We start from the raw sequence: 121896 nt of genomic DNA, 5'->3' as shown, positions 1-121896 counted from the left end.
ATGTGAGTTAGAAATATATTTCACACTGATTAAGATATTAAAATATCATTTTGGACACACAAATATTGATGTAAATTTAATTATGCATGTTGATAAATAGTGGGGCCCACAATAAATATTTACACGGACCCAAAACCATGTGAATAAAGCATTAGCGCCCCCTCCGAAGACAACCGAAGAGTAATTGATGCGTGCACCGTAGGACTTAGGTAAAGCCTTTTATTGAGAAAGTCTATTCACACATATTTAAATATGCAGATAATTAGTGTTTTGGTAGGAGTGGATTGATCGAGTACTAATGATCGAGATTAGCTGCATGTACGGTAAAGTGGGAGAGGGTTTACTATTTAATGAGATTATTAGATGAAAAGCGGAGATTAGTACTCGGTCTATCCATGGATCGATCGAGTACTAGTAAGATTACGGTAGTTAGGGGCGGATTCATGTTAGGGCGAGGTTGTGCAATTGCCCAACCTCAGCTTTTCTGGATAGCCATAGATGAAGGTGAGCCATAGTTGCTGGGAACTTCTGCTCTTCAAAAGATGCTGAAGAAAAGGGTAAAATCTTTTTTTTTTTTTCTAGTTTAGAAGGGGCAGATTGCAAATAGAAAGAAAGGGACATGCTGGGCATTATAACTTTTTAAATGACTTGGCTGGGACGTTGGGTAGAAACTATCAGAAAAAATAAAATAAAATAACGTATGAAGACACACGTCCCTTTCCTCTTTCAATATTTCCGTAGGGCATGATATTCTTCTCTTTTGTTGCCCTAAACATGTAAGTACTTCGATTATATTGTATGAATGCAATATTACATCGACGTTTGTCTTTATATTTTGAGTATTTGGCCTTTCTATAGGGTTCAACTAACCCCTTGTTTATTATTTATTGTAATTTGAATCCCGCGACCTTTTAGATGGATTCAATTCTTTTCTTTTCTGGTCAATCATGCATTCAAGTTAATTTTCAGCAATATCGCAACTTATTTTGTTTAAAAAAAATAAAAAATAAAAACTAAAATCTATAATCCTTCTTCTTTTGAGTTACCTTTCGTGATAATTACTGTCTTGTATTCTCATAGATGATTAAAACTTATAATATTCGTTATATATTATAGATAAAATATTTATATATGATTTTGATTACCATCTATGAATTTTCGTTGAAATTTTTTTTTGTCTTAATTGTGCCCAATCTAACTAAAATTTTTGAATCCGCCACTGACGGTAGTGTGTGAGAACGAGGTATATATTCTTTTCTTCGGAAAGCCTGCACCTTAAATAAGAGTGCAAGCTTCAGGAAGACAAGCAGACCCGTTAAAAAAAGGGAACGAAAGCTACAACGAGAACGTACATAGAAAAGGAAAGAAAACAAATAGACCATGCACCTAATCCAATACAGAGGACAGGGCAAAGGAATGAACAAAAAGGAAACAAATTAAGATTAATTAGCAGAATAAGTGAGATTAATTAAGAAACAATGCCTGGTCTTCTGTCAATTGATCATCATCTCTAAGTGCTGGCTTGCATGTATGAGCGTATGTAGTACGTATAAGTACGTTTCATGCGTGCACGCTCATTCGGCTTTTGCAACTGATTTAGTGAAAAAAGGGGTTCTGTGCCAACTGGATACTTGAAAGTAGGATCTTATTCTTGATGCACCACTGCTCCGCCCCCATTTGTTCCCCAACACATTTCTAATTTTTAGTCCCGTTGTTGACAACGTTGATGTTCTTCCTTTGCTCTCATCTTTAGCCTCCGTTGCTAATTCACCGTTTGATCCCGGCTGTAGCACCAGCTGCTAGTTTATCAAGCAAACAATTACGTACACCCAGAGACGTGATTAGGGCATGCAACTTACATTCTATATTATGGTAAATGTGTAGGTATAAACAAGTTAATATATCTAGCTAGGTTACCTTGTCTCGTGTATTTGGAGTCGGAGATGACATTGCTGATTTGCAAATTTTCCTACTTGTTCCACGAGTATCAATATCATCACCTGCAGATTAAAATGCATCATCAACTTAATTCATTCCGATTACAAACCATGAGAAATCCTTTTTTTATGAGAACTAAAGGTTTCGCATGCATGAGGGTCAAATATCCTTAATGCAATTTAACGATATACATGGATTTTTCATTTGATCAATTATGTCATTCTTCCCAATATTATTTAGCCTAACCAGAAAACCAGAAGAACATTATGTTTTCTGGAAGCACTGAACTGAATTAGGGTTTTTCCAACCTTCCAATCCACTTTGCATGAAAATGCATGTTCATAAGCTGGCTAGCTATTAATTATTAATTAATCGACTCACCATCATTGTCCGGGCTGCTGTCGACCCCAAATCGAATTTCAGAGTCTGTGCAATATTCCCTAAAACTGGGGGAACGAGGATAGTTAAAGATGCTATCATCCCGCTGTTCATGACCATGTTTGTTGTTGTCGTTGTTGTCTGCATCCTCCTTACTTTTGGGTCGGTCTAATTTGATCCTCTCAATCTCTGGTCTTTCTAATCCCCGTGCCGGTGCCGGTGCGGGTGCGGGTGCCGATGACGGTGAAGGTGATGGTGAACTTTCTTTCTCCTTCACGCCGTCTACGGAATCAACCCCCTGCTGCGGCTGGGGCTTACTTTCAGAAGCGGGACTTTGGTCATCTGCACCCACATAATTCCGTCCAACCCTGGAAATGCCACAACCCATTTTGGCTATAATAACCTGCGGTTTCGGTCCAACTTGAACTTATATAGCCTCTATAGATGGAGGAGGAGAGACATGATCGAACAAGAACAGATCAGATCAGATCAGATCGATCAAAATGATGATAGATGGAGCAGGGCTACGTACTGGCACCTGGGACAGCGATCATTAGTCCGATCGACTGCCCAGAACCAGAACTAATGACTCTAGATTACGGTCTCAATCACGATCCTAATTCAAATTTTTAAATTTCTGAACAAGATAAGCAAATACAAAGCTAGCTAGCTAGAAATTGAAATGAAGGAACCAACGAGGTTTGCGGATGATATAATTAGCATTGCGCACGTATTCACAACACTAATTAGAGCCAACCCTTTTTTAGAGCCGTACGCTTTGCTAACTTCCTGTATTAATGGCCTTATTGTCTTAATTTGTAATTTAGATTCACTACGGAAATCTAGTCCGTGATATATACACTACTAGCAAAATAAGCATTTCACATGGATTTAACCCACACAGATTTTATAAAGTCACAGATATCAGTGTGAATTGGTAATATGTACAGAAAACCGTGTGAAATAAGTATAATTAGGCCCACAAAAGTTTATAAAATGACATGAACCACAAAACTCTGTGTGAAATAACATCAGATACAGACTTCCGTGTGAAAATTAAAATATTTTATTATCAACTCACACGGTTGTCCGTGTGAAGTTTAATTCACACATATTTCTGTATATATTAAATATTGGTTTATTAAAAAATCATTTTTTTTTGCGCTATATGAATTGTACAGGGACGATAATATGTTGATACATCTGTGTGAATCTTTTTCTCACACAGATATCTGTGATAAATGAAGATACAGACATCTGTGTGAGAAAAAGATTTTATCACAGATATCTGTGTGAGAAAAAGATACGCATACGGACTTCTGTATAAATCTTCAAATGTGTATCTCACACGGATATCAGTGAGAGTTTTTAATCTATCTCACACGGATTCAGTGGCAACAAATATACCAACCCTAATACCCCTTCAGCCTCTTTTTTAACTCTTCATACTTAATCCCAATTTACCCAAATCGAAGATAGGGTTCTGGGTGTGATGATGGTTGTTTCTCCTCTCTCTCTCTCTCTCTGCGACACGGCCGCACGGGCCATCTATTATCAGCCTTTCTCTGACTCCGAGTCGCCGGTGACGCCGTGACAATGGTGACATTGCTGATTGCTGCCTTGCTGGTAAGTCGAACTTCTGGGTTTATCGAATTTCTGGCTTTCATGAATCATGATTCTCACAAACTCTTTCTGGGTTTTCACTTTCCAGTCAAAGGCGCTGGCTCTTCACTCTTGGTTTGCTCGCTTTGACTCCTCTTCAAGCTGTCAAGCAACAAAGCAGAAGACTTGGTTCAATTTCTAGGTTCTTCAAGCTCAGTGAGACTCTGAATCTCTTGTTAAGTTGCTGGGCTTTGGTGTTTCTGATTTTTGGAGCTATTTGGCTATTTTGACTAGTATATAGAACCGTTGATTAGTATATAGAACCGTTATTTAAAAATCATATCTATTGCTAACATTGTATTTCAGATTTTCAATTGGTCTTGGTTTCCGATTATTGTGTGGATCAAGTTTAGTTCAATATGTCTTTTCTGTTTTATGTGTATTTTGGAATTTTTTGCTCTTAATTGATTTCTCCTATAGACATTTTATTGTTTTTTTTTTAGTTTGCTCGATGCCTTGGTTCATGTCCAGATTCTAGGAAATAAATTGATGGTTTGATATGATTTTTGCTGTCTCAGACACAGAGAAGTTCTATACTGAAGTCCAGGAAATTATACTTGCTAGGTACAATAAAACTTTTGATTGGGCTTTGAAAGCAAAAATGATGGGAAAGAAAGCAATAGAAGCTGCTCGGGTCTTTGTTGAAGACACTGGACTTAGTGACTCTCTTACTGCTGAGGACTTTCTGGTTGAAAGAGAGGCAATGTTGCAGAAATTGTTTCCATCAAGCGAGCTGATGCCAGGTACCATTAGTATATGCAAATAGAGATATTAGCACACTTATGCCCTTTTAATTGTGTACTATTATAATGAACCTTTGGTTATGTATCTCCTTTGAAATAATGATATTCGGCAGTTTTGGATGGGACTTGATTAATTGAATCGCTCTTTTTGGCCTTTGTGAATGGGAATATAATCAATTGACAGGTTGTAATTGTATACTTGTATGCTCAAATTAATTATGCTCTGTTGTAAATTTGGTTTCCGAAGATCGCTTCACCAGTGCAATTGTATGACTTACATAGCTTGCGTTAACATTGACACTTTGGGGTGGATTGCCTTAGCTACATTTTGAGCATAATCACTGCAGCCTTGTTGATTCGGAATATAAATTTGTGGTAGTCCTGAGAGTTTGTGTGCAGGAAACTTGGAAGTGAGCTGATATTTTTCCAAGTAGACTTGCTCTGCTTTTGGCTGCAGAGAATTGTCCCTTATATTAATGAGCTTACGGAAGCCCAATAAGAGGGACAGCGACAGCGACGAGGTCGAGATCAAGATCGGCACGACGTCGATTTGGCATAGGTTCCTCTTTATTTTCTCTAAGAAAGACAAGTTTATAGAGGGAATTTGTTTCAGATAATTGGAGTAAATTGATCAATATATGGTTGAGATTTTTTGTTTCTAGTATTAATTTCTGATGGAAATGACATTTAGGTAGTTGTGGGTACAATATTGATTGGGTTGTGAATTATGTTACTGTTTGGATTCTGATTAATGGAATTGTATATTAAAAAAAAATTAATAGTAATAATTTAGCACCAATTTTTTTTTTTGAATATCACCACTTTTACACACTGAAATCTGTGTGAGTTGGGAAATATTTCACACTAATTAGGATATCAAATTATCATTTACAATATTGGAAAACAAGTGAGACCCACGATAAATATTCACACGGACTCTCAAAACTGTGTGAATAGAGCATTAGCGCCCCCTCCGAAGGCAACCGAAAAACAATCCGTAGTTGCACTGTAGGTAAAGCCCTTTACACACTAACATCCGTGTGAAATGGTAGTATTTCACACAGATTTAAATATGTGTGAGTTGCCCGTTTTGCTAGTAGTGATATATGTCAGCAATATAGATTGATTATCGAAGATCATTGACTTCGATTTCCATCAACTTCCGAAACAAATTTGTTAGGTAGTACCCATTTATGGGGTACAAATTACCAGTGAACAAAGCCCATCAGTGTCTCTAGGGCTACGATAACCATTCCAGCCATTCCCCCCTCTTATCACTCTTTTGGGCCTCTGATATTAAATTAAATGTATTCTAAAAAAAAAAAAAAAAAAAATTAAATAATATTAAACCTCCCAATTAGGCTGGGTTCCAAACCCCGTTTCAAAAAAAAAAAAAAAAAGATTTTAAATTAAATGTGGTAAATGATTTTTTTTTTTTTTTTTTTGGTTTTTTGAGAAAAAAGAAGAAGAGTGGCAAATGTTCGAGCTAGCAGCTAGCACATGCTATCAAATTAATGAGAGTAAGACGTTATTATAGTACATCAAAAAGTCACCCGACATTTGCCCCTTTCTAATTTAAGATCATCTTTTGCCTGAAAATCTAAGCCCCATTTGATAAAAGAACAGAAAGAAACTGCCAAAAGTTACGGATGACCAATAGAGAGAGAAATTGTTAATTATGAAACCAACTGGTATTTTGGATTTGCTCCAAGAACACAATCTAACTCAAATAATTAGCATGGCGATCCGGTCAATTTAATTTAACTTAAGACTAGATGCCTAAGAAGCCTTTGAGGACACCGTGTGATTGCCAAAAAAAAAAAAACTAAAGGCTAGATGCATGAATACTGAAAAGCCTTTTTTTTGCTAGCTCTTTCCCATTAACTAAAGTTGTTTTCCTTCTGATCATCATCATCCATCATGAGCTAGCTCATCCTAACTAATAACATTTGGAAAAGACCTCCTGATCGTCAGTAGTGATTTCACTCGAACATGAATTGGAAGGCTTGGGAAGATAGCCTGATCCTGTAATATCCAAAGTTGAGGTCCGACCTCTTTTCTTGCTCGGAGGCTTTCTCCTCTTCTGAAATACACTACAGAGAATCCAGCTGTTTCCTAACACCTCAGAACCGAGAAGGTTATATTCATGCAAGAACCATCGAGGGCTACTACTGAGGCTTCCATATTGATGTTGGTAGTGGTAGTGGCCGTGATGGTGCTTAGTCTTCTTCTTCCTGTGGCTGCCGCAGAAAACCAAGGTTTTCCTCAACCCAAGGACAGCTAATTGAGCTTGGCTGCAGCTGTTTTGATGATCAGAATGAGTAGTAGCAACAATTTGCTTCTCTTTCCCAATAGACCTCCAAAAACCACAACCAGCAGCAGCAGCAGCCCTCTTATAGTTACTGCGGTTGTTCTTGTTCTTACTTTTTTCATCATTATATTCACTATTGTAGAAGAAGTACCTCTTTTGCATAGTCTCGCCTGCAGAATGCACACAGATATCTAATTGATCAAATGTCTCTTTTATTTATGATCTTCAAGCACTTAATTTCCTCCAAATTCAAACTTGATTTCTCATACTAATTTGCTTAATTAATTTGAATGAATGCCCAGAACCAAAGCTAAATAATTAACTACCTGGAGGCATTGGCAGGTGGGAGGGATGATCAAAGTAGTAGTTGTTGTTATAGTCGGGAATGATGGAAACCGGCAGTGGGAGGCCATGGACCTTTCTCCTCAAGTAGTGAACCACAAGCTCCTCATCCGTAGGGTCAAACCGGTAGCCAACTGGCAGCATCTGCACTCCTCCTCCTCCTCCGTTCATCACAAACTTGACTACTATTTTCTCTGGTTATTAGCTAGCTAGCTAGCTTAACCGAAGCTAGGAGAAGGAACAAAGTGAACCCATTTAGGTAGCTACATAATGAGGTAGCTAGCTGGGGAAGCACAAAGCATACATGGAAGCAATTCCAACTCCACCGATCCGATCCTATTCTTCTTATGACTGGGAAGTTGGAACTCCTTCCTTGCCTATAGAAATGCAAATGCAAATGGCATTTGCTTTAATTTTACTTGGTTTGACGGTCTTTGCATATTTTGGCAACCGTGTAGTACCACTACTAGTGATGCAGCTGGACTTAGAATAAGGCCAAAATTGAAAGTCCAATTAATCTTGCTTTTGGTACCCTAGTCTCTGCTGCTATAGGACTAGTGGGCTCTTTCTTTTTATGCATGTGTATGCTTAATTTGTGGTTCCTTCAAATTCATATTCATTAATGAATTCCAATTAGCATGGGGTTAAGATTGACAGAGAGTTCAGACTACAGGCTCTCTCTGGTTGAAGTTGAAACTTAATTTGAACAAGACTTGGCTTACAAAAAAGAACAGACTTTGATGAACACCATACATCTATGTGCGTGTTCGGGAGAGAAACACATCGATTTCGTCCATTATTTCTAAATTCAATTTGGTCCCTTAAAACTTGAAAGAAACAAAACATAATAAAATACGTTCTTCCATAGATCTTAGTCTGGTCTCTCTCTTGGAGCTGGCATGGTACGTGCTTTGAGATTCGCTATCATCGTGGATGCCCATAATTTTATGTTTCCACATTATCATCATTTGACCCAAAAAAAAAAATAATAATAAAAAATTATCATCATAGATCTGGCTCTTTTTTATTATTAATTTTAGAAACATGAAATAATTGACTTTGTTATCTTTAAACTGCGTAATTAGTTAATTAAATTGTGTTTAGCTCAATTCCGACCTACGTTAACTGCTGGCATTGGCCGGCCCAATCTTGTTGATCTAGAGATATGTTAGTCCAAAGTTATTTACGTACTGGCCCAATCAACCCTGGTTGTTCTTCTTTTCCTTGCTAACATGCAAGTAACAAAAGATCCATACAGGATTATTCACGTACTTGCCACTGGCCGGCTTTAATTCCCTCAAATTCGGCAATTCGTGAAGCTGTGGTTCATGATTTTTCTGGTTTTCTGCCGAGAGTACCTATCATCTCCTACTCTTGACCAAACACGACAGCGGCATATTACAATTATTCCCTAAATTAACACAATTTCTAGTCTTTCAGATATTTAAAGAAAAAATATGTTTCTGCTTAGTCTTGCTTTGTTGCAGACTTGTTGGCAAATTATGGTACTACTTCTACATCCTTGGTTTGGTGGGATTTGACTCCTCCAATCATACTATCATCATGTAATACTGACCGTTTAGGTCTTCCACAGTATCGCATTCGCTAGTTTGTTTATTGTGTATTCGATATTTTTACTGGAGAGATTTTGGCTTAGTCCCCCTCTCCTTGTATCTCTTTTAACTTTTTTAAATAAATTTTGAGGCGTTATAGTGGTTCATTGCCTCTCTTATCCCTCTATTCAGCCAAAAAACAAAATGGTACGTCACATAATCGAATTGAGACAATCTCAATTATCCAACGCATTCAAAATCCATTCATTCCATAATTGGAAAGTCAAGCTGCTCTACGAAAACTGAAATCCAAACACTGAAGTGACTCAACTCGGTCAATTAATAACCCTTCTTACGCCTATTTTATCAAACACCTTACATGCAATACAATTACAAATGTACCATAAAAGATCACTCGCATAGTGTTAGTACTCTTTCTTATAGATTGTAACCACCATTCCACCACCAAAAAAGAAAGAGAAAAAACCACCACCAGGCCAGTGGCAAGTGCGTGAATAAAAACGTAGTTAGAAGAACAATAGGACATTGAAACGAAAAAAGAGGAGCAGGCGAATCAGGAGGAAGTCATGGAAGGCTGCCTGGGCAAACCCGTGATCACACAATGAACCACTTCTACCTTCCAGCTACGAATCAGATACTAATTCAAGCTAAATAAATTTCTTGCTCATCAAGAATGGGCAAACAATTATTCTTGCATGATGTTAACAATTAATTAATAGACCTCTAATAGTCCTTATCTAGGAGAGGTGGCAAGTAAACTCACATCCCGATCAACTAAACAAGAACAATAGACTGAAAACAGAACAAGCATATATAGCTCCTCTGAACTAACATAATTTTTGACAAGCTAGCAGGTAAACTCTTCCTCAATGACCAATTTCTATGTACAAGTACAACAATGCATATACGATGCTGCCGCAATTAAGCTGGCTGCACGTCTTGATTGATGCCCACTAAAAGTGTAGAAAAATCTCAAACGAAAGTGGCATGGACTTTCAGAGTTGTATCAATTCTGGAATGAGCTTCAACAGAAAGGAAAGCTCCCTCTGCGAGAACTCCGGCTTTGATTTCAATTGCATCTTCCCGTCCCCTTCCAACAAATCATCCCCGTCTTCTTCCGTGGCCGCCGATGGCTTTATCATATCACACACTGCTTCTGTGATCTCTTGCACAAAATCCACAATCACTCCCTCAATTCCCATTAGGTGTTGCATGTACACTGCTTCGGCAACATTACTGCAATTGAAATATACAACATTAGCATCAATCATTCTAACTCAAGACCATACAGGCAATGCAAACAACAAAGACATATCAAATTCACAAGGGTCACTTACTTTAGTTTGCCATAGGTTAGAAGTGAGAGCTTGGACTCCTTGATCTTGGTTACCGCCCCAGGATTTCGGAAAACACCTTTCACCTCCGATACAATACCTTCCAAACCACCCTCTAAGCACACCTTTATTGCTTCATCCAAAGAATTCCTTCTCACATCACAGTAAATCTCATTCCCACCATTTGTCAAGAAAAAGACCTGCCATCATCATCATCATCATCAATTCATTAGCCTAAGTAAGACAGACTACGAATTGCTTGTAGCTTTATTTAAAAGTACTTGTTGGAAAAGTGCTTACAGGGTAGGTGTTCTGCAGCTTCTTAACAAGGACCGCTGCATCTGGTTGGAATGACGAGAATACAATAGGCCTATCTTTGGCGTACTCAAACACAACCTATATATCCCACAAATATTGGATTCAATTAGTACTCAAATTAAAGGGGTTCAGTTCGAATTATAATTAAAGGCTTCAAAATTGTAAACCTACTTTCAAGATGGATTGAAGGACACGGACGAGATAGTCCTCCTGGTAAACAATGTAGTCGTCGAATTTGATCTCAATGTTGAAGCCAACAGAAGGTTCGACCTTCTCAAAAACTTCTTGGAGGGTACAGAGGGAATCATCTTTTTCAACCTCCCATCTTACAATTTGACCGTCTTTGTTTTTCCTTAACAAAGTCTTTCCATCCTTTCCTGCCTCTCTTTGTGGACCATAATTTAGGAACTCCGTCAAACATAATTCAGGTATTCTCTTCTCAAACACAGTACCCTGAAATCCAACCAAAATATTTAAATTTTCAGCTCCAAATTCTTTCCATATACGAAAAAAGAAATGTCAATTACAATACCAGAATTGATAAGAGTTATTCAGTTTACCTGATCTTCGGTGAGGATGAAGTCGTCGTGGAAAATGACAGGGCAGCCATCTTTGGTTACCTACAAAAAGCCACCATATTCACTTTCCTGTTTCATTTTTTTTTTCTTTTTGGCTTCATTCTCATTCACCTCCATACTCCAAATTTTTAACCCAAATTTCAAAACTTTACCAAAGATCCCCAATCAAAATCAAAGAAAAGGAGAGATAATCAGTAGCCATTCGAACTCAAAACAGAATCATGAAACAGAGGACTTGGATAACCTTAAGTTCTTAAACCCAGCTCAGAAGACTAGAATCACACACCAAAAATAGGAAGAGCAGCTCAATTTACTGAAATACCCTAAAAACTGATATATGCCCAGATTCAACGCTGACCACATCAAAATTCAAACCGGGCATATGCCGACAAAATAAAAAGCCGTACGCGGCAGACGGACGGTGTTTCGACCAGTTTTATGTAATACAGAAGCAGCAAAAACCCCACCGCTTAAGATAATGAAAATTCAAAAAGCAAGCTCACCTGAACGTCAAATTCGACAAAATCAAGAGGGTATTTGGCAGCAGTGTTGAACGACATGATGGAGTTTTCCTTAATGGCTCTCATTCTCCGATCAGACGACTGTAAAGCGTTCATTCCATTCCCTCTGTGTCCGATCACTAGAAACTTAGGTATTCTCGATGCCACCCGACCAAATTCCACACCTACACATATCAAACCAAAATAAAAATCAGGAATTGAACAGTAAATTTTGATAGTACGTACGGTATAAAGATTTTAGCCTTACTGCTAAGACACGTACCTTTGGAGAAGCGGGTGGAGTAAAGCTGAAGAGAGGCATTTTCCGGGACCTGATCGAGGTTAGGGACGTCGGAGACATGGACAGCCTTAAGAGCCATAGTATCTTCTTTTTTTTTTTTTTTTTTTTTGAAGACGGGAAAATAAAAAAGGACGAGAATACCTCAAGGACCTTGGTGGTGTTGTTTTTGTTGAAATCCAAGAGTGTTGTGGAGGGCTATTTATATTTCTCAAGGACATGGGCGAGTCCCGCCAAACGGAACGGGATCTGTCCTCAGTATATTCGCTATGCCTACTCCATTATGCTCTGAATATTCCATTATTCCTCAACACGTTAAATCTTAACGGAGGAGCTTACCTTGGCATCACCTTGAAATTAAATTAAACTAAACGTTTCTAAATTTTCTTCCTTTCTTTCGGTGTTTTATTTCGGTCAACTATTGTAATTTTCTGGCACGATCATAACATTTCCACGTGTTCCGGAACCGAAAATTAATCCGCGAAGCATCTGGCACGCGCGTTCGGGGAAGGTTTCTTCTTTTTCTTCCATCACTTTCTGGAAGTTGAAGATGAATGGAATATCCAATATCCAGCGGAATATTAGGTTTCAAGAAAAACCGCTCTTTTTTTTTTTTTTTTTTTTGACAACATCTTCTTTTCTTTCCTTGAATAATAACAAAAAGGGGTTTAAATATTAGAATTTGTGTCAGCGCCAGGTATGATCGGATAAGGCCACGTGGCTTGTTGCGAAAGTGTCGGGTTTCGGCCTTCGGTGTCATTCTTAATTGTGTATGGTTTTCTCGGTCAATGGCATTGGAATATTCCGGGTCATTACCGACCAAAAAAAAAAAAAAAATTACCTCTTTCATTAGTTTCCGTTTTTTGGCTCTCTGTTATCGTGGTTCAAGGGAATTTAGACGACGATCTTGTTGTATTAAGGGTCCTGTCGGACATGAACTAACTTGATCAACAAAATAGTAATGGGAGATTGGGGACCAATCCAAAACAGAAAACAGTGAAAGAGAAAGGACCAAAACTGAAGGAGGCAAATTGGTCCTGGAATCATAATTGCTGTAGGCTATATTAGTTGGCTTTGGTACATAATGTTGAGTACGTGCATAGATGGAGTGCAGTATGCAGATCAGCCACTAACATTTAAAATTCAAATTTTGTAACAGCTAAGCTAGAGAGGAAGTAATATAAACGAGGATAATGGTGAAGGTGATGTGTAACCACGGCAGGCTTATCTGTCTCTATATCAATATATAATAAATTAATAATCCACCGCGTATTGTTTGTTTCTATAATTTTTGGTCCGGCCTGCAACATATTGTTGGTGCCATAAATCCCCTCAATCCATCTACAACTCATTTTTTTTTTTTCCCAATAGTTTTAATTTGGTTAAGGCCACTTCACCGGGGCTAGCTATCTGGTTCAATGATTTGTTCACGGATAATATTTCTGTACGTGCACCAAGTGGCGACAACTATACTACAATGGGATGCAACAACTGATGCATGGTATTAGTCAGATCTGGTTTGAAACTCTGAAAGGGACCTTAGCTATCTCTGCTAGCTGGACCAGCTAGCTACCTTCCGTCCTGTGTACCTCAAATTCAAAAATTTTACAATGTCGTATTTCGTATTATATCGGTGTTGACGATACGTGGTATATATCGGATTGCAAGTTGAGTAATTAAAAACATAGTCGACTAGAAATGAATTCTAATCCTTTCCACAATTAACTATTGTGAAATGACGCGCGCAACAAAGAATTGAAAGAAAGATCGACTGTACGTAAGCTCTACGGCGGCTTTGGCAGCCGAATCGCATTTGCATTAGTGTAGCAGTGGATGGAAATGGGTGACTACTTTAGCAAAGTGTTGATGCATATATATCGCTAGCTATTGGTTGCCATGCATTCACATTAAGCTAGTTGCAAGTATACAAAAGTGGCTCGTCACTAAAGCAACTAATTAACCAATTGACGATCGATTATGCGTTTGTGGAATTAATTAGATGGACAAATAAGACCGATGTCTTGCATGAAACAGCAGTACTATACTGTTATAAAACCTGTACGTAGAGGACTATACATCATCATGCATGAACTAGCTCTCCACTAATTTCGATTTGATTAACTTGTCTTTATAAGATTCGATCTGTCATATTCATATGTCAAATCTAATGGCCACTGAAGTAGGATATATATCCCCTATGGTTTCATCCTAATTTTGCTGAAAAAGCCTCATGTTCGACGATCACAATCGAGATAAGGTTGATTGGCCACAGAAGCTTCTTCCATGTTCTTGATACTTTGGTAGGCAAAATAGGATCGCCCACCGCGCTTCCTTAATTATGTGCTAGATTACTCGATATTCTGTTCCTTTTGCATGTCTTTTGGGTATCCTTGCTAGCTTCGATTGGGTTGGGCCTTTGATTTGTGTTTTAAGGAGAATCTATTCCATCAGACTAGTGGGTGTTGGGGACAAAGCTCTACATTCACTTCATAACTGGGCCCACCAGGACCTGCTAGATTGCATGACAAGAATCCATCCTTTGCTATTTTTATTATTGTGAGAGGTTTTTGCCGACAAAGATTTCGTTTGTAAAGGTGTGTTCATTTGTATATGTTTTCCATGAACCACAACTTGATGACAATGAAATATTGATCAACAAAGACGAGTCCGTTTATATTATATATATTCTTTTTTATGGAAGGCTTTTACCCAAAAATACTTTATTAGCACAGCCATGTACCTTTTTATTTTATTTCTTGATAGATAATGAATTTTTGTTGGCAAAAGTGTCCATTATTTCTATGAGCGGCTTATTTTTTTATTAAAGATTTTTAACGACGAACACTTCATCAATAAAGGTGTCTTTCTTCTGTAGTGGAATGCTTTTGCAGACAAATGTTTTGTTAGCATAACTATGTCCTTTTTTTTTTTAAGTAAAGGCTTTTAACATCAACATTTCATCAGCAAATGTGTATAATTGGTCGGGCAAAAATGAATTCCTTTTTACTTTACTTTACTTTTTTTTTTTTTTTTGTGAAAGGATGAAATCTTTCTTAAATCAAACCCAAAATCGGGTGCCAATATATTCATCTAAAGCCATAATAGGCCTTACATACCATTCCGCTACACTATACAGACAGACAAGAAGATATTAGTAGTATCCACAGTGATACATAGTGTTGGTACATGTTTTTCACTTGGTATATTGGCATTCCCATACAAAATGATACAGTGATTTAAAAGTGTGAAGGGAAAATATCTTTTGGGTTTATTGTCTATTTATTTAGAAAAAGATATTCCCTTAGGTGTCAAAACGTGTTTCCTTGTAATCCTAAGTGATCTAGGATTTGATATCTTTTTTGGTCAATCTTTAATCAAGTGATTCTTTCCTAATAGGAGTCTAATTAGGGTTGGCGTTGCTTCCTCATATATAGCATGAAAAACACACGGTGAAGGCACCCAAGTGACGCAAGAATTATTTGGAGAGTCTTGCTTGAGATTGTGCTTTTATAAGAGATCTAAACACTTGTTCCTTGTTTAAGTGTTATAGGTCATTTGTTCATGTGCATGGAGTCGCTTGAGATCTGAAGAGTTTCTGTGAAGCAAGAAGAGTGATAGTCGAAGAACAATCAAGTGAAGAAGGAGTTCAAGATTGAAGACAGACTTCGTATTAGTTTTGTCTATTCATTGTAACCGCGCTAGTGCTATTTGAAGTTGTAAAGAACATATCCTTCATCATAAATTAATTGTTCTTTTTTGGGTTCTCAAGAGTAAGAGCCCCGTAGTGTTTTTAATCTCATATTTGAGGTTTTCACTGCGTAACCAAAATCTGGTGTTCTGTTTGTTAATTTTGGTTTCTGCTGCCCAGTAAGGATTGATCCATAGCTTGCAATCTTCGTTTTCCAGAAAACACATTCTGTCCTTGTATTTTCACATAGAAATAGAACCACTCATTAGACATTCATGTACGTAGACATAGCGGGAATTCTCCTTTGGTACTACTCCAGAGGTTCTAGAGATACATAGAGCGCGCACAAAATGCTTAGCTTCCTAATACAAGGAACTTATTGTAATTAGACAAACTAAAAAACATAGAGTTTGGGCCCAGAGCAAAAGAACCCTAGCCCAAATAATCAGTTCAAAGGATCTCCAAGCCCAGCAAAACCAGATTTGGCCCATGCCTAGTTATCATCACCTCCACACTATAATCGAATGTCACCATAGCTTCAGCGCAGCCTGACCACGCCTTAATGACGTGCGCAGCCGCACACCATGCCACCATGACCCGAGCCGCCTCGATCCCCTCTGTCGCAACCTTCGCCATCACGAAAACATAATCATACAACTCGAACCATGCCGCCATTGATGCATCACCTCCACGACCAATATCCCTGGCGTCTTAGGAAGCAAACCCGACTCTGGATAGCCCAACCACAACGTTTTAGTGATCTCTCATCAAAATTCACCGCCAAAACCCCTCTACCAAGACTTTGAGCTGCCTCAACAAATAATCCCCTGTCCAGCAGCCAGCCACGTACACACGTTAGAGAGGCCAGAGGACAGCCCATAAGCGGGACAAGATCGATCGTACCAAATTTGAAGACCCGACCTTTGGTTGCTGCAGAAGCTTAGGGTTTAAAGTTAGGATTAAGGCAAATCCAAGCATATATCGAAGACCTGAAATGATTTTTATTTAATTTACTTCTTTATGAGAGGCTGTCTTGTTTATATTTAAAAATTTGGGAAAAAGTTACAAACAATACCCCAACTTAAAGTCATTCTACACTTTGGTATCTCATCTTCTAAATATATCATTTTGGTATCTCAACTTATTACTTATGCATAACATTCATACACACCGTTAATAACACCATCAACTCAAGTGTCATGTAGCTTTCTGCCGGGAGTGGATCCTCTCCTGAGCTTCTTTCCCTCCTAACCTACTTGAGTTTTTCACTAGATTTCGACATGTGGCTATAATGAATCTAATGGTCTACAATGTTAATATTTCTTTTTTTATTTTGTTTTTCTGTCCCCTATTCTTCTCTTCCTTCACGTGCGTCTCTCTCTCTCTCTCTCTCCAGTTCTTCTTCTTTTTCACTCGGTTCTTCTTCTTCTATATGAATAACCATACACAGTATCAGTATGGCTTGGCTTGTGTTTGATTTGGAGGGACTGAGGAGCAAGACCAATGACAAGAAGTCAAGAACAACCTCCAATAAACACCACAAAAGCATGACCAAGAAATTTTTGAAATCCAAAGCCCGCTGTGGATGACTCATGGGTCTTCTTCTGCTGCGGTTCTGCCTACTCTCTCTCTCCATCTCAGTTTTCTTAATTTTCCAGGTCTCTATCGAAAATGCTTCGTTCTCCTTAGCTGACTTCAATTCCTCTCCTCTCACAATGGTTTTGATATTTTAAGGTCCAGCAATCTTTCATGTTTGAAATTCATAATTTAGGGATGGGTGTTCCATTAATTCTCTCAGATAGACGGAATCAGCCACACCCATCAATCAATTTGGCCTTCTTTCAAAACTTGAATGATCGCTAGTGAAGGAAACGAAGAACAAATCAATCTGATTTGTCATGGTTCTCAATAGAGCATTGACATCTACTGATTTGGATTAATGGTCTTTATTCAAATGTTGGGGTTTATCACTCCTCAAATAATCTATAAACCTCTAACGAGTTTTATTTTTTCAAAAAAAAAAAAAAAAAAAAATTGGTCAAGTTGCAGATTAAGAGTGGCTATTTGTTCATTCTCTGTGTGTGTATTTGCGATGATTTGGGGAGTGATCTTAATCATTATGATGAGATTTCATCCATTATTGGTATTAATTGGCAAACTCTTTTGCATCATCATATTGCCAACCTTATTTTCTTGGTTTGAATCATATTGCCAACCTGATCGGCAGAGAATGAGAAAGAACAGCAGAAAGAAAAGAAAAGGAGAAGGGGTCAGAGTTACAGAGGAAAAGAATAATATATTAGGAAAAAGACAAGACTCAAAAGAGATGGAAACCATCTTCGAAGAGATTGAAACATATCAAATGAGTTGTGGACCATTAGATTTGCTATTGCCACGTGTCTCAATCTCTTTAAAAACTTAGGAAGCTCAGGTCAAAAAGAAGCTCAGGAGAGGATCCTCTCCCTTTGCCATGGGCATTTTCATCAATTTATGTTTTTCCACCAAAAATATCATGGGAGAGGATCTAAAATTCCTTTCTTTTTGCTGAAAATAAAATTTGTCATCAAGAAAAATATTATATTTGGGTTTATGGAAGATCAATTTAAGTTATTGTACTGAAAATTTTGACTTATTGCTATGATCCCAGGAAACAGAATAATTAAAATGAGGAGGTGAGATATTTATCGTTTTTCAGCCTGCTAATCCACGAATAAAGAGTGACCTGGATGAGATCAGATTGTCTGCTAGTTTTATTAATTGTTGATTCTACATCATCTTATTTTAGCTCTTCAAGTGTAATTTGTTGGGTAGATAATAGTTTTCTTTCAAGTTTTGGGCTTTCAGCCTTTCCCCTTTTAATTGAAGAACTTTTTAGACAAAAAAGAAAAAATGGTTGTTCAATTCATTATGCCTAATCAATTTCAATACCAATCATAGCAGATTGTCTGGTAGAGTTGTAGAAGTTGCTAGAAACTTTTAGGGTATATGGTTGTTGTAGTTAGTTGTTTACTCTTTTAATATAGATCCATGGTTGTTTGGTTTCTTCAGAAATGAACAAGGATGCAGCAAGTGTTTTTAATGTGTTTTTTTTTTTTTTTTGTTTTTGTTTTTTATAATAAAAAGTAAATATGAATTAGCAGAGTGAGTTTTTGTTAAGTGGCAAATACCATGAAATTTTCAGTGAGAAGACATAAATGGACGAAAATATCAATGACAGAAAGCTACATGACACTTGAGTTAACGGCGTGTATGAATGTTATGCATGAGTAATAAGTTGAGATACCAAAGTGATATATCTTAGGGGTGGGCGCGGTGCAGTTCCGCTCGGTTTGAGGCCCAAACCGCAACCAAACCGTTTTTTTTTGTTGGGCTATATATGAAACCGCAACCGCATTACAAAAGGGCTAGACCGATTATTTCGATTACACCATTTTTCGGTGCGGTGCGGGTCGGTTTCGGTGTGGATCGATTTATTTATTTCAACTAAAAAGGGAGGCCCAAAGTCAGGCTTATTTTTATCTAACAATTTCAGTAAGGCATAAACAAATTTTCAATGCATTTAGAGTCCACACAAATCGGCAAATGTCACCCAAATATCAAGCAACTAGTAGAAAGACCATATTTGAACACTTAACAAACTCACACACACGAACACAAATATATATATATATATATATATATATATATATATATATATCAATTATCAAGCAAACATAGCAACTTATTACAAACTGAAAACCTAAACAAAAAAGGATTTCTTATATATTAAAAACCAACAGTTCCATCAATTGAGAGATAATAAATGAACAAATAAATAAATAAATAAAATATAATTATAATAAATTCGGTGCGGGTCGGTTTAAATTGGACGGTTTATGACCTGAAACCGCAACCGAACAACTTTTTTCGGTGCGGTTCGGGTCGGTAACCGCATTTTCGGTACAAACTGCCCACCCCTAATATATCTAGAAGATGAGGTACTAAATTGTAGATTGACTTTAAATTGAGGTACTATTTGTGATATTTTCTCTAAAAACTTTGAGACTGATTGGGAGCTATAGAGTGAAGTATAGACCAAGTTCTCTTCGGGCCTCAGGCCCGACTCTAAAGCCCATATATAAATTCATCAAACTTGCTGCTTATTTTTGCATTATAAGGAAGCACCCTTGACGCGCAGTCCCACAGTCCAACATCTATCTATTGGGTACACTTGCAACTCTTGTTGCATCAGCTAGGGTTTGGGTGCCGGCAATTTTCAGGGCCCCAATATTACCATTGTCACTTCACTTGGCAATAGTTTCTTGGATCGATTGCAGCTCCACATCCTTTAGAATCTTTAGGCCTATTCTTGGACGGCAACATTTCTTCCAAAAGGAGTAGTTGGTGGATCAACGAAATGCTTAAGCCCAAAGTTAATATTTGAGTCCTACACCAAATTATTTTCCTAGAGGCCCGCACAAGAGAATTTGGCCATAGAGCACACAGGTCACGTAGTTCGTATTGAAAAGGAGAGTAACATTTCAAGAAAAATTATAAAAATTATACAGTACATTAATATATCAATACATCAAGTAGACTAGATTTGATATTAAAGTCTTAATAGCCTACTTCTCTATGAGTTAGTTTATCCCTGTATACACTAAGTCTTAATTTGACTTAGTGTATCTATACAATAGACCAACCCAACATTTCATAGCAAGTGAATAAGAGAAAGAGAGTGAGTGTGTGATGGACTGATGGGTATTGTTTTTTTTTTTTTTTTTGGAAGAAACTGATGGGTATTGTTCATTAAAAGGAATGCATGGGATGAATGGAAGAAGAAGAAGCAAAAGGGCATGAATAGGGTAGGCAAGAGTCTCAAGAGGAGAAGAAGAGGGAGGAGAGTGGGACTAGTACTGGGGAGTAGGGACTGTGGCCGGGGGAGCATTAAATGGGGAAGGCAGAAGCATTAAATGGTTTTCTGAAGGTAAAAATTAATTGCTTGCGTTAATCGCTACAATTGTCTGATGGCCCTTTCTCTTATTCCTCTTTCAGAATTCAGACTGCCTGCCTTCAATTCATTCATTGCTTCCATCTGCCCTCTGACTCACTCTCTTTAATTTCTCTCTTATCTTCTGCAACCTACTCTCTTCCACATCTCATTAATGCCTCTCTCTCTGACTCTCAGATTCCCTCATCCTCTCGATCTCCGTCTTCACAGTAATTAATTCAGTACCAGAGTAAGAGAAGCAGCTTAGCTAGGTGAAAATTATACATCATACAAGAGCTTTTACAAAATTCCACCATGATATCATCGATTATTGGAGATGCATGACAACAAAGACAAACTGTAAATTATCTACTAATTGTTCAACTCGCTCATCACAACTCCGCCAGCTCGATCAGTTGCATTCACTTGAGTTTGCTACGTACGTACTGATTACTTAATAGGCAAGTGAAAACTTAACTTTGTGCTGCTGGAAATGATGGTGGTTGCGTCGAGGTTCATGTAGAATCACTCTCTTAATTTCAGGACTGCTACTGCTGCTGGTTGTGAACTAGTACTAGCACTAGTACCAGGACTGGGACTGGTACTACAAGTTTCTTTCATTCTTGGTAATATTGGTAATGGTGGTGGGTTTGATGGAGTTACTACTAAGGGCCTCACTGCTACAGATGGTGCTGCACAAACAGGAATCACCGATCTGATATGAACTGCTGGGGCAACCCTATGACTGTAAGGATTGAACCCTTGAGTGTACATGCTTCTTCTGCCCAGGAGGGAACTTGAACTTGAACTTGCACTTGCACTAGTAGTTGGTGCCGTAACTGGATTTGGGGACATTGGAAATTGCCTGATGTGTGCAACACTGGAACCAAATACAGGACTCCTTGGATTTGAAAAATAATTACTAGGGCTACGACTATGACCTTCCTTTTCAGTATTGGGCATCTTACTGATCAAGCTATCTGACTTTGTACCAAGCCATTCTTCCTCATCCTTTTGGTGGTCTTCCAATGGAGGTGGAACAACCTGTGATCTACCACTACCCCTCATTTGGACAGGAATAGGCCTATTATAACTGGAATTGTAGTAGGAGGAATTGTTTGATTTGTTGAGTGTAACTATTGGTGGCAAAATCTTGGACTCCTTTCGCGGTGGCGGTGGAGGGAGAAGAGACGCAAAGCTGCTTTGTTTCTGTGAATTACTTGAAACTCGAGGAACCAAATCCGTTAACAGATCATCTATGAGCCTCCAATGCTGTAGGTTCTGTACTAGAGAGTTTGTGGAGGTGGAGGCATTGTTGTCCCTATAACTATGACTATGATTATGAGCACCCCTCACAGTTCTTCTCCTTGCTTGAGTTTGATGATCTGGTCTCCTCCTCAACTGTCTGCTATGGTCTTCTTTGTTTGAGAGTCTAAAATTTGAGAGCAGCCTTGTCACAACTGCTTGCTCCTGCTGTTCTTGATCACCACTACTCTCTCCTTCTTTGTTTGTCACCAGTGAGACTGACCCCAAATTTGCAGCCAATAATATTTTAAGTTTCTAGATAGGTTTCTAAGAGTGTATATGAGAAATAATAATAAGAGAATATATCAATCTATTATATACGTACTTCTTTTCAAAGCAGACCAGGCAGCAATTGCTGCATTCTTTTCAGCTTGCTTCTTGGTCTTTGCTGCCTCCCCATTAAAATTCATGCCAGCAAGCTCTACACTACAAGTGAAAGTTGGGACATGCCCTGGCCCTGATCTCACAATAGTGTATACAGGCAGCTTCAGCCCAGCTCTGCGAGCAGTTTCTTGAAGCAGGTTTTTGTATATTCCAGTTTCATCCTTCATCATATATACACATAATTCAAATTCAGTCCTCAACTAACAAAATCAAAACCAGAATGGTAGCTAGAGAGACATAGAGGTATGTGATACTTACAAGAACTCTTGCAGTTAAAGACCTTGAAGGGCCTCTAGTGGAAAGAACATTGACGGCTACTTCAGCAGCAGAATGCTCTGCTTGTCTCAGTGTGGTGCAGTAGTTTGGGCTGTCGAAGATCTCACCGTTGAAGTTAACAGAAGCTTTGAATCTTGGTGCATGATTTGGTCCTTCTATGATGCAAGAATATGAAGGCAGGTTGAAACAGCTTCTCTGTGCAAGCTCCTGCAGCTGGTTCTTATACATATCGGTTTTCAAATACAATCGCAGCACCCAATTATATCATCAAATATCTACATGATCAGCAAGAAAGGAATCCATTCATGTCCATCATTACTAAAAGAAAATGAAAACACATCATTCAACTTTTGAAATGACGAACTCTAGCTCTCTCTCTCTCAACCACTCAAAACCAAGAAACATAAAGAAGAATTTACCAAGGAAACTCACCTTAATTAGTATCACCAGATTTCTAACTGCTAGCAATTTACATTGGCCAAGAAACTTAGAATAGATTCTTGGGAGGGAGACTTGTCTCTCTGGAAGAAAGCAAAAGCATCTAATAGTTAATAATGAGTGAGTTAATACTTGTGTCTGTGAGGAGTTGGAGAAGAACAGAGAAAGGAAAAGAAAAATTGAAGATGCCAACCCAACTAACTAACTAGCTCAAGTGAAGATGCCAAGACTCAAGATGAAAGCTTTAATTACTCTTGTTGGATTTCTCCTCTCATTTGTCTATTTTATTAATAGTTCCACTTGGTTTCTTACACCCTGGTATCTCTTCTGTTTAGATTTTAATCAAGTTCGGAAAGAGGATTGTGTACTGTTTTTAACCGAATCAAATCTTTCCCATTACAGCTTTGAAAGGTCTGAGCAGACTGAGCCCAAGACTAGAATTTTTTTTTTTGTTTTTGTTTTTTTTGTTTTTTTTTTGGGGAAGCAAGAACCGAAATAAACCAGGGACATGTATTCTTCGTCATGTGATGGAGTCTTGGTCATACTCATAGGAGAAGAGAAGGGTAGGGGCTTGTTTGTGAGTTGTGGCACTGACACTCCATGTAGATTTGGTCAAATTACACAACAGTCCCTGCAGAGCACAGTAGCTGAGTAGCAGGTCCAGCCGTCCAGGAATGCTTACACCTTGCCTCTCTTCTCTTCGGGCCTCCCTGCTGGGTAGGGTTGACCCGCCAGACACTTACAGTGACCTCCCTCCCTCCCTCCCTCCCTCAAATAGTCCGTAGTGTTTGTGCCCAGTTTTGACATTTTGTATTCCTTGGTTCTCTGCTGGTGCTGGTGATGAGTGCGGAGTATAGATGTAATGGTAAGCATGATCAAGCCTCAATAAAGAAATATAAGCATCAAGCACGCCTATGTACATATCTTCAATATAAAGAAAGAGTGCAGTCCAAGGTTCCAATCAGTCAAATATAAAATAATTATGCTTGTAATCTTATAGCTGGCCTTCTTGTAAGCACTAACAAGGGACTATCAAGAATTTGCTGGTGATCCTTTCATCACCTTTTGAATCAGTCATGTTCCTAACGTTCGCCATCAGTTTAGTTATATAGCTATAGGGTTTGTGCATGACTGGTTCAAACTGCCTAATCTGGCAACCTGTCCACCGGTTTTAATACACTACATAGAAGGTGAACCTAAATGACCGCTGAATTCAAATTGAACTATAGCAATCAAAAAAATTAACAGCAACTCCACAATTGCAATACAATTAGGAACTAACTAATCCCACAAATGCAATACAAAAACAAGAAAGCTCACTCATACAACACACAATTCCTTCCTAAGAACACTATGCCCAAGCCAACACTCCCTTACAAAGACCCTGCTCCCCCATATTGCACATAATATTAATGTGGGAATCAAATGACCGCGCACCAACCTCAAACCAACGCTATGCTATGCTGCAGCAAGATCAAATCCTCCATTTCACAAGTCTGCTGCTGGTTTGTCACATTTTGAGAGCCTTAGTATTATGTCTGTCGGTTTTCATTTGTCAAGCCACTGCTGCTACTCCCACCCATGCGGTTTGGTTCCCCAACTCTAGCTGCCAAAGCAAGAACTTCGGGCGACATTTCCCAACTTCCACTTTTCCTTCCCCAACTGGATCGCCTGGGATGTATTCCAGCACGATCCACAGTCTCGTCTACTGTAGTCCTCATGTCTGGGGAAACTTCACCTAGTTCCCCATCCTTTACATTCTGGCGATCATTGCTGTTAAGTTGCCCTTCAAAATGATCACCCCCGGCACCCATGTCTCCCCACACAGTTTTTCTTCCCATTTCTATGTCGTCCACGGCTTTTCCCATATTTGGGCTCATAAAACCGCCACCGCCTGGTCGAGGAGGTAACACAGGTTCCTTTGGCACCTTTTCCCTGAAGTCATTCTTAGACTCAGGAATGCTGGTGCAAAATATCTCCTTGAAATTGTTAACAACTCCTTTGTTATATGGATTGGCTCGCCTATCATATCGATATCGAAAATTCTCATATGTAGTCTGTCAAACAATGCACATAGATATAAGCTTGCTTTCATACCAACAGATGAATCAGAATGAAAAATTATGTACTGAAGGGTTGCAGCATGCTAAAGATGGGGATTTCTCACCTGATTTGTACTGATGAGATATAAATGGAAGGCAGTAAGGCCGCCAACAAACCACATCGATATAAAAGTGTAAACTATTAGAACAATAGAGGCTGGAGTTTTTATCATTGCTTTCCAAATTGTTGTGTCATCGCTTCCCATGATCCTCCTAACATATACCCAGCAGAATGCGAACACGTATATACAAAGAAGGGTCGTGGAGAAGACAAACATGAAGAAGAATCGATAATTTCTCTGCAAGCAGATTAGAGAGTGTTCAGATACTTTTTCCATTTATCAAAGTTTCATACAGCCAAGTTAACTCATGACTACAGAAACATCATAGAAGAAGGCAACTCAAAAACCATCATATCAACCAGACTATGCAATGACAGAAAATTATCAAGAAACATAATCTCTATTTTAATCATACTATATCTTTTTCACCACAGGCTCAGGCACATCGTTCGAGTTACCTTGGTATGCCAGTGACTAAACTGTTTAAAATCCAGTCTCTTTGTAACGTCCAGGTGGATTATAATCACCATTTTACGCATGCATAAATTGTTTGATACATGAATTCATTAGTGTATTTATTTACTTTAGTATGACAATATGCACACATAAGTCAGTATGTCTGTATTATATGCTAGAGCAATCAGAATACCTGATTCTAGACTGCAGAAAGACTGCGATTCTAAATTAAGGGAAGATTACTTACCAGCCCAATACACTGCCCAACCCAGGGACAGTGGTGGTCGAATCGTTCCACACAGTTGTTGCATATTGAACAGTGGGAGCAGCGAGGGGGTCTATAAAGCATACAAGTATCACAGTATTTGATCTTAACAGAGATACCGTTCACCTCTACTTCTTTGATGCGAGGCAAGCGCAACTGTGGAGTTTGTCCTGCCCCACTTTCTGTACTCCCATCAAAGCCTTCTGGCTCAGGGGGGTGTGTGTTACGGGGGATTATACCAGGATCTCTTCCAGAGGTTAGCAGGAGGAGCACTAAATCCTGAAAATAGAACACAGTGTCATCATTTCAAGCACTTTGCAAATACATAAACTCTTCTATAGTTATTTGTTTAAAGAAATGTAATTTGTTTTCCCTCCAGGTACTAGCGATGTAATCACTGAAGAATATAGATGATGACTCAACAGGCCTAACTAATTATCATTTACCCTAATAGATTCAATAACTTGAGTCAATTGTTGACATGCTTAGTAGAACCTACAACAAAATGTTAACCAATACTGAGCAATATCTCATTACAATTGCAGTCCTCCATAACTTATCCTCCTCCTCTCTAATCTCCCTACTCGAGATAGCAATTGTTATGTGACTTAACCAGAAAACAAGTTCTACAACCTATTACCCCTAAGAACGTTATAAGAGCGAGAACAGTCCTATAACAATATATTCCACAGTCATGGTCCACTGTGAATACATATAATACAATGAGTGAACTAGAGAGAGAGAGAACTCACATAGACTGTGAATACAACAGTGACAGCCATAATAAATATTCCCAAGTGATAGGAATAATGATCCATCAACCTTCTGGCAACAAAGACGCAGAAAATAGTGACAGGAGCAAGAATTAGAAGTATGGTGAGGCCCAAGGATCTTACATCTGGTCCAAAGATAAATCTCCCCTGGAGAAAAAATATCTGCAAAAAAGCAAAAATAAGATAAATGTAAGGTACAGTCGCATAAACACCATCCGAATACTAAAGGCGAACAAATGCTTGATCTTCAAAATCAAGTAAAGCATAAACTTTATGTTTATAACTGATACTCCAATTCCTTGTCAATTAGTCATTCTTCTTGTTTTCCATTCTTTTCAATTATAGGTAATGTCTCAAATTTTGCTAAATGTTTTGGTATCACTTGTAAAGTTTGACAGGGGCAAAGGGAGAAGTTTTATATTTTGACTGCAACATCTCCCCAAAACATAAATGAGATAAACATATCATATCAACAATAGTTTCACCAACAATATCACAATCAGCAAAACATAAAAATAGTAAATAACCGCTGTAATCATATCCACCATGTTCTATATATAGCCTAGCCCCTGAAATCATACCAAGCTCAAAAACAAAAATACAAAAACGAAATCCCTTCCTTGCCAAGACGAAAAATTTGGAAAATCAGAACAGAAAACTTACATTGCTGCCTTTCCAAATTTGGTAGACCCGGGAATCAGTGGAGCCGGATCCGGGAGCCGGATCCGATCGCTGAGGCGGAGGCACCACGTACATCTCTCCCTCACCAACCACTCTTTCAGCTCAATAAGATCGAAACAAAGACACGAAATTTATATCGAAACCAGAGAGAAAGAACGATACTTGATGATGGGTCCGGCTGAGCGAGACGGTTATGGTTGGGCGACGAGGGAAAAAGGCAAGGGTTTCTTCATGGTTAGGCTTAGGCAGCGCAGAGAGAGAGAGAGAGGGTCTAAGACTAGCGATAGTTTGTGTCTGTGCTTTACAGTGAGGATCGGCTGACGTGGCCGGGTTTGATTGGAGAAGGGGGCTTTGGGATGGACCGGCTGCTGTAGTGGGTGAAGTTTGCCCTTTTTATGTTTCCCCAACACAGAATGAATGAGCTGCGCTGCTAGTGCTACTCTTCCTCCGTCTGTAATTTTGTTTATGCAGATTTTGGCCACAATTAATTCAATAGGGTTTAAATGCGTTTCTCCGATCAACTTTTGACTTCTTTTTTTTTGTTAAATCCGGAAATTACTTACTTTTTTTTGTTAAATCCGAAAATTACTTATTTTTTACTCTAGATATCTATAACTCACGAATAAATATTTTCCCATTTTGATTAGCGTTCATTTCATTTGGTTTAAAATTAAAGCAAATAGTTAATGCAATAAGTCAGACTGAGTTCCAAACTCCTTCAAAAAAAAAAAAAAAAAAAAATTAAACCAAAGAAAGGAAAATAATAGACCATTGTTGAACATAAACTAGATTTCGCAAAATTTTGTAGGTGTTGTATTTGACGAATGAATCGTGTTAAGTTTGTTTTGTGTGAGTATATAATACGATACGCTAATAATTCATTAAGTTAAAAGGTGGATATGCAATAATTACTATAAAATTGAACGAGATTATCTCTTAAACCTGTTAAGACAAACACACAACTCTAAGTCATTTATTTTCCTTGCTCTTCTTCACCATTTTTTGCTCTCCCTAAACGATGGTTCTCATTCCATAAATGACGGTGTCGTTTGAATGCAATAAAATGCTTGACTTGGTTTAGCCTAATTGATAGATTGAATTGCAGCTGGTTTTGGTATATATCCAATCAGATCAATTTAGTTACAAGAATCATTAACCTAGAGAAGGAGTGCTCATATATACCTCTGTTTATCTTATTTTAATTTACTTTTACCATGCATAGGCGGACTCGTATTTTTTTATATTTTGATGGACTTTGCTGTTGGCGGAGTTTTATGGAGTACTATTATCGTCGTCCTTAATGTAAAGATAATGACAACCATATATACTTCATATGCAAATATGCAATGCAATACACAAACAAGAATCATTGCAAATGGATACGCATAAACTAATCTAAATGAACTCTTGCCCTTGATTACAAAATACATTGAATAATCTCGTTTCACATCAGTAAAATTAATTTAGAAAGCACAGAAACTAGTCCACATCAGTAATCGTTTTCGTTGTAACTGTTAATATTAGCGAACCCCGGTTTAACTGAGAAGTTAAGTTGGTGAAAAGTTGAAAACAAGAGTAAACACAGAACCTGCCGTCGCAAGTCCTTCTGTTTTTGGAGTATGCTTGCTTCATGGACTTTGTGCTGTAAAGTTGCAGAACGTGCAGAACAAGAATGATGACAAGCAAGTCCAATTTGGTTTTGGTAAATAGCAAATAGTTAATGTGGTAAATAAGTGGGAACCAAACGAGCTTACATTATTACAGTGAGTGAGTACCGAGTAGTGTATGTATTCACAGAGTCACCCCCATGATCAAAATGATGATTGTTGCAGGTTTCACCAGCAAATTTGACGCATTTTGAACATTGGAATTTGGACAACCCATGTGTATCTGTGTCCGGCTTTCTCAACTATATATGTATATATATTTGATACAACTTATGCCGAATCAAATAGATAGACGCTGGTCCTGCACGCACATCCCTCATTAAATAATTATTATAGACTCAGTAAAACAGAAATAATATAGTTTAAGACAGCATAATCTAGTAACTTGGCCATGGCAGCTTAAGGTCTTAAACTAAAAGGAGTCAGGTATATCTTTGGTTTCCCAGAATTTCTGATCATCACGTGTTAGAAACTTGCATGTCAAGGGAAGTTTTTTTTTTTTTTTTTGGTCTGAGAACACTTGCATTTTAAGTCCTCCTTTTTTTATATTCTTAGAGAACTTTTAAGTCCTATTTAGGTAATCCGTCCAGTAGAATGAGTAAAATGACAATGCACTAGCTTTGAAATTAGTGACTTTTTTTATCATAAGTCTTATAAGTTACTGCTTTACAAAGAGCACATCGGGGTTCTATGGTGTAGTGGTTAGCACTCTGGACTTTGAATCCAGCGACCTGGGTTCGACTCCCGGTAGGACCTTTTTTTTTTTTTTTATCTCCTTCATTATATTTTCATTTTTCAGTGCACATGTATGTGCCTCTGGATCACACGTTGGGCCATTGGACTACATCTACATAATCTGGGTAAACTCGAACAAATAAAGTGCAATTGGGATGGTAGCTTTGATATGCTCAAGGCTAGCAAGCTAGTTGTGCAATTTCTTTCTTTGTTTTCCTTTTGGGCTACTTTTAACTAGAAATTAATTAGAAATAAAGTGTCCTGTCCAATACAAGGTCTAGATAAACACAACTCAAAGCCTTGTTTAACCACAGCTGCAGAACCAACCATCCATAGGATACATAGCATATTTCTTTTCTTGTTTGATGGATGCGTCGCATCGCATTGATGATGGAGCAAACTGGACAACCGTGGGAGCTAGGCTTCCAGTTACGTATCAGTTGTACGTACGTACCTGGAATTAACTAGAGAACACAAGTAGTGCAGCTGCAGCACCAGTGTACGCATACCTTCCCATTGAACAGCCCTAAAGCACTCGAAACAAAAGACGCTCATGAGATTCTGGACTAAGTGATGCAATCCGCTAAATTATCAATGTCAAGATTTTCCAGCTTACCTTTGACGCTAACCAAATATAAGCTAGTTTATACATGCACCCCATATATCTGAAAATCTTTAGCAGCAACTACAAACGTCCTGATCATTTCAAGTAAAGCTCTCAAATTGAGAGTCATGACCAAACACAGTTTTAAACGTAAGGCAGTCATGAATTAATCATCTCCATTTTTCATTCTCAAGTTCATAATGGATATCAGTGTCCTCCATCAGCCTTCATATTTTCCTCCCGGCCAATATTTCTCCGTTTTTCTCATGGTCAGTGGCTTATTTATTCCTACTTTCTTAGCAAACAAGCACAATCAGCTCACTGATAAGATTGCTACACAGTTAACATGATAACAGAGATGTATTAGCAACGAAAGATGGATTTATGCTGACCCTCCACTATACCATCTTCCCATCAATCTTTGCAACTCTAACTTGGATTATTTTATTAACTCTATTGTCTGTGCTGAGTTCACCAGCTACTCAAGGAAAACATTTACAAAGATAAAATAAAAAAGTCTCTTTCCAACTGAAGCTAACATTCCAGGTTCTTTCTGCAAGGAAAGAAAAATCTGTACTTTGATAGATACCATATGGTGGGGGAAAGACCAGGCATTGGATCGGAAGCACAATAGAGAGGTAATCTAAAGACTAAAGGCATCATGACGACTATTTTGTGCACCACGCTTGTCTCTCCAAGTCTCTCCCCACATCTTGGCCTCTGCAACAGCTTTTTCTCTGTCCAAGTTCTTGTTTAACATACATGTCGTTTCATTAGGAGAGTTATTCCCTGAAGCATTCAAACTCTTTATTCCTTCAACCCGCTCAGTGCTGATGCTCAACACCTTTGGTTCATTATATGGATGGGTTGTCAAGTAATTCAAGGCAAGTACCACATCCCTCATGGTCGGTCGGGCAGAAGCATCCTCTCTTAGACACATGGAAGCCACTTCTAATGCGTTTCTCAAGATATGTACTGGAAACTGCCCTCTAAGATATGGATCTGCAAATTGCATGGTAAGCTTCTTGGGATCTTTCATAAAAGGACGTGCCTACAAAAAGACACACATGAAAATTAGTAGGATAAACTATCCCTCAGCTAAGATCAAAAGCTATATTGAACATGTTTTAGTTAACTACACAGTATCAAACATAAAGAATTACCCACTCAACAAGCTGTTTTTCACGACCAAGAGTACTATCAACGGCCTTATGTCCTGTAAGCAACTCCAGCAAGACTACCCCAAAACTGTAGATATCCGATTTTGCTGTCAACTTTCCACTTTTAGCATACTCAGGAGCACAGTAACCATGAGTTCCCATGACCCTGGTGGAGACATGCGATCTATCTCCAGTAGGACCAAACTTTGCAAGCCCAAAATCAGAAAGTTTCGGGAAAAAATCCTCCCCCAACAAAATGTTGGCTGATTTTACATCCCTGTATATGACAGGTGGTTCAGCATCATGGTGAAGATATTCCAACCCTTTGGCTGCACCAGCAGCTATCATCATCCTTGTGTTCCAATCAAGTGGTTCTTTATCAGGTCTAAGATCTGAGAACAATTACAGGTGGGGTTGGTCATCACCTTCAAAATTTTATAAATGATAACAAGGTATGAAATGATTTGTCCATGATATGCATACAACATGATTAGTTGTAACAGGACATGTAAATGTTTTAGTAATAATGATGAATAAAAGCATATAACATGACTATGTTTTCTGATTTCCTTACAGTATGAGACAAACAAATTAATAAAGCAAGGCTGTTGAAATACAACTTAGAATGCCCAGCACTCAGAATGGAGCAGAATTCTTCAGTCACTAGCATAAGTGAGGTAGTGACAATCATAGCTTAGTCTGGCTAGCTGGACTTTTACAATCCACTTTTTAGGATAGGAAGGGGACCAATTACACTCTTGCAAGTCCGATCTTCCCCTCAGCAGCTACTGATGGAAATAAACTTTAATGTCTTTGGTTGAGCAATGGAGTAGACTTATCAGAAACTACTTTCTCCTTTTGGTTTTGCATAGCTTAAAAAGGTCTTACAAGTGCCTATCTTTGTGTTTCCAAAACATTTGAAATGAATCTAAGGTGAGCTACGAATTGGAATGTAAGCATGAGGAGAAGCTCATATGGTGTTGTTAATTAAAAAATAGAATGACATCAAAACAAGTACCATGGAGATGGTCTGCCAAGGACCCTAAGGGCATGTATTCATAGACAAGCAGGCGCTGCTCCCCTTCAGCACAGTAACCAATTAAACTTACAAGGTTTGGGTGACGCAGAAGAGAAAGCATTAGAACCTCCACCAGAAACTCCTTGTCTCCTTGAAGACCTGTCTGATCTAGTTTCTTTACAGCTACAACCTGCTTGAAATATTATCTCCTCGTATAAAAATACAATAAATCAAATCTTGAAAATCAGATAATGCGGATCTTGTATGATAAGTAGTACAAAAGAAGTTAGTCATCCCTTGAACAACTTACTCGACCAGAACTCAATTTCCCTTTGTATACAGGCCCAAATCCACCTTCCCCAATAAAGCATTCCGCCCTAAAATTTTTGGTTGCAGTTGCAAGTTCACGAAAGGTGAATGTCTGTGCCTTAGTAGGATCATTAGTTCCATCTTCTTGAGCTGATTATCGGACAAGATTTCATTAATATCTATGAATTACATGCAAGAGGCAAAACTATCTACAAAAAGTATAGAGTGGAAATGGGAACCATATATATAATGTCAACTTCATTCTAGGTGTACAGTCCATAACATTTTAAATTCAAATTCACTAACCTGGATACATTGTAGGTTTCGGATATTCAGAGTTGTGGTATGAATTGTACTTAATTACTGCTGTCGTCTCATGATCATGAATTCATGATCCCATTGCAGTTGGAACTACTTGTCAATTATTTATAGTTACCCTTGTGTTTTCAGTTTTAAGGTTGATTACTAATCACAGCATAATAAAGTACTGTGGTGGAATATTGTACTTGAAAAAAGGATTTCATTACAATCAGATTATACTCAAAGGTGGCAAATTGGAAAAACCAGACCAAGATCTCACTGAAAGGAAGAAACAAAAAACAGGACACACAAAAAGAGACTCTCTAAGAACAAGATCCAAACTTGGCTTAAATAGATCAATAACAACAAAACGGAATCACTAGCTAACATTCAAGAGCTGAAGTCAGAAGACACGGATTTAAAGTTTTTCGATCATGACAGGAAACTGGAACATTATCTAAACAAGCAACAAATTAATGACAAAACCCTCCAAAAACGAAACATGATCAAACGTAAGGAAAAAGGAGGAGAAGAAGAAAGAACTGACCAGAAGACAATTGAGGCGTGGCATTGTCGGAAGAAGGGGTTTTGTGAACGTCGTCGTCTTCGCCGCGCTTGAGCTTCTTGCCCTTCCTCAAACCGAAACAGGGGCAATAGCCCATTGCAGCAGCAGCAGCAGCAATGGAACAGATACGAAATATAATGTCGTTTTTTTTTTCTTTTTTTTTTTCAGATCAACAACGTCTCCAGACTTTTGTTCATCTTATTAGTCTTTGGAAAACACGCAGATAATTAACCCTTCCGAGAGAAACGAAATGCAAGACCAGAAGAGAGAAGATGACGACGAGTACGATGACGTTGACGACTCGCAACTCCCAATCACGCGCTTCCCTTTTCCAACATACAAACAAACACAAACACAATGACAACAACGTACGTACGACGAGTGAGTAGAGGATCAATCTTTGTTTTGTCTCTCTCTTAATTATTCCTTCTTTTCCTCCTTCGGCATATGATTGGCGCTGATGAGGTCCACACTCACACAGCACAATACAACACGTCACGTTCTAAATCTTTTTCCATTTAACCATTTATTTTCTCATTTAATCACAAAATCAAATTAGTGATATAATTAATACCATGTATGTGCCACGCACCAATTATATGCCGATATTCGGTGGATTATTAATGTGCTCGATCGTATCTTATTCAATCCAAAGGGAGGAGTTGGTGCTTTTGTTAATATTACCTGCCCCATATATGGTAAGTCTGCTCTGGACTTCACAAGTTCACACTTCCCAGCAATCAAGGGGTTGATTTGAAATTTACGGCCGGTGACAGCTTGTGATGAACATTTAAAACTCTGGATAATAACAAACTGAATGGCGTTTTTTTTCTTTCTGATTTTCATTTCATCTTAGCATTCATGTATCATAACAGTGTCTCAGCATCAATTTAAGCTATCAAACTGCTAATGTATGGGCGGTACCGGATGATTCACAATAAATATGTCGAATGTCGATAAAATCAAACGCGGCACTGTTTACAATCATCCAAGATCATTTCTCCTTAGTTTGGTGATGGATAAATTCACTGTGCATCTAATCTAAACTAAAGCACTCTTGTCCAAATTTATGACATTTTCAGTACCACCATGAAACCAAGTGGCACTCAAAATTTGGATGGTAAATGAAGGGTTTCACTCTCGACTCTTCTGTAATCAAACCACAAACTCTGCCAAGAAAAATAACTCCTACTCATCTCATTCTATCAGCACAATATACAAGTTCTTGTTTCTCAACAGAAATTGAACACAAAATATCTCAACTTAAACAACTGCACGAGCGTTCTAGAATGATTGTATAGAAAGTGGAAGACTAATGCAGTGTGCAATGTGCAATCTGCAGTGTGCATGGATCAATGGAACCTCAGTACACGGTGTATTACAATATGTACGGAATAGTTTTCACAACAACTTTCTTTGAGCTACAAAAAGACTGAAGATGTGTTTCATCAATGGTGCCAAAACCGGTTAACTGGATGCCGTAGTCTGCCAACCTATTAATATCCCTTGTTAGTGGAGATTGCCAAAGACCATCCCACCATGCAGGAGGGAGAAGTGGTGTGAAAGCACATTGGTTATGCTGGTTGTGACAACTAAGGGGACCTGCAAATCTGTTCCACACATGTCCCCAACCAATCTGAAATCTTAAACCTTCTCTCAACAAATCACTTTGAAAGCTGCTTAAGAACGAAAAATTCGAACCAGTTGGACTGTCCCCTGAAAAAGAGTAGACTATACATCAGAACAATTCTGGCAACATTTGTTATAAGCGAGTAATTCAAATTCTGTAAGGATGCATGTACCTAGACTGTTTGCTGCAGCCAGTGCTGCAATTAACTGAGCATATGTAGTCCCAACACGCCTGTGAGCACCAGACACAACAGCATGTTTTGCCCGTGATGCAAGAAAGAAGTCCACAAAGGCGACCCATCTGGGTGCTGGGCCCCAATCTTTCGCTCTAAATTCTAAACTTCGCAATCTTTTACCGCCATCAGATATATTTCCTTTGAAAAGTTCGTAATCAAAATGAATTACCTACGAAAACCAAAATTGTAGTAGAATCAAAAGAAGCAAACTACTGCTGAACAGTGTGTAGGAAAAGAGATCTTCAAACTCTTTTAACTCGTTTACGTTGCATTCTTGACTACAAATTTAAAAGAGAATCGAGTTGCATAGAGAGTTAGCATGGTGATGATGCAATATGATTTGGCCATTCTCCGCACATCAAGTAAAGTACCTCTGCAAACTTGCTTATATTCGGTGTAATACTTTTTATAAGAGAGGGGGTATCTGACACTAAGACCACCCTGGGCCTTGAGGCTTTACCAAGATTGCGCACAGCTTTTCTGATGCAGTTTAGTGCTGCCTGTGCAGCTCTCACCGACCTGAAACAGGGGAAGCAGAAACAGCCTTAAGTTTCGGAATGTAAAACTTAAGCCAATCAGGGAATAAGGTCAATCGTTAGTTGCAACACCTATTCATGAGCATTCGCATGTGCAGAGAAATATCAGGATCCACTCCACCGATAACCCAATTGATTGCTTGCTCAACATCTTCAGAAGGAGATATAAGCACTCTCATCAGCTCTCCAAATACATTAGGCCGAGAATGGAGAACCTCTGGCTTTCCAAATAAATTAGAAGCAGCCTTCCTCATCTCTGGATGTATATTCTTCAAGAAAAACTGGGCTGCCACAGCGTCATTTGTACCTTGGAACCTGCAATACTAAGGTTATGAGCATGCATGTGATGATACCTCAAGATGAGTTATGGGCTAAATATCTAAACTTTTGTCATCTCACCATATAATAGGTTGCTTCCATCTCCTCCAGTCGCTACACAGGACATTTGTCTTCATTGGTTTCTCAAAGTCATCAGTCCTCATAATCAGTTGCCTTCCGTACTTGTTTACACATTTATTAAGTCTCCACAGATGCTTGATTTCTTTCATTGTAAAAGAAAGGTTGGAATAAGAAATGTAATCCCCAAAAGGGAATTTTCCCCTGAAATGAATAACACCAATGTGAGCACAAGAAAAGACATGTAGTGCGGCAACTTAATTATTCTGACTGCAATTGTATCTTGAGCCCCAACATGTAGTTCTGTTGAGGTGAACCATTGAAACAAAAACAACAAAATGTCAGAAGTTATTGTGTGAATGTTCCATAAACATGATTAAAATGTCAGAAGTTAATGATGGTTTTATGTTTGCATAGCTGCACCACTTCTGGGGCATGCTATAAACATTCAAAGTAAGGCATAGAGTATGTTAATATGCTTCAGCGGTAAGCCACAATAACGGCTTCTTCAAACAAGTCAGCTGACTTAGAGATAAAATATTAAATACAGAAAAGAAAGGCTTGAGAAAGAACCAATAATATGCCTGGTTTGCCCAATAATGAGGGACCGGTTTAACATCACACTCAGTGCTGCACCACTTAAGATCTTGTACATTTCATTCCCGAAGCCTGCCTCTGCTGATTTACCAAGCACAAAACCATGCTGGCAAAACTGTTGTGGAGGAAGATTCCGCACTCTCAAAGCACCTGAAATTGGATTAGCCATGTGAGCTTCTCAACCGCAGTGCAATCAAAACTATGATGCCACGAAGTTTTTGACAAAGACACATAAGAAATGCTATTTTAGATGAACAAATCAAAAGATACCAGTTCTATTTGGTCAACATGGAAATGCTTATAATTATTTGTAAGAGTAATACAATCGGCTTAGCATATATATACATTCTATTCTACTCCTAGAGGCCGGAGCTAAACTTTTAACAATCAGCACAAAAATTTGTAGCATACCATTCAATTCAAAGTGATTTTGAATAAGTTTCCTCACTCTGAAACTTTCATCCCAAAACCCTCCTCCTTCAAACTCCTTTCCCATCTCTTCCACCGAAGCACACGAGCTCGATTTTCTCTTTCTCTTACTCTTACTCTCGCTGCTCCGAGTCGGAGTCTCCGAGTCGTGAATTTCAACAGGGAAATCGCGGCTCGTTGGAGAATCATCATGGACAGGTCTTAAGTTGAGAATCAGCAGCAATCCGATTCCCGCAAAAATTGCAACGAATATCAGAATTGACCCTACAGAAACTCGTCTCCTTCTCCTCATCATCTTTAGGGTTTAGGATTGAACACAGGGATCTGAAGAAGAAGCTCACTCACTCCAAGTCTGTAAATTTCAAGCCCAATCCTGCTAACTCTCATTATTGGCGAGCGGCCCATTACTATTTGTAAAAGGAAAATTGGAAAAAAATAAATAGCGACCACAAAAGTTAGTCAACGGTCAAATCATTCCAACGATTGCAGACCAAGCAATGGTAGCTCTGCAGAATATATTACGTCCGTACATTCCCTCACCCGCGCTCTTTACAACGACCATTTCAATTCCCTTTACAAAACAAAAACGAAAATTGGAAAAAAGAAAATTTGTTGGAAGAGAAAAAAAAAAAAAAAAAAAAAAAAACGAAGAAGAAACGGATAACTATCCGTTCTCATCGCATCTATCTTTCTCAAACCCTTCTTCTTCTTCCCCGGCCATTTTGAAATTCTTCTTCAATTCCTAAAACAATATTATTCTTCAGGCACAAAACAATGGATGAGGCTACCAACACCCCTAAGGCATTAAAGACTCCTAAGTCTTTAGGGACCCCCAAGGGCAATGTGACGGATCCATTCGAAAATCAAAAGGAAGATTCCGAGGAGAACAAAAAGCAGGGACAAGAGAATGCTGATCAGAAGGAGGAAGAGAAGGACAGTACCGGTGTCGAACACAGCGGTCCCCTTGAGCCGGTTGAGATACCGGAAGATCCCCATCCCACCCTCGAAAAGCTTTGTGATGACATTGAGCGATGCATCTCTTCATTGCCTACACCTAACGAGAAAGATGAAAACCAACAAGAAGATAAGGATAATGCAAATGAGGCAAAAGATACAAAAGGTGATGAGAAGGATGAAAAGGATACAAAAGATGACGAGGAAGAAAAGGATGTAAAAGATGACAAGGAAGAAGAGAAGGGTGAGAAAGATGCAAAGGAAGAAAAGGATGTGAAAGATGAGAATAAGGATGATGAAAAGGCTGCAGATCAGGATGAGAAAGTACTAGGTGACAAAGATGCAAAGGATGAGAAAGAGGCTGAAAAAGTCGTCGAAAAAGAAAAGGATCTCCTTCCAGACGAGCTCCTTAAGCTTATTGACAAGTTCTTGACTTGGGTAGATGATATCTGTTGCGAAGGCAGATGCAGGTGGGGAACGGTGCCTCAAGACGACGAGGCGTTCTTGGAGGCTGTGGATCTGATGGCCAAGATGAGGGAGTCTCTCTTGTCCGTCTGTTCTATGGGATTGAAATTCCAAGAAAGGCACGGCGGTTTGATCAACCGCCTAAGTAGCATTCAGCACCGAGCCATGGCCTATCTGGAAGAAGAATTCAGAATCCTTCTAGAAGAATCCAAAACCGAGTCTGATCATCATCATCACTCTACAGCAGCTGATCACAACCATAACCATAACCATAACAGTAACAGTAACAAAGACAGCAGCAGTGGTAACAAAGGAAAGAACGATCAAGAATCACAGCCGGAATCCGAGTCAGAAGGAGTTGTTGAATTTCCCGGGTTTCCTCAGGAGGTTGTGTCCAACCTGAATAAAATAGCCAACAAGATGATCTCCGCCGGCTACGAATCCGAGTGTTGCGAGGTCTACATCATCTCCAGGAGGCATGCATTCGATGAAAATCTCCACAAGCTCGGCCTAGAGAAGCACAGCATCGACGACGTGCAGAAGATGCACTGGGAAGCGCTGGAGAGAGATATCATGTTGTGGGTCAAGGCATTCAAGCAATGCTCGCAATTCTACTTTTCCGGTGAGCGCCAGCTGGCAGAGTCGGTGTTTCCCGAGCCGGTGCTTTCCGAGCAGACGCCGATATGGTCGTGTCTGTTCAGCAATCTGAGCAGAGGAGTGATGATACAGCTCCTGAATTTCGCCGAAGGAATCGCCATGTCGAAAAGAGCGGCGGAGAAACTGTTCAAGACGCTCGATATGTACGAGGCGGTCAAGGAGATGCTCCCCAAGATAGACGAGCTTTTTCCGGAGGAGTGCGCCAGGGAGCTGAAGACGGAGACCACGACGGTGCTGAACCGGCTGGGCGAGGCGGCGATATTAATCTTCTGTGATCTGGAGAATTCCATCAAGGCCGAAACGGGTCGGAACCCGGTTCCGGGCGGGGCGGTCCACCCGTTGACCCGGTACACGATGAACTACCTGAGATACGCGTGCGAGTACAAGGAGACGCTGGAGCTGGTGTTCAAGGAGCACACCAAGATCGAGCGGTCCGACTCGACGAGCAGGCCTGACGGTCGCGACGATTACGACGCGAGCGACACGTCGTTCGAGATACCCGACGACGAGTCGCCGTTCGCGGTGCAACTGGCGCGGGTGATGGACTTGTTGGACTCGAACCTGGAGGGGAAGGCGAAGCTGTACAAGGACGTGGCGTTGAGCTCGATTTTCATGATGAACAACGGGCGCTACATCTTGCAGAAGATCAAGGGCTCTCCGGAGATCAACGCCTGCATGGGCGACAAGTGGTGCCGGAAGAGGTCGACGGAGCTGAGGCAGTACCACAAGAACTACCAGAGAGAGACGTGGAGCCGGCTGTTGAGTTTTTTGAGCCACGAGGGGCTGAGCAACCACGGCAAAGTGAGCAAGCCTGTGCTGAAAGAGAGGTTCAAGAGCTTCAACGCTATGTTTGATGAGATTCATAAGACGCAGAGCACGTGGGTGGTGAGTGACGAGCAGCTTCAGTCGGAGCTTAGGGTTTCGATATCGGCGGTGGTCATTCCGGCGTACCGGTCGTTCTTGGGCAGATTCTCGCAGACGTTGGACCCGGGAAGGCAAACAGAGAAGTACATTAAGTTTCAGCCGGAAGATATAGAGACGTACATTGATGAGCTATTTGATGGCAACCCCAGTACCTCCATATTTAGGAAAAAACCTTGAAATCATGAAGCCAATATATATAACACTACTGTCAGTTCATTTCAAGGCTCAGGGTGGATTATTCAAGGAAACTCAAGGCTGAAATTGAAGGAAGAAGGAGGAGCTAGCTAGCGAGGTGTACGTAGCGATTCATGTGTAAAGATCATATGATCATGTGATTTTGCTAATCAGATATCATCAGGTGAATTGAGGATAGGGCGCCCGTAGCACTCATTTCATTGGTTGGTTCAGCTTTTAAAAATTCGTTCATCTACTTTTGTTTATTCTTGCTTCAATTTAATCTGTGAAACATGCTCCAGTTAGTAATGATCCAATTAATTCATGAAATTCATTTTGTATGTGTTACTGTGTAATCCTCTTAGTCATTTACAGGCTCAAATCCTAGTTATAATTGACCCCTTTCTGGTTTCAAGTTTGATTCAATTGATTTCTGCCCTCTTTTTCATTTTAACATCCATTCCAATTGACAAGGATATTCATGCCAAAAACTCTATGTGTTTTCGATACCAAACTAACAAAGAGTACCAAAGAAGATCGAAAGCAATCGCTTATGGAGTTTATAAGCTGCTAATTTCCATTAGAGTTGAGATATATGCAATGTGATGGGTTCGTGTTCTGCTTTATATGTCTTTATAGTGAAAAATATAGCAGGAACAGGACCCAAGTTCCCCCAATATAAAACTGAGGAATGAAATAATCAACTATATATTATATTACAGATTATTTGCACTCAATTATGTGAAGATAATCTTGCATGTTAATCATGTATAGTACGATACTGACCTCATAGCTATCATTGCTTGCTCAAACTTTCATGTGATTCTCCATTCAAAAAAAAACTGTCATGTGATTCTTTTGACAGTGACTTGTGATAGAACAGAGAAAATAGCATAGTGTTACTCTTTTTTTTTTTTTTCTTCACTCTGCACTCTGCTCCCCTTGGTTATTATCTAATTCTAAACTAGCTACCAGCCTGGGTTTTTTGGTTGGGCAGTACTTACTCCATTTGTTTATCATATAAAAGTATAAATTTATAAAACAACTAACACACTGTATATACATTTCCATAACATTGTGACTTGGAACTGGAAACAATACATTATAAGTAACCAATCAGCCTCCCTGCATGAGTGTTTATGGCAGCATAGCACAAACAACCATACAATTAAGTAATGCCGAGAGGCGAAGATAAATATATATTATCTTCCACATCGGTGGCCTAAAAATCAAGGAGAAAAGAAATCCAAGGTCACTGGCTTCCTTGGAAATACAAAGAAAATGAGGTCTAATTAATTTTTTTCTTGCCACATAAGGCAATGTCTCTCCTTGATGGTCTGAAATTCAAAGCATTGAGGCTGTAGATGCAGAGATTAGCTTCCTTTGATTTGATTGCTATTTCATCTGATGTGGATTTGTAACCAGGAACATTACAAGCTGGAGATCCACTCCGCATTAAGCTTGCCTGGCAGGAAGAAACTATCGCAGAATCTTCTGCACATTTGATTCCCTCAACTGATGGGATTTCCAACTTGTACACCCCATACCTGTTTGTAGTTCTATTCGCTGAGAATGATATGTGTTCTGCAATTCTTGGTGACACTGCTTTGAATATGCAATTTATTTTAACCTCAGCACCTGGTAACAAGTAAACATAAATTATTACATGCTTAATTAGTAAATACAACTAACGTAGATAATAATAATAATCTATGTTAAATACCTGGAATGAAGTAGCTGTGAGGGGAGAAGGTGTTGTTGGAGCAGATGTCACAGTAAACAAGGCCCATTACAATAATCTGGGAGTTACCTTTTTCTGCCTTAGCCCTTGCTGATTCACCTCCCAGAATAGCTGACTGAAAAAACATAGAGGAAATAAGAAAGAGAATTACTGGATTCATGGCAAAATTAATGGAGATGAACTGCCTAGCTAGGCTTCTGGTATGGATTTCAGCTCTGAGAGCATTATCACATTGTTGAAGATGAGTAGTCTTTCTTTTTGTGTGGATAATGAGGGAAATAGAGATGATGGAGATACAACTGTATGCAAAAAGTTGGGGAAATTTTATCCTTTTCACTAGAAACATAGACATGTGAATGTTATTTGGCTACATATGGAATTGATGTGTAGGAAAGAGAGAGAAAGAGTGAGAAAAGTACAGATTCTATAACAGTAAAAAAAGGTGCAGCTGCTTAAATGTGAGATTTTGGAAGAGGTCAGACCAAAAAAGAAAGAAAAAAGGATCAGATTTAGGGGAGAGTTGCTCACTAGCTTGATTGATTTGAAGGTCTAAATTTGAAAAGAGCCAATAGCAGAAGCTCATCTTATAGAAAAGAGAAGGCTCTAACTTAGAGAAACTAATATAAATCTCTGTACATTTGTTGGCATTCCGTTCTGTGACTTGGCTTCAACTTTTTCCAGCTAGCAATCCATCAAGGTTTGTGTCTTGGAGAAATGTGAACCAATAACTTCACAACCTAAAAGGGCTTTAGGTAATGTCAGGTCAGGTCCTTGTGCTTATATGGGCTTAATGTAAAGTTCCTCAGCTCATGTCTCCTGAAACAGTCCCAGCTCCCAAGTTTCCAAACAACCACATGAATCTTGATTGCATGGTCCTGGCCCTATGCTTATGGCCCATTTGTAGTGGCCTAGTGGTTCTTGCCTAGTTGGTGTTTGGCTCCAATTTTGTTGCAGCTGGTCAACAGTCTCTTTTCTGCGCGGGCGTGCCAGCACCGTTCGGGTGCGGTCGTCGGGGGTGTCCCTTGACCTGACTTCTTTCAAGCAATTGTAGACGAGAAGAGCACCAACCTCGTCGTGAGATTCTTTATGCCTCGTGGTGAGGACTTTTGCTAATCTTCTTGAAAATCACAATCGATACTCGATGTTGTAGATCGAGCAGAGCGAGAACCACTGGGAAGTAGAGAGAACTTGCTAAAGCGTGACTTTAGCTTGGCTGGTTTGCGAGGGCGTTACCCTTTCTTGGCTGGTTCCATAACCGTTGTGGTCGTGGTACTACAATCGGCTCCCGAGGAGACTAGGACCGAAGTACGTTGACAGAGGGTTTGGTGGCACTGAAAGTCGGCTTCTGAGAAGACTAGGACTAAGAGTGTGATCACCGGTAAGAGAAAGAGAAGGAGAGGAGTTGCTCTTAAAGAGGTTTGCTCTAGAGAGACTTAGATCATCTTAGAGATGTATTGATGAGTGAATTGTGTGTCTAAGTGTTTCATTGTAACCTCTATTTATATGCTACCATGCCAAGGTGTTTAGCATTAAACAAATGATAGTGGAGCATTAATTAGAGATAAGAAATAATGAATTTTGGAGATAAGGAAGCATAATTGGAGGTAAAGCATGATGAATTTCGGAGATAAGGAGATAAGGAGGCATAATTGGAGATAAGGAATGATGAATTTTGGAGATAAGGAAGCACTTTCTGCTCCTTTATTCCTTCAATTTTATCTCCATCAAGCACTTATATTTTGACCATGACTTCTTCATAAGAAATGTTCCACTATGATTGCAGATCACCCTGGTAAAATTTCAGAGCTTTTGATATAGTGGTTGGGCCGAAAACACTGCTGGACCTCTTGCAGGTCCAGTTTTCCAAGCCTCTCTAGACAAGGAAATTGGACTGATTGTTCGAAGGCCTTCCACTCAAAACTAGCTCTGGCACTATTCATAAGAAATGATCCTTAGGATTTCTAGATTTAATCTGGAAAGTTTCAGCTCATTTGAATTTTGTTTGGTTTGTTTGTCGCCCCTCCTTCCTTGTTTAGCTCGGTTTCTCCTAGCCGAAGTAGGAAAATGTGCTAAAGTTGACTTTTCATGCTTCCATGCTTCCATAGTAGGCTTTATTTAGCCTCTAAATATATATTTCAAACTTGTCGACAATATACAGCTTGAGCCACTAACATTGGCTCAATTTCTCCAAGACGTGTTTTGTCAGGCAAAAATGCTCATTTTGGGTCCAAACAGTTGGGTGTGCTCCCCAACCTAAATTCGAACCCCGAAGTTGTCAAAGTGGCCAGGCACTGTGCTGCAATGCACAATTGGAGCATTTCACATGCGTCGAAGGAGTTTATCTTGGACCTAGGAAGCTTCTGATCGGCTCCACTAGAAACTGGTAGCATGAAATCAAAACAAGAAGGAATCGAAGCTGGAAGCATATATAAACACTAGCATATATGTCAAGGATATTTTGCTGGAGATTGAGAAACAGAGTTGACAATTATATTTTGATTGATTAAAAAGGATCTACAAGGCAGTGCTTTGAAGTTTGACCTGGCCATATGTTTGATCAGAATACAGGCCAAACGAATAGTCCATATATACTACAGTTCATGATCGATCATCTGTATTTGTTAGTTCATATACAGTTGCATACAACGCAAACCAGATCCACCTGCATCCGGCAAGTAATGAGAATTACTCCAAAGTATTATTTAATTTGTTAGGTTCCTTAACTGAGAAATATTGAAAGTTCTTGTAGGTAATTTATATGAAATTAAAATTTACAGATATTGATTAAATTTTAGTAAAAACATTGACATATACTTCCATGCATATACATAGATTATAGATACCTACTTTTGAATCAAACTGCAAATTGCAGAAACTCTTGGTGCAAAACATTGATAATTTTAGTGCAAAATAATCAAAATAGCATTAGTATCAAGTAATCAAGATATATAGCTAATTAGTTGTTTAGGTTTAGACGCATCATTTTGTAATCGATTTATATACTTCAAATCTCATTAAAATCTAAGATCGAATGTCAAGATCCATAACCTTGCTATACGTTAGCTTTAGGAGATTGAGACGAGGGAGGATTGATGATGGCGCTGATCAAGTTCTGTCACGAACTAAAGAAGCAGCATGTATAAACGTAAATGCTAAGCTTTCCTAGCTAGCTCGATTTGGAAAAGATGCTGCTGACTTGTGCTCATTGAGCAAGACTGCAGGATTGAGTAGATGCGAGAAAGGACATGCAAGGTACGTGTGGTGTTGTTGATATGATTAATTAATTGATTGATTGATTAAGATGGATGGATAGAAAGAGCTAGAAAGAGATCAGATGCCGCCTAAGAGCTAGAGATGGGGAAGTTGTGGACAAGCGCTTCGTTCCTTTGGCAAATCCAAAGCTCAGGCGGCGCCACCGACGCCATAACCGACGATTCTGCCTATGTCCCATTCTTGGCTTCTTTCTTCACTCCACCGTCTCACATACACACGTCCTGCCACTTCTCCTTATTTACCTTTACTCAAACACTCATCCTAAACCTTTGTCTTGTTCTATTATCACATTTTGCCCACCACTTCTCCTAGTTTATCAACTCCCATCAGCAAATTTCTTTCTTCAGTAACAATGAAGCAAATATTGATATCCCTTGGAAAAAGTAGAACTGAGAATTAATTTGTTTTTCTTTGCTATTTTAAGCTGAGGTGAGGAAGAGTCCTGGAGCCATTAAAAAGCTGAGGTGAGCTAAAAATAAAAACAGAAAATGATCGGAGAATAAAAGCGTAGATTATAAACAAATTAACACATATCTAGAATAAAAGAAGATATTTTTTGCACCGATGGGTATATGAATGCGTGTTCCATAAGAGTTTGAGTTTACAGGTCATCCGCTAATCACCCTATCTTGTCACTAAACTATGGTTGGTTTATTATAGCACGGCTCTAGCTAATATCTTTTTTGTACGTTCCTCAAGCCTCTAGCTACCCAAATTTTAAACCAATTTAGCTCAAAAGTCTAACGAGAGTCTTGTTTCCTCTTTGTCATTACCCATTTCTGCAAGTCTCTTTCCCTCTAGTCCTTTTCATCTTCTTTCCCTTTCCACAAATCTTTCTCCGAACACCAATGACCAATTCTACATTCCCAATTATTGAAGGGCATATCGCAAAAGTACCTTGTTTCAGCTGGGCCGGCCCAAGGAATGTGGGGCCCGAACCTTTCAAATTTTGTCTCTTATGCCCTAAACCCCAAAGCTCAGTAACATACAGTCAAAATTTCAAACAGGTGACAAAAGATGACAAAATTAATCCCCTAGTAAACAGCTAAAGCTTAGTGTGAGGAGATGAAATATAGGCAGACGATCCATCACAAACCTACAAACACTAACCCTTAATTTCTTTTGGGCCTGTCCCTAAAATCTCTTTCCCTTCTGTTTGGACAACCTTCTCAGCAAAAAAAAAAGAAAAATCTGGACTAGGAGACAAGATACCCCTCCAAATAAGAAGAGAACTTTAAGAGTTTCTTCTCTTTCCATATTAACTTGCTAGCATAATAGCAATAGCTTCTATTATCTATAGCATGAGAGCAAGGTTGAAACCAACAATCTCCATTTAATTTTTACTGTATTGTTTTCAAAATGATGATGAACTCTCATTGTGGAAGCATGGGTTCGATCAAGAGTGAGAACTCATGCAGCGATTTCAAACCAACTTCTCCCAACGAATCAACAATAATGTCCGAACCACCAAAGAAAGCAACGAGTACTACCACTACTGCTGTGTCTTCCTCCGACATGATGGATCACAGTACTACTAGCTTAACCCCACCGAGCCTCAACTTCCCAGCTCTCAAATTCGAGCTAGAAGGCGACGTCGAAGTTGAATCACCAGACCATTCCATATGGGAGTCGTTGTTTTCCGAACAATTTGATACTGATTTCATGGTGTTGTCCCCGGTGGCAAACACGAACAATAATCTACCCAACTCCCCTCGTACTTTCGGTTACAATGGTCAGGCGATTCAGGGACAGACTAGCTTTTCGGGCTGCTCTCCTCCTCGCTTTGGTTCACCTCCGCTCGGAGCTTTCAGCAGGGACAACAGCAAAGGAAAGGGACTAAGTCCACTCCGGAGGGTTTTCAACTCTCCCGTGAATTACATACAGCAAGAGCCGGAGAACCTGCAGTCGCTACCACCAGCGTCAATCGAAGACTTCTTGGATGACTATCAAAGAGACGGCTTTGTAGCAGCGTATAGTGACCCTAACCTTAACCCAACAACCACATGCACATCAAAGATGTCAGGAGGAGGAAGCAATTTGTCCTCGCAATCTTATCACAACCCAATGGTTTCAATGGATTGCAACATGTCAACAACCATGCAAAACCCTTCCAGGTTTTCGCGATCGGTGAGCGAAACATCGTTAGGTACGGCGTGTAACTCTCAAATGACCCAAGAGTCGAGGGGTGGTGGAGCATATCAGCAGATGGGATCCAACTGTGGTGCACCGTTATCACAGCAGTTGATGCACGAACGCCAGCAAGAGAAGCAACACATGCAGATGCACCCACAAAAGCAACACCACAACAACCACAATTACAATATGATGGCGCCTTCTCTTCCTCCTGTTGCACCTGAGCCGGTAAATTTTTCTTTATCTTATAAAACTTATCCTTGTGCAAATAGGAAAATATGAGACTCATCAAATTTGTTTGCCTGCCTTTACATAGAAATGAAGTGTTACTATACATGTTTTGCTGAAAGCTAAAAACAGCCCTTGCTAAATGAAACATTATCACATCATTTGATAAATAAACTTAAGAACACATTAACTTTGTGACTATAAAAGTCTCTTGATTAGTTATTTTTTATCCGGTTTACCTCCTGTGATGCATCAAATTCACTAAATAATAATTTATATACGGGTTATATATATAGCTTACTTGTTAAAAATAAATAAACCAGTGATTGAGTGACATCATTTGGCTAATATATTGATCTATATATACGTGCAGGAACAAGACAGTGGTCTCCAACTGGTTCATCTCCTTCTTGCTTGTGCAGAAGCTGTTGCGAAAGAAGATTACATGTTAGCAAGAAGGTATCTCCACCACCTCAATCAAGTGGTGTCGGCTCTTGGCGACTCCATGCAACGTGTTGCCGCCTGCTTCACAGAAGCCTTAAGCGCACGCCTTGCCGCAACTCTAACCACCAATCCAAGTGCTTTGGCGCCCAAGCCCTTCTCTCCTTTCCCTCCCAACTCCCTAGAAATCCTCAAGATATACCAAATTGTCTACCAAGCCTGCCCCTACGTCAAATTCGCTCACTTCACCGCTAACCAAGCCATTTTCGAGGCTTTTGAGTCCGAAGAACGTGTGCATGTTATTGACCTCGATATTCTTCAAGGTTATCAATGGCCAGCTTTCATGCAAGCCCTAGCAGCCCGATCGGGCGGTGCCCCATTTCTCCGAATAACTGGAGTCGGTCCATGCTTAGAGGCGGTGAAAGAGACGGGCCGGTGTTTGACCGAATTAGCCATCTCTCTTCACGTCCCCTTTGAGTTTCATGCAGTTGGAGAACAACTAGAAGACCTCAAACCACACATGTTCAACCGAAGAATAGGCGAAGCCCTAGCAGTGAACACCGTCAACCGTCTCCACCGCGTTCCGGGGAACTGTCTCGGCAACTTACTAGCCATGATCCGTGACCAAGCACCCAACATTGTGACCCTAGTGGAACAAGAGGCCAGCCACAATGGACCCTACTTTTTGGGCAGGTTCCTCGAAGCCCTACACTATTACTCGGCGATTTTCGACTCGTTGGACGCCACGTTCCCACCGGACTCGGCGCAAAGGGCGAAGGTGGAGCAGTACATATTTGCGCCGGAGATACGGAACATTGTAGCATGTGAAGGAGCCGAGAGGACGGAGAGGCACGAGAGGCTTGAGAAGTGGAGGAAAATAATGGAAGGGAAGGGTTTCAAAAGCGTGCCACTGAGTGCGAACGCGGTGACTCAGTCGAAGATATTGCTGGGTTTGTACTCGTGCGACGGCTATAGAATGACGGAGGACAAAGGTTGCTTGCTGTTGGGGTGGCAAGACCGGTCTATTATGGCGGCGTCTGCATGGAGATGCTAGAGTTAGCTACCTCATCGTCACCATTATTGTACGTGCAAATTTCTGTCTTTATTTCACTAGTTTTGTCTAAAAAGATCCATGCAAAAAACCAAAAGAGATGGCGAGAGGAAAGAGACGAAAGCGTTGATTCTGTATGCTCGGGTAGATAGAGACCCCAGGGGTTTTAGGTCAATATTAATCATTTTTTTGTATAATATTTCAGTTGAATAATTAATGAGAATTTTGTTTCTGAATACAGGCTCGAGTATCTATCTGATTCTCGTCTAGCATTGTGTCGTTACCACTGGACTCCGTAGGATCTGAAAATAAAACAATTGGTGGAAAGACAGAAGGGAATTTATTTTGATGAGTGCTGATATATCTAATTCATTAATTACTGCAACAGATATTATAGGTATAATATGATATAAAGAATGCAATGTATATTATTAAAAATGATCACTGATTTTCTATATTAGGCGGATACCATGCTACTATTTCGTCCTTACAGTCAAAAGATATGTAATTCCAAGGTAAAAGACCGAGAATGGATGCAAATTTGGCCAACATTATCATTTGCATCACTTAGTCAAATGCTCGTCCTAAAATTGGACAAGGTTTCTGTACTTTGAGACTCTAATTTGATAACATACTCGGAGCATTAACTTAACCAACCATTGAAACTCAGACTGAAAAGTGAAAAACAATTGATAGTTTGATACTCACTAATTCAGATTCAAGTTGTGGAGTACATTAACTTAATTCAAAACGATGACAATCAGACGAACGGAGATGCATAATGCATCACATTCACAGTATTGACAGTAACTGTAGTATAAACAGAGACAATAACCACCATTCCAACCCCATAAGCTTTGTATAAATTATATTTTTTCTTCTGATACATACTAAGCTACCAAAATACATCAAGCACCCATTTTATAGAACGCAAAGACTTCACTAACATGCACTGTTAAACAGGAACTCCCTCCAAGTGATAATGGGGGATTGGACTGTTGTACAAATTATTCTCTCCAGCTACTCACTTCCATGTTCCAGGAGACCCCAGCCAAGCTTCACAGTCTTCACCATTGTCACGAGGATTGACCGACTCTCTTACAATATTGAACATGAACATATGTGTTTCCTCGGGGCCTCATCAATCTTCTTTTCTGTTCATGACAGCAAACTAATATTCAGCAGATGCAGTGGAAGCCAACAAATCTGTAGTATCTCATGAAGTTCTAATTCATTTTGGAATTATGCAAAGACAGTTTTAACATAGAAATAATGACAGTTGAAATAGAGTTAGTATTCTAGGAGTTTTCTTCACAATCCTAAGTGAGGACAATCCACTACAACAAGGGTGCCATTGGTGAACCAAGAATAAATAAGCAATGCATGGGAGGTAACTAATGCTCAAAACTCTGAGCTTTTGTGGTGTTAAGACCAACAAGGCTCCTCTTAAGTTCATGGAATTGAATAAGCGAGAAAGAAGAAGGCAGTGCTCCCTGCCGATAACAGACTAGCTTTGAAAAGGGCAAAGCCCAATTCCTACTGAAGTCATTATACTAAGATATCTGACCTGACTAGAAAAAAAAAAATGTAAACAAAGAAGTTCAGAGCAAGAGAGCCATTACATTAAATAATTAACTGAGGATGAAATCTACCTGTTTTTGCTTTTGCTACAGAAGGCTGAACAACAACATGCATGGTGATAATTCCTCTTGGAAGCTCTCCAAATGGTACTCTACACTGGCCAACAGTCTTGTTGTTTTCCAAGATCTTCCCAGCATTTATCAATTTTATGTCGTTTGCTCCTTTTGGTGAAATTTTTTTATCTAATAGAATAACAAACAGATAAATTTTAGAGGGCCAAAAACAATAAGCAGGAGACAAGTTTAACCAACAAAGGCCACAATTTAGCATTATTATATACTTCTTAAGTTGAGACATATATACTTTTAGAGAGACACAGAGAGTAGCAGCTTTGGCATGCAGTAATTTCAATTCAAAACATTTGCAGATTAAAGCATCAGACAAATTTGTCTACACTGCAGTGACATGTTGCACACCGCAGTTTAGTTTCCCTACCTTAATAAGTTATAGGCATTGGCTGAGGTCATAGAAAATTTACACCTTTAACTTTACCAAACAACAATTGACATTAAATTACAAGTGTTAAGCATTCAGAGCTTAAACAGCTCTAACCTCTTACTGCCTTAAGGCTAGAATGAAGCAAAAAGGGAACCCAAACCAACAACAACTACCAGTTTTGTTTACACACTAAAATACTAATGCATAGCATTCCAGGGAATGTCTTTTAGTTACATAGATATCAAGCATGCTAAAAGAAAGCAACTAAAGAAGGACCTCATACATGATTAAGAAACAGAGAGTAAACTAATTTTATATAAATGGTTCTCCATTTTATCCAGGTCCACAAAGTAGTAGTTGGGAATTATAGCTCAATTATGTTTCTTTTTTTAACTATAATAGTAGCAGAGCCTCCCTGTAACCAGATAGCATGTCTAGATGACACCTTTGGCTAACAGCAAACTACAGTATACGACAATTAGCCTATTCTTTGAAACAGAAATCACTTTGGTTCAAAAGAAATTTTGAAACTCATACCTCTTTTTTCTACTCAAATCACATAATGTAGCCACATACCTTTCCTCCTAAAAGTTCATTTTGTATGAAGAGTAGCTTTTTCTCTGGTATTTATTGGTTATTAGCCTTCTCAACAATAGAAAAGCAGTTTACTTGACACATTCCCCAAACACATAACAATGAATCCACTAGCAGTGTGGAACAATCAGTGGTGGTGCTCGTCTAATTCCAACATTCAAACATAGTGTTTTCATGTTGGATATCAATACTTAAATTTAGATAAATTCAACACAAAAAAATTCCCTCTATATGAACCACCAGCACCAAAGCACTTAAACAAAAGAAAGCATTAACTTGAGATTGGCTCAATTAGTTGGCTTATTAATTGGAATCAGGGAGCCCTCTAAACTACTTTCTATGCGCAAATTGGTTTGAACAAACATTAATGTAAACTCAGGTCAAAGCCACCTGAAAACCTTGGGTTTGTCATAAAGTCCAACCCCCCCCCCCCCCCTTCCCCCACAAAACGCATGCCATCACAAACGAAGAGCAAAATTGAACTCATCACAGCAACATCCACCACACACAAGTAACTTCATGGCCCATAAAAAAAAAAAAAAACAGAAACATTTATATCATGAAAACACACAATGTGGAAGTCTCTGACCTTTAGGCCACTCGGTGACGATTCTCTCCTTAAGCATTGCCACTGTAGAGGCCGGGGAGTAGCGGAAAGGACCGATATCCGATCCGTCATAGAGTCGGAACTTGAGCTCGACCAAGTCCTCCTCCGGCATTTGAAAGTCCAAAAGCTTTTCACACCAATTCAACCACTCACTCAACAAACTCGAAGAGCTAGCTAGCTATCAATACCCTGTTTCTGTTTGATTCCTGAGCAGGAAAATATAGAAAACAAGTCACAATTCATTATCCCAAAATCGGGGCATCATCAAACGAGGAAATTGTTCTTCGTTCAGGAACAGAAAAGATCAAAACTTTCCCGGTCAAAATTCATGAACAAACACAAAGAAGCTAAAAAAGCACCTGAAAGAAGGCATGGACTCCGAGCTTTGGGGGGTTTTCGTTCTTCTGGCCAAAAAACCCCAAGGCTCGATCTTGGTGATTATGAGGCAAGAGATATATTGATTAGAGATAGATGGATAGAGATGGAGAGAAGGGTATTTGTAATTTTATTGGGGAAGAAGAGGAACAAGAAAGAATTGAAAGAGAGGAAAAGTGAGATTTCAATTTGGAATCTGTCAGTAAATAGTGTGAGACTGATTTTTTTTGTTGTCAGTAAAAAAAAAAAATAGACCTGAGTAAAGATGACAACAGGGGCTTGTTGTTGGGTGGCGGGTAACGATTGGGTCGACGAGGGAGATTCCTAACGCGTCGGTGAGACACGCAAGCAGGCAGTGATATTTATTTAAAAATTCAATCAAGAGAGAATGAGTCAAGTTGACCATAGGTCCACTAAGGTGCTGTACTCTCACAGTACACATGAATTTTATGGGCCATCAACTATTTTCAGCCCAATATGCTAGGGGGCTAAACGAAATGAAAAAGGGTGAAATTGTCACTTGTTCATCCTGTTTGTAACCAACAAATTTTCATTTTAACTTTTGAAGTCGGAACCGTTTGTCTTTGCTTCATTCTCTGAAGTCTAAACGAAGTTTGTACTAAATATACGATTGAGGATCTTGATTGGTTGACACAAAATAACAATGTTTGGTTTGATTGATTGTTTGCATAACTTATGTATAAAATGTGCCAAAAATAAAAGGTAATAGTTATAAAAATTTAGAGTAAGAATTGTGGTGAATTAATGAGCACGTTTAGTATGAACCTAAGAACCCATGCATAGAAATATTGATGTTCTCATCGCCAAAGGTCTCAAAGAATCCTTAGTCATCGGTTGATCACAAGATTTTTTTTTTTTTGATAAAAGGATAGCTTCATTAACTAAAGGCCAGAAGGCACATACATCAGATGCTGTCTCATACCTAAAATCTAGATGGCACAAGTCGCCAAGCAAAAGACAAGTACCTTCACTGTTAACACATATGCTCACTTGTTGAGCCTAGAATACAGGAAATCAAATTCTCACTACTAACCTCCTTTGAAAAGAAAACCTAGTCGCCTAGAGACCTCAATTGGTGTACAACTAAGTAGACTGAGAAGAAAGTAATGATGAACCCAATTTCCAGTAGTAGGCAAAGGACCCAGGAAAGCTTAAAGACTTTCCTTTGCCCTTATCTCTAGGGCTAGAAAAAAACCCTGTAGAAGGTCTCCTGGGTCCCAAATCCAGACCCATGGAGAGGTATGACCCACGAAATGGTGAAAATGGGCCAAAGGAGTGACATAGGCCCGATAGCAGCCCAAAAGTTGGGAAACCCAGATTGATTTGGACACCCACAGTAGGGCACCCAAACTCAGCCGCCCTCCACCTTCAGACGTCGTCTGCCTCCATCCCAGCCACCAAATCAGAGACCGCTGCCTCCTTGGAAAGCCTCTATCAGTCCCAGTGGTACCAGCCATGCATGCCCAAATGGATCTGAACACCCAGCCATAATCACCGATCTCCCTATTCGTTGCCACCGCAAGCAGCGAATTCGGTATCGTCGCAACCCAGTACAGCCACCAAAGCATGAGCCAACTGCCGCCCAGAGATCGATGCCGGAGACGGCCACGTCGAGGCCGGGGCCAGAAGCCACCCAACCCAATTGTGACCATCAACCATAGCCACAAACAAACCCTGAATTGGAGGAAACTCGGCTTGAAAGCGGTAGGCGCGGCGGCAAAAGTCGCCGTTGTGCTTGGCCGCTGGTGCGACCGCTGGTGGGGAGACTCCCATAGATGCCGTTTGTCTTTGGCGGCGCTAGAGCAGCGAGAGCTTTCGCTCTCGAGGGTTTTCATATCGTTATGATGTTTGTTGTGCATTGGTTGATCACAAGATATTGAAACATACATTTTTCTTATTATTTATTACACAATAACTGATCGTTTATAATTGTTCTGAATTCAAATATTCCTACTTGTAATGACACTGTCACTAAATGAAGTAGTTGCAAAACATTTACACTTTATCACAATTAGTTCAAAATTCCGAAGTTTTTTTTTTTTTTTTTTTTGATGGAAAAGGAATGAACTTTATTGAATTAAGTGGGAGGCGGTTGCTCCTTGTTTACAAGATCACGGATACATTTTGGAGTGTGGTTGAACCAGCCAACTGAAATCTAACTGAAAAATTAGCAAGTGCTATCTAACACACATGCACATGAAATTTAATCATGAGATGGCTTATAGTTGACGCGAACGAAGTCCAAATAAACTCCACTTTGACCAAAAAAAAAAAAACAGTCCCCACTCTTTTTTGGTCTGAAAAATAAACTCCACTCATAAAACTCAGAAAGCCCAAGAGGTTGCAGCAACTGAAAAGACTCGAGCAGTACGTCGAGCCTACCATCAAGGTTGGAAATTATAGTTTCCTGATCCAAAGGCATTTGCCAGCCAAAGGTGGGTGCAGCTCTATTTGATTTCAGTCAAGTTCATTATGGGCACTACGAAACTAAACTAAACCGCCACATTTTCCGGCGCAAGAACGATTCTCCCTGCACTTTTACCGCTCTGACCAAATCCGGACAGGAAAACAGATGGTGATTGGTGACGCAGCATGTTTTATGTTTTGTTCACAAACAACGCCGTTGTTCCTTTTTTGTGTCCCATCACTTACCAACAAATTAATTGTCTTGCGTCAGATATATTACACTGCTTTTTCTTCTTCCTAAGCTCGAAGGTTTGGAATAAAAAACAAAGTGGAAGTTACAGACAGCAAACCAGGGGCGTATCTACTAACAAGGCTGGTTGGGCTATAGCCCAAGGGAGAATCAAGGAGAAAAAGGCCTAAGTATAGGTATTGCAGCCTACTTAAAAAAAAAAAAAAAAAATATATGTAAACATATGATATTAAATTATTAAGCTTTATTCCTTACCAGAGAGAGAGAGTAGCCGACAGACATCAGTTCCTCTTAAAAAAATAAGAGAGTAGCTCCTCTTATTGAATCTTGACTTCCTCAGTTCCTCAGTTCCTTTCCTCTTCCTCAGACCTCAGTTCCTCTCAGTTCCTCTTCCTCCGACCGAGCATCAGTTCCGAACTTCGTCAGTTCCTCTTCCTGAGTTCCTCCAAGGCTCCAACCCGATTAGCTCCAGATCACCCACATAAAGGTATTTCTAAGTTCTAATTTCATCTCTCCCAAGCCCCATTGATGGGTTTTGCTTGCAATTGACTGTGAGCTTTGAATTTCAGAGGCTTCAATTGAAGTAATCGAAAGACCGGAACTTCGTAAGAGATCATTGAATGGCAAAAGTCTGAAATCTTTCCAAATCGTGTCATTCCTGTGAGTTCTCTCTTTCTAATTCTCTGCTTAATTAATTGCTTGGAGGCAGTGGATGTTTGAAATATGTGATAGGGATGGCGGATGGGCTATTGATAAATGATAATCGGTATATTAGTTGCTTTGCGGTGGATTAATTGGTTTGCGGAATTGCGGTGGCTATTGGATAATTGGAAGCTTGCAATATTAAATATGGATGTTTGAAATATGCAATATTATATGTGGTTGATTTCAGTTGCTTAGTTTTTGTTTTTTGTTGTGATTGCTGAGTTTGAAATGAGTGGACCTCGGAGGGTACGATTTAGTTAGTTTTTATTATTTTACAACAAGTTTATGCTTGTAACTTTTAATTTAAGGGGTTTTGGTTTTATGTCCCCCCCTATTTCATGTTTTGAATGATAATATTAAAGGCGTGAGGATGAGCCTCCCACTGGGTTCCAAACCTCAAAAGAAAAAAAAATTACGAGCTTGCAAAATTTGTATGCACTTAAATCCAGCCCAACCCTTATTCCGATCCTGGATACGCCACTGCAGCAAACTAAAATTAACTTGAAAATCTAGTGTTGAGCAACTGTGCAAATATATAAAGTCAGAGACAAAGACAAAACCGAAGATTAATTCATGTAAGCAAAACTAATCTTTTTTTTTTTTTTTTTTTTTTTGCACTTTTCTTGTATACAGAGGGAGAAGTTACATTCCCACCGAACTAACGCCCATGGTAAAACCATAAAAAAAACAGTACTCAAAAGGCAGTCCAACACACCCATTTCTAGACTCTAGAAAGAGAGATCCCGGAAAAGCTAAAAAACAGAACATAAAACTCGGAAAAGAAAATTATTCATAAGAACTAGTAGCTAGCTAATGAGACATGGATTAAATTAGTGATTAGTGTCTCCCAAGATGTGGAGGGGGTGAAACTCACAAACTTCTTCACTCCTCTTCCTCTGCATTCCTTGCTTACTTAATTTGCGCTATGTTATAAGTGATCATTTAGTTTTTGTTGATGAAAAGAGCTAGAAGTCCTCTTAATCAGAGCCAGAGAGCCCCAGCCTCTTTGAGAAGAGGGACGAGCGAGCCATTAATGTGCGAGGCCATGACTCTGTCCATGGTTCCGACGAGCTTCCCACCGATAAAGACCACCGGCACAGCGTTGGAGGTCCCCAAGATCCTCATCAGAGCCTTCTCCAAGTCCTTGCCTCCTCTGGGATCCTCGTCGAGCTCGTACACCGTTGGATTGACCCCCATGCCGCAGAAGAGCCTCTTGATGGCGTGACACATACAACAGCTGCTGATGCTGAATATCACCACCGCGTTCTCCGACGCCATCCTCTCTATGCGCTCCAGTGAATCACCGTAACTGCTCGTGGCCATGTAAGAACCCCATGACTCAGTTTGGTAATGCATTTTGATAATCAACAACTATAGAAGTTGAGGTAATTTTCTTGGTTAAAGACTAGAAGAAAGTCGCTAGCTAAGCAAGAAATGGAGATTGGTGATGAGTGGAAGGAAGGAAGGGTTGGTATTTATAGAAGTGATTTTGGACCAGGAGGTTAAAGGGCAGTGTTGGGAATAAAAAAAATGAAACTGGTCTACTGTGTCGTCAGCGCATGCAAGAGAGAGAGAGAGGTTTAGGGCAATCTTTTTCTCATGCTAGTACTTAATATGTTATAATTGGAGGTGTTTAATAGAGGTGGAAGCTTTATGGGATAGAGATGAGACAATGAGGTCAGGCTTTTTCAGCGGAGACTTGGTTAATAGACGGCTGAGCCCGACCTCTTGTCGGTCGACCCTAACCCTAACTCTAAATTAATAAGCTCAGTTGCTCAGGCTTTATGTGATTCGTATTAATTTTCGAATTAAGAACGTGCCAGTCACAAACCTTTGTTTCTTCTCTTTGATATAACCCTTCATGCGCATTTCACCATCTCTAGCTAGCTATCTATAATTCTATTTAGCTAGAATTAGTTTAAATCGATCTTTCATGATTTTGGATGAGCTCGAATTTGTATCTATTGGATACCCACGTAGCTAATTTCCTAATTGCTTAAGGAGTTAAGGGCTGCTTGATAATTTTGTATTCTCAACATGCTTGATTATATGCCCTGTAAATATTTTTGGTTTTGGTCGGTGTCTTTTTTCTTCTTATCGATCTAAAGAACTTCTTTTTTGCAAATACTAGAATAATATTAGTATATATCTTACTTATTGTCCCATACTCCCATACCCATGTGGGAATTTATGTCATTACTAGTTTTCATTATCATTGCGTATATTATCAATCCGATCATTCTTTAGAATATTTTCTTGCAGATCAAAGTTATCTCCCACATATCAATGGAAAAGGAGTAGGCTCACATATGTTTGTTAATTGAGAAAAAGAATAAAGCTCCATATTCTGTATATTTATTACAAACTGCAAAATGGTTTATGGAATCATTGGCAGGATAAAAGTTTTACACGTATACCAAAATTAGTCGTATGTAAAAGAATTTAACTGGTTGATTTTGAATAAATATATGAGAAACATGCATGTATTACAAACTTATTAGTAATTAAGAACTCCGCCATTGTGGTATGACTTTATCCTTTTTGTATTGAAATAAAATGAATATGTTTGTTAATTGAGAAAAAGAATAAAGCTCCATATTCTGTATATTTATTACAAACTGCAAAATGGTTTATGGAATCATTGGCAGGATAAAAGTTTTACACGTATACCAAAATTAGTCGTATGTAAAAGAATTTAACTGGTTGATTTTGAATAAATATATGAGAAACATGCATGTATTACAAACTTATTAGTAATTAAGAACTCCGCCATTGTGGTATGACTTTATCCTTTTTGTATTGAAATAAAATGAATATGCAACTAAGCAGCAAGTGCAGCACATGCTAAGGCTTCATGGGTCACAGCACGCATGCTTAGACATGTATGCAGCATGCTGTCCACTGTGAAGCAGTAACTTTTCCCTATTCTGGTATCAAATAAAACATAATAATATGAATTTCGGGTACTAGTATTAAAGCTAAAGCATAAAACCCCAGAAAATAAGTTAAAGAAGAACGAATCAGAGAGATCGAATGCAGAGATAGAGCTTAAAAAGGGGTGTAGTGTCCGTACATGAAGTTCCTTTGAGCAGAAAAAAGGAGGTTTTTCTGTGTACTTTTTGGGTTCTTGGGTCGCTGGCATGGTCGGCTTTAATTAATTACGTGCATATATACGCAGGGGGAAGTAAATACATACATTATAAGGTGCAGTGCAGCTGGGCAATTGCAGGGAGAGAGGAAGATAGCTAGCAGCTGGGCGAAGAAAAAGAAACTGATATTATTTGATTGTGCTTTGATCACAATTGTCAGAATACTCGACACCTCTTTAAATTTCTACTTACGTACGCCTGGCTTGTTATTAATTAGGCTTTTACCCTTTTTTCCCTATAGTAAAGAATCTACCTACTTCTTACCCGTGTATATGTACATAGATCGATGTACATGATGCAGCAGTGTACACAGTTGCAATAATACTAGCGTAAGCCCGTGAAGGTGTACGTACGTGTGTATGTGAACGTACGTAGACATGACTTTAACTATAGATGCAGTGCGTTACGTACGACTAGCTAGCTAGCTAGCTAGTTGCAGTAATGCAGTCACAGAGACTCAGAGAGGTCGAGAGAGATAGCCTGGATTGTAAATTTGTAACCCACGCCGGATGTAGCAGTGTAAGTCTATCTCTATATAGCTAGTTAGGGGTCTGGAAAGGCTTAAAAAGCATTGAATTGCCAATACATGCATGCATGCTTCTCTCTGGATCGATCAATACCCTGAACCAGTTCGGGTACTGTGACTGTCTCTCTCTTTCTCTCCCACGCACCTTTGCTTGTGTATATCCGATCATATATTATCTGGTCAAAACTGCTGTATCCATCGGTCAATCAGTTCATTTTAACTTATCATATCATATCTCATGACTGAAACGATCGACCTGAACCGTTTGTCAGGTTGATCAAACGGTGGGGGATGTTCTGAATAGGTACTCTGAATATTGGGAACCTAAAACAAACCCCTGCCTGCATATTTTTGGTCGTACGTAAAAGGTTGTATTGACTATACAGAAAAAATAACAGTATGGATGCGTGATCGAGCGTGATAAAATCCTCAGGCTTTTATTTTGTCGCAATGCATATCTTATTCTGTATGGACGATCAGTTTACCATTTCTGGTTGAACCAGCAGAGAGAAAATAAAGCTGGAGTGGGTTAGGATAGTCTAATCGATCGATCGAGGAGCAAGCATTTAATTTCCATATAAAGGTCTTATTGGGAGATGAGACTCTGAGAGAGAGAGAGAGAGCCCTGGCCTGAACCACTGGAGCAAGATCATAACGTCAAGCAAAATAATCTCCTTTTTTATGTAAACTTTGCTTTAGCGTTTAGCCTTTAGGACTTGTACCATTTGTCCCTTTGCTCCATTGGTGTGTTTATATTTTCTTGTCCTGTTTAATTGACCGTTAATTAAACATTCTTAATTTGCTTAACCCAAGAAGAGAGACATTCTTAATATATTAAGTACTCTTAATTAAGCTAGCCTCACTAAAAACCCCAACACTCTACGCCAAAAGTAATTAAGCAAGGTTAATAAGCTTGTTAAAGTAGACTTTGCATTGGAATATAAATAATGGACAAGCTTCACGTGGTGAGGCTAGGCCGCTAGGGTATAAATTTTGGAAATTGGAATGTGATTAGGGTTAGTGAGGGAGAAGATAAAAGCACACAACAGGTCAGCATGTCGTGGCGAAAAGCCGGTGACTCTCCTAGTGGTTTAGCTCACTAATCTATATATTCACCATTATAACCTTAAGCATGCATGATAGGCCGATGCATGTCGGCATTTGGTTTATTTGCATAATTTCAAATACTAATTATCATGGCTTCTCGTAATTTGTTAGGGTTATACCAAATCGTAGTCCATACACACAAGAACTGAAGAAATCTGATTTGTGCTCTGTTATGTTACCGGTATATTTTACAGACATATCTTTGTACGGCCAAGTAATTATTATAGAATAAAAAAGAAGATACCGGCCGCCGGACAAACATAACCGCAATTAATATCTGTAGGGAGTCCAACGTACTTGTGTATGTACTATGTAGGAACATAATTAGCGGCTAATTAATATATTGTTTGTTGAAGAAGGGCATTATTAGCGCATAGTATTAATGAGTACGTACGTATACAAATTATTTACAGCATTAATTAGTAATAACTTCGAGCGGCATGAAGAAATAAAATTAGCTAGTTGTAGATTAAAAGACTTAAAAAAAAATTTGTGCATCGATAATTTTTTCAATTATTAAAACATACATCTAATATCATCCTGTCATCTATTTTCATTGATACACATGCACGTTGGTGTTCTTAATCCGTCAAAAAAAAAAAAATCGGCAAAGCAAGAAATTGAAACAAGTGAGTAATTAGTTGGCCAAACATTTTCTGTGCTCCTGTACAATGTACACAAAAGTAGATGCAGAGAGAGCTTAATAAATACATGATCCATGTGTGGAGGAGGAAGATGATGCATGTCGTTGAGCAAAATCTGACGCAATATTTAATTCGCATATCGCTTGCCTTTTTAAAAATTTGAAAAGAAAAGGGGGACCAACCCCAAACTAATACAACTAACGCTACTTTTGAGAGGTAGCTTAGCTCCTTGAGCCGTTAAAGCAAACGACATGACGGCTTTACTCAGCCTTTGTTCCTCTCCCATGACGTTAGCCCGACGTTGACTGCTTTTTCTTCCCTTGTTTCCAACTTTTACTGTCATATTTCCCCGCCTACTGTTTGTCGTTTTCACTTTCGACATCGATGCTTTCTGCACAGGCACAGCTTATATAAGTTCGGTACTTGTTTCTTCAAAAATTCTAATATGGACCAAAGTATAGGTGGACCATAGGCAAAATGAAGGGCAAAATGGGACATTTGGTGGCAAAATATCTGATTTTTTTGCCTAGGTGTGGACCTTGGTCCATGGAAGTCTTTCTTTTATATTTGTAATTAAATCAGAATTAAACAATTTCTGGTATTAGGGGGCTTCAAATATCAATGGCCCTGTTTCTGTTTTTGTTTCTTTTTAGGAATTTGAGCAGTTAGTTTGTGTTTATTTTTATCAGGGTTTAGCGGATTAGTAACACATTTATTCAGTTAGTGTTCGAATCAAGATTCACAAAAATATTTTAACACATACAGATTAATCTCTCATTGCAGACACACGAACGCGGGGACTTGTTGGTTATAAACTGATAAAAATTGAGACTCGAATGCTAGACTCCGTGATAGATTGATTAATCAAACTTACCACACCAGGTGATTTAGCTGTTAGTTCTTGTTAGCCTCTCAAGACAAAAACTAGATTTAGATTTTTGTTAATTAACTAATATTTGTTTGGAAGAAAAGTCCCTCACTATTGAATATTTAAAAGTGTGGTATATGTGTATCTTGGTATTGGGATCTGTCGGTGGTTTTGTCTCACCTTGTTCATGCCTAGCTCCCTCAGAATTGTTCTTAATTCATGGCACAAGGCATGTCTGGCTTCTACTATTTTGTCCACCGGCCTTCTTCATTGGCTACCGGGTTTACTTAATTCCTCGCTCACTTGGGTTAACTGGATGGACCAGCAGCCTTAATTAACTACCTTAATCTACATGGATTTTGCTTAATCCGTTATCAACCCTGAAATTGAACACACAAATCACAATCATTTCTACATTAATCTGCTGACTAAGCTAGTTTAGCAAATCAACCTTGTACGTATATGTTTATCAAGTTTTGAGTTTAACGTATTGTTTGTCATTTGCATGTGTCTTTGCTTTTGAGTTTTGACCACAGTAGGTTGAATTGAATTAGAGGAGACACAATGGCAGTGCCTACCATGGAATTATGTCATCTCATGTCTTACAACACCTTGTCTTGTGTTTGGAACATGTATCCCATCAATTCCTATCCATAAATATACATATGTATGTTTCTTAATATTATTCCATTTGTTTGTTATGGACTCCTGGAGTAGATATTTTTAGCATTATGACATAGTTGGAACTTTTTTTTTTTTTTTTTTAATAGGATTGATTTTATTAATAATTAAGTCATGATAAACAGGTCAGAGTCTAACAGAACTTATATAAAAAAAAATTTGGACAAACCGGATGAACCTATCTAAGCCACAATTAAACTCATTAAAATCTAAGGGACGCTCGCTGAACAACAAGCCTAACCTAAGCAAGAATAATCTAGCCCTCTAAGGAAAAAATATTCATATAGTCTAATCTGCCAAGTACACAATTGTGGTACAAATATCAACTAGAAACGTCTTAGAAAAGTTTATAGAAATTACCCCTACTGCAAAGGCTCGCGTCCAGAATGTCTTATTTTGTTGAAACCCTAAACATGTATGTTCTCTTTCCCGTTGGGGTAGGAGTTAGAACCTACCTCAGGCTCTTCAGCATCCAACATGCAACCTCGGCATCAGATTGGTCTTCTTGCTTTCCAGCTCTCCATCTTGCGACTTAGGCTTGTTCCAACAACCCTTAGGCCGCCCCTTCTTCTTCAGAGTCTTCTCAATAGTAACCGAGACCTCCACAAGTTCACCAAGATGAAATTCATGAGGTATCATTGCCAAGGTAGGTTTGTGTCGCTTCTCCATAGTCCATTCACCATGGCTGAATTTTCGCACCCCCAAAAACTTTGAGTAAATAGCAGCATTAGACCCATGTGCCACCTTAGAAGCAGGCCCACCAACATTCTCATCCACCAGCCCATCCAACTCACTACTCAAGTCCACAGTCAGTCCCCCCAACGCATCTTCAGGCCCACTGTCACCCAGCCCAGCAGAAAGCCCTATTTTCAAAATAGGGTTTCCCGCCGAGAAATCCGGATCGGCCGCATGCTCACCCTAGAACTCAAAGACGCTGACCCAGCAGCCGTAGCCTCCTCCTTCCACCACTCAGGACCCAGACCCACCACAGGCAGCGCCTCAGACTAACCCGACGACTCATTTCCAGACACGTCAACCGCCACCAACGTTGCTGCCAATGTTTGAGCAGTGCTCCCCGACGCCGCCCCCGTCAAAGCGTTGTCACAGCTCCCAGGTTGTGGTCAAAGAAGCCACAGCCTCGACAAATGCCATGGCATTTCTCGTACCTCAGCTCCAAGTCCACCGCCATCTCCGCCGAAAACGAGTACGTACGTCGAGCCCATACACAGCGGCGTATGTCATGCACAACCCGGATCCTTTGCACGGGATCTTTCTTCTGCAATGTAGCTTGATCATACCTTACAAAGCGCCCCAAGGCATTCCCGAGTAAGGTCAGGGCACGAGCATTACACATAGCCATGCGCAACCCTTTCACCGCTACCCAAACCTCCATTGAATTGAGCGGAACCTCCGCCAGATCACGGATGCCGTCATAATCCGCCAAGAGAAGCATCGAATTGTTAAAGAACCACGGTCCTCCGTTTAGGACGTGATCCTTCATCTCCTGCTCTTTGAACTGGAAAACAAGGATCCCTCCTGTCACGCCCCGAATTTTGAATAATAAATTCAAATCCGAAACATGAATTAAACCACTTAATCAAATAAACGTTCTGAATTTTTTTCTCAAAACAAACACACCACTCGCCACTCAAATATAAAGTCTCGAAGACCTCGAGTTTATTATTACAAATTCACTCTCACAAGTAAAATTGTAAAGCTCTAAATGAGCATAACAAACCTCACAATAGAAAATCAGAATAACACACTTGCAGCTACTCTACGCAGCTCGATCACCTTCCTGATTCTCTTGACCTGTAGTAGTACCCGCTACACAATTTGAATAGTGTACCGGGATTGCAACAACACCAAACCCGGTAAGCTTTTGACAGCTAGTATGAGTAAACAAGAATGAACTGTTGATTTATTAAAATACATTTCCTTTAACTCAAGTATAGAAATGTAGAAACATCACAATCACAACGACCACCACAAAACCACTTCACTTTCTCACTCTCATATATATATATATACTTATGAGTCACTCCCCGTTACCCTCATAAGATCACTCAACATTTGGCAGACAGACTAGAGCTCTAACTGATCGTTTCCACCTACCCAGCGCGAGAGCGTAGTTCACGATTTAATACTATCAGTTCCACCTACCCGGCGCGAGAGCGTGGGTCGCTGATAGTATGCCATGGTCACCCCGTGACCTATTGATCTCCACAGATCACAATAATTTATTGTTCCTCAACAATAAAACTCAACATCTCTCTCAATATATTGTTTCTCAACAATAAACTCGATACCCCTCACAATATATTGTTTCTCAACAATAAACTCAATACCTCTCACAATATATTGTTTCTCAACAATAAACTCAACACAACTCCAACAATACATATTATTTCACGTAAATAATATATATACATAGACATTCGCACAGGAATGCCTATTAATACCAACTATAGTTCACACGCATTAAAGAAATAAATTCATTTTATACTTAAATTCATTTTCTTACCTGTGAGCCGCAGCCCTATGAACCGTAGTTGATCAAGTTCATATTATTTCAAAACAAATCTTTATTTCATAAACAATTTCCACACAATTACGACAAAAAAATCAATTAATTATATTCGGTTCGTAATATGAACCATGTGAGGTTTACTCACCTCTAATCCCGCTGCGTCTTCTTAACAGCTCAAAATACGATCCACAATCGTCCACCAACTTAAACCGTCAATCACCTAGTCAGATACGATCTTAACTTAGCAATCATTCATGAATCACACATATACGGAAATCCAACGGTCGGATTCTAATTTAATGATGATCCAACGGTCAGATCGAATTTATATGATGATCCAACGGTCGGATCGAATTTATATGATGATCCAACGGTCGGATCCCCACGGATCGCCCTTAGGATCATCCTCCAAAATTATCACGAAGATCCAACGGTCAGATCTTCTTGAATCACTCTAACAAACATCTCCTCAAAATTATACGAAAATCCGACGGTTAGATTCTCACGAATCGCCTACCGAATCACTATTTCACAATTATACGAAGATCCAACGGTCGGATCTTCGCCCATGACCACACAAAGTCATCGGGACAGTCATACGATCAACATATCTAAATTTGAAGTAAAACCGATGGTCAGATCTTCGCAGATCATAAACTTAAGATAAAACGTAAAAACGTTAAATAGTAACGTAAAAACGTAAATCCACTATTTATCAACTTTTTCTAACCTAACCTTGTAATATATCAAAACGCTCGTATGGATGTGTAGAACATAGCCTAGATAATAAAAATTCAAAATATGGTCGAATGCGCTGCCACAAGCGGTGGTCAGTGGGCGGTCAACGCGGCGGTCAACGCCGGTCAACCACCTCAGATGGCAAAGTGACCAACTACAAACTGGTTCAAAATGAAAGGGTGATCGACTTTCATACCTGGAGCTAAGTCTGGTTTGGCCTAGATCGTCCTAGATCAAGCTTGGAAGTCGGATTAATCCTGTGCGTCCGATCAGATTTCAGATTAAATCAGGGACGTCGAAAAAGTCAAACCATGATCTAGCGTTCTATACACAAAATCGTGATGAAAGGCTTACATGGGGATGATCAGGGGGAAGAGGAGATCACGAAAATGGGAACGATCGGCCCATGCAACGCCGGAATCGGGGATTTCCGGCCGGGTCGGGTTTGCATGGCTGGGGTGTCTTCGATCTCCATCTGGGGGCAGCGGCGGGGCAAGGCGGTGACAGGGAGCGGCTGGACGGCTCGAGGCGACCTCGGGGAGGGCCGGGTCGTGGCCGGAGGACGAGCGACGGCGCCGCTGGCGTCGGGTCGGGTCGGCGGGTCGGCAAGGGTGGGAGGGTTTTGCGCGAGAGAGAGAGAGAGAGAGGGGGGGACTATTCCTCAAAAATCAGATTTTTTTCGTCCTTAATGAAAAAAATCAGATATTTTTCCTATTTATAGAAAATTCCCAATTTTCAAATATTCATAACTTAATCATACGAACTCCGAATATTACGTTCCACATATGCACGAGATCGTATCAACGAGCTCTACAACTTTCATGAAGGAAGTTTTCCGAAATTCCATACGTATAAAAAGTCAATTTTTGAGACGCTCCTAAATACGTACGATTTCGAAATAAAATCGTTCAAACTAATTCCACCACTTCTCCAAGCCTCGTACTCGCTCCCACTATCGTGAAATCATTTCTAAAAAACAACGGAATTTAATTTGGATTTTTCGGGGTATTACACCTCCTTCCTCTTCACGAATCAGAACTCGCTCCTTCAAACCTCAAATGCCGGAAATTGCCGCGGAGAACGATGGAAGTGACACTGGTTGAGAGCAAGCGGTCACATACATAGAAAAAAGGATCTTGGATTGCATCCTCGCCCCCAACTAGATACACGATAGTCTCCTCCGCCGCCATCAGATCAGAGCTCGATCAGTTTCCCCGCTAGAGAAAAAACTCTAGTAGAGAGAAAAGTCGACTTTTTCTTTGTAACCCAACTCTTGATTGATTGAGGACTAAAATTATGACATGGTTGGAACTTGGAAGAACAAATTATGGAGAACTATTGAGTTAGAAGTCGAATTTGCTTGTGCACTTGTTCTTGATACGAGAATGGTGATGAGAAAAGTTGGACTATACAAGAGACAAATTCAAGTATAAGGAATTACAAACTAAGCATTTCCAAGCCAGCATGCGAATTCCCAATCAGGACAGTGATTATGATTTTAGCTGCATCTTTTTTGTCTCCTTATCTGATCCTCATTCCAATGCATGTAGAATTGTAGATAGTCCTTTATTTTTTTGAAGATATAGTCCTTTTATTGGTTAACAAATCATTACCATATATGGCAAAGTGAGCTGAGTCAGATCAGTTTGACCTGACGGTCAAAGAGATTGGGCTACTATCATGGCTTTCCATTTCCACATGGGCACATGGTAAAGGAAGGAAGATGAGACAGTCGAGTAGACAATGGTGACTCTCTTTCCCTTTCCACCGCTTTATTTCATTAACAGCAAACATGCTCTCTGTTTCTTCAAAATCCCCACCGCCACGTGACTCTTAACTCTTTCATCACCACCGGCCCGTATTCTTAATCAATTTCTATTTCATCACAACAAATTATCACTTCTATATAATGAAAATGAATCACAGAAGGAATATATAACATAGGTCACAAGAAACTACAGAAACTGTTGTCTAAACTCATCTATCTCAACCGACTGCATTATTATCCTATTCTCCGGGAACGGAGGTTCTAAATCCACAAATTAATGACTTCTGAAAATACAAATTACAGACATTTACTATGTGCAAATCTAATTAGCTAGCTAGGTAATCAGAAGCACACGAGCAATCAAGTTCCCTCTCTACAGGGAGAGAGGAAAGCTTCAAAACTTTTGTAACACCCGTGGGTTTTATCAACTTCAGCAAGAGCCTCCTTCCTTCTGAAACTGACAATTTCATTGCCTAGACATTGGCGCCAATTGCATCGATGATTGTTGGTTGTAAAACTTACCATCTGAACCCTGAAAACTCTGATAAGGATTTGCTGGTGCCATCAAAGGTGGAAGCCCATTCACTTGAGCTCCTCCCACTGGTGTATAACCAGGCACTGGGGAATTCTGTGGCTGGGCCATGCTATAACTAAAAGATACAGAAGTTGTTGATCCAGGAGCCTGCAAATACTGGGACACTGGGTACTGTGATACTGGTGGTAACGGTGGCAATGGTGGAGGAGATGATGGGGGAAGTGGCGGCAAGGTAGGAGTATATTGTTGGCTGGTGGTAGACACATTCAGCTGGAGTGATTCAGAATGTGAGAAGGGAGAAGATGCAGATGGGTTAGGATTCTGGGGAACATAAGGTGACAATTGGTTATCATTATCGAGTTTAAGTCTCTTTTCAGATGGATAATCACCAGAAGACCCTTTAATTGGATTGCTGATGACACCCTCTGATGCCAGAGAGGAGAGGACATAAGAGAGCATCTGGGCTGAGGACGTTGATGCAGTTAGCTTTGCTGCCACTGCAGCAGCTGCAGACTTGCGAGGATCTTCCTCCACATGACCAGACTTTTCGGTAAAAGGAACCTGCTGTGTGTACATTACTGGAGCTGATTGCTCTCTACCCACTGCCATAAAGCTGTGAGGTGCTGCAGAGGTATGAGCTTCCTTTGAGTTCTGGTCTATCGGCTGCAAATTATTGCTGCTACTCATTAACTGACGGCAGAAATTACTGGCTTGTTCTGACTGTGACTGTGCCGCCTGGAAAACAATCCATACGGAGTACCCACTTATCAGCACAATTTCTTTTCAAATGATATGATGCTTTACACACTAAAAATTCAATCAGATGGCTATTAATTAAATAACATCCAGATAGTTACGTTACTTCCACATAATTAGATTGATATGCACTACACACCTGAAGTTGGTTTCGGAGTTGATCCAACTTGAATTCCTGGTAACAAAACCATGTCAGTTTGCCTCATAAAACAGTTAATGGCAATTCTAATGTCTTAAACTTGACGAGAGCCAGTAGACTAACCTGCTCCTGAAGAGCCTCTTTCAGATGAGACACAAGAGTAGTTCTTGATGATTCCACTGCAGTTAGTTGATCAATACAGTCCCTTAGTATGGCATGCTGCCCATGTACCTCCTGTGCAAATGCATCTCCTTGAAATTGCCCTAGTCAAAACAGAAAATTTAGAACAAGAAACTTCTAGCAGAAGATGCCAATTCAAGTACAGTGGTATTAACTATCACGAAAGACAAACAATTCTTAAAGAAATAAATAAAAACTACCAAACAAGGTGCAGAATTAGACTCCTTGATACATTGCCACTCTCTCTCAACTAAGTTCAAAATAGCATACTTATACAACAAATTTCTTATTGCAGGATGCTGCAGATATTATTGATCTCCCTAAACCATTAATCACATTGAGTCGTCACGCATCTGTGTTGCTCCAGGTAAACATTCTATATCATATAATATGCTTGAGTTCGTACCCACAAAATGTGCAACGACAATAAACATATGAAAACAACAACAAAATTTAACCTATGAATCTGTGATCCACATCAAAGTGATCAAACTATACAATACATAGAAGCGAGAGAATGCATGTAATGAACCATGATATGACACTTGTTCATTTTGCAAATAAGTGTTACAAACCACTAGATATCCAGACCTCAACCCTTTTAATTCCAATTCCAAATAAAACTCAGTCTCCAGTTTCCCCAGGAGCTCTCTGATTGCCAGTGCCCCACTCCAAACATCTCTTTCCACAAAGCTGTCCCGTTTTTAATATACCAAAATTCTCATACATGTTCCTGGCAAGTAGCAAGCTTCGCAAAGATACTACACACACTTCAAGTATATGCCAGTAAATTTATTAATGTGCCTCTATTATGTCAGTCTACCCAATCCGCCTCTGTCCTCCCAGGATTGCACCCCAAAAAACTCAACCTTATTGATTCTCTCTTTCCCTCTCTGAATAACATTAGAAAAGATATGTTTACTAACCTATTGTTTCATATTACAAAATACTGCATAACCCGATTCACAGTGAAAATCATAATAAACCAATTACCGTTTTCGTTCCATCTAATGCGCAGTACTGAAGATATAGGTGTGGGATATACCTGAATTGAAATCACCACCAACCTCCTTGTCTGCTTTCTCAAGACAGTTGATAGCATTCTTACATTTTCTCAAGATAGTGTCTTCATCCATCTGGCCATAAATAGCTTGGTAATCTGATACTATCTTGTCCAATGAAGTTCCAGCAGGCTGTTTATACACAAAATTAGTGATCAAATCATAAACTGCAACAAAATGCTTGACCAAAGAAATAAGTATGCAATCTGAATTACCGGTCTAACCAACAAATGCTTCCCATTTCTATTATTACTTTCCAACTGCCTTCCCACAAACTCTTCCTTTAGAATTTGGCCACGAGAACCAAACACTTTTCTTTCTTCCCATATATTAATCTACAAGAGAAAATATTGAAAAAAGAACATCAGCAATAACTTCATTCTAAATTTTTGAAATAAAATGGAGTAAAGATGAAAAGAGGAAACAAAAAAGACATATTATACAGATATTAAAATCTATTTTGTTCAAGGCTTCCATTAAGAGGTTTAAGATAAACAGTTTGCACAGTGATATACCAGTCGTTGTGCCGCATTTCTTCCAACTTCATCTCCACTCTCAATTACATCGCGAAGAGCATCTGGAAGTACCTTCCAGAACTCACCAACAAACTCTGCACCTTTTCGCCTACTGTTCTGTAAAATATCATTTGCAAGATACAGAAAAGCCAATCTTTGTTCACGCGGAGAAGAATGAAATTGCCTGGCCCAAGTTTCAACAACTTGTCTTGCTTTATTCATGTGGAAAATGCACCAATGTGATAAAGCTTAATTGACATTAAGGAAAACCACCAATTAGGGGCACCAAGTAACTGACACCAAAACTAACAACAAGCATTGCCAACATATGTGAAAAGAAAAAGAAATGCAAAAGCTCAAGTTGTGAAACAAGATTTGCTAGTTTTGACTTGGATTTCATAACTTGTGGTGCGTCTGTGTGTGGGCGCGAGAGAAAGGTATAAATATCAACTGAGCAATTAACTACAGTACAGAGTAACAGGTAAACAAACTCAAAAGTCAAAACCAGACTTGGAAAATTCATTGAAATTGTTATTTGCTAATGGTTGAAAAACCCACTTTAGTTTAAGAATCCTCATAGGTACACCAAAATTCCAAAGTTACATAAGAGATGTCAAGAAACAGAAGGGTGATAATTTGTCCTACGAGAAGAAACCTGGACACTCCCTAAGTCAAAACAACCAGAGACTGTCTAAATTTAACCATAGAAAATAAAAGGCTAAAGAAGACATTGCTTTGCATATGATTCATCAGAAGGATACTCTCTATGCTCGCTTGGGAGCTGTTGAGCTTGGCTAGCTTCTCCACTAAAATCTGAGGATTGAATGCACTTCCCATGACTGCAGCGAGAGTTGGCCCAGCTAATGATTGCAGTTCAGAGCTTCACACTGAGAAACCTTCATGAAACGGCAAAACAATTAAAACTATAAAAAAAAAAAAAAAAACAAATTTCCACCTGTGGTTAGATGAAGAGGAACAACACAGTTGTCTGTGTTAAAATTTCAACAAGCATCTCTTAAACTAATAAACTCTGAATCTGGATTTTGAATACTGTAGGCCTTTAAAGATATGACATTTAAGAATATTATGCGAAAACTGTAAAAAAATACAATACTTGCATGCTTAGTGAAAAACTGGAAATATTGAGTACCAAAGTTTCAAACTCAATTTGCAAGACGTCTTGAGCGAGAATACAATCAAACATTGATATCTCTAATAAATCAACATAAATCTACTATACATATTTAGATATTTGTAGAAAGTAATAACCGCCCAAATCCTGCGCACTACAAGTCTGCAAATATGGCAAGCGAAACACAAACGACAAACTTTAAGCCGTTCCAAATTTTCCATTACCAATGTACAAACTACAAACCTCAATTGTTTACAGCAGTTTCCGTCTCCCGAATTATTCGATGACTAATAGTAACATAAAACAATCCATCCCAACCTATCAAGACCTAGCCAGTTATAACAGCTATTCGAATTTCAAAATTCTCAACTAACAAACAATGGTGGGGTTTGCATGAGAGTACAGCTTAGAGCCCTGGAGTCAGTCGAAATTAACCGAATAAAAAACAGAGGCGGTAAGAATTTGAAGCCCTAAAGCTTAGAGTGGTGACCTTACCAGGGAATGAGCCAATCAGTGGCGGGTAAAGGTAGCGCGCAGGAGGAGTTGTACCATGGAATCAATGTTGGGTCGGAAAGTAGGGTTCAGTTGGAACGAAGGCGACGCAGACCAAATTGGATTCGGACTCGGACTCGGATTCTCCCAAACCACGAAGACCAAGGCTTTAAGCCTTAGCGGGTTGTTTTTTTTTTTGAGTTTGGGGCTTCGGCTTCGGCTCGGATATTACAGGGGCGGTGGGATGTGAAACTTCCTAAACTACCCTTTCTATGAAGGGTAAAGAACCAAAAGTCCATCTAGCTAGTTTGGTCCATCTACTTTGGACTTTGGAGTGATATCAAAACTAAAGTATTTTTGCTTGGGAAGTTCTATCTATATCTATACACGCATGTATGACATAAATACAGAATTTAACGTTGTGTAAGTCTCTCTCAGCTATTTATAGCTTATATACTGTCAAATCCTGTATGTTTGTCATACATGTGTGTATAGTAGAAATTTTGTTTTCTTTTTTACACATAAACACTATTGGAACATGGAAAATATTGCAAGTTAACCTTATGAAGAAAATGAAAAACTTGTTTACTCACCCAAGTGCGTGTCAAGAGTCAAATTAGAAAGTTCATCTGCTCACTCAAGTAATAAGGGTAGAAAAGACTTTTGCATATAAAATTCATATTCGACTCTCAACATGAGGCTCTCGCGCACGGCATTAGGGCGGGCTTTAACCGTATGACCGTTATTTCTAATTTTTTTTTTTTTATGATCCTTATAAGGTAATGCACGTAAAGCTTATAAGAAACACGTTACATTTAACACAAAAAAACATGGACAAACAATTTGGTCACATTTACAATTTTTATAGATCAATCTAGAGACTATCACGATCATGCAAGAGATTCTCCGTTCGCTAGCTTTTGATTGATTGTACTACATCCAAGTGTTTTGAGTAAATTGCATTGGCAAGTCCAAACTTCAACTGTCTTTGCCTCTTGGGTTCACTGAGCATTCATGAATCTTCCAAATGTGGAGCTTACTGTTAGGATTGCGGCTCAATATCTAATTCCTTGTCTGTTTTGGATTCTTTACTTCTGAAGGCTTTAGGTAAGCTATTCTAGTGTATTTAGGATTTATGGAGTTTTTCATTCGAAGTAAAGGTTTAGGATTACCTTCTATGATTCTGAATCCTATTATAAGTCTGACAAATTGTGAGCCTATAAATAAGACCTTAGAGGCATAGCTTTAGGTGTGGATCAATTGAGAGTTCTGATAATTTGAGAGATTTTAGAGAGTTGCAAGCCTTGAGAGATCAGGTGTATTTGGGAATTCTCTATTGAGAATTTGGGTTGTGAGGAGAGAGGTTATTTGAGTGGAAGAACCAAAACGTTCTTCAAAAGTTTGTAATCTTCTTCTCGTTTAGTGGATCCACCATCATCATCACCCAGGGACGTAGGTCAACTGTTTGACCGAACCTCGTCAACAATCTTGTGTTTGCTTGCATAGTTTGTGATTATTGTCTTGATTCAGTTTCAGTCTTGGGCTAGGGAATTCGGAAGGTGACCCGAATTTCCTAACACTTACATCACATGACAATGGAGGTTCATCTCTTCACCAGTCTCAGATTGCTTGTACTAAATCAGAGAATTTAGTAATCTAGGCCAAGTCCTGTTTCCCACATCGTCTAGGAACACTTTGATTGCTCTTACATAGATAGCTTGAATTTGTTTCTTTTTGAAATGGACAAAACATATGTAGGAGTCACTGACATAAGTAGAACAGAACAAATTTAAGCACCCCGAAGAAAAATTATTAACATCATGGACCGTCCATCTTTTATCAGAACATAACAGTAGTCCATAAGAAACCATCACATTACAAAGTAGTAGTGAATCACGAAATATAATAGCTTACATAGGAAAAAACAATTCTTGCTGTTGATCTAGATATTCATCAGTTCTTGAAAGACCTTCATGGCAGAAGCTGGAAGACCCAAAAGCACGTTTATGCTTTTCTTCTCTGTCCCATGAGACAGGAATAAGATCACCTCCTTCTCCGGCAAAGCCACTGGACCTGAGAGTATAGGCTCTCCCCAACCAAAGTCAGTGGTGTAAAACGAAAGCCGAGACCAAGTTGTGATCAAAAGAGTGGAGGACAAAGAAGGCCTAGCTCTCGTTGCTTCGAAATAGTCAATGGCTGATCTCATGTAACTGTCAGTGACCATCTTGATGGCATCTTGAACAAGCCCAACCGCATGTGACAGTGGCTTTTCCAGCAGATCACCTGCTTCACAGATTGCATTTGTCAACACAATGCCATTCCCAAAGTACCCGTTTGGGAGTGGTGGGTTGAACTTATGCCTCCCATCAACAGCAAACAAGAGCTTGATTTGTTGTTCAGGCAAGAGTCTCAGGGCTCTAGTCCGAGCTTTCCACACAAATGCTGAGAGGGCTTCAAATGTAGAGCACTTGTCAAGAGCGCCGTCTTCCCTGGCTTTAGTTTTCAGCTTTTCGAGCTTCTCAGTGTCAAAACAGAAGGACCTATACAGCATCTTGTCTTCATCAACTTCAGAAGAGTTAAGGCTAGAATTGCCATCAATAATCTCAGAGAACTCTTGGTGCAGGTGCTCTATCTTAGGTGGGTTTCGTGCTTTGAGTATGTTTCTGTCTATGAACGGAGCAACTGTTAATGGCAAACCTCTCGCAGTCTGTCCCCATGAGTTCACAAACTCCATAGCCCCAATGCCATCAAACATACAGTGGTTCATGCACAGGCCAAGAGAAAACCCTCCGCATTTGAATTTTGTCACCTAAATGTCAAAAGAAGTAAGTTACCAAGTGTTGTATTTTGGTGAAAAGTAATGATCAAGTGTATTGAGGTAGAGGTTTATATACCTGGGCCACAAGAGGAGGCACTTCTAGTATGTTCTTGGCACCAGGAATGTCATAGACCAGCTTTCCAAGAGTCTTCGGATCAGGTTTTGTTATGTCTCCAATATCTTCTATTGTACAATCTGCTTCTGCCTCGACGAAAACAGCTCCTTCTCCGGTGCAATCTACAATGAGCTTTCCTTCCGAGCTGATTGATAGACGCCCAGCAAGGGGGTAATAATGGACAAGTACCTTTTTGAGAGCATTCTTGATCACTTCCCCTGCCTTGCTATGATTTTTCTCATCTGACTTGAAGCAATAAATAGTTCGAACAGTGACCGCAATGTTTTGGTCGAGGTTAGAGAGGAAGTACAAACCCTTGTCTGTTTCTTCTGCGGGGGAAACCAGAGTTGGCTCTCCTTGCTTCACTTTGAGTTGGAACACATTCCCATTGGAGTTGTTCATTGCAGCAGAATCTCCAGCTTCCACAACCTGAACCATAATGTCAAAAAAAAGTAGAGAACAAAAGGCAAGATTGGTAAGAATTGGAAGCTCGAGAGGTGGAATGAAAACAAATGCACTATTTATGACTTATAATCTTAATATGCATCTTTTGCTTTTGAGAAAACAAACCATGTTTGCAAGCAGAAGAAGACAGTTCTCGAAATAACTGAAGGGAATGCTCAGAACTCAATTAGGGAGCTGTAATATAGAAAGTGAATGACTGGGCCCTGCTTATAATGGAGCTGCATGTGTTACTTATCTGAGAAGATTAATATAATGTGAAAGGGATAGGTAGTTGTGTCTGAAATCTGAAACCAGATGGTGCATGTATGACACGAATGATTTTGGCAAATGATAAGGAATTGCAGGTGTTCTGTTTTGGAGTGGTGTTTATTGGACAGAGTCTTCATTTCTTTTAGTAATGTATGCAGAAAAATAGAAAATGGGTGAGAGTAGGTTACTGGTACTGTGACCTAACCTACCGGACAAGGAATCCATTATGGGTGGGGTTGGCCTCCAAAACTCGCTTACTTGGTTTAACAAGATATACCATCATTCCATAAACTGATGAATACGAAAACGTCAATTTCTGGTAATCATCTTGGTCCAAAAACAATTTAAAACCAAAAAAAAAAATGTAAAAAACAGCAAACTTCGTCTCATTAAGTATTAGGTTGCTTTTTAACGGACACAGTGACATGCGTGAAGGAGAGATATTTGGTTTCCAGCGAGAGTAAAATATAAGAAAATTAGTTCATCGTTTTGTTTTTAATTTTTGATGATTACCTTGGCTTATTTTTAATGATAGATGAGCTGTTTAGTTAATCCATTTCCCATTTTCCTCAGTTTCTCTGTACCAAATTCATCCAGATGAAGGAAGATGCTTCTACAGTTAATATAATCGGTGAACTGCTGTAATCACGTCTTAATTGCAAGTATTTAGAGTAAACACTGTACCTAAAATCTTAAATTTACTGTGCACATGAAAAGAAAACTAGAAATTCTGATCTGCTCAAAATTCAAAATACAGGCTTAGCAAGGACAGAGACACAACCATTCATCGGAAAGTAAGGATCTCGGCATAACAGAAAGAATATTAACTGCACAGAAAATTCATGTTCGAATCACTTAATTTATAACTCTGTAAATGTGCATGCAAGCTGTTATATAGCAAAAGCTTGAACCTCACTGTGCCAACCACAATTAAAATTTAAAAAATACAGAATAATTTCTACATTGTTTGTTTGTTTTATATTCCAGCCATCAGGATATAACTCTTAATGCCTTGGCCGATTCTTATCACACAAACACCATAGTTTCTACATTCTTATCTATTTTCCAGCCATGTGGTACTACCGACAGGACCATCTGACATGATAATGTCTTGCTCTCTCATTGTTTTGCTTGTGTAGTCCAACTACTCAAAACAGCTAAGCGGGTGGCAACTGACCTTGAAAGTCATGCCTGACCACACTTGCTTAGACAGGCAACTCCTTCTTCTAGATAATCCTCCCTTGTAATCCAAAATTCAGGAGCATCCTGCATGTAGTAACCACCCCATTGAAAGTTTCTTAGATAACATCATACACAAACTTGACCTGTGCTAAAGAGAACAATCAATGACATGTACCTTCATGATTCCAGCAAGGACTGCACCACCTAGATACACCATGTGCTTTCTTCGCGGAGGATCTTCGATTCGCAAACGCAACTTCTGTTAGAGCACAAGGAAAACAACATTTGAACTCAATGTATAATTCCAGATTGAACTTCTTGTACTCTCTCTAATAATTGTCTTTTTTTCTTGTTTAAATAATTATGACTTGTGGGCCAAGCTAAACCACTCAGTTACTCACAACCTGACAACATTTTTTTTAAGGGGACTAACCAAAGTTGTTTCAGTACTAAATATTAACATTATGTTCCAACTATTTCTCTGATGCTCTGGTTGTTCTCTTTCAAGTCTATTAAACACATAACACATATCGTACCTTCAATCCATCTTTGTTACCCTTCAAAACAACGTCGAGATAACGATCCAAAATTTCTTTCTCCAAACTGAAGAAAAACACCAAAATTAGTGTCAGAATTAATCAATTTCTAATTTCCGTTTCTCATTAATTTAGAAAAGAAAAAAGTGCCCAAGAATGAAAAAGAGTTCACTTTGTTCAGTCTTCAAAAACAGATCGTGGAACTCATACTTGAGATTCTGAACTCCGTATATAAGTTATCTAATCTCATATGTATTTGATGAGAGAGTGAGAATGCAGATGGGTTCATATTACTGAGGAAATGACGTTGCAGATTCTTGACACATACGTAGGAAAACAATAATAAATGACCAAGATTGGGACTAAAGAGTAGTTTTAGTTTCATCCAAAGTTATCAAACATACAGAAACTTGATATACACATTGAATATTCCTGACAAAAACTACACCAATCAGAAGTCATGCAAAGAAGGGTTAAGATTTTACCGACTGGGTAATCCAGGATACATCGTGCTCCCTCCACTTAAAACTATATGCTGGTAAAGCTGCAAACAAGGAATTCCATTTACACTTTTAAAACTATATGGTGGTAAGTTTAGGTACAAAAAGCATGCTGTACTAAAGAAATCTTCATTTAGAACTGATAGACAAATTGCAAATCCCATCAAACAAATACAGAATTGATCAATGCTGATTTGTAATGCAATTCAAATTAGTACCATCATCCTATTGTCAATATCCATTTCCTGAATGCAGCGGAACACCATGTCAGCCATCCCATCACCTTCAACATCTATAAGTTCCTGTATAATGAAGATACTTATGAATTTTAAAACCTCCAAATTTATCAAAATGTCTAATTTGGTTCCCACAAACCAGTATTGCAGGTACTAATATCACTTTAAAGAGATGATAACTGTTTCTAGTAGTGAACAACTACTAAAAGCAATATGATTGACTAGAGAAGAATTTAAATTAAACAATATCCAGAAAAGAGCACATAAAGACTGGAAAATTACAGGTGTGAAAAGAGCCTCAGGAGCCTGGAACCTTTCAGTGCCAACTTTGATCACCCTTCCATCTGGCAGCTGATTATACCAACATATATCAGTGAATTCAGATCAATAAATTGGTCAATGCTATAACTGCTCAAAATCATACAGAAAAGTGACCGACTAAAACCTAAAATAATGACCAATGTTTAATCAGAAAGTAAATTTAACAATGCAAATAAGAGAAATAACTGGCATCAGAAAGTAAATTTAACGATGCAAATAAGAGAAATAACTGGCATTACTTAGACAAACATATAGAGGACATATATGCAGATTGAAGACGAACGGAGACTGTAGCTCCCCCTGACTATATCTCTACAGTCCAGTCATGTTTTAAAGAATTGCCACTTTTTTGGTACAAGAAAATTAAATGACTGTATAAACACTAACGAGATGCCAAAAAGAATTCAACTTACAGTGTAATTCTTTACAAGTATGGTTGTCTCCAGTCCTAATTGATACTCCCTTTTGTAATCATAACTGCACCAAATGGGACATATGATGAATAATGTAATCAATAAGTTCCAGAAGATTAAAATATGGCATAAGAATTTTGTTTACCTTATATAGCAGAGCTTCTCTTTGATTTCCCTAACACTCTCAAAATCAGCCGTCCTATTCATTGCATACCTGAAAGAAAGAAAGGTAGAATTTCTCAACTCAATGAAGTTTCTCTAAATAACCAAAGAGTAATGCAAACAATACTGATGTTACTAAGTTATGAGCAGTTGGTTCTCACCCCCTCCGTGAGAGCAAATCAACAAGATAGGATGTTATGTGCCGGCCAGCTACATTCATTCGCTTTGTAAGATGAGGAAATGAGTAGCCATCAACAACTGGAACCTGGAGGGTTGAAGCCAAAATAATTTAGATACGGTATAGATTCAAAGACAATGATTTCCTGAAATTGGTCTTATTCCTTTGAAATTTTTGAGAACTAATCAGCTTAAATATGTAATTAAAAAGTGATACACTACACCAACCAATCCAAAAACTCGTAATACATAACATAAAAGTTGTAATTCAGGTATTTACCACATGAGTAACGCCATCACCAGAGTCAATAACTAATCCTGTCAGCAATCCTGCAGAAAGAAGGAAATGCTTAATCACATGTCAAAAAGAAGCAAAAGTTTTAGAAATATAATCCTGTTAGCAAGCAACTAAGTTCTTTCACTTTTCTTGTGTATCCGCAGAGCTCAAAGTGCAGCATTCAAAAAGACATGCTTTTTTGTACAAACAAAAATAGGGGGAACAAACGAATTGGGGTAAAAACAGCAATATAAACATTTAACCTTCAATCATCTCTATAAGCACCTTGAGCATACAGTGTTAAAACAGCTTGAATTTGAATGAAGACGCCAGCAAAATTGTACTTCTCAAACATGGTCTCGATCTGAAACATTGAATCAAGCCAAAATCATGAGAGGCCAACAATAACATTCATCACAGTACACATAAACTAACCAAACTAAGCCACTGCCTAATAAAGAAACTGCAAAAACAGACCATCTTTTCGCGGTTCTTCAAGGGATTGAGAGGAGGGTCTGTGAGTAATATATGGCATTCAGTAGGATCTATCTGTCGACAAACAATAGAAATCAGAGTTATCAACCATCCCAACAAAACTATAAGACCAACATTTCAGATTGGCAAAAACAACCAAAGGCAACAAGAACTATACTTTTAGCTCACTATAGAATGCATGGTCCCAGACATGACCCATATCATCCCAGTTCTGCACAATGCCATTGTTAACAGGGTAATTTATCTCCAATTGGTGTCGAAACTCTGCGCAAGCTTCCCCCACAATAATATCCTACACCAATTCACACCAAAATATAAAGGAAAATTAAGTAACATGCTAAATTCTCAACCTTTTAAGTCAAAGAGTGATGAAAGTTTGGACCTTGATTTCTTGTTCCATGAGTGATTCCTCATAGCGAAGCAACGGCCTTCCAACTACGCAGGGGAACACAGATGTAGGGAAGTTCTCTCCGGCAAACCCACATTTCACATACTGCAGATTAAACCCAGAATACAGATTGATTCAGATCTAAAGCAGAGGTAAGTAATTGTTCATAAAGGATCGAAATGAAATTCGGAAAAGTTAGTACTCCGGTGCCGTTGTCGCAGACGACGACTTTGCGGTTGTTCATGATGAGCTGAAGTTGCTGCTGCTATCTATGGCTCTTGTTGGTTTTTTTTGTGCTGGTTTTCATCTACCACATTACTTCAAGTAGACGCAGAGAGAGAAGAAGAAAAGAGTGCCGTGCTTTCTTCAACGCCTACACAAACGACATCATGAATCGTGTATTTCAGTTTTCATAACCCTCGTCGTTATGACTACCAACATTAATTCTCTTATTTTTACTGGACCAAATAATAGTGTTTTTGGTTGTACCAACAAAGGATGCAAGTTCTTGGAGTTAACTCAAGTGATTAATCGAATGAGTAAATGAAGTTTAAGCTTAATTTGAGGTATTTCTTTACTAAATGTGTGTTGTAGTTTATATTTTTAGTAGCTTTGTAGAGCAAATTTCTGATTAGCTCAGTATAATTCGAACAAATTATAAACGAGTCAAGCTCAATATAATTCAGATGATATAATTTATAGTCGTAAACGTCAAACTTTTGATATATATTGATCTGGTTTCTTATGTCCTGCCATTTATTGAATTTTCCAAACGTCAAAAAACGCATTTACCTTTTTTTATGTGGAGCTGTAATTATTCCCTTTGTGTTAGTAAACGTTTTTTTTTTTTTTTTGAAAAAGAGCCAGTGGGCCAATATATATTCATCAAAAGCCAGAATAGGCCGTTACATACCCTTCCGCTGCCATCTAAACAGGCAAGAAGATAGTGGTAGTACCCACAGTGGTACGTAGAAATAAACCTACTCATTGTACAATAAAAAACCTAGACATAGCGGGATCCCCATTTGGTACTATGCCGGAGGCGCTAGAAAGATCCGGCCTTTCCAACCTAACTCATAACCAGTGAAGCTAGTCGCCTAGAGACCTCAATTGGTGTACAGCTAGAGACACTGAGAATTAAGTCGACAAGACCAATACCAAATACTAAAACTAGATGCAGAAAGGTGCGTAGATTGTCCCTGAAAACGGAACTTTATTGTAAATCAGACAAGAAAACTAAAAAACATAGTGATGGGCCAAGGGCAAAGCCCTAGTCCAAATTAAAGGCCCAACGGGGTATCAAAGGAGAAAGCCCAAAAACACAAGGCTCATCAGGATTTGGAGTAAGGCCCAAAACATCATCATCCACATGTGTTTGCCCGTGCACCACCGCCCGCAACCACCATGTCTGCCCTAGTCGTGCTGCGATGACCCATACCAATCAGCGCCTACCCGACTATGACGCACCACCGTCCACCGCAAGGACCTACTGCGCCGCACGCCTCTCTAGGATCAAAAGCAGCTGCCGGATCCCCTAGATCGTCACCGCCGCAAAGCTCCTCAGAGCCACGCCGCCGCTCCCCATCAGAACCCCGTTGCCACCCAGATCTGCAGAGCCCCGCCGAAGCATGCCACCCTTACAAGACGCAAACACCACCCAGCGATGTCGTCTGGTAAACGTTGAGAAGTTTATGTATTGAAATATTTTTCTTGTTTCGATACTTATACTAGGTTTAGAGGTGTGAATGAGCCAAATCGAAATGAATATGAGAAAGATCAAATGGCTAGTATTTTAAGGTGCGACTTAGCTCGATCATAAATATATAAAATAATTTGTAAGTTGTCTTAAAAAGAATGAAGATATCGACATTTAATATCAAGAGTAAACATCCACAACAACAATTAACTCTTTAAAAGCACCAAATGTGAAAATTAAATGTACTTAAGCACAAACATATTTGAGCTAGTTTCAAAGGATATGCAAGCTGTTGCGAGCCAATTCTTATTCTTATTGAGCTTAATATTGAGTTCTGGCTCAATTCGTTTTTCTTAACAAACACAAGCCGAACATATTCTATCGAGCCTAAAATATTGGATTAGGTTGGGCCCATTGTTTGTTATTGGGCTTTAACAAGCACTCGCGCTTTAACTAACCTAAGCCCCCGCCCGCACACAGACCCAGTTTGCTAGTATATAACCAAAAACATAAGCCCGAGGTTTTCATTTAGGGTTTACTTACGCCGTTCGCACTTCGCAGTCTTTGGAAGCAAATTGAAGCAGCTGCCGCAATGGTGAGCACCACCTCCGCCTCCTCTTCTTCTCTTCTCTCCGGCTCTACCTATCTGTTCACCTAATTCATTTTGTTAACCTAATCGTTTTCAGGGTCCAAAGAAAGGTGGAAAGCTCCCAGTCGCAGCTTCTAAGAAGAAGCCGGTAACTCTCTGCTCCTTATTATTCTTATGGATGTTTCAATTTTACAGTTGTAAAGATTTAGTGTGTTTTGACTGATTGCGGTGGGTGGCTTTGACAGGAGAAGGTGGTGAACCCACTGTTCGAGAAGCGCCCGAAGCAGTTCGGGATCGGAGGGGCGTTGCCTCCGAAGAGGGATCTGACCCGATTCGTCAAATGGCCCAAGGCTGTTCAGATTCAGAGGAAGAAGAGGATCCTCAAGCAGAGGCTCAAGGTCCCACCAGCTCTCAATCAGTTCACCAAGACCCTTGATAAGAACCTCGGTACGTGTTCGATCCTTTTCTTTTGTTTCGCACCTAATTATCTCAGTATAATGGATTAGATTGCATTTTGCTGTTAATTTGTGATTGAGTGTTCATGTGTGTTGGAAGAGTGAGTTTTCGTTACTGTGGCTTTGCCAGTATTAAAATCTCAAGTCTGATGCTTGCTTTGATGTTAATATGCACTATGTATGCGTATCCTTTGTAATGCTTGTCATAGCTATCGTTTCCATTTTGTTTCACGTAGAGTGAAATGTTCAGTGCTTTTGCTAGATAATTCCAGTGTTTGGTCACGAGTATTTCCCTTGGCAGTTTCTTTTCCAAAGTTCATTGCATTTGTATGTCTATGCCCCTTGTTTAAATTCAGAGCAACTGTTAAATACTTGGACATGTTTGTGTGAGTTTATGCTAGTGTTTGTCGTCTTCTATATAAGTGGTTTTTATGTGGGGAGAAAGATTGATGTTGGTTCGGCTTGTATGGACTACTCAATTTGATATATCCATTTTTTATGCTTGCCTGTAGCTACAAGCCTGTTCAAGATGCTTCTGAAGTACAGGCCTGAAGACAAAGCCGAGAAGAAGGAGCGTCTTTTGAAAAGGGCCCAGGCAGAGACTGAAGGAAAGACTGTTGAAGCCAAGAAGCCTATTGTTGTGAAGTACGGTCTCAACCATGTCACCTACCTCATTGAGCAGGTATTATTCTCTACCTTCTACTAATGTTGTATTTCCTTATTATTGATTCTGTTTGAGTGACATTCTCTATAATGCATTTATTTGCAGAACAAGGCCCAGCTTGTGGTTATCGCTCATGATGTCGATCCAATTGAGTTGGTTGTATGGCTCCCTGCTCTATGCAGGAAGATGGAGATCCCCTACTGCATTGTGAAGGGCAAAGCACGTTTGGGAGCGGTAATTCTCCTTACATATACATACTGTTCTTTTGTTCTATCATATACCATGGCTACTTGAATAAACTTTTATCTTCCCTTCTGCCAGATTGTTCACCAGAAAACTGCCTCAGTCTTGTGCCTGACGACGGTCAAGAATGAAGACAAAATGGAGTTCAGCAAGGTCTTGGAGGCTATCAAGGTGGGTTCAAATGAAATACATAATGACAGTTTCTGTGGAAGTTGTTTAGGGTTTAGAATGAAACACTGTTTTTGTTGATTGCTATGTTTAATCTGTTTGATTTTCACTTGCAATGCAGGCCAACTTCAATGACAAGTATGAGGAATACAGGAAGAAGTGGGGTGGTGGCATCATGGGTTCCAAATCGCAGGCCAAGACCAAGGCAAAGGAGAGGCTCCTTGCCAAGGAAGCTGCTCAAAGAATGACTTAATTTTGGTCACGGTGTATTGTGATTTTACTTAGTTTATGCTTCTGAGTATCTACTGGATTTCTTATTGTAGCAGAGATTTTGTTTCCTTTTATCAAATGCAGCTTTGCTTGAAGAGATTTGGTATTAAGACGTATGACCTGAAAGCTGCAACTGTTTGTGTTAGACTTAATGGACAAGTTTTTGCCTACGGTATACCATGTTGGGTTTTCTGCTTTGGCAAGAATTTATTTGTTCCCCATTTTATATGTTTTAAAACTTTTGAGGTTGCCTATGTTAGATTAATTATTTTCATTTGTCGAGTAATGCGACTTTGGATACATGGTATACCATACCAAATGCATATCTAATAAATCTAATTGTCACTCTTGAATCACATGGCGTGATGTTCGAGCTCGCAGTAAAATTGTGCGGTAGTTTAACCTTCGTTTTCAATTCTCTAAACAACCATTTTTTCCAATGCGAAAAATGGAGACACAAATATACGTGAGTGAAGCTAGCTTAGTAGTTTAACAGTCACTTTAACTGATGCGGAAATATCGCACAATAAAAATAAAAAAAACAAAATAAGATTTTACAGTAGAGAAAAAAAGTAAATTTAACTGAAAAACGAAATTCTTTTTTTTTTTGGTCTGAGAAAAAAACGAAATTCGAATGGCAATGTAGCATAAATAGAAGGAGGAGAGATATTTGCAAGCTCTCCACAAAAATACACACACTCGCTTTGCCTGCCTGTTTGTTCTGATCAATACATACATAGAGATTCACCAACCCAAACCCTCACCTGTCTTTCTCTCTCTCATTTTGCAATTCCCGAAACCCTAGAAATCAATCTGTCCCCGTCTGGTTCTCCCCTCGGCCATCTTCGTAATCTGCAAGTGTTGGCTTGCAGAAAGCTAATTTCGTCTTTTAATTTATTATCTTTGGCTTTTCAAATTCCTGCAGCAATTGATTCATTGATGATGGCTCACGGAAAAGTCAGTCTCCCTCAAGATCTCCTCCCCTCGCCGATCTTCTCCGCCACCAAAGGTTTGTCTTCTTCAGCTTCTCCTCCTCTCTCCGCATTGCATTCGATTTCTTTCTTTGTTTTTCTTCTCTTTTGTTTTCATTCCATTCTTTGCTAGATCTTTCTCTCTGGCTCCGGTATCCGCACCTATGATTTTGAATTAGGTTTGTTACCTCAAAAGCACCTAGGGCCGGTATCTGATTTGTTGGATTAAGAAATTGTTGGATGTTCTTATTGGTTTGGCTTTTGATGTTGATGTTGATTTTGAACAAGGAATTTCTGTTTGGGAATAATTAGGTTAGTTGCAAGAGTGAAGTCCTGCTCTCTCTTAGTTGCAATGTTCTTCTTCTGTTACTACCGTGCATGTTATCTTGATTTAACTCTTAAGGTGGATACCTATTTTTCTATTGAAGTAGGAGATTCAACTGTTTGGCTCACTGACTCGTTGGTATGTGGTTTGCGCTCTGAATAATTAGAATTCTTTGGTTTTCAAGTGATGGTTGATTATAGAACACCGATTTCCCCCTTACTTTCTTTTTACTCAATGCTGCTGAGGGCATGGACTATTTTGTTTTCCAATTACAGATAATCTGCATTCTGATGAATTTGAGTAAATTTATATATCCACTTCGTTTGTGAACCATTGAGTTTTCTGCTATGCTAGATGGAGCCTTGGAAGGAAATGCTGAGGGAAAGGCTCTAACGGGGTCACTTGATGAGTCAAAAGGTGGCTTTGCACTTTTCTATGCTTGTATTGTTTTTCCATATACAAGAATGCTCACCTACTAGCTAATCATTTTACCATTTTATAATAAATACAGTGGGTGCCTGGCGTTTATTAATTTATTACGTTTTTAATTGCAGATCATTTAGCATCTGAGAGCAGCATACCTTTGTCACCACAATGGCTACATGCTAAATCAGTTGAGGCTAAGCCACTTGCAAGTGGAACATCAGGAGTATGTGAATTCCAATTTTAGTTTCTATAAATGCTTTTATTTGTAGTTTAGTAAGTTGTATTCAACAAGTTTTTGAAATAGTAGGCCAGGCTATGTAGGTTTATATGGTGAGGGTGTATGCATTAGACATTTGTTATAGTCAAAGGCATTAGTTAGGCATTAATTTTGTTACTAAGCTATTTATACTAGTGACAATAAGGTACCTCTTTATTGGTCCGTTGGAATTTAGTTTGCCGGTAGTTGTGTCTGTTTATCTCAATGACTGCAATAGAGGGAATATACAGACCGTATTTTACTGAAATAATGCTTGCAGACTATATTGTCTAGCATTCATAGTTTATACTATGAATGCTGTTTGTGGTTGGTATATAATGTCAAGACTTCAATTTCACAATTTTCTGGGCATGTTTGAAATCATCTGTATAACCCAATGTTAGAGGGAAGAAAATGTTGGTATAGTACCTTTTGTGTGTGAAGGATTGGTTATAAATGATCAAAACGATTAGAAATCACTTTTTTCTCTTATGTTATTTCTTGATCATGGCAGGAAATCCATGCACCAGGGTCTTTGTCTCATGGTAACTCTATTGATTCCAATGCGAGAGACATTTGGCGTTCAGATGGTTCTCGGGACAGAAAAGATTGGAGGAGGAATGCACCTGATTTAGATGTTAACCGTCGCTGGCGTGAGGAGGAGAGAGAAACAGGCTTACTTGGTAGGAGGGATCGCAAAAAAGAAGATCGCCGTGTAGGAGTCACTTCAACTAGGGATATTACTGAGAATCGAGCAGATGATCATCGAGCAGGTGGCCCTTCTACTAGGGATGTTAGTGAGAATAAAATTTTGTCTTCTGATCGCTGGCATGAATCCCGGAGAGACAACAAATGGTCATCAAGGTGGGGCCCTGAAGATAAAGACAAGGACTCTCGAATGGAGAAGACAGAACTTGAGAGAGAAGATGCTCATGTTGACAAGCAGTCTCTTGTCAGTAGCAATCGTGCAATTCCTGAACGTGATGGTGATTCTCGCGATAAATGGAGGCCACGCCATCGCATGGAGGTTCAGTCCGGGGGGCCAGCCCCATACCGTGCTGCACCGGGATTTGGGATGGCCAGAGGACAGGTGGAAAAAGTAGGATTTGCTTCTGGACGAGGGAGGTCCAAGACTAATGGTAGCCTACAGATTGGAAGACCTTCCTCTGTATCCACTATTGGGTCTGTTCCGGATCAGAATCAAAGTGTATTGGGAAAAGCTGGCCCCTTTAATGAGAAGTATCGTTACCCCAGGGGAAAGCTCCTTGATATCTATCGTAAGCAAAAGATAGAATCAACTTTTGATATTGTGCCTGATGGGATGGAGCATGTCTCTCCAATTACCCAAGTGGGCTCTATTGAGCCATTGGCCTTTTCTGCACCTCATGCAGAGGAAGAGGTATATCGATTTTATCCCTAGTTTCTATTTAAGTATTTATCTATGTATCTTCTGAATAATGTATAATACATAATACATATATTTAATAACTCAATCAAATGTTTGTGTTGTCATAATGTTATTTCTCTTTAGGATGCATCAGACTTAGTTCAGATGAAGCCAAAATTTGTAATAGACATTTAAGCAATCTCTAACTTGTTTCTGTCATCACTGGAATCTGTCTGGTGTGTGTTTCAGGCTGTTATGGAAGATATATGGAAGGGAAGAATCACTAGCAGTGAAATGTTATGCAGTTCCTCCAGAGAAAAAAATGTGTTAAATGATGATGGTAAAGGTTGTTATTTTGGCATTTTGCCTGATAAACTAATGATTTCTTTCTGATATGAGGTTTTTTTATCTACTCAGGAACTAGTGATGCCTCCTTAAGAAAGGAAGATCAAAAGATTTCACTGCAGACTGAAGAAAATGCCCTATCTACTGGAGAGCCCATCTTAAACAATTCTTTTCCAGTTATCGGTACTGAGGTCTCAACTATCTGTGGCCCACGGACACATATTTTAAATGGTAAAGAAAACTGGTTGAACCTTGTCATTCTGAATTTCTTTTTTTGGTTTGAAACTTGAAAAGATTGGTTTTTTTTTTTTTCCCGTATGTTTATTAATACACTTCCACACTTCTTTCCAGAATGGGTTGAAGGTGAGCGCAGAGTTCCTATTGTCACAGCAGTCGCTGATGGATCAAATCTGGTTGCTTCAAAGAACTATGATTGCAAAAGTGCTGGGGAGATTGATGGCCTCAGTAATAGTGTTGCTGAACTAAGAATTTCTGGATGCCAGGATGTGAGAGATTTTGGTCTTCCAAAGCATTCTATGTCGGAAAATTTTGAACCAGCTACTACTGTGATTGGTAGCCAGCTTCCTGATGATTCAAGTTCACTTTTTCATATTCCATCTCTACAGCAAACCTCGAGTAGTGATCAATATGTCAAGAGCAACGAGAAGGCAGATCTGGAAAGGGTTGTCTCATTTGAGGATATAAGTTTATGCTATCTTGATCCTCAAGGAAACATCCAGGGACCTTTCCTGGGGATCGACATAATTTCATGGTTTGATCAAGGATTCTTTGGAACTGACTTACTGGTGCGCTTGGCTGATGCCCCTGATGGTTCTCCTTTTCAAGAACTCGGTGAAATGATGCCAAATCTGAACACTAAATCTGGATTGGTCTCCAACTCCAATTTGCCTACCAACATGGAATCATTTGGTGGTGTTGGAAGCATCCTGGAAGAGAGAAAAACTGCTCCTCACTATGAGGAGTCTAACATTCTAAATATCCAACACTGGACTTCATCTGGACTTGAACCTACCTTGAGTGATGATTTGCACTCGAGAATACCTAATAATGGTTACAACTCTGAACTCCAGTACCTTGATAATCAAAGGTTTCAAAATTACGTTGAAGAAGATGAGGGTATGCTGTGTCTATCAACTCTTCCTTTTTATATTATCATCACCTGTCAATTCTGTGACTCTTAATTGCTTTTCTTTTTGTTTTACAGAAATAGTGTTTCCCGGAAGGCCTAAAAGTAGCAGTGATTTTCCTCTGAGGAGACCTTCAGCTGATATTGAGGGCTCATTTTCAAATTCCCCAAGCCTTCCTTCCCTTTTAAATGAAGTTTCCGAAAGTAACCTGCCTAATCGCCAGGATGATAAGTTGCACCCTTTTGGCCTGTTGATGTCTGAGCTCAGAGGCAGCTCTCATTTAAGACCTGCTCAAGCTTCCAATGTGTCTTTAGGCATGGATGATCAGGCTCAGTTTAGAGATACCGTGTTTGAGGGAGGTATCTCCAAACTGAATTGGTTGAATAATCCTAATATCCCAATGCATCAAGTAGTGCCTGATATGGAACATCTAATAGAACTACAGTGTCAAGAGCAGCAGCATCGCCTATTGGAGCTCCGGCAACAACGCCAGTTTGAGTTTCATCGTCAGCAGCAGCACGAGTTGGAATTTCAACAGCAGCAGCAGCGGCAATTGGAACTCCAGCAACAGCGCCAGTTGGAACTTCACCACTTGGAGCTTCAGCAGCAGCGCCAGTTGGAGCTACAGCTGCAGCGCCAGTTGGAGCTACAGCAACAGCGCCAGTTTGAGCTACAGCAACAGCACCAGTTGGAGCTACAGCAACAACGCCAGTTGGAGCTTCAGCAACAGAAGCAACACCATTTGGAGCTTCAACAACAGCAGCAGCGGAAGCTGGAGCTTCAGCAGCTGCAGCGTCATCAGCAACAGCGGCAGTTGGAGTTTCAGCAGCAGCGTCAATTGGAGCTTCAGCAACAGCAGCATCAATTGGAGCCTCCGCCTCAGCACCACTTGCAGCAGCACCTTCGCCATCACCAAAAATTGCAGCAACAACAGCAGTCCCAAGCCGAACAGTTGCTCCTCGAACAATTATTGAATCGACAAATGTCTGATAGTTATGGGCAGTGGAAGATGGATGCTACACGAGCCAACCTTCATGATCAGTTACATTCCAGTAACCACCTTCCAAATGATTTGCACCATGTATCTCATTCATCAAGGCACGATCCCTCGCTAGAGCAGATCATCCAAGCAACTATGGGCGAGGGTGCGCTCCAAGGACAGACTGATTTTTTTGACCTCATATTGCAGGCCAAGCAAGGGAATAGGAACACTTCAGAGCTGCCACTTCGTCTTAATGAACAAGAGTTGCAAGCACAGCAATTATCTTTGGCATTGAGAGAGCAGCAGCAGATAGAAGGGGAAAGGCGTATTGGTGGGCCTTGGTTTGCAGATGAAGCAGGTCCTTTTTTGAGGGATCCCATTGGGCATCACCAGGCTTACATGTTGGGGCATAATTCTTCAGAAAATTACCAGCAACAGCAGAGGTTTCCATCCAATGAACAGGAACCAAGCCATCACGATTGGAATCATGCTTCTCAGGAGAGACCTCAGGGAGGGTTTTATGAACCTAACTCTATGGAATTTGATAGGTTCTCTGTTCCTACTGGTTCTCATGGAATGAACTTGGATATTGCAAACATACGTGGACAAGATCTAGATGTGAGGGAACAATATCGGCTTACTTCCTCTATTGATGAGCGTGGATCTCTATCATCTGGCATACCCTCTCACCGTCGATTGGTTTCTGATGAGTTTTATGCTTCTCATCCAGTTACTTTTGAAAGCTTGCCATCTGGGAACAATGGGCAGCTAGAAAGTAGCTGCACTGAAGCAGTAATGCCTTATTTGCATCTTGATGCTGAGCAAAAACGACGAGACACAGAAGACACCATTGCTTTTGCTGCTTCAAATAGATTGGCTTCAACTAACGGTGATAAGGAACACTCCAAACAAATTTTGATGGACCTTCATCAAAAACTTGGTCATCAGCCTACACAGTCATCAGAAGTTGATTATCAGCATCACCTATCCTCATCCAGAAGTCAGGGAGGCTCTGTACATCTTCCTTTAAATCTTCTTCCAGATCAGTCAGTTGGTATGAGCAACTGCTTCACAGAAGGCCCACAGAGTTCAAATTTTAGTCTCTTGTTGCAAGATCAGTTGGGTAGTTATGGTATGAATGAGCAACCAAGTAATCTGGCAAGAAGATCTGATTCCAGAGCATTTATGGACGCTCAATTCTTGTCAGGAACCAGGGATGCTCCTCATGAAGGCAACATGGCAAACCAACAAGACACAGCCATTGAGAGCGGGGAACTACCTAGTAATACCCATAGCAGGCATAGCTCACTGAGCAGTGCTGGTAATTCTTGAAATATTCTAATGCCTTGGTTAAATATCATTTTCTAATTAAACTGAGTAGGAAGCTTTTTCAATGGTTCAGGTGGATGTGGGGGTTTTCACAGCTCTGAGATGGGATTAGATAAATCACTTGGAGAAGATGTTTCTGATGGGAGGTAGATTCTTTTGCCTTTTACTTTCTTTGTGTATATGTTGTATGTATGTGAGAATGAATTTTCTGATTGTAGGTAGCATTGACCATTGATGCACTCTGGTCTTTTATCTAAAAGTGGTATACTAGTATCAGCAGTGGAAACCTCTCAAGGAAAATAATATGGAAAAAGTCATATTGCAACATATTGCTTCAGAAATTGTAGCACAAATAATATTACATGCTGTAGCGTGTTTCAGATGTTAATCAATGTATTCTTTATTCTCTATTGACAGGCTGCCTTCTACTATAACTAAAGGGTTTGACAGTGCTACACAGAGACGCCGCGTCTTATCTTCACAGGATGTTTCATCTGAGCCTGCACTCTCTCTGCCTGTCAAGCCAAGAAGCTCCATAAGCCTCAGAACTTCTGAAAAAAATCCTGCTGCCACACTGGTCTCTGAATCTCGGGCATCTAGGAAAAATGATGCACAGTTTAGGAGGACTTCATCTTACAGTGATGCTGGTGTCTCTGAGACATCCTTCATAGATGTGCTCAAGAAACCAGTCATTCCAGAGGCTGATGTAGCCAACAGGGGTGCAGTGGAGTCATCTGATGGAGGTGGCCAAGTGGGGCGAACTGGCAAGAAGAAAGGCAAGAAAGGAAGACAGATCGATCCTGCTCTCCTTGGCTTTAAGGTATCCAGCAACCGGATCATGATGGGTGAGATCCATCGCCTTGATGAGTGACGCAACAGAACCATGCTTGGTGACAGACATGGCAAGATTGACATATGTTTTAATATTATTATTCTGTTCAGGTGTAAAAAATGTACAGCTAACTTGAGATGTATAGTTGTCCTTTTAGTTTTCCAGTCTTCTCAATCAAAGGTAGATACGCAGTTTCGAAGCGTTTCATTGGTTGACTGGTAGATAGAGGTGTAAACAAGAAAGATGTCAAATTTTGTAAGAAGCATAGCTGGAATAGAAGTATAGAAACGTTGATGAATAAAACTCTCTTTGTTTTATTTCGACAATAGCAAAAGTATATGGCTGGTATCTGGCCAGCCCAAACGGAGCAAATTTACCCGTTTTGCTCTGAAGCTTCATCGACAAACCTCATGCAACATCGGAATGAGTTTCAGAGCAAGCTTCTCTGCCAGCTTGAACAAATCTCTGAGCAATCGAATAGCATAGCATGTATGAGCTGAAAATCCCTGCAAGCATTGTTTCAAGCTGGTATGACATCTTCTAAAGATGTTTGGTAGACATCAGAATTCAAATGAAATTTATTTTGGCATGGTCTTGGGATTTAGTAAACCTCTGAGCAATCTGTGCTGCGTATAGAACCTGATATGAGCCGAAATTTCTTCCAAGCATTATTATTGCTTGAGCCCTGAAAATTTCTAAATTGTTTGAAGCAACTGTAAAATTGGCTCTGGTCTTGGAGTAGAAGAAATCGATGCTAGTTCGTTTGAAATAGTTTGCAACATGGAGGGTGAAGCTTGGCGAACCCAGTTAATGTGTTCAATGGCCAGTGGAATCTCTTTAGCATCGGCTAAACATTTCAGTAAAACTACATGAGAATCTGAATGTGCTATATCAAAACTGAGGCGGCAGAGTAACCTAGAAGCGGCAAGAAAAAGACCTGCACAGAGCATAAACACATAAGCAACAAGCCAAATCACCTGGAACTAGCACACAAAAACTTAAATTAGAGGAGCATAAAGTTAAATGCTGTGAAAACTGCAGCATCCAATACATATCATGTGTACAGAACCTACCTGCTTTGCATAAAGTGAGGATAAATGTACCCAACACAGATTGGGCAAGCATCAAATCCTGTTCAACACACTTGTCAAAAACTTCCAAAGCAGCTTCAAGCTTTGTGTCTTGACAAAGCCCTTCAAGTAGAGTTGTGTAAGTCATCGCATCGGGTGCAACTTCTCTTCCCAACATGTGGTAAAAGAGCGTTAGAGCCTCATCAACTGGGCCTACTTCCGAAAACTTATGAATTAAGATACTGTAAGTCTTCAAATTTCCTCTGCACCCATTTGCAAACATCTCATCCCACAGCCTTTTAGCAGGCCTCAATAGATCTTCTCTACAACATGCTTCAATAAGAGAATTATAAGTTGAAAGATCTGGGCTTAACCCTTTCTTCTTCATCTCTGGAAGTACCCCATAGGCTTCCTTCACCATTCCTGCTTTGCACAGGAATGACACCATCACGTTGTAAGTCTCCAAATCTTTAAAATACTCACCAGAAGACAAAACTTGGAAAACTTCCAGCAATTCATCAGAGTTGCTACGCTTACTTAGATTCCTACACAAATTGCTCAATGTCAAAAGAGTTGGGAAGCTCGCTTTTCCAACCATGAACTTGAAAAACATCATTGCAGAGCCAGGATCAATAGTTGACACTGACCCTATCAACACATTGAGAACATCATCTTCGATTGGAAAGTTCCCACTAACTATCACTTCTCCCAACTCTTTGGCTTCATGTATCCGTCTCTCTGAAATCAACCCAAGTATGAACTCCCTATAATCACTACTCCTCGGAGCCACACCTAGCTTTCTCTTCTTCTTCAAAACCTTTTCTGTATCAACCACATTCCCAGTAGACCGAACAGCTTCAGCAACAATCCTATACGCCATGAAATCAGGTTTGCACTCTCTATTCCTCAGCTCATCCAGCACCCAGAAAGCCTCTGACACTCTCGAAGCCCTACAAAGCCCGTGAATGATCAGAAGCGCTACAACGGACCCATTGATCGACCAACCACACCTCCTAACCTCATCTAGCGTACTCAATATCTTACTCAATTCAGCGTTTCCACATAGCCGCCACACAAACACACCAAATCCAGCGGTGCTCAGAGGCACAGCTCTCAGAGTCATTTCATCAAACACCTTCTGGGCATGCTCCAAATACCCATCAGAAGCCAGAGCAGCCAAGAGTGAGTTGCAAATCTCATGCCCAATATCTTCAATCCCAACCTCGCCGAACACCAAAAAGGCATTGTGGGTTTTCTTTCCTATGATGAGTGAAGCAATCACGGAGCGATAGACCGATGCATCGAGGCCGATTCTCTGGGCTCTGACTTGCTTGAGCAGAGCATCAATGGCGGAAAATTGGCGGGAAAAAGAAAGAGACTTGAGGACTGATTGGTAGGTGGTGGAGGTGTGGGAGAAGGAGGGCTGCTGGGAAGCCCAGTTGAAGAAGCCGAGAGCGAGGGAGTGGTGGTTGAGGAGGAAAGGATCGATGACTCGGGCGACGAGTTGTGGACTCAGTGAGTCGCGGCAGCCGAGGCGGTGAAGAGCGTTCTCGAGTGAAGGGTTCCATGAGCGAGTCGGCCTTGTGTTGTTGGAAGCGGAGATCAGAACTCGGCTTATTCGACTCGCTAACTCGGTTGCCATTTCGTTTGCAACACAAGAGTTTTGGCGCCAGATACAAGGACGAAGCTTTTTGTCTTTCCTTTCTATTTAAAATAACTAAATACGTGTTGGGGTCTGTGCTCGATCGGATAGTTGATTTGTCGAAATGTGATAAAAATACGTAGATATCTAAATTGTTGATTAAAAGAGCCTCATTCTATAAAATGAGATATTTTAGAGAGACAATGTGTAGATAGTTGATAGTTGTTACCACTTTCCCTTGATAGTTGATACCCATGTACGGTGGTAGACACAGGTCTATCTAAGCAAATTCATCCTTCCGGTGAAACTATTCTACCGTTCATTCAAGACTGGTATCAGAGGAAAGAACATAAGAGAACAACGAGGGAGAGTACAACGAAACGAGAGCAAGCCCCCTCTTCGACTTAGGGTGAAAGCTACGACAAATTTCTATATATTTACATCATATTTCATGGAGCTAAATTATCTGTACAATTTTCAATCTATGTACAACCTCTGCACATCACTATGTATATTATATACACTTCCATTTACATATGTACAATATATACAAACCCAATCACTAGCTTTACAGTATGGATTGACTTCTGGGTTTCTTCTATTCTTCTAAACACTAGTATTAGCATATAACGCTAAATTATCCGTACAATTTTCTATCTTTCTACAACCTCTGCACATCACTCACTATGTACATTATACACACATTCATTTACATAAATATATGCAAACCCAACCACTAGCTTTACAGTATAGATTGGTTTTTGGGTTTCTTCTACTCTTCTAGACACTAAACCCCCAGTCAGCTTTGCAGGTTTAGGGTGGGCCATATACAGTTTGTAGTTCTAAAGAGAAACTAAGAGTAGGATCTGATTAATTTAAGACTCTGGAAACTTCGAGCTTTGAACAAGTTCCCAAAGAGAAATCCCATTGTTGTCCCTTGAGGGGACTTTGGTGGTGGAGGGGTAGAATTGCATTTCACCTGCAGTATGGTCTGGCCAATCTCTCTGCGAATTGAATCAATCATCTTGGGATCAACTGGGTTTCCTGTCACATCTGTGACATAGAAAGTGTCCAAAGCTTTTCCACCTTTAGTTGAAATTTCTGCTCGTTTGATAGACAAACTGTTCTCCCTGAATATCCGAGTGATATCTGAGAGAAGTCCAACCCGGTCATCAGTGCACAGTTGTAGTTCAAGCCCCTATATGGCAATTGGCAAAGCAATATGTATTAGTACAGTTATGAAGATGATGATAACTGAACAAGAAGTTTTTCATTAGTTAAAAGTTCATGGATGTACCTCAGATGCCCGCCTTTCAATGGCTGCTTCAAGACACTGCACAACACGTTCTCGCTCGGCTTCTGAGCTTATAGGAACTCCATCAACATGTCGAATATAAAACTCCTACATAAACATACCTTGTCCAATTAGGTGGAAAGCAATAAATAGTTTTAAGCAAGCATATCCCCAACCCAAACCGCAAAAATTGCCATTAAATTTCTGCATTATTGACTCATCAAAACATTTTACCCCATAAGCAAAAGATTTATGGTAGTTTTCAGTATATGTTAAATTACTCCATATGAGAAATTACTCTAGCAATTTAATCTTACCTGATAAGCTTCTGTCCTCCCTGTATTGACCATTCCATGGAATACCACATATTGCATGTCCGTTAAAGTGCAAATGATGTCAAACAACAATTTTGGTCGATCTTTTGCCCTCATAGTAATGACAGTGTAATCCTTCTGACTGCAATCAAAGGCAGTTACTTGAGGTCTTGAGCCCTTATCCTCAACTCTGCGTAATTCAGCTCTTCCAACCCTTTCATAATCTCTGTCGGCAAACATAATCTGATGCAACCTTCTATCTCTATTTGTAACTCCAGAGGTTGCAAGTGTCATTTTGGCAGCCTTCAACTCATTGTTTCCTCTGAGGACATTGCAAAGCAGCTCCTTTATTGAAGCGAGGCGCGCTGGATCTTTAATTGCGCAACCAGTGGTTTCATCTGTGACATGAACTACAGCAGCAGCTCTGGCATTGTGTGTCCATATCTCAGCATTTACCACATTACAGTGAAGGTCTGCAAGAACAGCACACACTTCAGACAATAGACCAGTTCTATCAGTACCACTGAGCTCAATTAAGGTATGCTCTTCTGAGGGCGTCACACCAACAGAATCTGTCATAGACGGTACAAAGCTGGCATTGCTTTCAAGTCTCTGCAACATTAACAAGTTGAACAAATATGAGCAGAATTGCTTTCAAGTCTCATAAGTTGATATATCTTGGTCTTTCTGAAAACTAAGTTCATAGGTGATGCAGAGAAGGAGTCATGAGCAGAACTTTATTTTCGCAAGCCCAATCCTAAGCCATAAATATGACCAACATTAGAACTAGATAGTGAAAAAGAGTTCATGGCCTAAGGTCTTTTTATTCAAGAGCCAAGAAGCAATACTCAGCTGAGCTTAAAATAATTTGGCTTAACAAAAGAGTATGATCTTCAACTTCAGAACAAGATATTACAACCCTCTGACTACTTGACAGTAAACATTAGAACAATCTGTTCAAGTACTTACAATTTGTATATAATTGATAATGTCCTTGTCTCTGATTTTTTTGCCATCACGGTCAATCACGTTGAACACTGAAAATAGAAATTTAAAACAATTTTTAGCAAAAAGGAAGATAGTGAGGGGGAGATGAGGATAAATGGAAGATGAACTGACATGGGAAAGCTTACCATCCATGAACCATACTCCATCAGATGAGATATAAGCTTTTGTTATGACAAGGTTCACATCTGCAAGCACTTGGACAACATCTAGGAGAATTCCATGTTTGTTGAAACTGTCAACCTGAATAGAAATTAGAGAAATTAAGGGTTGACCCAAGAAATTAAAGACTTATGCAACTGAATATTTTATATAATCTACTCATATTTTATATGATTGACTTTTTATATTCAACAAAGTTACATATTATAAGCATAAAGCAATCATACAAAATCACAAGGTACAAACCCTCACCTGGATAATAGTAGCATCCTCACAAGAATCATTGTCAATCACAACTCTGCAAGAACAAGAGTCTAAACATATGAAGCTTCTGGCTTTCTCATACAAAGTTGAACAAGAAGAAAAGGACAATTTCATAATCAAAGACCTAACCAATGATCCTTACTTTCATAATCAAAGACCAATAAGACTGAATTGAACAACAAATGATTGTTCAATTGCACAATAGGAACATGTAAAATTCCAGATTCAAAATACTTATTCAAAAAATTAAAAAGAGAAACTGAAGCCAAATCAAAACTACAAGAAATCAAAACCCAGAAAGGAGAATACTTTACATATATAATTACCTGGGTGGGTTCATCCGCCTCACGAACTTAGCATACTCATCATCCATTTCTATCTTTTTTTGTTCGTTTTCCAATTCTATCCCAAATCTCCAATCCTCCCAGTTCCTTAAAATAGAAGGTTTTTTTTTTAAGAATAAATCAACAAACAAACGTATGCTTCACAAAAACACATATACTTGAACAAAAACAAGACACACACTAGTATCCTATATACAATGATATGCCTCCTCCAACATTGAAGGAAATCTGAAATGGAGAGAGAGAGAGAGAGAGAGAGTGTGATGGGAATAAGAAGAGGTGCTAAAAAAAAAAGTGGAGGGCTTTTCGGGACGGGACGTAGGGCCGTTTATAGAAAAGAACCCGCGTAACCTGTGCACTTTGCTGGCGTGTCGTTTTTTGATTGGCTGGCCGGTCGGTTAACTGCGTCGGTCAATTGCCCTTTTACATTTGGATCCGTACGGTGAGCGGGGAATAAGTCACGTGATGTTCGGTAGTGAGGCACGTGTTTATGGTGCAGATCTTTCTGGTATTTATGGCGGCAAAATATCAGTTATGCTTTTTTACGTTATAGTTTTTTTATTATTATTATTACGTTTAAGTGTTCTTACGGTTATGTTTATCCTAGAAAATGCAAAAAAGGTTACGATGAATTGATTAATCATCTGTATCGAGGGTTGGTACATCTTCAATCTTAAATTCTAAAGAAAAGAGATTTAAACTTAAAATCTTAATTGCTATTGTAAAAAGAATTCTAATAAATAAATTAGGTCTCAATGATTAAAATATACCGATAGAATTTATGAATTGTAATATTTTAAACTAGTTGAAGCCAAAGTACGTACGTAGCTAGTCGAGTGAACAAATTTGGTTTGAATGCAAATCGCCAAATCCTTCCAAAAATATGATGATCGAGTGAGATAAGCCATCGACAGTCGCCACCACTTAATTATATAGCAACAGATTGTATACCTTATCCGATATATCAACTAAGACGACTTGGGTTGAGGTATCTCCTCGATCGATCAGAGGAGAAATGAGATCAGTGATATAGAAGCCAGGAACGTGGAGTATCCCAAACAACAAAACAAGGATACCGTTAGACCAGGAATTGCCAGAAACAGACAAATAAGTTGATGCACGTACATTTTATATACCGATATGATCAATCAAAATATATACTGTTATCCGAAAAAAATCACATATGTAATTATTAGTTACATTATTTAAACTCCAAGTAATTAATCTATGCAACGTACTAATTACTTTTTCAATGAATGGTCCAAGAGTGATATATCAATCAAGGAATTATAGGCCATGCCAGCTGAGGCCGACTATAGTTCGGTTGCTAAAGTTAGGATTCTGTGAAAACATAGAATCATGTATGACTCGAGCGCAGAGCATTTTAGGCACGCATGGAATTTTTGATTTCCAGGGCAACTAACTAGTTAGTAAACTGGGATTCGCTGCTTTAATAATCAATATAGGAATATATCTGCAGATAAGGATCAATAAGAGTTGAAATTCGTCTCGGCCTTATGATCGAATTAATGTACGGTATTCTCTCATTCTAAATTAATTATCCCTAATTTATTTGAGTAGCTAGGTATGTGCTGCTACTGTACTTGATTCATGTTCAAGAAGGAGAATAATATCCAGGTAGATGAAAATATCTGCTAAAAAGGAGATAAGGTGACCTAGCTAGCTAGCTAGCTAAGATATATATTCGATGATGCATATATGCATGTCACTGCCAGGCCAGGCCAGCTTACTTAGCTAGCTTGATCAGTTGGACTTTGGGGTACAATCGGAGCCACTGATCGATCTGGTAGATAGCGATAGAGATAATAGTTGGAAGATGCATTAACATGCAATAAGATCGCAAGGAATCAATCAGAGCCACCCAAATGAGGTCATGTCTTGATCGGTGCAAAATCGCACACTTGTTGTGGTGGCGGGCTGATTAAGCGACGAGAACAAATCAAACGTAGGTCCCAAAACCAGAAAGGTAGAATGAATCGAATTTTTTTTAGAAATTCTGCTAGTGCCACTGGGATGGGTGAAGAATAAGACTGATAGCTATGTATATCAAATTATCAATCCAGATTTAAATCATTTAAGGGATGCACTTTTCAAGATACTCATCAGTATATGCACCCATTAATACCCTACGAAGGTGTTGATATTGATCGAACAATAGACGTACACATCAGGGACAACAAACTCGATCTATTCCTTTATTACTAATTAACTATGTTAGCCTATTGATTTTATTCTACTAATATCATGCCCATAAATAAAAACTCGCACATATTTGTGCACGAATGAGTCGTCGGCAAAATCTTATGATATTAGATATAAAATAAAAATGAACACATAATCATTAACTAAGGGCTCACTTAAGGAATAATTTTTAAGGAACAGTTTTTAACAAATGAATCTGACGGCTGAAAACAAATACACAGTTTTAAGTTGTTATAATTTCAGTTTTTGAATTTAATACATGTGATTGAGATACATTTTTCTCTCACATTCTCTTACAATTGTCTCTTAAGTGAGTAAGACTGTTTATTAACTAATGTGTTTTCGGCAAAAGTCTGTAAAAAAAAAAAAAAAAAGTAAATAAAAATGATCCTATCTTCGCCAACGAAAAATTAGTTGGTATAGGTAAAAAATTAAACAAAATGCGGCTCATCTTGACTGAGAATAAGTCATCGACAAAGGCTTGCTATTGCGAGAGAACCTATTCTCGCCTATTTATTTTTTAAGACAAAAGTTTTATTTTTTTGAATAGGGTTGATTTTATTAATTATCAAGCCATGAAAACACATACCAGAGTTGAACAGGACTTACATAAGAAACCTCCGGGACAAAACCGGATACCCCTATCTAAGCCTCAGGTGAACTCATTCGATTCTAAAGGGACGCTCGCTGAACAACAAGCCTAATCTACGCAAGACTAATCTCGCTTTCTACGGAAAAAAATATTCATCTAGTCTAATCTTCCAAGCGCTCGATTGTGGTACAAATATCAACTAGAAACGTCTTAGAAGAGCTTATAGAAATTACCCCTACTGCAACAGGCTCGCGTCCAGAATGTCTTGTTTTGTTGAAAACCCTAGACATGTACCTTCTCCGTCCCCTGGGGGTCGGAGCTAGTACCTGCATCAGGCTCTTCAGCATCCAACAACCTCGGCATCAGGTTGATCCTCTTGCTTTCTTTATTCCGACTACCCCTAGGCCGACCCTTCTTCTTTGAAGTCTTCCCAACAGTCACTGGGACCTCCACAAGTTCACCAAGATGAAACTCATGGGGTATCTCCGCCAAGGTTGGTTTTTGCCGCTTCTCCATATGCCACTCACCATGGCACCATTTGCGAGTCCCCAAAATTTTGGGATAAACAACATCTCCATGTGCAGCTGGCCCTCCCACAGTCTCCATCAGGCCGTCACACTCACCACCCAGGCCCAAAGTCAACCCAACCTCCCCTTTAGGCCCGCTTCCACCTGGCCCAACAGGAAGCCCTACCTTCAAACCTAGGTTTCCCGCCGAAAATCCCGGGGCAGCCGCCGGCTCTACAACAGACCCCGAAGTCACCGACCCAGTCGCCTTAGCTCCCTCCGTCCAGCCCTCCGGACCCAGCCCAACATCCAGCAGCCCCTCAGACAGGCCAGGCGACTCCATTCCGGCCACCTCAACAGCCACCAACGCTGGAGGAGTGCAGCCCGACCCATCGCCTGACGCCATAACCGCCGTCAAGGCGTTGTCACAGCAACCCAGCCCGTGGTCAAAGAAGCTGCAGCCCCGACAAATGCCATGGCATTTCTCATATCTCAACTCCAAGTCCACCGCCATCTCTGTCGAAAACGAGTACGTACGTCGAGCCCATACACGGCGACGTACGTTGTGCACAACCCGGAGCCTTTGCACGGGATCCTTCCTCTGCAACGCACCTTGGTCGTACCTGACGAAGCGTCCCAAGGAGTTCCCAAGCAAGGTTAGGGCACGGGCATTGCGCATAGCCACGCGCAGACCTTTCACCGCCACCCAAACCTCCATGGAATTTAGCGGAACAGCTGTCAGATCCCGGAGACCGTCATAGTCCGCCAAGAGAAGCATGGAATTGTTAAAAAACCAAGGGCCGTCGTTGAGGACGTGATCCTTCGTCTCCTGCTCCTTGAATTGAAAGACAAAGATCCCTCCTTCCTCCTCACGGATCAAAACCCGCTCTTTCAAACCCCAGATGCCGGAAATAGCCGCCGAAAACGACGGCAGCAACACCCGTTTTTGGGAGAGCAACCGGCCACATACATAGAAAAAAGGATCTTGGATTGCATCCTCGCCCCCAACTAGGTGCACGATAGCCTCCTCCGCCGCCATCACAATTCGATACTCGATCAATTTCCCCGCTAGAGAGAAACCCTAGCAGAGAGAAAAAGTCGACTTGGCCTCCTTGACAATTTTGCCATACTATCTAAGACAAAAGTTTTATTATGTTAGAGCATATTTAGCAATACTAGCCATTTTTTAGTCAAATTTTAGCCAAAGTAGCTAAAAAGTCATTTTGGCTAGCTATTTTAGAAATACGTTTGCATCAGTGCTCTCTATTATAGCTAGTTTTGAATTTATATTATTTTTTAAAGGAATGTTAAATAGTTTAAATGTATTTAAAAATTACTTAAAATAACTCAAAATGAATGTTATAAATTATAGAGAGCCTCATCTCGCTCTCTATATTTAGGAGTGAGATAGCTAAAAGTTATAATGGAGAGTCACTTAGGAGTTTGGTGCAGCTGCTAAAATATATAAAAAACTAAAAATGCTCTCCAAAATAGCTAAGGAGTCAAAATAGAAAGTCTGCTAAAGATGCTCTTATTTCAAATAATGTAAATTATAAAATAATAGAAGAAAAAGAAAAAACTTATAAAATAAAAGAAAGAAATAAGTAGGAAAATTTGTGTTTTTTTTTTTTTTTTTTTGAGGAGGATAGGAAAATTTGTGTTGGATGATAATATAGTCAAATCTTGAATGTTTACCGAGAACCAAAGTTAGTAAGTTACATATACAGATGAAAACTCAAATTCGGGCCTAAACCAAACTGAAATGATCCACCACAGGTAGGCTTAAAAGTTGTTATACAGCTCAAGCCCACAGTTCAAGCTTCTAAATTTTGACATTTTGGCTTCAAAAAAACATAATGAAATTGAGTTAGCACGCCGTCCTTCTTGCCCGTGCATGAAATTTTTAAAATTTTTGAATTTTTCAACAGAAAAACGTGTACCATAATAAGGCGTTTCTCACACTTAAATTGAAGACATTTGGGACACTCTTCGGCTCGATTTTTAGGAATTACATGTCAGTGAACGTATTAATATTGGTGTTTCGCATATTAAACACGGGAATTGAAGCAAATGAAAAGGAAAAGAGGGGAGCTGGAGCAGACATACCACTAACATATATACATCAATATCCAGGTCACTTAACAGTCTTTTTAATATAGTGAAAGCCCAGGTCGCAGTGCCCAGAATTTTGATAATGCATGGATGCTTGAATGACAATTGACAGGCATTAGTCAATGAGTCAATGACTGAATAGTTAATTAGTTAGTCATTCATCAGAATAACTACTCTGAAACTGAAGACATGCATCAGAGATTTTCGTGACGGTTGGATGCAATCATGGATTGATTGTCTATAAGTCGTGCCACCCATGTTGGTTTAGAAGATAGCTAAAGCGGGCAGCGAAAGCTTAAATATACTGAAACAGAGACAGAAGCAGAAAGAGACTCCACCATATACAGGAGAGAGAAGAAGCAGAAAGAAACTCCATCAGAAGGCAAAGAGACAAAATACAACGGTATCATGCTTGCTTTTGGTAACAAGAATGAATGAGAGAGCAATGCTGACATAGCATAACCTACAGCCTTAAGTGTCATTTTCATAACATAATACAGATAATTCTCTCAGCTATTCAACACAGCAGCATACAACACAAAACTTCACTCGTTTATAATAGACCGGAGTGAAAGAATGTATTGGACCTTATCACATATTTACTTCGGACAACAACTAGAGGATTCAGAGAAGCAATTGGTACTGCATAGGACTCTAATTCTTGTTAAGATATCTTAGATGTTTCTGATAAGATATTAGATGGAAAACCGTTTGCTTATCTGATATATTAGATAAGTATAGATATGTATGCAAAAGAAGGAGCACCCTAGTGAAACACAATCACTCTTATGGGAAGAGGACTGTGTTTTCTGCTCCTATATAAAAGGCATAGTCCCTGCACTCTCTCTACACCGAGTTACAAGAGTCTTGCCCCATAGAGACAACCAAGATTCTGAGAGTAGTGCAGAAGATTGTTGCTTCAAGAGTTCAAATGACTTCAGGTCATTATCATATTAAACTCCAAACACCAGTTCATGTATCAAGCTATGTTATAATCAGTGTTTATGTACATTTGTGAGTGATTGCATATATGTGCTATATGTATGTTTGCAGTTTTCATTTGGTATCAGAGCCTCTCACAAAATGCATGAACCGATTTTGTTTTGAAAATGCTTCAAAGTTTTGGAAATGTGCTTTTCTTTAATATCAGACTATGAAACAATTATGGGCTTTGGAGTTTTTGGGCTTTTGACCCAATTATGTGATATGCTTCCGCTTTAAAACAAAAGAATGTCAAATGAACAAATTAGAGCTTTGCTTTCACAACGACTACTCTTTTCACTCAGCTGAGAATTTTGGGGCTTTAGGGATCATACGTGCTGTGCTTCAATTGATTTTATTTGCTTGCCATGGGTGATTGGTTAGTCTCTAGATTTCGAAAGGCATGTATATATATTCATCTGTATATGAATTTTGGTTGGCTAACCACCTTATGCAGCGCGGGAGCGTCCGGGTATGTTCCCATCAATTCTTTTGAAATTGTATAAAGTTTCATTGAATTATATGCATAAGAACCCTAGAGCGCACCTGGGGCGCAATTAAGATATATTAGGTTGGTGCCCAGATGGAATTTACATTTCTTGCTTGATGGATTGTGATCTGATATGGTTGCTATTGTGATTGTAATTATGATTGTGATTGTGTTTGGTTGAAATCATGTCGTGAAATGCATAATCCTGCAATTATATGATCACTATCGTCTGTGAATATGCCTGCAAAAGATTTTAACTACTAAAGTCTCCCAAATCTGCAAATATCTGTTAAAATTTTTTAAACTGTAGGAACAGCTGGTGTTCTAAACTATATTCACAGGTGAAGACATAAAGTACCAACTGCTGGTTCTGGAATATAGATGTTTTGATGATGAATTTTGCACACAGCAAACCATTGTTGAAACTTTTATCGTTCATAAAGTTACAGGATCAGGAAAATTGTATTTTGCTTTTAAATCGCAATTGTATCTCTTACATGAGGATTGACTATTGATGTACTTTAAAATGCAAAATAGCACACTACATTTTGATCAAGCATGCATCTGGTTTATTTGTTCTTTTCTTATCACACAGATTATGACTGAACATATAATATAGCAGCTTGATTAATATTGGTTTTGTGATATGGAACTTAAAGAGTTTTATCATGTTCTAACACACAGGAAGACTTGATGAAAATAAAGAGAAATTGGGGCTTGATTCTGTTCTATGTTGAGTTATATATATGATTGCTATATGACTTGCAGAATGTTTTTGTTTTATGATTGTTTGTTATTCTTTAAACTAAAACTCTCATAAAACTTCATGAAAGAAAACTTAGACTTCTTTTCTTTTCTTTTCAGCAACGAACAACTCAGGACTAAGTTTAGCTACCATCGAGCCACTCAATGGACACAACTTTAAGAAGTGGAGGTCTGATATTGAGCTGTACCTGGGGTTGAACAATATTGATAATTGTTTAACCGAAGAGGAGCCTGTGATCACTAATGCGAGCACAGCCCAGGATAGGATGAAGTCTGTTGAGTGGATTAGAGCCAATAGGATGTCTCTGTTGATTATGAAAAGGCTTATGAGTGATGCTGTGAAGGGTAGCTTTCCAGATAAGGCAACGGCAAGAGAGTATCTGGACTCAATTGCAGAAATGTTCAAAGAGAATGAAAAAGCTGAAACTAGCATTCTGTTGAGCACCCTGAATAATCTGAAGTATACTGCTTCTGTGGGGATTAGGGAGCACATAATGAAGTTCATTGATGTTGCTGCAAAGCTGAAAGACTTAAACATGCCTCTGCAAGACCAGCTTATAGTTCACCAAGCCCTGAATTCTCTGCCTAGTCAGTTCAACCAGCTGAAAACCACCTATGCTGTCCAGAAAGATAAGTGGAGCCTGAATGAGCTCATTGCTGTGTGTGTGCAAGAAGAGAGCAGAATTAAAAGTGAGAAGGAAGTAACAAGGGATGTGAATCTGATCAGTAAGCCACAGTGGCAGAAGAAAAAGGGTAAAGCTGTGGTTGATTCTAGCAAACCATCTACTTCAGGAGTTAAGAAACCTTTTCAGGCCAAGGGTAAGGGAAAATTCAAGTGCTTCTTTTGTAAAAAGGAGGGGCACATGAAGAGGGATTGTAACTCATACAAGAAGTGGATTGCAAAGAAATCAGGTAACGTAGTTTTTCCCATTGAGATTAATTTGATAGATGTTACTCCTGATTCTTGGTGGTTGGATTCGGGCTCACCGATACATATTATTACTTCGATGCAGGGGTATCTAAGGAGCAGGACTCCAAGAAGGAGTGAGTGCAATATATGCGCTGGGAACGGCATGAAGGTGGCGGTCAAAGCTGTTGGAACAGTTAGACTAGTCTTAGATAGTGGAAATTTTTTGGATTTAGATTCAGTTTATTGTATTCCTTCAATCAGAAGGAATTTAGTTTCGTTTACCCTCCTTGTAAAAGCTGGTTATAGCTTGAACAGTGATTTAGCTAGTGGAATAAAAATCCTTCATGCTTCAACTTATTATGGTTCAGCTTCTTTGGTTAATGATTACTGGAAAATAAATTGCTCCTATCCTAAAGAAATACTGCTTGTTGAGAACTCAGAAAAGATAACTGGAAAGAAGAGAAAGTATAATGAAAAGTCAGCTTTTCTATGGCACAGGAGACTCGGACATGTCTCAAAAGAAAGATTGCAGTCATTAGTAAAAGAAAACATTCTGCCTGAGCTTGATTTCAGTGACTTAGATACCTGCATCGAATGTGTGAAAGGGAAAATGACTAACAGTAAGAAAAAGGGAGCAAATAGGAGTACTGAATTGCTTGAGTTGATACACACAGATATTTGTGGACCCTTCTCTCATAAAACCATATGTGGAAACAAATATTTTATCACTTTTATCGATGACTTCTCAAGGTATTGCTATGTATACTTGATATCGGAGAAATCACAAGCACTTGACATGTTTAAAATCTTCAGAGCAGAGGCTGAAAAGCAATTAGATAAGAAGATTAAGGTGGTGAGATCAGATAGGGGGGGAGAATACTATGGTAGGTTTACTGAAGCTGGACAGAACAAGGGTGCTTTTGCATTATACTTGTAAGAGCATGGTATTGTTGCACAGTACACTACACCTTGGACCCCTGAGCAAAACGGGGTTGCAGAGAGGAAGAATAGAACATTGCTGAACATAATTAGAAGCATGATGTGCACTTCAGGTCTTCCAAGATTTTTGTGGGGAGAAGCACTTAAAACTGCTAATTACCTCACAAATCGAACTCCTAGCAAGTCTGTAATCAACACACCTTTTGAACAGTGGAATAAAAGAAAACCAAGTTTGCAGCACACACATGTATGGGGTTGCAAGGCTGAAGCTAGATTATATAATTCTCAAGAGTCAAAACTCGACTCTAAGACTGTGAGTGCTTATTTCATAGGCTACCCTGATAAATCTAAGGGCTTTAAATTTTACTGCCCAAATCACAGTACTAGAATTATGGAGACTTCAAAAGCTGTTTTTGTCGAAGAGATGAATTATTTACATGATTTTGAAGATCTGGAGCTTGAATTTCAAGAAATACCAGAAGAAGATTCACCAGAAAACTCTAATGTTGTGTCTCTTGAACCCCTACAGTTGCCGAATTATTTAGCAACTGAGACCTTAGCTGAACCAATAGTTCCAGTAGCTCCAGAGCCATACATTCCCATTGAACAAGTTGAAAATGTGACTGAAAATGTAGAACCTGCACAACTTGCACAACCTGAACAAGTTTTGAGGAGATCACAAAGGGAGAGAAAGTCTGCTATTCCAGCAGATTATCATGTTTATTTACAAGAAGTTGAAGATGAAGTTGTTGAAGACAATGATCCTTTGACTTACAAGCAAGCTATGGAATCAGAAAATGCAGAAAAGTGGATAGAAGCAATGCAGGCAGAAATGGACTCGATGAAAGTTAATAAAGTCTGGAAACTTGTGGAGCCAGTGAAGGGCCATAGAGAAATAGGATGTAAGTGGGTATTCAAGACTAAAAGATGTGCAGATGGGAGTGTAGAAAGGTATAAAGCCAGGTTAGTGGCTAAGGGTTTTACGCAGCAAGAAGGAGTTGATTTTACTGAAACCTTTTCTCCTGTGTCCACCAAAGATGCATTTAGGGTGATAATGGCTTTAGTTGCTCACTATGACATGGAATTACATCAAATGGATGTAAAGACCGCTTTTCTAAATGGTGATTTAGAAGAGGAAATCTATATGAGGCAACCTGAAGGGTTTTCTAAAGCTGGCACAGAAAACATGGTGTGCAAGTTATGCAAATCCATTTATGGATTAAAACAAGCGTCGAGACAATGGTATTTGAAATTCGATGCAGTAGTGAGTTCACATGGATTTACTGAGAATCTGGTAGACGAATGTGTTTACATGAAGAGAAAGGGCAGAAATTTCATTTTTCTGATACTTTACGTGGATGATATCTTGCTTGCTAGCAATGATACTAATCTGCTATCAGAAACTAAAGTCTTTCTATCAAAACACTTTGATATGAAGGATTTAGGTGAGGCTGCATATGTTCTTGGCATTGAGATCAAGAGAGACAGAAGTAGAAATCTATTGGGGCTTTCACAACAAAGTTATATATCAAAGGTGTTGAAGAGATTTGATATGCAGCAATGTTCAAATGGTGAAGCACCAATTTCTAAGGGAGATAAATTGAGCAAGTCACAGTGTCCAAGCAATGATTTGGAAAGGGAAGAAATGAAGAACAGACCATATGCTCGATTGGTAGGAAGTTTAATGTACGCTCAAGTGTGTACAAGGCCAGACTTGGCATTTGCAGTGGGAGTTTTAGCAAGGTTCCAATCAGATCCAGGTTACAAACATTGGATTGCAGGCAAAAAGGTGCTTAGATATTTGCAGAGAACTAAGCATCACATGCTTGTATATAGAAGAGTGAAGGAACTGGAAGTTGTTGGCTATACTGACTCTGATTTTGCAGGGGGTTATCCAGCATCAGGAAAATCGACTTCTGGTTATGTGTATATGTTGGCTGGTGGAGCAATTGCTTGGAGAAGTGTAAAGCAAACTCTCACGGCTACTTCTACAATGCAAGCAGAATTTCTTGCTGTTTATGAAGGAACTTGTGAAGGGCTATGGCTGAAGAATTTTATTAGCCAAACCAAACTAGTTGACACCATTATTAGCAGACCCTTGAAGATATTCTGTGACAACACAGCAGCAGTGTTCTTTACCAAGAACAACAAAAGATCTTCAAACTCTAAGCATATAGATTTGAAGTACTATAGTGTGAGGGAGAGAGTGAAACATGGTGAGATTTCTGTTGCTAATATTGACACCTTGTCACAATTAGCTGATCCATTCACCAAGGCACTCTCAGTTGCAGCTTTCCAAAAGCATACTGCAGAAATTGGTGTCTTACCTAGTTTAGATTGCTGAAAACAGTGGGAGTTGTTCTAAGTTTTCTGATTCTTTTAATGCTTCTTTTGTATGACATTGAGACAATGATTTCATTGTGTAATAAAGTTTTTCCCTATGGAAATTTTCAGTTAATACCATGGTTTTCTATTTTGCTGCAGCATTATTTTATTTTGAGCTATAGATGCTTGTTTTAACAGCTGTTATTCTTATGAGTATGAATGGTTTTTGCTTAAATGTATGGCTACATTATTTGATCATACTCATGAACAGAAAACATATCAGGTGGATTTATGGTGGAATCTATGTTTTCATGGATTTTGTTGATATATACAAGATCATAAAGAAAGGACAGTTTACTTTGAGCATAGATGTCAGATTCATGCAGGAGCTCAATTAAACATATAGATCATATCTTGTTGGTGATTCATGTATTATTTTGCTGTTGCGTTGTAGTTCTGGAATTCAATTAACTTGTTAGTTATTTGTTGTTCTTTAGCTCAATGTTGCAGCAATATATTGACAGAGTCTTGAAATGGTTGGTGAGACTATGTAGTACCTTGTGCACACTCCAGATTATTGCTATGCTCAGTTTATACTAGTTTTCTTGTCATGTAAATTTGTGATGGTCCGAGTGGGAGAATGAAAGAATGTATTGGACCTTATCACATATTTACTTCGGACAACAACTAGAGGATTCAGAGAAGCAATTGGTACTGCATAGGACTCTAATTCTTGTTAAGATATCTTAGATGTTTCTGATAAGATATTAGATGGAAAACCGTTTGCTTATCTGATATATTAGATAAGTATAGATATGTATGCAAAAGAAGGAGCACCCTAGTGAAACACAATCACTCTTATGGGAAGAGGACTGTGTTTTCTGCTCCTATATAAAAGGCATAGTCCCTGCACTCTCTCTACACCGAGTTACAAGAGTCTTGCCCCATAGAGACAACCAAGATCCTGAGAGTAGTGCAGAAGATTGTTGCTTCAAGAGTTCAAATGACTTCAGGTCATTATCATATTAAACTCCAAACACCAGTTCATGTATCAAGCTATGTTATAATCAGTGTTTATGTACATTTGTGAGTGATTGCATATATGTGCTATATGTATGTTTGCAGTTTTCACGGAGGTCCTAACTTATTCTGGTGTAATTATCTTGGCTCAGCTACTGGTTGTAACTTGTATAAAAGTACGAACTACATGATTTGCACCCAGAAACTTCCAGTCTTACATAACAAATCTTCACTACTCGAAACAATTTGGATGTGGCCTCATTATACACAATCTAAGGCCAACGAAACAACAGAGTCATCTGTGCTATGCTGATCAACGTATGTAAACCTCAGCTCAGCAGTAAGCTATTGAAACTAGATAAAGGATTTCCATTATAAACAAAAAAGAATCTGAGACCATAAGAAGGCAAGAAAAATTTGATAGAGTCACCTTTCCATGTTAATGAGAATACAGATAATTTGATTTAGAAGTTCTGTTACTCAATGGATATGTTCCAAGTGTTCCCTTCCTATATGCTGACACTAAACAAGAGACCCTTTCCATGAAACCCCTGTAATATGCCAAAAGAGTTGAAAAGACAACAAAACTCTACTCTAAGACCTTGTCTTACTGCGTGATACTGATGAACTCTCACAATTGAATAAGAGTATGTCCGGTTAGTGCTACATCCAAAGTCTCACAAACTTGCCAACCGACTTGTTGAGTTAGAAGTACCGTACTTCTATAGATTTCTCAGCATGGCATCTATTCTACAGTATAAGCTGACATCTATTGCAAACTCAGATATACTGATATACTCTTTATCTTCTTTCCTTTGACCCGATATATTGCAAACTCAGATACTCTGAAAGAAGGCAAATAGTGAAGTTTTCATACTGAAGTTCTTTGGCAGATTCTAGTAGGCTTTGGATAGGTCAGTGAATTAGCATTCTCAACGAGTCTTCTAATTATTTTGTGATAATGTTAGCTCCTACCCCTCCAGTAATGGGATTTAAGTTGTGTAAATCAAATAGATTACCAAGCTACGTCAGAACACATAAAATGAGGAGTTCCCATTTTGAAGTTCTGCCCCAAAAGAAATCAGGTACCCTTCTTCAAGAATTGACATGTATTTGGACACTCAAGGAGGTAAAAGGGCAAGCTAGACAATTATAAGCCTACTAAGACACTACTCTAGTGAGACTAATGCCTTCAATGAGGCATCTTTTAGAGAAAAAAAGGAAAAGAAAAAAAAGGCAATAAAGAATGTTCAAGTAAGGAAATATTCCCAATTCAATGTTCTAAGGCTGTCATTCTTAAGGGAATACTCATACATCTGTGCTTAATGAAATTGTAAGAAATAGTTACTCTTGAACAAAATTCACTGAAATTATAGTATTGTAGCAAATATCACAAGAACAGCGACCATTTCTAATAACCTGTACATACAGAGTTTTGGATGGGGATTGTTAGCTAGAGCAAATAATCCCTCTAGTTATAAGTTAGAACCAGCAAAGAATTCATAGAGGAAAGAAGCAAAATTGATTATAAAGACAAAATGAGATTAGTCTAAAGAAGCATTCTTTGAAAGTAACATGAGCAAGTTAAGTAGAGTACAAGTAATAGATAGCTGATTGGGATAGTAGTAATTTGCCCGTTTGTGCAAAACATAATGAAGATCTTAGATGATTAAGAACAACCCTCAGTGGATCTAGGAGAAAAAAATTGGACAAGTATGACTGTAAAACTCTATGGTTTAAATTTTCACAAACAAACTGGGAGCACCACTTCATTCACACCTAGTGAAGAACAGAATAATTAAAGATGGCTTACACTATAATCAACACACCTCTGAATTAAAGCAGCAGTTAAGCCCAAAACCCAATTCATCAATTTGACTGTGCACAATTCCCACCTGCACAAGCAACAACACACTCACCAATCAATTCCCCTATGGGGTAACACAAAGATTAGTGAAAAAAGAAATAACCAGAAGCAAAAGTTAGCACCTTTATATGGAGACTTGAGTCATGCAATGGAGAACAAAATAAGGAGCAAAAGAAACAAGCATTTCCGGTGCCCCTATTCAATTCTCTCAAAGTATACAATACAAATACCATTACCGAAAACAAACTCAGTCCCCAACAAAATGCTACTACTGCTCGATTTCACAAGATCTAAACCTTGACCACCAATTTCTCTTTTGTTGGTTCCTAGCTACTGTCCTGAGCCTTGAGAATCATCCTTAGAAGACGGAGCTTGCTGGTGTTGGTGTTGGTGTTGGTGCTGGTGCTGGTGCTGGTGCTGCTGCGGGTGGTGTTGCTGCTGGTGATGCACTCTAGCATGACCCATCTGCTGGTATATCTGGTTCAAAGCAGCCTGAGAGTTCAAAACCCCAAGATGCCCATCTTGTGACAACCCAAGTTCCAAACCAGGCAGCTGTTGACTTCCCCCACCCAGAATTGAAGTGAAGCTCATAGGACCCATGTTGGTGACTGGCAAGTCAAACCCCCCAGGAAACCCAATCTTTTGCAAGTAATTTGAGCTGCTCTCAGTCCCTCCCAGATTTGTAGTAGATGGACCAGATGAAGATGACTGTGAAGAAAAACCAAACCCGGCAGGGGGCCATAGCCCAGTTGCTGCAGCCACATGGGGCCTCCCTAAATTCCCTCCCACCATAGCCCAACTGGTCCTACCTCCGCTGGACCCTCCCCCTCCTAAGTCATCTATCTTTTGGTGCAGACCAGCTGATAGAGAAGTCCCCTGCTGCGACACCGACCCGCCTGCCGCCGCCAGAGCCGACGCCGGGATCGTCCCCGTGCCGGTGGCGGCAAGTATCGACGGCTCCGCCTGGTGCAGCAGCCATTGGATTGTTTCTCCGTCCGATTTGTGGCCCAATTCTCGAGTCAATTGGAAGATTCTCGCGGCGCAAAGAGCCGGCATCCTTATCCTTCTTCCTCTGCCTTCCACCTTTGTGTGTCTGTCTTTGTTTGAGCTACGTTTGGGCGCCAACTGCTTCTTGGTTTCGTCTTTGTCCGCAATCGCAATCTGGAAGTCTTTGATCTCCGCCGGTTTGACAACGTTGTTGTTGTTATGGTGGTTGTTGTTGTTCTCACTCATGGTGTTGGTGTTGGTGTTGGTGTTGGTGTTGGGCTGTTGCTGATGATGATGTTGTTGCTCAGGTTGTGGGAGGCTCAAGAAGCTGGGTATCTCCTGAGGCTGCTTTGAGGCCTTGGGATCCATCAACAGGGGAAAAGAAATTAGGGGAAGAAAAAAATTAAAAAGGGAAAGGGGTGTTCTTTGTCTTTGTCTTTGATTGAAGAAGGTGACCTGAAAAGTCCTAGACTTTCATGAGTTTTCACTGTTTTGGACAAACAACAACAATAGAGAGACAAAAGTCACAAAATTTAACTCTCTCAGAATTGGAGTAGACTTGTTCTTTTACTCACTCCTTCCTTCCTTCCTTCCTTCCTCTGAGTCTTTTGTCTTTCTAATTTCTATCTTCTCTCTCTTTCTCTGTATGTGTCTGTCCATACACTGTAGCAACGTTTGACTAGCACAGCCAGATAAGGAAAAAAAAACAAACAAGAAAGCAACTTTAACTGCTAATTTTACCCAATTTCAAATTTTACCACCCCATCTCATCAGACACATAGAATTTAGAGTAAAAAAAAAAAAATTCCCTATTTTGACTTGGCCAGATAAATCCACTACCCTTCTGCCTTCCCCACATTGCCACAATCCATGGAGTCAGTCATGGTCCTCAAGGATGGTCCAGGTTTGGATTGGCTTCCCCCTTTCTCTTCTTCAATCTCCAATCTCCAATCTCCAATTTTCTTCAACCTTTCAATATTAATGATTTCTCCTGTATGCTATAATTGCAAGAGCAACCAACATATGATGCCATCTCTTGTAAGGGACTCAACTGCAAGGTGGAAACTCATATATATGACACTTGGCATCGTATGAATGGCTTGACGGGTTTGCTTCAAACCCACTCTTCTTGGTCTTCTAGGCCCATCCTTGAGATATGTTTAAAAATTCATAAAACCTGAAAGACAGGGAAAAAGAAAATTACTGAATGATAATGGGATCAGCAACCTTTTCAACTTAAAAGAATCATGAGACTAGAGTGACTCGTTCAGACAGACCAAACCACTATGTATGTTGTTGCAGTTAAGGAGAAATTCTTGCATAGGGGCTGCCGCACCACGTGGCAGTGCGGCCCTCCAATTAAAAATCAGAAAATTTTCTTTCTTTTTGGAAATTGTCTCTGCTTTTTAAAGTAAATACCCAAAACACCCCCCCCGTGTTGGGCAGTGATTGGACAGCCGCACCACGTGGCCGTGCAGCTGCCCCACGCAAGAACTTCTCGCAGTTAAGAGGTGAGCCAGTGAAGTTTTGGTTTCTTTCAAATGATGAGGAGGGTCTTCAGGTTTATTTGATCTACTACTAACTACTGTTATAATTACAGCCCTCATAGCATTTTCAATAGAGATGTTTTTTTGCCACATCGCAAGTTCAACAATTATTCTTGATAGATTAGGTTTCTTCAACCCCATATGTTAAATTTGACATGGAAAAATACATCTCTTTTCATATGTCAAATTTGACCACTCTATTTCTCAATGTCAATTCACTCTTACCGAGAGAAATGAAACATTTCTAAACAAAAATTGTGACATATTGGTTGAAGCTAAGATCACTAAATGTCAAATTTAAAACAAGAAGTCAATTTTGCCATGTCATATGTCAAATTCAAATTTAACACAAGCTAAAAGACATCTCCATTGAAAATGCTCTAATGAAACCCTAATTTTTGACAATTCATAGGTCATGAACAAAATCATTTTTTTTTTGGGCAATCCATATACAAAATCTTATTACCTAATAAATTTGGATTTGTGCTAATAACATCCAAAGAGACCTTAATGAGAGCTCTAGCTCTCTCTTCTTTGTGACGGCTAACCATAGGGTTTCGTCATCTGATTTTCGTGGCCTGCGACAATGTTTGTGTGCTTGGCCGGCGCTTTTTCTGGACTCGAGAACCTCTCCAGTTCAACCTTTCGGTTGTTGCACCCTTATTCCGTCGTTTTGCCGATGGGTCTCACCCTCTACAGGTTTGGCCTGTGCTTATGTTGCTCTTCGTTCCAGTGAGGGAGATGGGTGGAGGTGTTGTTGTTTGGTGGACCTGAACCAGACATGTGATCTTGGATCTACTACGTGGTGGTGATTGGCAACAGCACATCGACCTCGACTTGACGGTGGTGCTCTAGTTGGTTTTCAGACCAGCCTATATAGAGGAGATTGTCTTGGCTTCAAGCGGTGTCGAGGATTCGCTCTACATTTCAGCCTCCAGGTCAAGGCGTTGCGGCTGGCGGTTGTGTCAAGTGCTTCCAACCTGGGAATTGCCAATATAGGGTGCAGCGTAGCTGGTCCTTACAGTTTTCCTAGGGTGCACGACTACGCAGAGGGACGAGGGATGCATGATGGCTAGACATGGTGGTGGGTGGTCCTGGACTCGCATTTGAGATCCCGATGAAGCCCCCTCTGTGTATGGTCGGTGGTCCTAGGTTCTTTATGAATAATTTAGGGCGGACTTTCATAACCATAGCTTTGTCTTGGTTACTTTGGTTACTCAAGCTTATTCTAAGGTAATTACATTTAGATTGCTTTATGATAGCCTAGGATGACTCAATTTTGACGTAGCCCGCGAGGATGGGTCATCATATATGGTTACTTACATTTTTGAATATTAATGGATTGACTACCATTCTTTCAAAAATATAAAAAGAGTGATTCTAGTTAGACCTTTGTTCTTTAGACCTTCTTTGATATTTTTGAAGACCAAATTTCCAATTTTGCCCATGATATTTTTTCTCTCTACACCCCCTCTTCCCCACTTCACACCACTAATCTCCACCGATGACCCCATCGCAATCTCCAACACCGTCTCTAGTTTCAGGTTATGATTGATAATGATGGTGAATTCCTGAAGATATCAATGGGTAAAATTTAAGCAAAAGATCAAGGTTGAAGACCACTTGGTTATGAACCACATTGGGGTTGCTGGGTTTAAATGGTGTTTGGTTATAAAGGTTCTCAATATCTATTAACTTTAATCATGATTTGATTTGTTTCTGTCAGCATTTGGTTATGACCCATCATTTTCTCATTATCTTAACATCACAAACATAACCCCATTGGAAGTATTTGATATGTTTCTATCAAGCAAAGTAATTCTGAACAAGAATCATGCCTTCGATTTGAAATACCTTCAACTTTCACCACCACTCATCTATCTATATTTTGTAATTTGTTTTGACAGCTATGTTGAGAGCGACAGAGGAGAGATCGCCGTCGAGATCTTGCTGGATTGGAAATTTTGAGTTTTTTTTTTTTCAATGATAAGGGTAAATTAGGATTTTAAAATTTTCAAAAATATAGAGAGGTCCAAAGAGTAAATAAGGAGGTCTAAATAGAGCCACCAAAAATCTTACTTCGCATGCACGAGACACTAATTATATTGGATTACAATCGATGATGTGGAGATTGCTTGGGGGTCTAATCAGGTGAGATCCAAGACTGGATGGGTGCGAGAATGAGATTTTTCGAATCGCCCGGGTAGGGCGCGGCTCAAATCGGACCTGATCTGGGTTGGAGGAGCATATACTAAAGCAGCGATGGCTAGTCTCTTATCCGACCCAATTCTGACGGCTGCGGGGAATCGGGGTGCTGATCACGGTGGTCTGGCAACCATAAGTGACTGGTGGAGACAAGTTTCCGATCCCCTTACTAGACTGAGGGGTGTTGTTGCACTCCAACCTGTAAGCGTGACCGGTGCGGTCGCTGGGCCGATGAGAGTTATGCAGGTTGGCGGGGAAAATGGTGTTCGATATGCAGAGGAGACGGCGACGAACTCCCTTTCAATGGCTACGGCAGCGAGTGAATTGCTACATCGTCTGGATCGCGCCGTGCAGAGACCTTCTGTGTCTCGATCGTACCCGGAGCCGGCGAAGTCCAAGGCAGGGACTGGTGGTGCGGCCGATGGAGGGGTGCCTAAATCTGGTTGGGTGCCCAGATCAGTTGTATGGCCCAAATCGTTTTGGTGACCCAATTGTTTTTGGGTGCCCAAACACAATTGGGTGCCAAAACTTACTCCGGATTTGCAGCTCAATGTTTTGGGATCTAATTCTAGGGGGTTTCGAATTTGGGATCCAGGAGGCTGGACCCAACTAAACCTCTTAGTCCTAACTGGGATGGCGAGGAGAGATTCTAGTTTCTTGTCGAACTATGCCTATGTACTATGTTCTAGTTTTTTCATAGTTATAGGCTTGCTTTCATTTGTGAGCACTGATTGTCTAACGGGTGGTGCTAGCATGCCACGTCCTATACTTGCCCATTGATGGCAAGGGAGGTATGTATCCGTGCCATTCTGGCTTGAGTTAAATGAAAGTTGTCTCGTTGATTCAAAAAAAAAAAAATTTATATTGGATTTTTACAAGGGAGCTTCTATTCATACATCCAAAATTGGTATTTGGACCTCTCTCTTTTTCCAAGTTATAGTTGACTTTGTCAACTCATGTTAAATTACCAATAAGAACACAAAAGAGGGAAAAAAAAATCTTTTTTTATTTTTTTATTTTTTAACCCTACCCCACCCTTCCCCTTCCATGATGCCAGTGAGGTTTGAACTTGTGACTTCCACGATATCCTAGATAACCAACAGGCCACACCTTACTGACCAAAAAAAAAAAAAAAAGTCTCTTCTTACCTCTATAAACAGTATGTTTCAATGAGGCAATTCGCAAAATTCTAAGCTGTGCATTGCCTATTATATTGCGGCTTGCGCTTTTTACCCAACTCGAAGCAATTAGTAAATATATATGTGTCTCTCTCCAAGCTAAGGAGCATTATGTTGGACCGGCTTTAGAACACCCGGATCATTTTCAGTATGAGTACCTGTACATAAACCATAATTAAGTGATGAAAACTTTGTATCCAAAAACTCAGTTTAATTAAAAATTTTGAGAATTAGGAGTAATATCTAAACATCTCAGATAGCAGTATACTAACATGCTTTTATATTCAATTGATTTAATAAAAAAAACTGTATTGACTACCAATTGGAGATTTTTTTTGTTTTTTTTGTTTTTTTGTGCAGCTTAATTGTATCAATGGTAAAATAGGATTGTGAAATCTTCAAAAATTGAATGAGGTTCAACTATCGATTTTGGAGTTATGAATATAACGTAAAAAAAGAAGTTCTTATTGATTTTATTGGACGATGGGCGTTGTGGGAAAATTAAGGAGGTTTAGATAGCAAATTGGTTATTTATAAAAGTAAGTTGGAGGTCTATTACTCTATTAAGTTAGGAGGTCCAAATGCCAACTTTTCCTCCTTTTTTACAATTACACTGTGCTTTCATGATCCAACTCCTAATTATAAAAAAATAAAATAAAAAATAAAAAAACAAAGATTTTACATACTTTTGTTTTGGTTAACAAAAAGGATTGCATGGCTTTTGTTGTTAAACTTGCTTAGAAATTAAGATATAATATGATGATTGTGAATTTTTTTTTTTTTTTTAAATATACGATGTTCTAAATTTTCCAATGGTTAGATTTAGGGTGGTTCTATTCACACACCCCCTCTATTTTTCTATTAATTTAATTAAATTACCCTAACTACCCTCCCTTGCAATTATGTTTTTTTTTTCTTATTTTTTTTTTCTATTTGGCTTGTCAATCATGAATCAACCATCATTATACAATAAATCAAATTTTTTTGCTACTAAGATATTATGATACAAAATTTAATAAAGATGACTCTCCGCCTCTCTCTATCTTTGCTAAACCCTAGCCACCATGGCCGGGGACTCTATCAATGGTGCACAACGCCAACACCACGCAGATCAGCCCTCTCTGCCCCTCGCTGCCTCGTCGCGGCAATCCAACGCCGACTTTGTTCGACGAATTTTCATTCAATTATCCTCTCCACTGAGAATTATCAAAATGAGTTCGGAGCAAAGAACGGGGGTACCGCTGCTGGTCTCTCGAGCAGGATGGCGGAAGATCGGATT

The 121896-nt window shown here is 39.4% G+C and overlaps 20 protein-coding genes, 1 long non-coding RNA gene and 1 other non-coding gene across 30 annotated transcripts; 7 read left to right on the top strand and 15 right to left on the bottom strand.

Annotated features, from left to right (window-relative positions):
* Positions 1-2998: 2998 nt before the first annotated feature.
* Positions 2999-5489, top strand: LOC133734725 ((DL)-glycerol-3-phosphatase 1, mitochondrial-like). The gene is made up of 5 exons (XM_062162341.1): positions 2999-3046; positions 3144-3253; positions 4028-4134; positions 4497-4721; positions 5101-5489. Exons 1-5 carry the CDS (start codon positions 2999-3001, stop codon positions 5133-5135), a joined length of 525 nt encoding a protein of 174 aa, XP_062018325.1. The 3' UTR covers positions 5136-5489.
* An 878-nt stretch (positions 5490-6367) lies between these two features.
* LOC133707512 (NAC domain-containing protein 41-like) lies at positions 6368-7899 on the bottom strand. The gene is made up of 2 exons (XM_062133098.1): positions 7359-7899; positions 6368-7202 (listed from the first exon to the last, which is right to left on the bottom strand). The coding sequence occupies exons 1-2, from the start codon at positions 7543-7545 to the stop codon at positions 6661-6663; spliced, it is 729 nt and encodes a 242-aa protein (XP_061989082.1). The 5' UTR covers positions 7546-7899; the 3' UTR covers positions 6368-6660.
* Positions 7900-9622: 1723 nt separating this feature from the next.
* On the bottom strand, positions 9623-12152 carry LOC133726794 (glycerophosphodiester phosphodiesterase GDPD1, chloroplastic-like). The gene is made up of 7 exons (XM_062154418.1): positions 11962-12152; positions 11682-11863; positions 11161-11220; positions 10772-11053; positions 10583-10678; positions 10286-10482; positions 9623-10184 (listed from the first exon to the last, which is right to left on the bottom strand). Exons 1-7 carry the CDS (start codon positions 12056-12058, stop codon positions 9944-9946), a joined length of 1155 nt encoding a protein of 384 aa, XP_062010402.1. The 5' UTR covers positions 12059-12152; the 3' UTR covers positions 9623-9943.
* An 8218-nt stretch (positions 12153-20370) lies between these two features.
* Positions 20371-23366, bottom strand: LOC133726792 (double-stranded RNA-binding protein 5). 2 transcript variants are annotated; one of them, XM_062154416.1, is made up of 5 exons: positions 23230-23366; positions 23031-23119; positions 22581-22873; positions 22264-22483; positions 20372-22156 (listed from the first exon to the last, which is right to left on the bottom strand). In XM_062154416.1, exons 3-5 carry the CDS (start codon positions 22824-22826, stop codon positions 21159-21161), a joined length of 1464 nt encoding a protein of 487 aa, XP_062010400.1. In that variant the 5' UTR covers positions 22827-22873; positions 23031-23119; positions 23230-23366; the 3' UTR covers positions 20372-21158. The 2 variants fall into 2 exon arrangements, with proteins under 2 accessions (XP_062010399.1, XP_062010400.1); XM_062154415.1 differs by having other exon boundaries at positions 20371-22156; positions 22581-22916; positions 23031-23364.
* An 861-nt stretch (positions 23367-24227) lies between these two features.
* LOC133726791 (probable protein S-acyltransferase 7) lies at positions 24228-27834 on the bottom strand. The gene is made up of 5 exons (XM_062154414.1): positions 27358-27834; positions 26674-26856; positions 25904-26200; positions 25204-25437; positions 24228-25093 (listed from the first exon to the last, which is right to left on the bottom strand). The coding sequence occupies exons 1-5, from the start codon at positions 27448-27450 to the stop codon at positions 24569-24571; spliced, it is 1332 nt and encodes a 443-aa protein (XP_062010398.1). The 5' UTR covers positions 27451-27834; the 3' UTR covers positions 24228-24568.
* Positions 27835-29726: 1892 nt separating this feature from the next.
* Positions 29727-29798, top strand: TRNAQ-UUG (transfer RNA glutamine (anticodon UUG)). Its single transcript has one exon. It is a non-coding gene; the product is annotated as a tRNA-Gln (tRNA).
* A 944-nt stretch (positions 29799-30742) lies between these two features.
* Positions 30743-34078, bottom strand: LOC133726793 (probable serine/threonine-protein kinase PBL7). Its single transcript, XM_062154417.1, has 5 exons — positions 33716-34078; positions 32870-33018; positions 32560-32749; positions 31545-31933; positions 30743-31432 (listed from the first exon to the last, which is right to left on the bottom strand). The coding sequence occupies exons 1-5, from the start codon at positions 33828-33830 to the stop codon at positions 31025-31027; spliced, it is 1251 nt and encodes a 416-aa protein (XP_062010401.1). The 5' UTR covers positions 33831-34078; the 3' UTR covers positions 30743-31024.
* Positions 34079-34903: 825 nt separating this feature from the next.
* On the bottom strand, positions 34904-37991 carry LOC133726790 (uncharacterized). The gene is made up of 7 exons (XM_062154413.1): positions 37539-37991; positions 37115-37277; positions 36534-36734; positions 36207-36449; positions 35970-36117; positions 35536-35767; positions 34904-35449 (listed from the first exon to the last, which is right to left on the bottom strand). Exons 1-7 carry the CDS (start codon positions 37849-37851, stop codon positions 35112-35114), a joined length of 1638 nt encoding a protein of 545 aa, XP_062010397.1. The 5' UTR covers positions 37852-37991; the 3' UTR covers positions 34904-35111.
* Positions 37992-38199: 208 nt separating this feature from the next.
* On the top strand, positions 38200-41145 carry LOC133726789 (exocyst complex component EXO70C2-like). Its single transcript, XM_062154412.1, has one exon. It carries the CDS (start codon positions 38331-38333, stop codon positions 40731-40733), a length of 2403 nt encoding a protein of 800 aa, XP_062010396.1. The 5' UTR covers positions 38200-38330; the 3' UTR covers positions 40734-41145.
* A 593-nt stretch (positions 41146-41738) lies between these two features.
* Positions 41739-42772, bottom strand: LOC133707500 (uncharacterized). Its single transcript, XM_062133074.1, has 2 exons — positions 42454-42772; positions 41739-42368 (listed from the first exon to the last, which is right to left on the bottom strand). The coding sequence occupies exons 1-2, from the start codon at positions 42629-42631 to the stop codon at positions 42019-42021; spliced, it is 528 nt and encodes a 175-aa protein (XP_061989058.1). The 5' UTR covers positions 42632-42772; the 3' UTR covers positions 41739-42018.
* A 4155-nt stretch (positions 42773-46927) lies between these two features.
* LOC133726787 (GRAS family protein RAM1-like) lies at positions 46928-50112 on the top strand. 2 transcript variants are annotated; one of them, XM_062154410.1, is made up of 3 exons: positions 46928-48105; positions 48479-49628; positions 49839-50112. In XM_062154410.1, the coding sequence occupies exons 1-2, from the start codon at positions 47104-47106 to the stop codon at positions 49598-49600; spliced, it is 2124 nt and encodes a 707-aa protein (XP_062010394.1). In that variant the 5' UTR covers positions 46928-47103; the 3' UTR covers positions 49601-49628; positions 49839-50112. The 2 variants fall into 2 exon arrangements, with proteins under 2 accessions (XP_062010394.1, XP_062010393.1); XM_062154409.1 differs by lacking the exon at positions 49839-50112 and having other exon boundaries at positions 46929-48105; positions 48479-49833.
* A 164-nt stretch (positions 50113-50276) lies between these two features.
* LOC133726788 (membrane-anchored ubiquitin-fold protein 4) lies at positions 50277-53450 on the bottom strand. Its single transcript, XM_062154411.1, has 4 exons — positions 53237-53450; positions 52860-53083; positions 51250-51420; positions 50277-50751 (listed from the first exon to the last, which is right to left on the bottom strand). The coding sequence occupies exons 2-4, from the start codon at positions 52987-52989 to the stop codon at positions 50696-50698; spliced, it is 357 nt and encodes a 118-aa protein (XP_062010395.1). The 5' UTR covers positions 52990-53083; positions 53237-53450; the 3' UTR covers positions 50277-50695.
* A 664-nt stretch (positions 53451-54114) lies between these two features.
* LOC133726786 (uncharacterized) lies at positions 54115-60298 on the top strand. 2 transcript variants are annotated; one of them, XR_009854928.1, is made up of 3 exons: positions 54115-56416; positions 56499-56589; positions 59813-60298. It is a non-coding gene; the product is annotated as an uncharacterized LOC133726786 (long non-coding RNA). The 2 variants fall into 2 exon arrangements; XR_009854927.1 differs by lacking the exon at positions 59813-60298 and adding an exon at positions 58897-59559.
* On the bottom strand, positions 56184-58464 carry LOC133726785 (glutaredoxin-C5-like). Its single transcript, XM_062154408.1, has one exon. The coding sequence runs from the start codon at positions 57988-57990 to the stop codon at positions 57616-57618; it is 375 nt and encodes a 124-aa protein (XP_062010392.1). The 5' UTR covers positions 57991-58464; the 3' UTR covers positions 56184-57615.
* An 8489-nt stretch (positions 60299-68787) lies between the features above and the next one.
* LOC133726784 (uncharacterized) lies at positions 68788-73671 on the bottom strand. 2 transcript variants are annotated; one of them, XM_062154406.1, is made up of 8 exons: positions 73459-73671; positions 72593-72727; positions 71832-72079; positions 71532-71651; positions 71301-71448; positions 70199-70338; positions 70076-70111; positions 68788-69915 (listed from the first exon to the last, which is right to left on the bottom strand). In XM_062154406.1, the coding sequence occupies exons 2-8, from the start codon at positions 72666-72668 to the stop codon at positions 69112-69114; spliced, it is 1572 nt and encodes a 523-aa protein (XP_062010390.1). In that variant the 5' UTR covers positions 72669-72727; positions 73459-73671; the 3' UTR covers positions 68788-69111. The 2 variants fall into 2 exon arrangements, with proteins under 2 accessions (XP_062010390.1, XP_062010391.1); XM_062154407.1 differs by having other exon boundaries at positions 72593-72718.
* Positions 73672-75262: 1591 nt separating this feature from the next.
* Positions 75263-77107, bottom strand: LOC133707489 (omega-hydroxypalmitate O-feruloyl transferase-like). The gene is made up of 3 exons (XM_062133068.1): positions 76959-77107; positions 76350-76817; positions 75263-76264 (listed from the first exon to the last, which is right to left on the bottom strand). The coding sequence occupies exons 1-3, from the start codon at positions 76959-76961 to the stop codon at positions 75398-75400; spliced, it is 1338 nt and encodes a 445-aa protein (XP_061989052.1). The 5' UTR covers positions 76962-77107; the 3' UTR covers positions 75263-75397.
* Positions 77108-77941: 834 nt separating this feature from the next.
* Positions 77942-82190, bottom strand: LOC133707481 (actin-related protein 2). The gene is made up of 15 exons (XM_062133058.1): positions 81992-82190; positions 81784-81894; positions 81559-81693; positions 81384-81455; positions 81192-81270; positions 80910-80959; positions 80614-80717; positions 80436-80504; positions 80291-80354; positions 79839-79907; positions 79539-79622; positions 79306-79364; positions 78821-78887; positions 78460-78543; positions 77942-78368 (listed from the first exon to the last, which is right to left on the bottom strand). Exons 1-15 carry the CDS (start codon positions 82031-82033, stop codon positions 78288-78290), a joined length of 1170 nt encoding a protein of 389 aa, XP_061989042.1. The 5' UTR covers positions 82034-82190; the 3' UTR covers positions 77942-78287.
* Positions 82191-83976: 1786 nt separating this feature from the next.
* Positions 83977-86148, top strand: LOC133726783 (large ribosomal subunit protein eL8y-like). The gene is made up of 7 exons (XM_062154405.1): positions 83977-84080; positions 84172-84222; positions 84320-84521; positions 85042-85211; positions 85299-85427; positions 85515-85607; positions 85726-86148. The coding sequence occupies exons 1-7, from the start codon at positions 84078-84080 to the stop codon at positions 85855-85857; spliced, it is 780 nt and encodes a 259-aa protein (XP_062010389.1). The 5' UTR covers positions 83977-84077; the 3' UTR covers positions 85858-86148.
* Positions 86149-86544: 396 nt separating this feature from the next.
* LOC133726779 (uncharacterized) lies at positions 86545-94192 on the top strand. 4 transcript variants are annotated; one of them, XM_062154398.1, is made up of 10 exons: positions 86545-86883; positions 87525-87587; positions 87725-87819; positions 88367-89251; positions 89489-89585; positions 89657-89815; positions 89936-90721; positions 90810-93035; positions 93117-93189; positions 93461-94192. In XM_062154398.1, exons 1-10 carry the CDS (start codon positions 86814-86816, stop codon positions 93912-93914), a joined length of 4908 nt encoding a protein of 1635 aa, XP_062010382.1. In that variant the 5' UTR covers positions 86545-86813; the 3' UTR covers positions 93915-94192. The 4 variants fall into 4 exon arrangements, with proteins under 4 accessions (XP_062010382.1, XP_062010384.1, XP_062010385.1 ...); XM_062154400.1 differs by having other exon boundaries at positions 87446-87587; XM_062154401.1 differs by lacking the exon at positions 93461-94192 and adding an exon at positions 93262-93443.
* Positions 94193-94250: 58 nt separating this feature from the next.
* On the bottom strand, positions 94251-96826 carry LOC133726781 (pentatricopeptide repeat-containing protein At5g14080). 2 transcript variants are annotated; one of them, XR_009854926.1, is made up of 3 exons: positions 94949-96826; positions 94486-94812; positions 94251-94381 (listed from the first exon to the last, which is right to left on the bottom strand). XR_009854926.1 is itself a non-coding variant. In XM_062154402.1 (2 exons), the coding sequence occupies exons 1-2, from the start codon at positions 96585-96587 to the stop codon at positions 94571-94573; spliced, it is 1881 nt and encodes a 626-aa protein (XP_062010386.1). In that variant the 5' UTR covers positions 96588-96826; the 3' UTR covers positions 94339-94570. The 2 variants fall into 2 exon arrangements, 1 of the variants encoding a protein (XP_062010386.1); XM_062154402.1 differs by having other exon boundaries at positions 94339-94812.
* A 132-nt stretch (positions 96827-96958) lies between these two features.
* On the bottom strand, positions 96959-100271 carry LOC133726782 (ACT domain-containing protein ACR6). Its single transcript, XM_062154403.1, has 7 exons — positions 99953-100271; positions 99615-99660; positions 99329-99443; positions 99165-99232; positions 98199-98807; positions 97885-97989; positions 96959-97785 (listed from the first exon to the last, which is right to left on the bottom strand). Exons 1-7 carry the CDS (start codon positions 99997-99999, stop codon positions 97441-97443), a joined length of 1335 nt encoding a protein of 444 aa, XP_062010387.1. The 5' UTR covers positions 100000-100271; the 3' UTR covers positions 96959-97440.
* A 14083-nt stretch (positions 100272-114354) lies between these two features.
* On the bottom strand, positions 114355-116661 carry LOC133726778 (transcription factor TCP20). Its single transcript, XM_062154397.1, has 2 exons — positions 114823-116661; positions 114355-114728 (listed from the first exon to the last, which is right to left on the bottom strand). Exon 1 carries the CDS (start codon positions 116054-116056, stop codon positions 115031-115033), a length of 1026 nt encoding a protein of 341 aa, XP_062010381.1. The 5' UTR covers positions 116057-116661; the 3' UTR covers positions 114355-114728; positions 114823-115030.
* Between the last annotated feature and the right edge of the window lie 5235 nt (positions 116662-121896).

The sequence above is a fragment of the Rosa rugosa genome, chromosome 1 (assembly GCF_958449725.1).
Source record: "Rosa rugosa chromosome 1, drRosRugo1.1, whole genome shotgun sequence".
In the NCBI taxonomy this organism is placed as follows: domain Eukaryota; kingdom Viridiplantae; phylum Streptophyta; class Magnoliopsida; order Rosales; family Rosaceae; genus Rosa; species Rosa rugosa.
The sequence above is the reverse complement of the archived record's forward strand: the minus strand, read 5'-3'. Positions and strand labels throughout refer to the sequence as shown.

Bases quoted from the DNA above. Each gene is read 5' to 3' on its own strand.
- LOC133726790 (XM_062154413.1), bottom strand. From the start codon at position 37,851: ATGATGAGGAGAAGGAGACGAGTTTCTGTAGGGTCAATTCTGATATTC. The intron at 36,735-37,114 runs GCATATTATTGG...TATTCATTTCAG, and splicing joins CTCATTATTGGGCAAACCAG to GGGAAAATTCCCTTTTGGGG. The intron at 35,768-35,969 runs GTACTTTACTTG...TGGTTTTCGTAG, and splicing joins ATATAAGCAAGTTTGCAGAG to GTAATTCATTTTGATTACGA.
- LOC133726781 (XM_062154402.1), bottom strand. From the start codon at position 96,587: ATGGCAACCGAGTTAGCGAGTCGAATAAGCCGAGTTCTGATCTCCGCT. The intron at 94,813-94,948 runs GTAGGTTCTGTA...TGCTCTGTGCAG, and splicing joins CCTCACTTTATGCAAAGCAG to GTCTTTTTCTTGCCGCTTCT.
- LOC133707481 (XM_062133058.1), bottom strand. From the start codon at position 82,033: ATGAACAACCGCAAAGTCGTCGTCTGCGACAACGGCACCGGA. The intron at 79,365-79,538 runs GTACTAATTTGA...CCTTGTTTGCAG, and splicing joins ATATTGACAATAGGATGATG to CTTTACCAGCATATAGTTTT. The intron at 78,888-79,305 runs GTAAAATCTTAA...GTTTTTCTTCAG, and splicing joins TATCCTGGATTACCCAGTCG to TTTGGAGAAAGAAATTTTGG.
- LOC133734725 (XM_062162341.1), top strand. From the start codon at position 2,999: ATGAAGGAACCAACGAGGTTTGCGGATGATATAATTAGCATTGCGCAC. The intron at 3,254-4,027 runs GTAATATGTACA...TTCACTTTCCAG, and splicing joins ACAGATATCAGTGTGAATTG to TCAAAGGCGCTGGCTCTTCA. The intron at 4,722-5,100 runs GTACCATTAGTA...AATTTGTGGTAG, and splicing joins ATCAAGCGAGCTGATGCCAG to TCCTGAGAGTTTGTGTGCAG.
- LOC133726778 (XM_062154397.1), bottom strand. From the start codon at position 116,056: ATGGATCCCAAGGCCTCAAAGCAGCCTCAGGAGATACCCAGCTTCTTG.
- LOC133726791 (XM_062154414.1), bottom strand. From the start codon at position 27,450: ATGTACGTGGTGCCTCCGCCTCAGCGATCGGATCCGGCTCCCGGATCC. The intron at 26,857-27,357 runs GTAAGTTTTCTG...GCTTTTTTGCAG, and splicing joins AAATTTGGAAAGGCAGCAAT to ATATTTTTTCTCCAGGGGAG. The intron at 26,201-26,673 runs GTGAGTTCTCTC...TTCTATTTTCAG, and splicing joins CTGTTGTATTCACAGTCTAT to GATTTAGTGCTCCTCCTGCT.
- LOC133726792 (XM_062154416.1), bottom strand. From the start codon at position 22,826: ATGTATAAGAACCAGCTGCAGGAGCTTGCACAGAGAAGCTGTTTCAAC. The intron at 22,484-22,580 runs GTAAGTATCACA...TATATGATGAAG, and splicing joins CTTTAACTGCAAGAGTTCTT to GATGAAACTGGAATATACAA. The intron at 22,157-22,263 runs GTACGTATATAA...ATTTGGGGTCAG, and splicing joins CTGGTCTGCTTTGAAAAGAA to TCTCACTGGTGACAAACAAA.
- LOC133726789 (XM_062154412.1), top strand. From the start codon at position 38,331: ATGGATGAGGCTACCAACACCCCTAAGGCATTAAAGACTCCTAAGTCT.
- LOC133726788 (XM_062154411.1), bottom strand. From the start codon at position 52,989: ATGCCGGAGGAGGACTTGGTCGAGCTCAAGTTCCGACTCTATGACGGA. The intron at 51,421-52,859 runs GTCAGAGACTTC...TTATTCTATTAG, and splicing joins CGTCACCGAGTGGCCTAAAG to ATAAAAAAATTTCACCAAAA. The intron at 50,752-51,249 runs GTAGATTTCATC...TGTCATGAACAG, and splicing joins TGTAGCAAAAGCAAAAACAG to AAAAGAAGATTGATGAGGCC.
- LOC133726783 (XM_062154405.1), top strand. The intron at 84,223-84,319 runs GTAACTCTCTGC...TGGCTTTGACAG, and splicing joins CAGCTTCTAAGAAGAAGCCG to GAGAAGGTGGTGAACCCACT. The intron at 85,428-85,514 runs GTAATTCTCCTT...CCCTTCTGCCAG, and splicing joins GCAAAGCACGTTTGGGAGCG to ATTGTTCACCAGAAAACTGC.
- LOC133726787 (XM_062154410.1), top strand. From the start codon at position 47,104: ATGATGATGAACTCTCATTGTGGAAGCATGGGTTCGATCAAGAGTGAG. The intron at 48,106-48,478 runs GTAAATTTTTCT...ATATACGTGCAG, and splicing joins CTCCTGTTGCACCTGAGCCG to GAACAAGACAGTGGTCTCCA.
- LOC133726793 (XM_062154417.1), bottom strand. From the start codon at position 33,830: ATGGGCTATTGCCCCTGTTTCGGTTTGAGGAAGGGCAAGAAGCTCAAG. The intron at 33,019-33,715 runs GTCAGTTCTTTC...TCCGATAATCAG, and splicing joins CACGCCTCAATTGTCTTCTG to CTCAAGAAGATGGAACTAAT. The intron at 31,433-31,544 runs GTAATTCTTTAT...GTCTTTTTGTAG, and splicing joins AAAAACAGCTTGTTGAGTGG to GCACGTCCTTTTATGAAAGA.
- LOC133726794 (XM_062154418.1), bottom strand. From the start codon at position 12,058: ATGGCTCTTAAGGCTGTCCATGTCTCCGACGTCCCTAACCTCGATCAG. The intron at 11,864-11,961 runs GTACGTGTCTTA...TGATATGTGTAG, and splicing joins CTCCACCCGCTTCTCCAAAG to GTGTGGAATTTGGTCGGGTG. The intron at 10,185-10,285 runs GTAAGTGACCCT...TTTCAATTGCAG, and splicing joins CTAACCTATGGCAAACTAAA to TAATGTTGCCGAAGCAGTGT.
- LOC133707489 (XM_062133068.1), bottom strand. The intron at 76,265-76,349 runs GTATATAAACCT...TTTGACATTTAG, and splicing joins TGCCTCCTCTTGTGGCCCAG to GTGACAAAATTCAAATGCGG.
- LOC133707512 (XM_062133098.1), bottom strand. From the start codon at position 7,545: ATGAACGGAGGAGGAGGAGGAGTGCAGATGCTGCCAGTTGGCTACCGG. The intron at 7,203-7,358 runs GTAGTTAATTAT...TGCATTCTGCAG, and splicing joins CCACCTGCCAATGCCTCCAG to GCGAGACTATGCAAAAGAGG.
- LOC133726784 (XM_062154406.1), bottom strand. From the start codon at position 72,668: ATGGGAAGTGCATTCAATCCTCAGATTTTAGTGGAGAAGCTAGCCAAG. The intron at 71,652-71,831 runs GTATATCACTGT...TTTCTCTTGTAG, and splicing joins GAAATGCGGCACAACGACTG to ATTAATATATGGGAAGAAAG. The intron at 71,449-71,531 runs GTAATTCAGATT...GTGTATAAACAG, and splicing joins AGCATTTGTTGGTTAGACCG to CCTGCTGGAACTTCATTGGA.
- LOC133726782 (XM_062154403.1), bottom strand. From the start codon at position 99,999: ATGGATGATGAGTATGCTAAGTTCGTGAGGCGGATGAACCCACCCAG. The intron at 99,444-99,614 runs GTGAGGGTTTGT...ATTTCTATTCAG, and splicing joins AGGATGCTACTATTATCCAG to GTTGACAGTTTCAACAAACA. The intron at 98,808-99,164 runs GTAAGTACTTGA...TTAATGTTGCAG, and splicing joins TTATCAATTATATACAAATT to AGACTTGAAAGCAATGCCAG.
- LOC133707500 (XM_062133074.1), bottom strand. From the start codon at position 42,631: ATGAATCCAGTAATTCTCTTTCTTATTTCCTCTATGTTTTTTCAGTCA. The intron at 42,369-42,453 runs GTATTTAACATA...ACTTGTTACCAG, and splicing joins TCACAGCTACTTCATTCCAG to GTGCTGAGGTTAAAATAAAT.
- LOC133726779 (XM_062154398.1), top strand. From the start codon at position 86,814: ATGATGGCTCACGGAAAAGTCAGTCTCCCTCAAGATCTCCTCCCCTCG. The intron at 90,722-90,809 runs GTATGCTGTGTC...TTTGTTTTACAG, and splicing joins TTACGTTGAAGAAGATGAGG to AAATAGTGTTTCCCGGAAGG. The intron at 93,190-93,460 runs GTAGATTCTTTT...CTCTATTGACAG, and splicing joins GAAGATGTTTCTGATGGGAG to GCTGCCTTCTACTATAACTA.
- LOC133726785 (XM_062154408.1), bottom strand. From the start codon at position 57,990: ATGCATTACCAAACTGAGTCATGGGGTTCTTACATGGCCACGAGCAGT.